Consider the following 129,932-nt stretch of genomic DNA (forward strand, 5'->3'; position numbering starts at 1 on the left):
TCACTTGTGATGAATTCCATCTTGGTCTCACCTAAACCTTACTTAGAATAGATTTTTAATCATCAAATAATCATTAAACGAAGCAGCTGCAATTTCCAGTAGGATGCAGCTTTAACCGAAATATTAAAAAAATATTTTTTTTAAACTTTGACAGCAGGCAAAACTGTAAATTTGTCCTGCTTAATTTGAAAAAAAAAAAAAAAACACACAATAAATGCTGTTGGTGTGTTGACTCATCTGCCTTTGCTGAGTCTCCCACAGACTGATTAGGACAAAGCTGACCCACACCTCTCTCTGTTTCTGATCACAGAAAGATTGGGGCATCTTGGAGCAAGACAGTCTTGAGGAATGGATGAGTAGAGAGAAAGCTGATTAAACAGAAGAAAGAACCAGCATAAAAATGCTGTAAAGTAATGTTAGAGAGCAGGTAGGGCATAAACACTATGGTGAAAAGGCTGGGGTAGTCTATTCATCACTACTAGCTAAATGAGGAGGTTGGATCGTCCTTTGAGGAACTTCTGGGGACCAAAATTGAATTAATTAAACTGATTTTTCAGTTTTTACTCATAAAGATGCATATTTTACAATGTGGTTAGAGAAGACGGTCCCGAGAAAAACATGTATTTAATAATACAAAGTATTGGAATTTGGAATTTCCGTTTAAATAAGTTCACAACTTAAAGGTATAGAGGGCAATCTTTTATTTCCAGGTGAATTATCTAAATAAGTGGTCCTCCTAATTGTCAATCATTCTGGTGATTGTTTATGTAAGGCTGTCCTATGTGCTGATCTAGCTAAAAAGATAGATTAGCTATCTTTTTCCGCGCATTCGCACTTTCAGGCATATATCTGTGTTGAGCTACGTTTTCAGACAGTCATTGAAGCTAACCTTTTTCACCACTGTTCTTTAAAAATGGCAAAGAATGACAAAGAATTTCCATGTGGACCTAGCTGTACCTAGCTTTTTCGTACTAACTGGTACTCCAAATTGTTTTTTCAGTGTAATGACCTGGTTGTTTGACTCAGGTATGTTGAAACATAGACACATCTAAGAAGTGCGGGACACCGGGTTTGGGGGACTGGAATAGAAGAACCTCGATGTTGGTGGTAGCTATGGATTCTGTTTTACTGGATGTGGGATCTTATGAAATGTGGCTTATTTGGTCGAAACTTTGTTGATGAAAAGGCCTCCTGACCCTCTCTGGGTGTGTCATACATTGCATTACTGGGCGTCTTGGTGTTTAGGTGTGGATACTTTATCTCACTCTGAATATTGTGGAGCTTTATAATTACACTTTATTGATCTCACACTGGAGAAATTTATCTCTGCATTTAACCCATCCCCTTAGGAAGCAGTGAGCTGCCATTTTACGGCGCCCGGGGAGCAGTGTGGGGTTAAGGGTCTTGCTCAGAGACCCAGAATGGAGGCTGTGGGGTACTAGCAACCTTCTCAGAGCACAATCGCACTGCTCTAACCCACCGGGCCAGCATTCCCCACTAGGTTTGATGGAGTGTGGCACATTGGTCTTGTGTTGTGGGCTCGCTGGGTCCACAGAACTCTGCCCAGTAGTGTTTTTGGAGGTTAATTTGTGCGCTGGCCTTGGCTTGGCATCTAGAATAGGATAATCTGTAATTAGTCTACATGTCAATCCTGGCCTGCAAATATCATATTGGAATAGTGATGCTTATGGTCAGCCCTGGCAGTTGGTCAACTGCTGGCTTGAAGAAGGAGGTAGAGTTTTACTTTGGTATGACATGTTGGGGACGTTACAACTGGGAATGAGAGGTGCCACATCCTGAAGTGATGGTTGGCTCACACCCTCCATCTTAACAATTTCATTGCAGACAATTTTCTTCAATTTTGTCCACCCTCACACACAAACTTGTTTTACTTTCTTTGCGGGACCTTTCCATTGATTTCCATAAATTTCTACAGCCTAACCGTGACAGTTACCCTAACCATTACCCAATCATACCTGACCAAAACCTGAACTCAACTTAGTCCTAAACGCAACCCCTGACCCCAAAACAACGATTCCCACCATGGGGTCCAGGTATCAGACCCCACAGGGTGGAATCGGTTCCCACGACGTGCTTTTTTTCCAGTGTATTAAAAACAAGCAGAAACACACAGATACACAAAATGTAATGCATTATTGTGCATATACAGACTTAGGCTTATTTTATGCACACAGAAGAAAGATATGACTGGTAAGATAATTAGTTACTTGTGTCTTGTTTGGTTCGTCATGTTTTCCTGTTTTTGTTTTCTCTGGTCATTAACATTAAGTGGTTCTTGTTCATATTCCCTTGATGTTATTCTTTTTCTCCCCTTTTGATATTCTTTTAGTTTCTTTCAGTGTGTTAAATAAGCCACTCATGCCATTCAGATTAAAAGGTTAACTGTGTAAAAGAAAGGCTTGTTTTTGCTTTTTTTCCTCGATATAAAAAAGCAGACTTTGAAACTATAAGGTAACTCAAACTACCTCTCTCTTTTTTTTTTGAAAAAACATGACAGGGCGCTTAAAATAAAATACTTCAAACGGCTCAAAATGTCAGATCAACATAGCACCGCCAGCATTGATCGTTTAAATCAAATGTTGGAGATCTGTCGTTCCCTTTCTTTAAAAAAGAAATACTTTCCACTGTGTTTGCAGCAGCACCAAAGCTATTCTAATTAGGAGATTCCTCTGATCAAACTCCGGCCGCTTCAACCAATTATTGTCAGTACAAACAGCTCTAATGTCTATTTTTTTATTAGCTAAAGATTTCCATCAGCCTTATAAACTAAGAATCTAACTTGCTGTTATTGCTAAATTAATAAAAAAATAATAATAATCTACATGAGTCTGACTGCACTTCACTTCATATAATCCTACTAATTTATTTTAATGAACTTTAACTGGGAAGCATTCGGAAAGGATCAAAACATCAGTGTCAAAGTGCACCAGCAGCGCTTCATCTACCCAATTATGTTGACAAGCGCTTCACAAACGCTGTTTAAAGTCCTTTCCTAGGGACGAGGTGACTGTTTCATTGGTTCCAATTAAAATCTACGCTCTCTGTAAGCTACTTATCCAGAACATGACATGGCAAGAAAAATGAAGCCACTTAGCAGTTTTAATTTGTCTCAGTAATGGATACTAAGTTTTAAACCAGGACTCAAAGGAGTTGGGAAAGGATAGAGCATATAGGAATTACTTAAAGTCTGTTTGTTTTGTTTTCCTCAGAATTACACATCTGGATTAGGCTGGTTTATGGGGAGAATTGTTGCAAATCTGCCTCTGGCCTAAAGACAATTGTCTGATGTTTCTTTTACAACATTTTCTTCACTGATAGGATGGAACTGTCTTTAACCTTCACCAATTCAGCATATTTTTTCTAACTGTTCTTGTCACGGTTTGGTGTTGGATTGAGGACCCAAAGCAGAGGCAAGTAGGCAGAGGTGAATTTAGGTGGGTTTAATGAGGTCCACAGGTACAGAGGCAGGAATCAAAAAATCCAACAAAAAATAACAAACAAACCAGAACCAAGGAGACATCAGGGGAAACCAAACTCTAGGAGCCAGGGAGAGATGAGGTAAGCAGACAGACGTTAGACAGGGATTCAGCAAACAGGAACTGAAGAGGGAGGGCTTTTAAAGGGGACAGAGACAAAGAGAGGGCTAACAAGAGGATTAGAAACACGTGAGGACAGAGCAGAAAACAGAGCTAGGGATAGAGGACACAAGAGGGCAGCAGAGGACAACAAATGGAAAACCTGGAAGACAGGAACTAACAAGAAAACAACAAAATAATAATTAAACACTAAAACAAGGGGCAAAGTAAAACTGAATACTCTAAATAAACATAACAAAACTAAGACTGTGACAGTTCTGAAGCATTAAACTAGCCTGATAAACCAGATTAAATGTGAGATTAAATGTGTAATTTAGTCTGGCTCCGATGAATGAGACATCGGAAGATTGTTGATGAGAACAACCCGTTGTTTTTTAAACCGCTGTCTGTGCCTATTGGCCAACGCTCTGACCAATGAGCGCAACGAACTGTGAAGTAGTAAGCATGACAGAAAGCTGGTGGGGGAGTGTAAACAAACAGCCTGTCAGTAAAACAGTGAATATGTCCTTCTTAAAAATAAATGACAAGAAAAGATGAAAGAAAGAGGAGATAGAAAGGAGACAATGACAAAACATTTTCAGTCTGCTTCATCACCTGTAACGAGATGAAAAAAGAACAGCACAACCGAAAGACATGGTACGAGACATACGATAAAGTAACACCTTGAAACTATCGCTAAAGTAGTATAATTAAGTCTGACATGTACTCTGTGTTACCTGTGTTGCCTGTCAGTTCTAGGGCCTGGCCATTGATCGGGGCTAGACCACTCGCAGGCAAAAATTATTTTGGCCGCTGGCTGGTGGGGCTAGTTTACTCGGCTAGCATTTAACCACTTAACTATATGGTGCAGACCTTTTTACATATTTAAAAACTGGATATTTTTACATGCGATAATTAATTGTCCTTTTGGTTTCTGAAAAAAAAATTTAAATTGCTAAATTATCTTGAGGGTTTTGTAAAAAAAAAAAAAAAAAAGAAAGTTTACTTCCCTTTGCATGTTAACTATAACTTTTGCTCTTGCTGAGCGCCCATCTCTCTCTCTTCCCATCTTCATCATCATCAAGACCAGCTGAAACTTTTAGCCTCTTGCCCAGATCATTCAGTTTATGACCGCTTGTCTCTCTCTCTTTTCATTTCAAAACCATCGACCCCAAACTCAGCATAAGCGTAATGGCTGCCTGCATCGACAGGTTTCTCTTTGTGCCCTCTACTTGACAGCCTGGAATTGATTATGAGTTATTTTCTATAGAAACCTTGGAGCTCAACCTCTTATGCCTCCTCCCTGAGATGTGCTCTTAAAAGCTGTTTTTTGAAAGATACTGATTATAAACCTGTGCATCCCACCCTGCTATATTTACATCTAAAAACATTGGCATACAAGCAACAAGTATTTCGATAAAATGGAAATAGGAAATAATTAGCAGGATCCAACACAAATATGCTGTGTGAAGATCTGCTGTGCTTGTAAACTGGTTAGACTTGTAAAAGCATAATGAACTGAAGAATGAAATCAGAAGATAATAGTGAAATAGTGGATTTTACCGATAATTACATGCCCTTTTTTTAATTTTGTAACAATCACCAGCATCTGTAAGTATGCTGTTAAATTAATCCGCAGTTTTTCTAATAAATCCATTGAGCAAATTTTCATAAAATGGTCCTTAACACACCTCCACAACCTTGAGGTGTTTGATATCTCAGAATATGTTTGCTTCCTACGAACACATTGTAAAAGCTCTCATTAGTCACCATCACCGGCTCCTTTGTGCAGCAGTGTCAGTCATTAGTGACCAATGGGCCTTTAATGCATGCTGTCATCAGCCACAACATCGTAGCTCTGCAGGGAAACAACATGGGGATGCTGAGGGTGGTGACTCATGAGTGGGATGAAGGTAAAAGAGAGACCTTGCATGATGGTCCGGCATATTCAGCCATCTGAGGTGTTGGTCCTGAAATTTGCTAGCAGCACATGGAGAAGAAAACACATCATTGCTCGGACTGGTGAGAGTGAGGAAGTGAATGTGAGAAATCTTAGTTCCTTTAACTTTCACTCAGTTCTTTAACCTTTTTTTTAATTCTTTGATAAGCCTCTAATGATGAAATGAAAAATACTATCAATGCTTTAAAGGTAACGTCTGCTCAAGTTCATCAGCCCTGATTTGCCATGTTTTATAAAGTCATAATTTATTCAAACTTTATCAGTTGTGTCTATGGTGTGCTATTTTAATGATACTGTGCATTTTACTTTTCATTTTTCCAGTGGGGTGAATTGGCACTTCCTGTTGCCTGTCGTCATGGTGACTCATCGAATAGGGGCTCCACTGATAACACTCTTTTACTTGTTACACAACTCTGAGTGGACCTACTCAGAGTTGATTAAACCGACACGCAGCAGAAAAACTGAAAACTCAGTTCCCAACCTTAGGCTAGATCAATTCAGAGTCTAGGATTTGAGTCTGAGTTTATTAAACCTACTTTGTGAAACTGATCCCAGATGATCGAGTTATCTCAGCTTTCATTGGAAAGAGTAGCGCTGATGTTAAACCTCTACCTTATCAAATGTGTGGTTTTACTGACCTTGATTCTTGTAACCCAGGTTTATTTTGCTACCAGAATAAATAAACTGCGTAAAAGTAAATCAGTCAATAAATATTTCAATATGGTAATTAATATTTTATTTCATTCAGAATGCTATTTCATTGATTATTTTTTGTAGGGATGCACGATATAATCGGCCCCCTATCAGTATCGGCCTGTATCGGCCTTAAAACTGAATATCGGACATCGGCCACCCCACCGATATTTAACCCGATATTTGATCAGCTTCTGAGTTTCTTAAGTCTAAATAAAAAATACTACTTCTTCTTCTTCCTCAAAAACTTCTTTTTTACAGACTTAAAAACTTCTAAAGACGAGGGAAAAATATTGATACATTAAAATATCACAATATCTTCATATGCTGATATATTTCTCTTTAAAAACACCATATCAATCTCTTTTACTAATGAAATATTGCTATATGTCATCGTTATGCTACGAAATCCCCCGAAAATTCACGAAATTTTGCCATATTTTTATATGTTGATATATTGATGCGGTATCTATCTATTTTACTAACAAAATCTCACAAGAATTTGCAAAATATCATGAGAGTTTGTAACAGAACAATGAAATTTCATGAGATTTTGAAAGTAAAATAGATCGATGCCGCATTTTTAAAAATCTATTTGATATCAGCATATGAAAATATATTTGAGTATATTATTTTTCAAAGTGTCAGAAATGGATAACAAAACTGCTATTTTCAATGACTACTTATTTTTGTCCAGCTTTAACATCGGTATCGATATCGGTTATCGGCTACATAGGTTTGAAAATATCGGCATATCGGATATCGGGCAAAATCCCAATGTCGTGCATCTCTAATTTTTTGTATTTAAAATGTATTAGGACTTTTATTTTGTAGGGCACATTGTCGTGTGACCAAGGTGACAAGCAATACCAACTGGATTGTTAAAAGTTTTTTTCTTTGCTAAAAGAGTGTTGTTTTTGCGGAGACCGGGAACAGATGAAGAAAAAAAACATGTGAGAAGAAGTTTTCAGAAGCCAATTTTGTTTTAGGATTTTGTGATATTTTCCATTCTCAATCTGTCCCTGTGTGAAGATGATTTGTACGTTGGAAATCGATACTTGGCCATTTAGAGTTTTAGAAATATTCATCCGACACCGACTTGGAAAACATGAGTTGGGGCGACCCACTGAACTGCGCATCCAGCAGAGTGTTGCTCTCTCTCCCTCTACTGGACTGTTCAGATTGTTTTATGAACTGTTTAGGGCAGAATATACTTCTGCAACAGCACACATCAAATGTCGCTTGGGTCTGTTCGCGAACCAGTTTTGCTGGTATGCTTCTGCAACATCGGTCTGGAATTTCTAGCGACGCAAGTTTCCCACCAAACGCAAGGGGCGGATGGTCATGAGAACTTCAGTGGCGCCGGCGGGAGCGTTTATCTTCCAAAACAACAATGGTGCATCTGCAAGATATCAAGGTCACGGTCGAAGAGAAACAGGTTCTGTTAATGGAGTTGGCAAAAAGGCAGATTAACCTTTCGTTGTAGGTTGTCCATTGTAGTTGTTCCTTTGTTTTTAAAAAAAGGCGTGCGCTTCTCTAAACCGTGTTATCAGAACCATGTTGGTTGTTTTATGTGAAACGTTGTTGCTACCCGGGGTCTATATACCACCACAATAGTGTTGTTGTGCTTTAGCACACTGGACATGATGTCACATTGGAACTACTCAGCAAAAATTGCCCAATTAAGTCTTACAACCTTAGATCAAGCCAGAAGTCTCATTGATTATATTTTGCTGAAAATGTATTATGGACAGATTCTGCATTCCCTAATTCTGTAAATGTCAGTTTTGCTTTAGACCAGTGTTTTCCATTTCTAGTCCTCAAGGCACCCTGCTCTGCCTGTTTTGGATGTTTCTGAGGTTCAGCAAACCTGATTCAGATGATTGCAGTTCAGCAAAGCCTGATAATCTGCTATCAATTGATAACAGGTGTGTGAAAGCTGGGAAACATCTAAAACATGCAGGGCAGTGTGCCTTGAGGACCAGGATTAAAAAACACTGGTCTAGACCACCTGCATGAGCCAGTGAAAAACAACACCTAAATTACTACATCTGGGTTACACTGTCAAGCACAGTTTAAAGTACCCAAAGCCTAAAGAGAGCATTGGTGCGAGGTCCAGCCGGAGTCAGACTGACTACAGCTACGCAGAAAACCTGAGTTGTTTGGTATTTTGATGGTGAAGTACCAAGAGTGGATTCCTGGACAGTGACATTCCGAGTAGACACAGGTAATATGGAACCGTTCTTATTAACATAATACAATGATCTGTCAACAAATGTAAGCAGAAGATGTTGAAACTGGAGGTTAGATAATTAAACTTCTCTTGAGAAAACTGTACTCAAAAACGGGTGCAATAATCAACTTGCCAGTGCATGAAGATAATTGCACTCAGTAAGACTTCTCAAAATCATGATTTATATTGTGAAAACATGAATCATTACTAAGTGCAATCATTTAACTGCACTGGCAGATTATTGAATTTATTTTGAGTAGAATCCTTTTAAAAAGAAGATTAATAAAGTAACAGAATCTGTCTTGCTTAGTAAATTAATCTCAAATCAAGATTAAAAAAAAAGTCTGTTAGGTTTATTCTTTTATACATCATGTGCATTGTTACTTTGTTAGCCAGATTAGAGAGAGTAGATGGCCTTCCTTCACATTGTGGATGTCACTTTGTGTAAGTAGGTCATCTAAATAGGACAGCCTTCTTGTCTTTTAAAGATACACAGGATATGGGCACATCTTGGAGCTGGACTGATAGAAAAGATGTATCTGCAATCTTGGGCATAGAGGCAAGATGCATACAGGTCAGGGCATGGATGGAGTGTCAGTTTCAAATACGGACAGCTAAAATTCCACATGATCCAACACATAGACTCATGAGCTATAAGAAGGAGGAGATGACCTTGTTCGGGGCTCAATCTTTGCCGGACGCTCGCGGACGTGATTTTTGAGCCCACAGCTGTGCAAGCTCCAAGCATTTTCTCTGTCCTGTAACATTTGATCTGGAATAAACTCTGTTACTTTTTTACTCCTGTTTTTATAGTCCTTTTTACATGGTTCTACCCAGTTTGAGTTAAGAGTAGTAAGTAACTTGCTCCCAGGAAAAGAACTGGTGGGGAGGTCCCGAGGCGCAACTGCTTTTTAGGGGACATAACTTCCTCATTTAACAGATCAATATTAGGAATGAGTTTTAATCTTTTTTATTTCAGTTTGGATTCCAGTTGAGCAGAAATATCGGGCTGACCTTATAGTTTTGTTACCGTATATTTTTCTCACTATTCAAACTAATTAATTCAACTGCTCCTATTCTGTGAGCTTTCTGTGAGCTGCTGTAGATGTATGGCATATTTGTTTTGTTTTTCATTGTTTTATGAACCTGTTCAGCACTGTTTGGTCACTTAGGCGTGTAAAGTGCCCCATTAATAAAGTTGATTGATATTTTTTTCTTTGGTTAATATAAAGTATTAAGTACACCTAGTTGGATCTGAAGCTATTTATCTATCAAAGGCTAAATTCTTCATAACCACAGCTTTGACATTAGGGCAGCTTTTCGCTGACTTTTTCAAAGTGAAGGTGAATGAACGTCTCTTCCATCGACTTTAATTACTCAGGACAGGGCAGATAGGGTCTAATTAATGCCTTCATGTATCTTAGCAGCATAAAGCTGTTGGGTGTGCTAATGTAAACAGCACGGCACCCTGGGTCGCAGCTGGTAATTACAGGTCTGGGTGCCAACAGTGACAGCTTAAGGCAGAAGGGATGAAGCTTAATTAAAGCCTAACCAGGCACCTGCCATGTCAGAGTAAAAAGGGGAGCATGACCTGGTGCTCAATAAAAAAAATGAATGAAACTAATCTCAGAAAGAACATGAGGGTACAGAAATTTAAATGCATGTTTTACTTTATATGGATCTTGGTGGAACACAACCACGTTTTCCTGTCATACTCTGAAGGAATGCTCCTTAATTTTTCTTTCTTGGGCTTTTTTATCAGAATAAATACACAAAAATATCTATAAAATGCCCGTGAGCATCAGGAAACACAAGCACATAACTTCCCTACACTGGCTTCCAGTCAGCTTTAGGATTCAATTTAAGATACTGTTAATGGTTTCTAAAACTCTCAATGGGTTGGCTCCCATTGAGAGAACCCAAATACTTTGGACCGTTCCAGCATTTAAAACAGAAAATTGTTTGAAGGACAGGAAACACGGCAATGTGGCAACAAGAATAATTGTCTTGATGCCAAAAAGAGAGCAACAGATTTTACTTTCACAAGTGGAGCAGTACGGCTATCGCCACAGTGTTCCGCTTTATTTATGCATATAAATAGCTTTATTATAATTCATGCTTCATCACCTGCAAAGAGAGATGTAAAAAGAACAGCACAACTAACGGATATAGTATAAGAGACACAATAAAGTAACACCTTGATACCATCGCTGAAGTATATGTAGTATTATTTAATCTGACATGTGTAATGTGGTAGCTGAAGAGAAAAATATGGGCTTCCTTTTTTTTTTGAGTTTTTATGGCGCTAGTGGCTCGTTTTTCTGAGAGTAAGCTGACAGGAAAGGGGGTATGAGAGAGAGGGAGAGATATGCGACAAAGGACCACAGGTCAGATTTGTACCTTGGTGGTCACTACCCACTGCGCCATCTGCACACCCCAAAATATGGCCTTTCTGCATGGAAGTGAATCTCTGAGTATCTGGAAAGAAGCACCTGTAGTTGTTTGTGAGAGTGCACTTGTGCATGTAAATTTTGTCCAAAGGAAAAATGCTCAATAGTGGTTGTGAAGAGCCAAAGACGCGTCCCCCACAGAGCACCAAGGCAGGTGCCGGGGGACCCAAAACCCCAGATGCCCGAGGGGATCCCCAGAGCAAAGGCACCCAGGAGGGGCCAACACAGGAAATCTGCCCGCCGACCAAGGGAGGAGGAGAGACCGCCCCAAGGAAAAAAAAAAAAAAAGATGGCCCAGTGTATTCCTGTTTTTAAGTCGTTGTTCGAAACTCACCTTTTTGCTCTGGCCTTTAACAAAAGCTGAGCAGGTCTCATTTGTTTTTATTATTATAATTATTATAAACACTCTGACAATGGAGTTAATGACCCATAAGAAACCCCTAAGAACAATTTAACACCCCAGGTGACCTTCATGACCAATCCAGTAGTAGGGATCAGAGCCGCCATTTGTTTTTTTCTACTAATCTTTTGTTACACCTGCAGTATATTAATCTCAGTGCTCCCCACCACTAGTTAGAAATGAAGAAGCCTCTTGGATGAGAGGAGACTTGTCTTCTAGAAAACTTCATGTCCAGTTGCCTAAACTCTTTTCTGCATTTTTAACCTGATATCTGAATAGTATATCTTACTGGTGGTGAATGGTGTAAAAAAAAATACTCTCACGGGAATGTAATTTAAGTAGAAGCAGCAAGTAAAGTGTAACTAGTGTAACTAAATGTGTAACTAAAATGTAACTAGTTACCTAATACCTCTAAAATGAAGAAATAACATGTCCGTCATTCACAAATATCCAAACAGTCTCACTTTGTGACACTTTTAAAAGGCTGCTGTTCATCCATCAGAGAGGTAGAGATGCAAAACAAACTGGGAATTATTTCATTCACTGTAAGAAAGGGTCAGCTGTTGAAGAATGTAATGACCCCAGGTTACGTCTGCTAGAATCTTCCCGAATTCACAGCTTTCTATCCCACGGGCGATCAGTAATCACATAACACTGACAGGAATACTCCTTATTTATTTTATTAATGAGGAGATATGTCAAGTCTAAAGAACTTTGAGGGTTATGGGCATCTGGTCAGAGAGATATTTCAGTCTATTCTCTGAGAAACATACGCTTTATCCATGAATTACACAAAATCCTTAAACGTCCAACACACACAACATGTAGCATATACTAGATCTAAAGTTAAAAGTTAAAACTGAGAAGAGTTTGGTGCCGTCAGCTAGAATATCTAAATTAAACGTCTTTAAATTAATTTATTTTCCTGTTAATGTCAGCCATTGAAATTCTTCATTTTATCATACCAGCTTCTGACGTTAACAGGAAACAAGTTATAAGCAACATTAAATTAGACACAAAATGGTTTGTTTTCCACTTTTTAATGACGATTCCACTTCTCAAAGTGAACCATGCTCATCAAGGCATATGATACTTGGAAATTATTTTTAAAATGCAGAGGCTTAGGTACGCCGGTGTGCCTCCTTTCATGCATCACGTCAATTTCAGCAAACCAAAGGGGAACACTTAATTGAAGTTATCTCTGTTTAGATAATCAGGCTGCAGTTTAGCCAAAGACACTGGCTGCACTTTGGACAGGAGGATTATTACCTGCTGCTAGGTAAGAGACATCCTTTTGCTACATCATATACCACTGTGAGAAACGCTTTTCTGCTGCAGCCTCAATCAAGACAATATCCAGATCAGAGACGGACCCTGAAATAAACTCAGGTTGAGAGATTCACAAATGCAACTCAGGTCTGCAGCAGTATGCAGGCTGAGTTTTTTTTTTCCAGTGTGGTCCTGTTTCTCTGACCGTGACTGAGTGGATGTGCTCTCTTCGTCCTCTGGCATGGGAGCTGCCTTGGAGCTCGTCTGCCTGGTTGTGTGTTTCCTGGACGGGGCCGCCTTTTACAGCTGCTTTTTGTATCTCTGCTTCTGTCTCCTTGAACCCCAGTCGGCCTCAGCAGATGGCCGCTCACACTGAGCCTGGTTCTGCTGGAGGTTTCTTCCTGTTAAAAGGGAGTTTTTCCTCTCCACTGTCGCTACAAGCATGCTTAGTGTGGTGGATTGTATTTGAGTCAATGAGTCAATGCAATCAACTGGTTTTCCTTAGATAGAAAACTTTGTATCAATTTGACTGTATGATCTGGTTGAACTGTAAAGTGCCTTGAGATGACATGTGTTGTGAATTTGGCGCTATATAAATAAACTGAATTGAATTGAGTTGGTAACTAAGAACATGTGAGGATTTAAGGTCAGTTTGAACATCCATCCATCCATTTTCCGTCACGCTTATGCCTGCTGGGGTCGTGAGGTGTGCTGGTGCTAACTCCAGCTGTCAATGGGCCAGAAGTGGGGTTCACCCTGGACAGGTCGCCAGTCCATCGCAGGGCAACACAGAGACAAACAGGATGTTCACACACACACACTCACACCTAAGGAGAATTTAGAGAAGCACATTAACCTAACAGTCATGTTTTTGGACTGTGAGAGGAAGCCGGAGTACCCAGAGAGAACCCACGCATGCACAGGGAGAACATGCAAACTCCATGCAGAAAGACCCCAGGCCGTGAATCGAACCTGGAACCTTCTTGCTGCAAGGCAGCAGTGCTACCCAACTGTGCAGTGCTCAGTTTGAACAACAAAACATTAAATTACTGTTTTGCTCCTAGTTAAATTGAATACAAATAAAAACTACCTCGTTGATCCCAAAGGGGAAGTATAATATCATCTATCTATCTATCTATCTATCTATCTATCTATCTATCTATCTATCTATCTATCTATCTATCTATCTATCTATCTATCTATCTATCTATCTATCTATCTATCTATCTATCTATCTATCTATATACAGATATATAGGTCTGGAGAAGCCTTTGACCGTCAGTTGTTTGACAGTCTTCAGCCTGTTTTCTTCTAAACAACAACCACTTTATGCATATGGCTTATCTACGGAAGAGGATTAGGGCCACTGAAAAAAAAAGTTTTTTTAAATTTTTTTTCAGTTTAATATGGAGAAAAAAGTCAGCATTCTGACTTTTTTCTCAGAATTTTGACTTTAATCACAAAATTGTGGACCTTAATGTAGATGGGGACCATGAAGGAAGAGATGTAGGAGCACTCGGCTTCACTGACAAAGATGTGAGTTGTTTGAGGTGGCCAGTGACACATTGGTGGAAAATGACGGAATTAGGCAACTTTTTACGTGCCTGAGGGGTCCCCTCATTAATGGAGGAGCAGAAGGTCATTAAAACAAGAGAGCTAGTCTCTAAAACAGACGTGGTTATGGCTTGATGCTAACATGTTTGTTAGCTGTCAGAATTCTGAGAAAGAAGTTAGAATTCTGAGATTAAAGTCAGAATTCTGACTTTTTTCCTGTTAAACAAAAATTAAATTTAAAAATGAGTAAAAAAAATATTTTTTTTTTTTCAGTGGCCCTAATCCTCTTCCGTACTTATCCATACACCGGGGACAGCCTCCCCAGTAAAAAAACAACCTGTCAACCTAACTGTCTTGTTTATAGCCGAGCACACATCCTCTATGTTTCTCCTATAATATGAATAATAATTTTCTCTATATCCTCTATCCTCTAAAAGAAGTAAATCAAATGAACTCCAATTATGGCCTCTGAATGGTGGTCAAAGTGAAACAGAAATTGACTTGATAGTACAATTTTGGTCACCCTTCAATTTATCGTAAGTTTTACATTAATATTTAACTATAAAACCAGTAAACACATTCTAATGACAGGACAGCAGGACCTGAGCTCACATTGACAGACTGCATTGGTTCCACTGGTTGATCTGTTGGAACTAGTCATTTAGCACCTCACTTTGAAGAATTAAAAGTTCTCACAACGTTGCCTCACTGTAATAAGTTACTCACTTTATAAATCTCAAAGTGATTTGAGAAAAAAACTATTTAAGCTCATTACCTTAGACTGTTAACTTTAACAGAAGAGTCCAAGTATATTTCCTATTTCTGTGAAGGTAAAATGGTACTGCCATATTAATGTGATGATAAACTGATTTATTCTGTAAACTGAACTTCAGATCAGTAGTATTTGTAAATTCAAATGTATTCTTCTATATATTAATTGGACTTAAAGGTACAGAGTCTTGACATAAATAGGAAAATTAAATGTTCTTTTTCTGTATCATCGTGAGAGGAGGGGCTTGGGGGTAGGAGGAGGATGTTAGTCAAGACAAAGGCTTGATTTTGTTTTGCTAGTAAAAAATGCTACAGAGGTTGTAAAATAGGTAGTAAACTGAACTGTGGGATTGCTGTACTAACCAAGTACCATCTGCAGCAGGTCTAGTGGACAAAATAGTTTATCGGCCAGTTGAGTTGTTGATTATCAAATAAAATCCCGACAATGTACATCCCTGGTATGGACACAGTAAACTGACAAAAAAACTGACTAAAAAACATAACCAAAAAAAAAAACAACCAAAGCTTTAAACAACAATTTATTCAGAGATTCTGCTGTTTTTTTATAAGATAAAAAAAAATCAGTAGGTGACAACTTTTCTCCTGGTTCCATCAGTGCACCACTGTAAAACAGACTGGTGTTTATTTCTATCCACAGCTCCTCTTGGTGGATAGCAGCTGCAGAAACCGCAGTGAAAGGCTTACAGAGGGACAAAAAGCTTCAGCCTGCTCTCCACAGGGGCTATCTGTATTGTTCATAGATAAAAAGTTTGGGATCTGATGCTGCCTGCACTCACGTAATTTGTCTCATTATCTTGAGATTCTGTTATGTCGGTCGAATGTTGTTCTTTTGTGTAGAATCTTCAAAACCTGGGAGCAAAATAGCATCAAAGCGCTTGGTGATTTTATCCGCTGCATCCTGGAAGGGTTTCCATGTAGGAGAGGAAAGAGAACCAAGATGTTCTTAGTGAAGATTTTAGTTAAAAAAAAATATTTGCATGGTGAAAACTATTATGTTTTATTATGTGCTTTAGTATGTTTATACAAACTAATGATTGGGGTTAGAGTAAGATAGGAATCTCATGTAAAAGCTGCCGGTTGGTTGTTTGAGGATTTTAATGCTGTAATCATCCCTCTTTTATCAACATTTCCAAACAGTGTCATTACTCTCCTGGAGCTTGGCTCTTATTTTACTTCTTCTGAACTCTGGAGCTTAATTATTGAAGTTTTACAATAAATAATTTTATAAAAATTAATTTCTAAGCTTTATTTATTGAGCATTTAGTAAGACATGATAAACTAATCAGGTTCAACCTTAAATTTAAATACTTTTCAAGGACTTTTAGGGCAAAGTTGTTCTCAAATTTAGGATTGACATATTTAGCTACATATGTCAGTCTAAAAAACTTCAAACGACACCTAGAGGTGGTTGAACAGGAATAGATAACGAGGTCAGAGTGATTACAAGAAATGCAAAATGCTGAGGTGAAGCTTTGTTGAAGCACCTCAGCAAATACGCAGGGAAATAGTTAACTTTTTGAAACCTTGTATAACGTTCAAATGCTCACTGAGACCATCTATTGGTGTTTCAATAAGTATTCAACAAGGAAAATTTGAAGAGAATTATCTAAACAAATTACCACACTTTGAATTGCACCATGCTTGTTTGAGGTGGGCTAATTAAAATGGAGTTTGATAAAAGTAAAGATGTAACAGCCTGAAGGGCTTTACTAACATCTAATGGGAGAAATCTCACTAAATTTCGTCTGAAAAGGAGAAAAGTTCCTCTTCTTGACATTTTCATAGCAAGAATAATGCTAAAATTGCAGTAAAAAAAACAAAAAACAAAATATTTAGTTTATATTTAAAAAAAACATATTCACCACAAACAAAAACCAGAATTGTTTGGTGTGGCAGGGTACTATGATAACTACAGAAGAGGATTAGGGCCACTGAAAAAAAGGTAACTGATTTTAAAATCTTATTTCAGTTTAACATCAGAAAAAAGTCAGAATTCTGACTTTAATCTCAGAATTCTGACTTTTTATTGTCCGAATTCTGAAATTAAAGTCAGAATTCAGAGAAAAAAAGTCAGAATTCTGAGATTAAAGTCAGAACTCTGAAAAAAAAAGTCAGAATTCTGTGAAAAAAAAATCTGAATTCTGACTTTTTTCTCAGAATTCTGACATTCCCATACTAAACTGAAATAAAATTTAAAAATCAGTTAACTTTTTTTTTTTTTTTCCCACTGGCCCTAATCCTCTTCCATAGATAACCACTCAATATGCCTTCTTAATTTTTTATTGTTTTGGTTTTTTTGGGGGCACAGGATTAGGGCGCTATGGGTATAATGAGTGAAAAAAAGGATGCCCACTTATTATATTTCATTATCAAATATTTGTATTGATTCAAAACGACTTTTAAAGGTTAAAAACTGACTGTAGCAAAACACGCATTTTTTCTTACTTTTATATAACTAAAACCTCCAACCAGTGCAACACCCAGGAGCCTATTATTCAGCTGCTCTGTACCAGCTACAGCTGAACAATGAGATCTTAAGGTTTTCCAGAGCTTTATTATGATCAAAACCACAATATATTATATTTATTAATGTATCAGGATAAATTGTGTCCTGATTTTTACCTGATCACCAAATTCTTGGTAATTCACACCCCTAGTGCCCACTGGACGACTGACTCAACATGATAGGAAGACTAATCACACGTGCTGTTATACTTATGCTTTGTTGTGAGGAATCCATGTACGGGAAACAAGGGACTGAGGGCCAAAAACAAATCAGATGTCAGCATCTGATCCCTCCAATAAAAAAAAAAAAAACAGACCAAAAAAATAAAGGATTTTCAGGGATTAGTGTCCCTTCATGGCTGAAGAAATAAAGCTGTGTTTAAAACAGACATGAAATGAAGGACAGCTAGAAAAACATCTTTAAATTATGGCTGTAGTAATATTAGACAGTTTGCTAATAGATTAATCTATTGATTATTTTTTGGTTTAATAGATTTTTTTGTTTTTTGAGTTTTTACAGCACTAGTGGCTCATTTTTTTTCAACAGTAGGCTAAAAGGAAAGCAGGTATAAGCGGATATCAGAGGGAGAGACATGCAGGAAAGGACCACAGGTGGAATTTGATCCCGGGTCGGCCGCGTCGAGGACTAAGGCCTCAAGACATGGGTCGGGCGCACTAACCGCTGCCCCACCTGCACACACAAGTTTAATACATTCATGTTCATATTAGAAAAGGTCGCTTAAGGTTAGATTTTTTTTACAGAATTAAAGCTAAAACTAAGCAATTTAAGGAGTTCTAGATAGAGCATACTTGATGGAAAAAATGTTAATACCGGTATATTTTTCAAAATTTTGGTATAACTGCTGAGCTGGTTGTCCTTTTATCTAATGGCATGTTTTAGTCTCTATAGTGCAGTTAATATTTAATCAATTACTAAATCAGTTAACATTTGGGCCAATAATCATTTTCTCATGATTAATCCAATCAATTGTCTAAACCCTATTTTAAATTTATTCCCCAAAGCCAACTAGCAGCTGTTGAACCAAAGGCTTTGCTGGTTTTTCACAGATTCCAACACAGATTCCTTTAAAAAATAACAGACGCATCGATGTGTCAAACTGGTGGGCTTCTTCTGATGGACAGTTGGAGAGGCAGAGATAAGCTGCAGGTAGAAATACATCATCAGGAGAAAGAAAAATCGAATGAAATCTTAAACTCGAAAATCAGCTTCAATACATACAGTCATACAGTTAAAGTCTAATTTCACGCGTTCTAAAACTTTCTGTCTGTATATAGAGAACTCTATGTTTCCTGAATTGGAAAATAAACTGCTGAAAATAAACAAAAGTCTGCTGTGATTCTCAGTTCCATTGATGGTGATTTTAGTGCCAGAGCTGATGTTTGTCCAATTCTGTGGGTCTTTATTAGCATTCTGAGCAGCAGCTCAATAACTGAAGTCTCTGTCTGCCAGATCTGCAGGTTTCTTAGGGTGGAAGAGGCTGGAATCAGTAGGTCTTCTTCCAGGAGCGGAGGTAGAGCTGGAAGGGGAGCAGTGGGTTCCTGTTCAGCAGGCTCTTGTGGAAAACATCAAAATCCGCCTTCCTGATTCTCTGCAGATAGTCTTCCAACACGACCTGCAGCACAGAGCCAAACAGCAGCACATGGTTTAGTCTGTATCCTGAATTCATGCCTCACATCCTCTTAGACCATAGACACTTGATGCACTTTTTAGACTCTTATATAAATGGCATTTCAACTTTGAAATATGTCTGTTTATCCACATTACCTCCAATGAAAAAGCAGAAACAAATCAATGAACTTTTTATTTTTATTAAACCATTTATCTTCCTGAGCCCTACCAGAACAGTCTGCACTGTCTTCACCTCAGCCACAAAAGATGTCAAATCAATACAAAGGGGAGGGAAATATGGAAGCCATTTTGGCCAGTATCCTAGCACAGGATGATCGGTGTCGCACAAGTCACACCGTGCAGCTGGAGCCTCCTGAACAACAGGTTCCAACTGGCAGAAGGTCTCAGAGTAAATAGCTCCAACATGAATGTGGGAATCTCTCCCAGCAGTTTCCACTGGCACCGTTTCAGCCAGTTTCCCCAGCCTACCAGTACATAGATGTTTGATGCATACATTCTTGATCATGTCGTCATCGTCACTTTATTAAACACAAGTAGGTCTGTGAGGAAAAATAAAGATAAGTGGGAGAAAAACAGAAAGAAAAAAGCGACCCGTAAACACGAGCCCTGGAGACAAACTGTGTGAAGATGGCAGTACATTTCTCAGCTGTTTTTTTTCTGTTCCACATCAAGTGTTTGGACTATATGTGATGGAGGGTTTGAGCAGTAAAACAAAAGCATTTTTCAGTGGAAAGCTGTTCTCAGAGGCTGCAGGGTCTTATTTATGGGTGTAGGTGGTTCTGCTTCGAAATGAATCAACACAGATGCATTCTCCTGTTTATATTTTTACACAGCACACTATTAAATTAGAAATGTCAAAAGTATTACATTATAAAGCCATAGTACAGATTACTTTGCCTTTTTTTTTACTCAGGTTAAATGAAAAAGATACAGGATCTACAGTTTAATTAAATACAAAATTAAAATTAAGTTTTTATCCTCAAGGATCAAGAATAAGAGGTGCTAAAATGTTTAATGCAAATGTATTTTAATATGTGCAATTTGTGGGCTTGTTGCTGATGATCTACTAAGATTGCTGTGCAAATTTTACAAACTGTTTGGTTCCTGTAAAATGAGCAGCTTAGGTGTTCTACTGGTAAAAGAACAATGAGGTTCAAAAACATGGAGGTAGGAAAAGTAAAACAAAACAAAAAGTCCCTGGCGCAAAGAGTAAGAGATGAACACCTTTTGCAGCATCTGTTCTTTTTTTTTTGTGCTGCATTTGACTGGTAAACTTTCTCGGATTGCTCCGATTCCAAAGTTAATGCTCATAAATGAGGCCAATATCTAAGAAGGATAAACTAGTATATATATATATATATATTAGGGGTGGAACGGTTTACAAAATCCACGGTTCGGTTCGATTCACGGTTTCGTGGTCACGGTTTTCGGTTCGGTTCGGTATATGTTGATCCCCTAAAAATTAATGAAATAAATGAAAAAATCCCCCAAAAAATTAATGGATTGTAATTATTTTTAATGATCCGCAGAAACCATGGATAATTTCCACATGTTTTGCTGCTTTGAATTTAATCATCTGGCGCATGCTCTCTACGATCTCCAAGGAACTCAGAGCGGAGCGGATGGGAGCCACAGTGGAGGCTGTAGGCTTTGCTTTGCTTTGCTTTGTGGGCGGTCTGGAGCGCAGCGGAGCGGGGCGCTGACGGAGTATGAGGGATTTCAGGGTTAGCCTGACATGTTGGTCATGTTGCTGTTAGCATAAACAGAACGTGTTGCACAATGCTTGCACACTGTTTCACTTTTATCCACAACTTTCTTTCCGCCGTCATCGTAGGTCACTCTAAATGCAAAGCGCTCCCATACAGCAGACCTATAAAGTGCTGCTGGCGCGTCTTCCAACTCCTGTTCTTTCCCACTCGCCATACCCACACAATTCTCCACAACAACTGATTTTTTTTCCCTGCTACACCCGGCGACGCTGCTTCGCTTCTTCTTCTTCTTCTTTACTACTGGTGGTTGGCTTTGGTCGCAGTACCACGACCTTCGGCTCTGGAGTGTAAACGCTTCGCCTATGAGAAAAAGGAGCAGCGCATGAACCGAACGAAACACACGTGAACAGAACCGAGACAGTCGAACTGAACGGTTCGGACGGTTTTCATAAACCGTTCCATCCCTTATATATATAGTGTGTGTATGTATATACAGTACATACAAAGTAGGAATTGATGGGCCCCAACTCATAAATTCTTTAGATTTTGTCCCAGGTCCAGCCAAGTCTGTCAGCTGGCCTGCAGATACTGTTAAAAAAAACTACTTAAGTGCAGTGTTTGAGTAGTTAAACCTAATTACTATAAACCTGTCATGAGATAAAAATGGCTCACCAGAAAGGATGTCACATTTTATTCTTTTAGTAGAATATCAAGTATATAAAATTTAAATGTTAAAAAAAGGGGGGAAATATACCACAGATCCAATTTCACCGAGTAACAAAATGTTAGGAAAAGATTTTATTCCACCTTAAAGAATAAATCAAAATTTTAGGACTCCATCTTCTTATTCTTTTATTAGAATGTTCATCTCAAACCTCAGATTTCATTAGTTTACCCAAAGAATCACAGAAAGCTTGTTGTGTTTCTACCTCGCTGACATCCTGATGCACGGCTTTCATTTAGCGCCGCAGCAAAGAGCGAGCCGAGCAGAAACACATGGAGGACCTTCTTTACTCCGCCTGCAGAGCTCTCTGAAGTCTGTTCCTCCATCCCCCGTGTCTCTCTGAACAAATTGGCGGCAATTCAGAGGCTGGGAATGTGTTTTGCAAAAGCTGTGGTGTCAGGAGGCTTTTTTTCCCCATTTGGGAACAAGATTCCACCTACACCGAGCGGTGAGGCTTTTCTGCTTCATTACAGGAGATGAGAATGTAAAATGTGTTCAACCTGAAAGATTTAGCTGTTTGATTTGTTTCCCTTCGATTTTTAATAAATGCATCCTCATGTCTAAACGGTGTCATTCTTCATGTCGGGTTTTTGAAATGAAAGCGCCACGGGCGAAGCGGCCTGATGCATGCATCCCTCCTTAATCAGCACTGCTCATATGACACTGATGCAAACCCGCGATTTATCAGAATCTAATTTTCACCAGGAGAAGAAAGCGATGCTGGCTTTGCCTGCTACCATGAACACAAATAGGAACACTCCCACACACGCATGAGGGCCTTTTTGCTGTTGGGACTCTGAATTCAGGAGGGGAGAGTCCATTTCTATGCCAGCACTCTTCTCAGCTCTATGCCGCAGTTGGAGCAGGTCTGTGATGAAGCATTATTATGGAGGCCATAGAAATGTTCTACCCACCAGCAGAAAGCGGCCTCTGAGTTTATCAGATACATATTTGGACATACACTGCCTGGCCCAAAAAAAAGTCGTCACCAAAAAAAAAGGTCATTCACTATAATGCTTTGAGGGACCGCCTTAAGCTTTGATTACGGCATTTATTGCATTAATCTTTCACCATCTTGCATGATGGTAGAGTCTGACTGCTGCGCAAAGCCCTCTCTAGCACATCCCAAAGATTCTCAATGGGGTTAAGGTCTGGACTCTGTGGTGGCCAATCCATGTGTGAAAATGATGAGTCATGCTTCCTGAACCAGTCTTTCACAATTTGAGTCCGATGAATCCTGGCATTGTCATCTTGGAATATGCCTGTGCCATCAGGGTAGAAAAAGTCCATTGATGGAATAACCTGGTCATTCAGTATATTCAGGTAGTCAGTTGACCTCATCAGGGTTCCTACAGCATAAGGCAAGTTAAATTCAAGACTTCTTAAGACTTTTTAATGCCACTTGAAATAAAAATTTGAGACCAAATTTACAAGAAACACAAGAAAAACCTGCTTGCGACAACTTAACCCAAAGGTTTATTTTAACATAAACCACTGCACTAATGTTTCAAATTTTGAAAAGCTTCCCATACAGGAAGAAAGCTAAAAACACACAAATGAGAGATATATTTTAACAATTATTTAACTGAATTTAGAAACTTTGTTTTAGCAGGGAACAAAACTAATCAGTTTTAAAGCCCCAACATAACCAGTGCTAAGTCTTTTTTGCAGCTATTTTTCTGTATTGTTTTCTTAGAATGTTTGATTTCGTGATAAGTGGAGGCGTTGCAGAGACAAGGGTGGAACAAAACTGAGAAATACCGGCTGTTTCTCTGTAACTCCATTTTGATGCTTTGTGTTTCGTGCTTCGCATGTGCGACTCCACTGCCTTAATTCCCATCGCTCCGGGCTTGAATCGCTTCTTGCACAAAATCCACTGAGCCTCATGTATGTTCCCTGGTTTTAGCCATGGAGAAAAATCTTGGCTGGAGACAATTTCGGTTACATTTACACTTGCTCATATTTTCCAGACAAAAAGTTAATGGTGCATCTCCCAAATGTCCCGGCCGCAACAACGCTTTTATTGGTTCCGCTATCGGGACGGAACCAATAATGGCGAGCCGTTTTTTTTTTTTATTATTAAAAAAAAATAAAAAAATTGTCAATTTTAACGTTTTATTTAGATTACAAAAATAAAACGTAATAAAAAATAATCCTATTTATGATTATTTAAAAATTAAGACCTACAAAAGACTGATTTAAAACATTTTAATACCAATTAAGGCCTTAGTTTTATTTTGAAGAATTCAATGCCTTTAAAGACTTTTTAAGGACCCGCGGGAACCCTGCTCATTCTTTGAGCACATACTGTTGCTGAACCTAGACCTGATCAACTGCAGCAGGCACTAGGCATGGTGGGTGCATCACTTCACCTGCCTCTCTTCTTACCCTGATTGGCCCATCACTCTGGAACAGGGTAAATCTGGACTCATCAGACGACATGACCTTCTTCCATTGCTCCACAATCCAATCTTTATGCTCCCTAGCAAACTGAAGCCTTTTTTCCCGGTTAGCCTCACTGATTAGTGGTTTTCTTACGGCTACTAAGCTGTTCAGTCCCAATCCCTTAAGTTCCCTTCGCATTGTGCGTGTGGAAATGCTCTTACTTTCAGTATTAAACAAAGCCCTGAGTTCTACTGTTGTTTTTCTTCGATTTGATCTATAATAATAATAATAATAATACATTTTATTTGAAAGTGCCTTATCAAAACACCCAAGGACACTGTACAGGCAAATAAAACATTAAAAACAGGAAGCTAAAAAGTACAAGCATAAAGGTGCCACAGAAAACAAAACAGCAGGAAGTAAAATAAAGCTTAAGGAAGAAAAGGAAGAAAACAATATTGGAGTGATGCGTAAGAACTAGATGGGATAAGACTGTCTGAACAGGAAAGTTTTGAGTCTGGATTTGAAAAGAGGGAAGGAGTCCAGAGTACGGAGATCCGGAGGGAGGGAGTTCCAGAGGTGGGGAGCAGAGCGACTAAATGCCCGGTTCCCCATTGTGACAAGACGGGCCGAGGGAACGGAGAGCTGGAAGGTGTGGGAGGATCGTAGGGAGCGCGTGGGGGTTTTAACGTGAAGGAGATCTGAGATGTAAGATGGAGCCAAGCTGTGGAGGGCCTTGAATGTAGTTAGGAGGAGTTTGAAGATGATTCTTTGTTTGATCTCACCACACCTTTAGTTGATCGCCGATCACAATCATTCAGGATTTTATTCCGGCCACATTTCTTCCTTGAAGATGATGGGTCCTCACTATCCTTCCAGTTCTTAACCCAATTTTAGTAGTTTCTGCAATCTCTTTAGATGTTTTCTCTGCTTGATGCATGCCAATGATTTGACCCTTCTTAAACAGAGTAACATCTTTTCCACGACCTCGGGATGTGTCTTTCGACATGGTTGTTTAGGAAATGAGAATCAAGTCATTGCGCCAGTTGGGGTTAAATAACTTGTTGCCAGCTGAAAAATAATCACCCATGCAGTAATTATCCAATAGGAGGCTCGTACCTATTTGCTTAGTTGAATCCAGGTTGCGACTTTTTTTTTGGCCAGGCAGTGTATCTCAGTCTAAATCATTTGCCAGTGTTTAGGAGGATGGATCTCCATGCTGCTTAAATGTCTCCATAAAACCCTCCAGTGTGGATGAATTGGAACGACCGTACAAAGAAGAACATCACAAATTGCACAGAGGTTGGTTAGAAATTCAATCTGGACCCAAATTACAGAAGATTACCATCTCACCACATCAGAAGAAACAGTTTGTGCCTGTATGACATACAGAGAGCAGCCGTTCCTCTTAGATGGAAGGAGCTATTGTAGGTCTGTGTGCTTCTGGGTTTAAGTCTGTTCTAAATACCAACATCAAGCAATTTTCCACACTAAATATGTTAAAGAGAAGCTAACAGCTTGAAGAGTTTAGATTTTCTTTTACCAAAATACATTTGACTGAACAATATAAGACAGAATAAGATGCAGATAAATGTACCAGATTTTAAGGAATATTTCTTTAAAGCAAAAAGCTTTGGTTTAAAGTTTGACTTCCCTTCATCAGCTAAATATTAATCATTCTGATCAGGTTCCTTCCACAGTTTTCAGTTAAATTTGATGTATTCAAATCTCACTCAGAATGAAAAAAGTTAAAGGAAATGAAAAATTCCTGATTAAATAAAAAATAAATTAAAATTGTATGCAAACCTTGTTGTACATTTAGTTTAAATTCTCACAATTAGCATAGAAAACATTGTGGTTATCCCAATGGACCAAAACCAGAAAAAGTTTATTTTACTTTCATTTCGGGTGGTAAAAAAATTACCTTACAAAGCAAGATGAATCATCATGAGGTTATTGAATTCACCAACTCCTGAAAATACACGTCACCAGAAGCCAGCGGTTGGATAATGCAGGGAGGTGTATGAGGTCAAAGCGTCGACCAGAGACGGAAAGTTGAAGCAAAACAAAGGTGGCTGCGCCTGTTTTAGCTGGAATCGCCAAACTCACGCTACCGCCTCGTGGGGTTTGTCCCCGTTTAATCCATAATTTTTATTTTTCATCTTCCAGCCAACATTCATTGAAACGACAACCTCCCGCCATGGTGCAATAGTGGTTTGATGGGGGCGGAGTGACACATGGAAATAGACTGGCAGATCGCAGTCACACATAAGCGAGCAGGTTTCATTTTCGGGCTCTCCAACATTTTATTTCTCCATTTAATAAACACACGATTCAGTTAGATAGGTATTTGTTGCGAAATAAATAGTTACAAATTCAAGCATTTTATCCAAAATATAAGCACTTTTCAAACCTTGAAAACACAATGTCAAAATGCAAGCATTTTCAAGGATTTCCAGCACCCTTACGAACCCTGAGTATAAGATACTGTGCACAACAATTTATGGTTTTAGTTCAATAAGCAAAAGGAAAACAATCAGAATAATTTCCTAATCTAATGTGCATAAAGGTTTATTAGAGAACACAATAGAAAATCTAGTCAATGCACTCGGGTTCACTTAAAGCTTCAGATGGATAACTAAAGCGAACATCCGTCTGATAAACAAAATGGGAATATTATTGGATGTAAAACTTACAGTTTGAATGAAGGCTGGAGTTGCAGCTGCTGGAACGTTGTGGCTAAATGATCGAGCCTGAAGGAAAGAGAAGAAAAAAGTAAAATGAAACAAACTAATAAAAAAACAGTTTAACAGCTAAAAAAGAAAGGCTCTCCTGTGTTACTGAATGCATTTAATAGATGCCAAATAACTAACTCTTCTAATAATCTTAAGTGCTCTTCAAAACCATTTCCTTAGGCTTTCTAGAGTTTTTTTTATTGTCCCTTTGGTCCAATTTGCAGTCATTTTCAGTCTAGTTTTGCACCTGATCATTTCACGAGGATTTTGTTTATGTTGAGGCACTCAACATTGACCTTTGAAGCACTTAGACGCACATATAAAACGGCACGCAGTGTTTTGTCTACCTGTAAGAGGCAATTTATCAAACAAGTTTTAAATTGTCATTTTTAGGGCAATTTGTGTCCTGCAAGCTAAAGGAAAAACAAATAACTTGGCCCCAAATCTTTTGTTGAATGTACAAACCTTTAAAAAAAAAAAAAAAAACACTGTGCGACAAAAGTATTCAAAAACCTAAAATGCAATAAGGAAAGAGCAACTCATTTCACTTACAGCATACCTTATTATTGTGTTGAGTATTACGATGACCAGGCAGCAGGATAAACTTTCATAGATGATATCACGTTAGTCAATCCACTGCTCCACTGCTACTAATACAAGCAGCATCACCAATAAAGAATTAGGCTTACTGGCGAGATGCAAGATTTTATGTTTAATCAAGACCTGTCTTTAAATACCATATTAAACAGTTTTCTAAAACTTCCTTCTTTTATTTTCTAAATATCGCAAAAATGCTGAGAAACTAGGCCATGCACTTGTTCCTTGAAGGCTGGACTATTGTAATTCTTTACTATCAGGAAGGCCACAAACTGTAGTTAAAAGCCTTCAGCTGATCCAAAATGCGGCAGCCAGAGTTCTGATGAAAATTAAAAAGAGATCATTACCCCATTTACACTACCCTTGAAAAACCGATCCATGCCGAGACCAGTCCGAGCTCGTATCAGTTAACCAGGTCGAGCTCGGTTCTGACGACCGTTTACACATCACGCTATCTCGGTTCTTCAACTCCTCGCCTCCTAGTGACGATCTGCGGTATTACTGCCAGTATTAAAGGAGGAAATCGAGCAGTTGGTGGTGGTAATGCACCAAAAGTTGTTTGCCAACCGCCATAAAACACAAGAAGAAGAAGACGAAGAAGGAGGGAATCAAGCAAATCACAATGGCGGCGCCTGTCACATTCAGAAAGTTATGCTTGATTATTATTTCTGTACTTCGGTGTTATTATTTAAAATGCCATTATTTAAAATGTTGCGTGGAGAAGATTTCGATTTCTTGTTTATAGTTGTTCTTCTGTTTTGTGTTGGTTGGCAAGCAACTTCTGGAGGGGCTTTACTGCCAACTACTGGGATGGAGTGTGAATCGGGATGTGCAGCCAGATGGAGATGACGCGTTTGCGCTCTTGTTATTAGAGAACCGAGCCAGGGAAAAACTGAGCCCAGCCCACCTCTGGATCTGGTCTGCAGCTAGCGCGGTTCGGTTGTGTCTAGCTCGGTTCAGTTCAGTTTGCTTTCCCTTTACACACGATAAGTTATCTCAGTTACTGAGCTCGGACCGGTCTCGGCACGGTTTTTCAAGGGTAGTGTAAATGGGGTACATATCGCTCCTATGCTGGCTTCTCTTCATTGGCTTCCTGTTAAATCCAGAATAGAATTTAAAATCCTCCTTCTTACATATAAAGCCTTAAATGGCCAAGCTCCATCTGATATCAGAGATCTGATTGTTTCTAATATCTCTAACAGAGCACTGCAGGTCTCTATCTGCAGGTTTACTAGTGGTTCCTAGAATTTTTAAAAGTAGAATGAGAGGCAGATCTTTTTAGTCATCTCTCCTGTGGAACAAACTACCAGTTTAAGAGCATGAGGCAGACATCCTGTCTACTTTTAAGGGTTTGCTTAAAACTTTCTTTTTTCATAAAACTTATAGTTAGAGTGGCTCAGATTATTCCGAGCTATCTCTTTTAGCTATGCTGCTATTGGCTTAGACTGCTGGAGGACAAAGGGACACCTTTTCATCATTCTGCTTCATTTTATTCTCCTGTTGTGTACTGATGATTTATTACTTTAACTTTCTGTTCTTTCTGTTCTTCAGTAACTACAACTGGCCTGGTGTTTAGCTGTAATACCATCCTAGAGGGAGGCAAAAGCTGGGCTGCGCTGTTATATTTTATACCCGATACAGTTGGCCCTGTACTTCAAGGTTTAGGTCTGTTTCCCTCCTGAACATAGGTATGTTCTGAGGTTTTACTGAAGCTAACTGTATCATCTGACCATAAAAGTCTACTGTTGCCTTCTCTAACATTAAAATACTCCTGGATAACTGCTTTATTGTTCCTTTGTGTGTCTACTTTATGGCAGAAAATCGTTCATATTGAGCCTTGTTCAACTGGGGGTTTCTTTCTGCTACAAGGATGTTTTGTTCTCCACTGTCGCTGCTTGCATGCTGGGTGTGAGGGACTGATGAAAAGCAATGGCACAATGCAAGTGACTGTTTAACGTCGCCGTCTGCTCCTTTAAGAGGAGTGACTTCTATGAAGTTGAATAATTAAATATAATCTGTTGCATTTTCTTAGACCAAAAAATGTGGTTTAGTTAAAGTTTAAAGTGCCTTGAAATGACTCGTGCAAAGAACTTGCACTAAAGAAATGACCTGAAATTGAAATGAATGCTTCCTGCGATCTTCAACTACATAATGACACATATCTTTCTCAACCCCTCTACTCATTCTCCGTCTGGTTGAAGTGAAAGCTTTTGGCCATTCTAACATGAATAAGCTATAATCTGGCTTAAAGTTTAGTGTCCCTGTACTAAAAGCTAAACCCAAAAGCCCCTAAACCTCAAATATTTTAGGCTGGAACTTGTTTTCCCTTATGACCTGCTTTTACAGGTCACTAAATGCAGTTAAATATGTAAGTTTTTTTCCACCCCGATTGAAAATCCAAACACCTCTAGTAGAGAAATTATGTAAAATATGCAAATAGATGGCAGAAAGCACAATCAAATCTCATCATCAGCTCCACATGGGGTCCAGAAATTAGGTTTCTTCTCTGCCAGCTCACTTCTAATTAAGCCAATTAGCTTACTAATTAGGACACATTTTTCAGAACATGTTTTATTGATGCTAGTTTCATGTTTTATATAGTTAGTATCAATACAGTTTGTAATGATTCCCTGATTTATATGTTCACTGAAATTGGTTGATCAAATGCCAGAAAGCCTGTTAATCACATCTGTCTGAAGTTTCGGACTGAATGTTTTTTTTTAATCTAATTGTTGTGAACATCTTACTTTTATAACTGCTTTTTCTGGACAGTAAAATGATAAGTGATGACCAGACAGCAACAATCGACCAGACATGTTACAAGCTGTACTTTGTCTTTTTTTTTTTTTATCTTTCTCTTGTTATTGAAGGCATTTTTTATCCCAGGGCAGAATCTGGTAGCCTCGTGAGACCATCCTGATCTCGCGAGCTTTCAAGGTTTCACTCTCAGATCAGTCTGGAGACTCTCCGTTAAAGAAAATTTGGAGCCGTTCACCAAACGAACGTCCAATCAGCGTTGGTTTTGAGGTGGGTTGAGGTGTGACGCAACGAGAAGCGCGACAGTTCAGTCTAAAGAACATGGCGACTTTCAGCTGATGAAACTAGCGTTAGCGTGGCTATCGAGCAAGTTTTATCGCAATTACAGAGTATTTCTTCACTGAAAGAAGAGCAAAACACTGCTCTGGAGGCTTTTCTCAGAGGAAAAGATGTTTTTGCTCTTCTCCCGACTGGTTTTGGCAAGAGTTTGATCTTGTGGTTGTGTTTTCGTCATCGCTCTGTTAGTACGTCATATGCTTCGTTGATCTGATTGGTTTATTTGGCCCGTCTATCACCAACATAGGCCAATCAGCTAACCAGTATTTTTGCCCCTTCCCAAAATTACTTCAACGGAAGGTTTCCAGATGGATATGCGGAGCAAATCCATCTGGCAGAGTCAGGTTAAGAATCTGGACCCATGGGTGTATATATTGGAGGACGAATTTAGGAAGTTAAAAACAGATCCTCTGAGTCCTGTCAGTTACAGGTTTGGCCTTTTTATGGCTCAAAGATGTTTTGACACTTTCACAATTGGATTTGGGATTTGGGGATCCTAATAGTGTTTTTCAAGCCGTTACAAGGAGGTGTTTGCAGAGCAGTTTAACACACGGCTCTGTTGGAGGGAGAAAAGGACTGCTGTTACAACAGATCGAGATTTAACCAAGGGATGTAAATGTAATGGAGAATGAGATTATAACATGCTGAGCATATCATTGATCTAATTAGATTTAATCAACCCAAAAATCATCTCACCAATTTAGCTGCAGACTCTCAGCAAGCAAAAGACATTTGCAGGACATTTTGAATCCTCTGTGTAGCAGGTGCCAAAGTTTTATTAACCAGTGATGTTCATTTCAAAAACAGCAAACCAGGCACTGCTGCTCAAGGGACTTAAAACAAGTTCAAGAGTTGAGAGAAACAAACGTTTGTGTGTGTGAATGTTGACTGCATCTGGTCTCTGGACAAAGCCGAAGCTTTAGCATCCAGCAAACTGTGAAATGACTGAAGAGAGAATTTGCATCTTGAAAAAAATAATGCTGATTTTCTTTGCTGAAAATGTCAACAGCAAAGGGTTTTGTGTTTTACTAAGAAAAACCCTTTTAGAGCTACAGCAGCATTCAACTGCTCTGTCATAAGGTGACAGGCAGAGCAGGCTAATTGTACATCTCCACCGAAGTGTTGAACATAAATGCTAAGTAAATTAATTACATGTTCTATATTTATAATTAGATGGCAGCTGTCAGATGACAGGAAATCTTGGCAAACCTCTAGAGATGCATACATTCATGTACCGTATTTTCACGACTATAAGGCGCACTTAAACGTCTTTTTTTTTCCTCAAAATGTGCGGTGCGCCCTATGGTGCGGTGCGCCCTATGTGTGTTGTAACTGCGACTTTTGAGACCACCTCATTGAGGAGATGATGAAAGAGTGGCTGAATGTAAGGAGACCAGGTGTTTTTTTTTCCACCCCTCACCATCGCTGTTAATATGTAACTCCATGCGTTCCCATCTCACAGCATCTGACGCACCGCCAACGCCCTGCTGCTGCTCGACATGGAAAAATTTAAGTTTTGCTGCTGGACGCGCCGCATCAACCAATCAGAGAAGCTGATCTGGGAGCTGACAGCGAGACAGTACAGCGCTCTGATGACATATGATATTAACGCAAATGAAAAGGCTGGATCGATGAGGAGATGATGAAAGGCAGGTGTATCTGAGAAGACTAGGTGGTTTTTTTCCACGCATCACCATCGCTGCGTGCCCATCTCACAGCCGATGTGAAAAAAAGATAAATCAAATGAACGCTGTGCTCGCCGTTATCCCGGGGGTCTGACAAAGGAACTTCCACCGCTCGACATCGGTTTGAAGCGGCCGTTCACAGTAAGGCTGCGAGCGGCGTGGGAGCGATGGGTGACCGACGGAGACCACAGTTTCAGGATAAGAAGGCAGCGCCGGGCAGATTACGCCACAGTTTGCGGATGGATTGTAGATGCTTGGACTAAAGTGTCTGCTGGCTCTGTTGTTCAAGCTTTCGCAAAAGCCGGCATTATTTCTGAGGAGCTGCGCTGCACGGAAAGTGACTCTGACAGCGAAGAAGGGGAAACTGGCATGTCTGATTTAGCGCAGCTGTTTTATTCAGAAACAGAGGATGATGACTTTGATGGGTTTGATTAATACTTTGTAATAAATACATGAATAAAGCACAATCATACTCAGTTTTGCTCCCGCTCTATTTTTCTACCTGAAAACTTAATTCAACAGCAGCTGGTCTCCTCTGGTTTCACCGCGGTGACTGGCAGGTGTTTTTTCATCTAAATAATCTAAATCTTGCAGCTATATTTGCTGTGATCAGTGGGAATAAAGTAGTTTTAATATGTTTTTAAGTGAGAAAGTCCACCTGAAAACTTAATAATTGCAGTCAGTTCATCCAGATTATCTATTTCTGTCAGAGGCGCTCAGACCCCCACATACCAGCGGTGCACCGACAGGAGAAATCCTTTCGTTCACCGCGGCGGCTGGCAGGTGTTTTTCATCTAAATAATCTAAATCTTGCAGCTATATTTGCTGTGATCAGTGGGAATAAATTAGTTTTAATATATTTTTAAGTGAGAAAGTCCACCTGAAAACTTAATAATTGCAGTCAGTTCATCCAGATTATCTATTTCTGTCGGAGGCGCTCAGACCCCCACATACCAGCGGTGCGCTGACAGCAGAAATCTCTTCATCAGCAGCCTGTAGGCTGGGCAGCCTGGGGTTCACCGCGGCTGCTGGCAGGTGTTTTTCATCTAAATAATTTTAGCTGCAGGCACCAGGATACCGGCAATAAAAGCGAACATATTCCGTCGGCAGGTTTCAGGATTTTAAGTTAATTTAGGAGTGATCACAGCGCTGTGTCATCTGCGATGTGTCTCTCTCAGCTGCCAGGTTTGATTAATACTTTGTAATAAATACATGAATAAAGCACAGTCATACTCAGTTTTGCCCCCGCTGTATTTTTAAATACGCAGTAGAGGTATTTAAAGGTAGTAGAGGACATGTACCTGTATATAAAAAACGCGCCCTATAGTCCGGTGCGCCTTATTTGTGTGTTAAATACAGAAATGGGACACATAACTGAGAGTGCGCCTTTTAGTCCGGTGCGCCTTATGGTCGTGAAAATACGGTATATGATTTGTACTGTTTTAGCAACTATAACTAACCAACGAGGGTCTGTGTGCAGCGACAGGTAGAAAAACAAAACCCTATTATTTCACAGCCACAGGCACAGATATAAACAAACAAAAATAATTAGGACATGAATTCAAATTATTTATGTTTTATTATATATTAACTCTACATTTTAATGAGTGAAATTATATAGGTATGGTTGAATATACTATTTTTTTTATGCATCTAACGATGCAGCCAACACTGAACTGAAAGGAGAATTTAAATGTCTACCTAGGTGGAAGAATAATGAAATAAAATGTCTGCACCTACACTGGGAGAGCAGAATGTTACCAATTTTTCATCTGTGTTCAACATTCAGGAAAGGAGAACATAGCTTTTCCTGCACAGCACATGTAGAACAATCAGTGTAAATGGGTTTGGCTGTAATTTAAGGATAGATTCTAATATATTTGCAGTGTGGGGACTATAAATTTGATATGATATCGAAGAGGTCATCCAAACTTCTGATAGTTCATCATAAGACCATGAAACTCCATGTAGGCTGGCGTATTATGTCAAAGAAAACTATGTTGCACAAAGCTTATGAAGTGGGTTTATGGAATTACTAGAGCAGACGAATCCGAACCAATGAACATCACAATGTTCCCCATAATGACCTGAAAAGTGTCCGCTGCACTCAGAGTGTTGTAAGGTTTTTTCTGTCTACTGCCCTAGGTATATTACTGTAACCAGTGCTGTCTAGAGACTCTGCTTGTTTATCTGGCACGTGGCAGCAGATTTGGGTTAAATTTATGTGCTCGTCGATCTGCACAAAACAAAACAATCTTTCTTTATGTCTTTGGTAGCCGAACGTGTGTTTGGATTGGCGCCTCAGATATATAGTTCCTTATATATCTGGTGAGGCTTTGAACTACCCTTTCATTTCCTTCATATAAGAACTCTGTTTAGTTAGCTATTTTAAATGCATTTTGTACATATGTTCCATGACTGACCGACTGGCGATGTCGTACCAGTCCGCACATCTTTCCGGCTGGCCCGTAAGTCCTCTCCTAGAACTCCGATGCTGCACATGAACAAACACAATCAATGGTCCATCTAGATCAAGATGATCTTTGACTAATCAGAAAAATTCCTTCGGTTGTAATGCACCTGTGTGGACAACATAGAACAACAGGTCCTAGACAATACACCAACGATATGAAACTTTGATATTGATATAGATGTCAATATCACTTCATTGTCAATAATATATCAACGTCTAGATTTTTTTTCAGCCTCTGTGGAAAGAAACCCACTCTGTCAAAATTTTACTCCCGAATCAAACAACTCCCCAAACTGCAGATAAAAGGCGACTTCACCAATATGAGTTTTTGCATACTGATCCTGGTTAATTTTACAGAAACAATGCTTAACAAAAGATGACCGCCCGTCTTTAATAATCAATTACTAGATTACATTCAGTGCAACTAGGAAACGAAAACTTTCATTCTCTCAAAGTACAACAAACATGCATTGATGTTTTCCAACAGTTCAAAATAAATTTGCCTAATTATAATAAAACACAAAAAAAGCTTTGGCATGAGTTTCAATACATATCCATTTAATTACTTTAATAAATGTCTAGGATTTTTATAAACATTTATTAAGAGAAAATGTTATATTTTCATGAATTTGCTTTATAGACGATTGAAATACACTTGTTTTTTTCAGTTAAAAACTACAAAGGAACTAACAAACTTTTGCATTAGTTGAACAGAAAAACTGACAAATGAAAACTGTAGCGTGACTACTGACGAAGGATGATTAAATTTTTGATCACATCGTAGTTAAAATAGGATTAAAAAGGTAAACCCAGCAGTTCTGACACTGTAACAGTCAAATTCACAGATAATCTATAACTGTGGAAAACCCCTGTTTGCCTGTATCTTAATGCGATAGCATATCTCAAATATTCAATTAGAAAGGCACCCATAATTTGATATGATTTTTTATTTTTAATGGCTATTTTGCACACATCTAGTCTAGGTTAACTGGGTCCTTGGAAGACGCTAACCGGAAAACAGAAGGTCATCCAAAGTTCTATTTAGTTGCACCAAAGCCAGGAAACATCCATGTAGCTGACTGGGGTATTTGTAAACAAAAGAAAAAACTATGTTTTGACAACAAACTGCACTTGCTAAGCTGGGTGAGAAACATTACTTAAGCAGACCAGAATCCGTACCAATGAACGTCAATATTTTATTCCCCATAATTGACCTGGAAAGAAGTGTCCGCTGCACTCAGAAGCATGTTTGATTGGGTTTTTTCTGTCTACTCCCCTGGTTATATTACTGTAAACCAGAGCTGTCTAGAGCTCTGCTTAGTTTAGTCTGGCAGTGGCAGCAGATTTGGGATTAAACTTCTAATTGTGCTCCGTCGATCCTGGCAACAAAAAACAAAACAATCTTCTAATTTAATGTCTTTGTGTAGCCGAACCTGTGCTGGTTTGGATTGGCCGCCTCCAGATAATATTTCCCTTATATAATCTGTTGAGAGTTTGAAATCTACCCTTTCATTTCACTTTCATATAAATTACTCTGTTTATGTTAGCCTTATTTTAATGCTTTTTTACATACGTGTTCCAGGTGGACGTGAGCCTGACTGGCGATGTCGTACACAACGTCCCGCACATTCTTCTCCCGGCTGCCGCGGATGAAGTCCTCCTGAGAAGCTCCGTGCTGCAGAATGAAACAAAAACACAATCCAATGCGCTGACATCTAGATCACAGATGATTCTTTGACATAATCAGAAAACATATCTCTTCGGTTTTAAAGCACCTGTGTTGGACAAACAATAAGGAAACATAACGCGGCTTCTAGAAATACACCAAGATATAAACTTTGATATTGATATCAGATGTCAATATCACTTCATTGTCAATAAATAATATCAAACGTCTAGATTTTTTTTTTCAGCCTCTGTGAAAGAAAACACCACTCTGCTAATATTGCTTTACTCCCGTAATCAAACAAATCCCCAAAATGCAGATAAAAGGCTGACATCATCACCAATACTGATGTTTTTCTTGGCATACTCTGCATCCCTGGTTTAATTTTACAGAAACAAATCGCTTTAAACAAAACATACCGCCCTCTGTTCTTTAATAATCAAATTACTAGATCTTTTAATTCAGTTGCCAAGCTGAGAAACAAAACCCTTTCATTACATCCTCAAAGTAACAACAAACATGCATTGATGTTTTCCCAACAGTTCAAAATAAATTCCTAATTATAATAAAACATCAAAAACCAGCTTTGTGAGTCTCATCGAAGTACATAAACCCATTTAAACTCTACTTTAATAAATGTCTAGGATTTTTATAAACATTTATTAGAAGAAAACTGTTATATATTTCATGAATTTGCTTTATTAGAACAGAATTGAAATACAGCTTGTTATGTTTTCAGGTTTAATAAACCTACAAAGGAACTCACCCAAACTTTTGCATTTATTGAACAGAGAAAACTGACAAAGAAACTGTAGCGTGATTCTGACGAAGTGATTAATTTGCTTGATCACAGTCGTAGTTAAAAAAGGATTAAAAATGGTAAAACCCAGCAGTTCTGACACTGTAACACGCCTCAGAATCCACAGATTAATCTTATTAAACTTTGGAAAACCCCTTTTTCCTTCTGCTATGACATGCTGCATAGACACTAATCTTACACAATATCTCAATTAGAAAAAGCCCACCTAGTACTACTTTAACGTTTACAGTTCCCTTTATTTTCCATTTGCTAAATGTGCACAGCTGTTCATGTCTATTTTGCTAACATCTTATTAGGAAACCATGCTAACCTAGAAAAGGTGCAAATTATTCATAATTTCTCTCCTTTAAATCGGTTTTCCAATCATTTTAATCATTTGTTCAGGTCGGACCTGTGGACATTTGGTACCTTCTGTAACAACCAGTGATTCCAAGTATGTTTCCAATATCTGCACAGTCTGCAGTACACATGAAAATATACTTTTAAACAACCTTAGTTACGTACAAAGGTAAGAAATTGTTGGTTTACAGGTAAATGAAGTAGCCTTGACTGGGAAAACATGGGGTTCAAGGGTATAAATGGACCTGGAGTTAAATAAAATAACTTCATCTAAAGTCTTAAAAGTAAATAGTCTGAAACACAAAGAAAAATATTGAAAATGTGGTTAAATTAATAAAATATGCGGAAAAAATGACTTCATTTTCTCTTAAAGGTGTGACGCCAGATTTTAAACCTATGTAAAAAAAACAAACTTTATGGCCATCTTTCTAAGGGGTCACTTCATGACAAGATCTTCTTTACGCCTTTTCAAGGTTAAAATAAATTAATCTTCTCTAAGTTTTATGCTGCAGTCTGTGTCACAGACATCAATTCATGATCCTTAACACCTCTAGTAATAAAAGCTCCAGGTTTTATCGTGGACTTCACACTCCTCTGAGAAAAGATCTTCAAATATCAGCAGATAAGAGAAGCAGCACCTGACAGACCCCTAGAATCTCTTCAAAGCAGAACCTTTTATACAAAGGATGACACGGAGAACTGTATCTGACTTAAAAATACTCCTTAGATCAACGCACATCACTGACACTAATAATGACAAGGCCAAAAATATGGCCAAGAATGAAAACGAGGCTTCATAGTAAGAGTATATCCAGGCTGGTACTGGATATACTCAAAAAAAAAATCATTACCATTGTATCAAAAGACCCAATAATACATCGAGGGAAGCTTATACTAGGAGTGTAAATAATAAACGTTTTGTATCGATGCATCGATCCAACAGCCGACGATCCGATGCATCGAAACGTCCGCAAGAGAATCGATTCATGTTTTTTTCCCCTCCGGTCTACTTTTATCCATTTTGCTCCTGGGCGTAATTCTCCCTCCCGTGCTGCGATGGCGCTAAACCTATTTTGCCCTCCTACCTCGCTTCCTGGTTATCCTCCTGCAGCAGTGTTTGCAGTGAGCTTGACACAGACATTTTTAAATTATGCTCAATATTGAACCGTGGTCTGTGCTAGACACTGTGGGTCTAGATACGGCCGAGGCGGCGAGGAAGTGGGGGCGAGTTTAGTCAAACGACGGAGGGACATGAGGGCCAAAAAGAGCGGAGATCCAGGTGGAAAAAGGGTCCCAGTGTTCTCGCGCACCTCACTCTTCTAGCGGGTCAAACTTCACGAGTTCTTTTCTGCAATTTCGGTCATAAAAACAAAACAAGCCGGCCTCCTGTCTGCGGCACTGTCTGCGGTCAGCTACAATTTGGGAGAGGAGCAGCGGAGCGTCTGGGAGGGGGCGGGACGTCTGGAGCTGAGGTATTGCATTGAACTCATTGCACTGATTATGTGCAGTATTATTGCAGTATTTTTTGATGCAACGTTTCTACTTCTGTTATTTGCTGTTGTTTCTAAAAAAAAATGCATAACGATATTACAGCTTTCACTGATCTATTTCAAACTTGAAAGTTTGTTTAGCCTGTAAGGTGTATAAAAAAAAAATAAAAAAAATTGCCGATTAATCGAATCATGGTGTATTCTTGAGTATCGAAAATAATCGAATCGTTGGGTCAGGAAATCGATACTGAATCGAATCGCCATGATGGGTGTGATTTACACCTCTAGCTTATACTGCAGTTAAGCAGTGCTCTGGGTCACATGAGTTATTTGGTGATGAATCCAGCCCTCACATGTTACAGACCTAAAACATTCCTTTAAGGCAGAAGTCTTCAACAGGGGTCCGCGACCCCTAGGGGGTCCACGGTGGTACTGCATGGGGGTCGCAAAAGTTGTGGTTGATTAGACCTTTTTTTTTATATAATTTTGTAATTTTTTCGACTTATTGAAATGTCTTTAAATCCACATCAACATGAATTCAACAGACTGTAGTAAACAGATAAATGTAGGCAGAATATGTCTTTCAGTCATTAATGCACACATTCAGCGACACACAGGAGCTCTTTCAAGCTGGGCACCGTTTCATTCACAACACCTGTCCCATCAACAAGGAACCAGAAATACTTTAATAATCCCAGGGAGGAATTACTTTAGTTACATTACTCCATCTGTAATACACTGACTGTAGGGCCAGTTTGAAAGAACATCATTTCATACAATTTATATAATTAGGGGGTCTCCGCTTCAGCTCACCATCAGTTCGGGGGTCCTTTGGCTGGAAAACGTTGAAGACCCCTGCTTTAAGGTATCTTAGATTAAGCTAAAAACTCAGTCAATTGTTACTCAGCGTTTTAGAAGTCTCCATATTATCTCTAACCACAGATTCCTAGAATATGTATTAAAAAGATGAGAAGAAGTAAAGATGTGAAAAATTAACTAAAATCTGTTAGTATTCAGAAAGAAACCGCACTCCATGATGCATTTTGAAGCGTTGGGCATGACATCGTTTTTACAAAATCAATGGGAACTACTAGTCACATCTGAAATCAACAACAGTTATTTAAGATTTCCAGAGGACTTCGCCATTGAAATTCACCAGAACTGACAATGTCCACATGCATGGCAGTTGGATGTTGGAATACATTGGATAAAAGTTAAGAAAAAATATGTTATTACACCTTTCTGATTCACGATCCAACACAGACGGGTTCGTCGTTGGATTGCCAACTTGAAGAGGGAGGATTTGCCATCGAACTTCTGGCCAGAGAAAAAACACGTAATATGTAGCCAACATTTGGAAGAAGAATGTTTTCAAGATGACTTGGATAATAGCGCGTTGTGACAAACACCAGATACAGCACTGGGACTTGATCAACAGCCGACACCGCACAGTGACGTCACAAACCAGTAGGTGGCAGTAGTGTTCTTTGACAAACATGGATGCCTCCAGTAAAGCAAATTCAAATAAAAATTACTCTAAATTAAAAACACTTATCATACATTGAACAGTATGTAATAGTTTAATATTAAAACTACTTTCAGCAGTTTGAATTCTGAATATGACCCGACTGCTCCATTAACTTTCAACTGCCCATCGTCCAAAGCTGGAGTCAGAAAATCTAAACTTCTGCTGCTCGACGCGCATCAAACAAAACAAAATTTCCTTGAAGTCATTTCAAGGATTGGGAAGCCTGAACTCTCCATTTCAGCTCTTTATGACAAACAGAACGTAGAGCACAGCTAACTGCGTTCTCAGAACGGCTCACAGAGGTGACCGGTCTTGTTAATAGGCATCTATAGATGCTAAAACGGTTTTTCAATTAGGGCTGCAACTAACGACTATTTTGCAAATCGATTAATATGTCGATTATTTTTTCGATTAATCGATTAATAATCGGATAATCTTCCTTAAAGAAGATTTTTATACAAAATTAAACCAGATAAAACTAGAACTTTTCTACTTGAGGAGTTCTGGATAGAGCATATTGACCGATAAAAACATTTTTTTTTATCTTAAATGTATTTTAAATATATATTTTTTTTACAATTTTGGTATAATTGCTGCTCTAAGTTAGCCTGGGTGCCATTCCGAACTTAGTCCCGCCCACAACGTTTGAGGTCGGGAAGTTCGGTCTGGCATTGCTCAATAGCAGCGCGAGTATGCTTGCCCAATATCTGGCGGGCCAATCAAATTGTCAGGGCGGGCTTTATACGATGATGGACAGATGATCAACAGTAACGTAATCAACCACGTGACCAAAGCGCATTTGGGTGACAACAACAATGGCTGCCGCTGGAGAGTTCAGGTGAGTAGATTCTGCTATTAGGTCTGTTCTAGAAGATATCGACAGCAAATTAACTTTAGAAGAGGAACAGAGAAACGCGATCAAGGCTCATCTTCTTATTCTAGGCGTGAAACTGCACGCTTTGATTTTTGTGGACAACAACTATGCCTCGCTTAACATACGTCACGCACTCCGTTGCTCTTATTGGTTGTAGGTCTATCCAATTGAGTGCAGAGGCATTTTTTTTTTCTGGTTCGTTCGAAACACGCCCCATAATCACAGCTCTATGGAGCAGTATCAGACTCATATTCTGACTAGAATTGAGTAGGACTACGTCAGGCTAGCTCTAAGTAGGTCCCTCTGTCAGCTAGAGGCATATTTTACAGTCTCTACACTCCAGTTAACGATTAATCGATTACTAAAATAGTTGATTATTTCAATAAGCGATTAGTCACGATTAATTCTTTCCAGCCCTGTTTTCAATGATTTAACTTTTAATGAGTTCACATGTTAGGATGTGTATTGTTGCCGTCTTGTCTGTCATGATGAATTCTTATGTCTGCAGAACAAATTTGGTTGAGTATAAAAAAAAACAAATAAAAAAAAATATTGAACCAACTGGCTGGGAGACAGTTTCTATCAGAGCTGTATGTTTATCCTCAGCTGCTACGAATGGCAAAGGGAAATCCCAGAAAGGCTGGCTGGTTTTCTTAGAGGCAGTCAGTGAGAATTTCCACCCCTACCGCCTGTATGCAGGGCTCTGCCACCCAGAATGAAAGAATATATAAAAGGAAATTTGTTTATGATTACATGATGACATTCTGAGGTATACTTTCCCTAAAAAGCATCTTAAAACTACCTTCTTCCCCACTCCTCGCTGCAGACCTTTGATTGTTATGGACATGCTGTGTGAATTTTATGTTACCCTGTCTAAAAAAACACCTAAATACTGACTTTTCACTGCCGTTGGGTTTTATTACTTCCTTACAGTGAAGAGATGTGACCTCATCTTGAATTCAGCATCGGACCAAAATAATGGAGCGATTTCTATTTGAAGAACTTTTCCTCCTTTTCTTCTAAGACCCGGTAAATTTAACAGAGGGGTGACTCATCTCGCTCTTATACTGGGGTGATGAAGGAAAAAATTGATGCAGAGAATAATGGGCATTGAAAAAAAAAAAGGAATGTATTCTATGAGATGGTAAAAGTCTAACATTTGACACCAACAGCAGAGTAACTGCAAAGCTATTATCCTCGCCATGAACAATGGGATCCTTCTGGCAAATGTTAAACTTTAGTAAATTACATCTGATCTGCCTTTAAATAAACTACCTGCAGCGTTAGCTTATGTCTCTCTGTGTTTCTACGTCTTATGTGGGTCGAAATAATAAGAGATAATGCAAATTGAGCAATGGAAATGCACTACAAGGGCAAAGCAGTGGTTAGTAGATAAAAATGAAAGCAGCTTACAGAGAAATGGATTCAACATTTCCAAGTAGATCTCCGGTAAAAGTTTAGAAAGCTTGTAAAACCAGAGACATTATACATGCCTTTTTAGCTGAGGGTGAGCTTTTGGCTTCAGCATAAGTCTGGCAAATCAAATGGGACGACGGCATGCAGCCAACGAAACCCCAACTGGGAGCAGAAATTTTCACTGAGACCTGACGTGCCTCATTTCACACCTGCAGCTTCCATCAGACACTTCCGAAGTGGACAAACCAGGCAGTAAATTGGCTCAAGCTGCTGCTATTTAACAGATCATGAGTCTGTAATAAAAAAGGACGGAAGCACAAGTCAAGAAATGTTACTAATTTACACCATTAAACCAAAAACTTCAGGAGTTTTCACTGCAACACAGTTATGCTTACAGTTTATGCACCTGTCTAACACGGCACCACGATCTCCATGGAGACACAGGACACGTAGAGTTAATGGAAATAAAAGAAGAAACTCATAATGAGTGACTTTTTGACACTTTTTTTAAAGCTAATTCAATAAAAATCGACTATTACTGTTTTTAAAGGCCCGTAGTAGCTAAATTTCTTCAGCCACTCTTGCAGGAAGTAAAGTTTCTGACTCATTAACCTTTAAGAACTGAAGCAAAACGAATACAAAAAAATCCACTTCAGTTTATAACAAAACTCTGTTTAGCAAAAAAAAAAAAAAAAAAAAAAAAGAAAGATATGGTCCGTCACATCTAATAAATCCGTAGTGACAGTCGAACTTACAAGTATCCTTAACGGTCAGAACTTCTAAAGTGCTGCCATGCGCACCCCTAAAGCAAAACTGTGCATGTGACCTTTACTAAACACAGGACATTAAAAAGAGCTTAATTAAGTGATATAACCACAAAATATAACCAAATGCTTCAAGTCGTAGGGAAACGGCTGTTCCAGCAGTTGCATTTCCGAATTCTACAATCTACGGCTACAATCTAACGTACTTGCGAACCTTCCGCCACAACAACCCCGCCCCCTTGATAAACGACCAATCACATTCACTTTATTCACTCGTGTAAAGTCGTGCACCACTCGGGAGAATTCAGAAGTGCTGAAAAAGCCGCTTCCCTCCGACTTTAAGCACAGCAGGTAAATAACTTGCTCCAGTCACATCATTCGCATTCATTATACTGTTAGGTTTATTCTTTATAAATCATGTGCATCGTTACTTTGTTAGCCAGATTAGAGAGAGTAAATGGCCTTCCTTTACAATGTGGATGTCACTGTGTGTAAGGAGGTCATCTAAATAGGACAGCCTTCTCGTCTTTTAAAGATACACAGGATATGGGCACATCTTGGAGCCGGACTGGTAGAGGAGACGTATCTGTAATTCTTGGGCATAGGGGCAAGATACATGAAGTTCAAGACATGGATGGCGTGTCAGTTTCCGATACGGACAGCTAAACATCCACCTGATGCAACACATATGCTACGTTCACACCGGACGCAGCAAGAGCAGCAAAATCGCGTCTGCTGCTTCCTTTTTGCTGCTTGTACCAGTTAGTTCTGACGCACAGCTGAAGCAGCTTTGCTGCTCTGGCTGCGCAGTGCAAAAGTGTGTCTGACGCGTGTTGGACGGAGCCTCACTATTCTTTCTCTGCCTTGCAGCTATATTTGCTGTGATCAGTGGGAATAAAGTAGTTTTAATATGTTTTTAAGTGAGAAAATCCACCTGAAAACTTAATCAGTGCAGTCAGTTCATCCAGATTATCATCCTGCCTTCCAATGTTATTTGTGTCGGTGCCGCTCAGACCCCCACATACCGGCGGTGCGCTGTCAGTAGGATCCCATTCCACAGCAGCCTCTGGCCAGGTCGCCTCCTCGCGGTTCACCGCGGCGGCTGGTAGGTGTTTTTCATCTAAATAATCTAAACTGCAGGCACCAGGATAATAAAAGCGAACATATTCTGCCGGCAGATTTCTGCATTTGAAGTTAATTTAGGCGTCAATAAACTGTTTCAGAGGAGTGATCATAGCGCTCTGATCATCAGCGATGTGTCTGTCTCTCTGCCAGCTCCCAGATCAGCTTCTCTGATTGGTTGACGCGGCGCATTGAGCAGCAAAAGTTACATTTTTCCATCTCGAGCAGCAGCGCGTTTGCGCCCGACGCGCTGCTTCAGCTGCTCAGACGCGCTGCGGGACCTTTTGCTACACCTTGACGCGCGTCAACCATTGACTTTGCATGTAAACTCGCTGCTTCTGCCGCGCCTGCTGCGTCCGGTGTGAACGTAGCAATAGACTCATGAGGTATAAGAAGGAGATGACCTTGTTCGGGGCTCAATCTTTGCTCAAGTTTGCCGGACGCTCGCTGACATTTTTTGAGCCAACAGCTGTGCAAACTCCAAGCATTTTTCTCTGTCCTGTAACGACTTGAATAAACTGGAATAAACTGGAATAAACTCTGTTAGTTTTTTGCTCCTGTTTTTATAGTCCTTTTTTATATGGTTTTACCCAGTTTGAGTTAAGAGTAGTAAATAACTTGCTCCCAGGAAAAGAACCGGGAGGGAAGTCCCGAGGCGCAACTGCCTTCAAGGGGACATAACTTCCTCATTTAACAATTAGTGTTTCCGCCCGTGACCTGGAGGCAAAAACAACAAAGCCACCGACAGAAAAAATCTTCACAGCCTGCGGCCGCAACAACCAAAAGGTGAGGAGATTCCTAATTACATTACATTATCACTTATTAATAGTTTTACTCTAGTAGGAAGATAGCCTGCTAATTTTGATGTAAAAGAAACCGGAATTTTTATCGAAAAGGCTGCTTCTTTAGACACCAAGAAAACATTTACTTACTGGATGAGTTTCTTCTGAGCACTCAGACTGCTTTCAGATTTGACAGAAATCCAAATGGAAGTAAAATATGCAGGCATTTTGCATGACAGGACCCCTTTAAGTACCTTTTAGACATGCAGTCGGGCTTCACACAGCCTAATTACTAATTTAACTGAGATTGAAAGGACAGACTAAAGATCGCTAGAGTTGTGTGACATAAATATCAAACTGTAAACAGGCAATAAGTTCTTTTATAACACTTGATATATTTCTTTTTAACTTTTTAGTTCAGCTTTTATGAGGCGAAGACGTAAATAAATATGATAACTGGTGAATATTCTCAGTCATCCAGGTCATAGTCATTCCAAAAAAATTTAGAAACAATCCACTGGACTTTGATTCTAAGCTTGAAGACGTTTTGCTTCCCATCCCCATTGAAAAATCTTCCTGGATTGGAAGCGAAACGCCTTCAAACTTGGAAACAAAGTCCAGTGGATTGTTTTTTAACTTTTTTGGAATAAATATCATAACCTATTTATCTGTACCAATGGTTCAAATTGAATTCCAACATTAAAATGTTAAAAAGTTAAAACTAAGTGAGGTAAAACTAAAGGGTTCTGGATGTAAACAGTCTGGATTGTGACTTTTTTTTGGTAAATCTGTTTAAATGAGCGCTGCTCGTCATGCTGTTGATTTTTCTTAATCCCCTCTTTGCTTCTCTAAATTTCCTTTGTCCTTTTTATTTTATTTATGACCAGTGAAGTGTTACTAGAGAAATGTTCCATCTGTTGTCTCTTTTCTGCAATCTGAACATGTTACTCGTATCTTTTTAATGAATAAAAAAAAACGAATTTTAAACAAACCTCCAGCTCCCTCTTCTGGAAGCAGAGCAGAGAGGATGTGAACAGAACGTGCCTGGGGTCACAAGCTTCATCCTTGCATCAGAGCCTTTCTTTTAAGGGCAAAGCTTGCATGCTTCAAACATCTGCCTGAATACATCTGCATGCTAAATCCTCCCCATCAGCTCTTCCAGGAGCAGCAGTTGGTCTCCATGCTGGGCTGATGTCTCAGACAAGGTTGGAAAAATGTTTGTGGCATCATTTTCCCGAAGGATTTCAATCCAATGCCTTCATGGCTGCCAAGTAACATTTCCTCCTGTTGATGTTAATTGGTTGTTAGTGAAGGACTTTGCAGAAATGTCACAACATGGTGTCAGAGCAGATGTATAAGTCCAGCTGATGTCTAAGACAATTTAAGCCTCTGATTGTTTATACTCTGTCTTTAACATCTGAATCCAGATTCAGTTGTCTGACATTTCTTCTCCCTGCTTTCCAGTGAATGACGAGCTTCTTTATAGCCCTTTTCAGACATAAGCATGGAATGATAAATATAACTATAATTCTCAATAATTAAAGAAAATGTTTGCATGTGTTTCGTTTGTATTTTTTACTAGATCTTCTGTAATAATTTACTTTCATGGTTATAATTTGGGTGAAAACGATACAAAGATAAGAAAAGCTTAAAAAATATTCTGTTTACCTTTAATTTAAGCAGTTAAAGAAGATGATCAGCTGTTGGAAGAAGTATTTTTCCCTAAAAGTAAGATTCGTACTCGTCGTCTCACAATTCCTCCGGGTCTGGATCACGAGGGCAGCAGTCTCAGCACAGACTCCCAGAGTTCCCTTCCCTGCAGACGCCTCCTCCAGCTCTGATGGGGGAAGCAAGAGGGGCTCCCAGGACAGCTCAGAGACATAGTCCCCTCCAGTGTGTCCTGGGGACTCCTCCCAGTGGGACGTCCTTGGAACCCCTCCAAAGGGAGGCGTCAATGGGGAATCAGACCAAGATGCCCGAGCAACCTTAGCTGACTCCACTTATATAGAGACCAGATGGCCCCTAATAAAGGGCCCCTGACTCCGGACTCCTGAAGCGCCCTCCCATAGGGACACGGTCAAATGCCTTCACCAGGTCCACACAGCACATGTGGACTGGTTAGGCAAACTCCCATGAACCCTTAAGTTCCCTGCAGAGGGTGTAGAGCTGGAACAAAAACCTGAGGCAGAGGTTCAACCATTAGCAAGACTCTCCTCTCCAGCATCCTGGCATGTCTTACAGGGGATGCTGAGCAGTGTGATTCCCCTATAGTTGGAAGACACCCTCCGATTCCCTTTCTTATGCAGGAGAACAAACACCCCGGTCTGCCGATCCAGGGCAATGTCCTTGACCCTCAAGTAATCTTATCAAGTGAGAGCGGGTGACAGGTGAATCTTCGGGGTATTGTTTCTAACAGGTTGAAAGGTAGTAGCCCTGATTACACTACCCCCTGAAAACCAATCCGTGACGAGCTTGGATCATTTAACCGTGCCGAGCCCGGTTCCTGAAGACCATTTACTGTATACACGGCGCTAGCACGGTTCCTCACCTCCTAATGACAATGTACGGTAGTATTCTACTGCTCTCTTGAGGTGAACAAGCAAACCAACATGGCGGCACCCATAGCATTCAGAAAGTTTGTGGATAGTCAAGCGAAGAAGGCAGCCCTTCGTGAATTTACTTGACAGAGTTGGCTTTTGGGAAGTGGATACGACAATCGATAGTCTAATCAGGGCTTACAGGCGCAGGAAACATCAACAGATGTTGAGGTTCATCACACTGCTAAGCAGAATCATCACTGGAAATCATGTGGCACGGTAGGGAAGCTTGTATTTTTATGAATGGCTGACATTTCATGATTAAGGAGGCTGACTCTAAGGAAATGACGCGGTCTGCTAATACGCTCTCTGTTATCAGAGAACTATGCCTGAACTAAACTGCGACGAGCCCTTCTGATGATCTAGTACCATGTTCTGTTGCATCTGGAGCTCTTTAGTTCAGTTTTGTGTGCCATTAACACTCAACAGTTATCTCGGTTACCGTGCTCGACCGATCTAAGCCCGTTTCTAAAAGGCTAGTGTAAATGGGCTTATGTCTAAGACCATCTCCTCTGTTGAGAGATGGTTTTTCCAGGTTTAAAAAAATGGCTTCCTTAAAAGTAACAAAGGCTCTATAAGGAAAAAAGAGAGAGATTTTTTTGTCATTATGCATGAAAAGCGGGCGCTGTACCGGTCCGTTGTGGTGAAGAGAGAGCTGAGTCAAAAAGCGAAGCTCTCGATTTACCGGTCGATCTACGTTCCTACCCTCATCTATGGTCATGAACTCTGGGTCATGACAGAAAGAACGAGATCGCGGATACAAGCGGCCGAAATGGGTTTCCTCCGTATGGTGGCTGGGCTCTCCCTTAGAGATAGGGTGAGAAGCTCGGTCATCCGGGAGGGACTCGAAGTAGAGCCGCTGCTTCTCCACGTCGAGAGGAGCCAGTTGACGCCTCCCTGGTGAGGTGTTCCGGGCACGTCCCACCGGAGGGAGGCCCCGGGGAAGACCCAGGACACTCTGGAGAAACTATGTTTCTCGGCTGGCCTGGGAACGCTTTGGGGTTCCTCCTGAGGGGCTAGAAGAAGTGGCTGGGGAGAGGGAAGTCTGGGCCTCCCTTCTTAAGCTGCTGCCCCCGCGACCCGACCCCGGATAAGCGGAGGAAGATGGATGGATGGATGGATGGATGGATGGATGGATGGATGGATGGATGGATGGATGGATGGATGGATGGATGGATGGATGGATGGATGGATGGATGGATGGATGGATGGTTGGATGGATGGATGGATGAAAAGAAGAGATAGACCAATGTGTCATTTTTGGCCGATATTTGTTTTTTTCTTGTATGGGCATCAATACTGTATATTAGTCCATTCAGCATCCATACTTTGAGATCATGTGAAGCACATGCATATGACTTTATTGTTCATCTTTGATGTTTTGTTGGATTTTTTCTTTTACATTTCTTTCAGTTTACTTTGAGACTAGTGCAAAAATCGGCCTAGAGAATAACATTGTAAAAATCAGCAGCACATATCAGGAATCAGTTGATCTCTAAAAAGTCCTGTTTCAAGCTCTTTGAACCTTACCACTGATTATCAGGTTCATCACAGAACAACTCAGCTATTTATTTGTGTTTTAGGTATTGTTTTAAACTTTTAATCTTTATATTATGTGGAGTTAGGATTGGTAACGCACTTTGGAAAGTGATGTAATACCTTTTTGTCATTTAAGAGACAAACGTGGTAAATTGTGTCACTATCTGAACTGATTTCTTCTTTCTAAGCGTCATTTTCAGGGAGTGGCGTCCTCAGATCAGACGGATACGACTCACCAGCATGCATATGTCCATGGGAAGGTAGACTTTCCGCCGGCTGCTGTGGTAAGGAGTGGCTCTGAGACACGTTACGATTCCCTGAGCTTTTCCTATGTGACTGGCTGCGTGATCTGCATGGACATTCTTTACACCTGCAAACAAAAAAACAGCACAGACCTTTATTGACAAAATCCAACTCTGCAAAATCTAGTTTGGCAGAGGCAAAGTGTTTTAATACACAGAAGCTGCTTTGTTTTCTTTTTCTACTGTCAGGTATAAGTGCATTGGTAGACCAGACACTAGGCTGATTATAGCTTCACTAATTGAGATGTGTTATTTTTAAACATGAGTGCTAGCCGTAATGAGAAACCGCTTCACCCTTAAGTCACTCTTATATTCACTAATGAGGAAACGGAAAGACGGCCAACAAAACTGGTCAGTTCAGAGATGCAGCGATTTTGCCACAAGGTCAGAAAAGAGAGAGTTCCTGTTGTGTATAGAAAAATATGGAAAGCAAATATGGACGCAAATCTGGTGTTCCTAAATAGAAATCAGCAGAGAACCTGAGAAAACCATGTCAACAGCATCTCCGTTTGATCTTAAGCCCTTTCTTTTAACGTCTCTCATTAAAACCTACCCAAACACTCCAGCAGCAGGTATAACAGTGAAGACTGTGTGTTCTCTGAATATTTCTCAAGTTCCTGAAGGTTCCTGTAGGCTCGATCGTCCATGTCCTTTTCCTGGTGAAATAAACAGTTATTAGGGAAGTTTCAGCTTTTACCTCGAGAAATGGCATTCAGTGGAAGAAGTTAGAAACGGTGCTGTTCACTTAAGACCAACTGCTGCACTCTGCTTTATTGAGGAACGGAGTCAAAAGAGGCAAATTTAACAGCATGTCTCAATTATCAGATAAATATTTATCTAAAACCGTTTTCTAAAACTTTACTTGAAGCAGAGTATCTTGTGAAATTAGAGAGAAGATGTTCTAGCATTGACCCAAAGGAAGGTCTGCTGATCTCTTCGTGTGACCTTCTGCATATGTCTCTTCAGCAGTGTTTACCGTTTTTTTGCGACTATAAGGCGCATATAAACGTCTTTTTCTCTCCTCAAAATGTGCCCTATGTGTGTTGTTACTGCGGACGTTGTTGAGACCACCATGAGAGCGTTAAAGGGGGAAGTGTGGGCGTGGATTGGCTGCCACGCAAATGGACAGAAACTGCCGCCTATGGTGATTTTTAAGAGAAAGACTTTGCTTAAAGAGACTTTTCCAGCTGGAGTCGTTATTAAGACAAATCAAAAGGGCTGGATGGATGAGGAGATGATGAAAGCGTGGCTGAGGGAGGTGTATGTGAGGAGACCAGGTGTTTTTTTTCCACGCATCACCATCGCTGTTAATCTGTGACTCCATGCGTGCCCATCTCACAGCCGATGTGAAAAACAAGGTAAAAAAAATGGCCGCTGTGCTTTCTGTTATCCCAGGGGTCTGACAAAGGAACTTCAACCACTCGACATCGGCGTGAACCGGCCGTTCAAAGTAGGGCTGCGAGCGGCGTGGGAGTGATGGATGACAGACGGAGACCACAGTTTCAGGATAAGTGGAAGGCAGCGCCGGGCAAGTTACGCCACCGTTTGCGGATGGATTGTAGATGCTTGGACTAACGTGTCTGCTGGAGCTTTTGCGAAATCCGGCATCATTTCCGAGGAGCCGCCCGGCACAGAAAGTGTCTCTGACAGCGAAGAAGGGGAAATTGGCATGTCTGATTTAGCGCAGCTGTTTAATTCAGAAACAGAGGATGATGACTTTGATGGATTCGATTAATACTTTGCAATAAATACATGAATAAAGCACAAACATACTCAGTTTTGCTCCCGCTCTATTTTTAAATACGCAGTAGAGGTATTTAAACATAGTAGAGGATATGTACTGGTATATAAAACCTGCGCCCTATAGTCCGGGGCGCCTTATGTGTGTGTTAAATACAGTAATGGCACACATAACTGAGACTGCGCCTTTTAGTATGGTGCGCCTTATGGTCGTGAAAATACGCTACATGGAATTACGGTTCTACTAAAGCAGCACTTCACATCTCTTTAAACTATAATGTGAGAATAAACTACATTACTAAAACTGATCTTAAAGTAAGTAAAATATCTATTTAAGATGTTTGCCCTTAATTTGGGCAGATAAATAATCTGTCAATGAAACAAGTATTTTTGCTGTTAAAAAAAGATAATGAAATAGTCTTTTTCTTATCTTAATCATTAATTTAACTTATTCTGTTGTAAAATGGTCTTACTCATATGCTCAAATCAAGGGAAAAGACTTATTCCAAGAGAAACTGAACTACTTATATTGTTAGTTTATTGTATTCTGAGGTCTTAGAACCTGGAAAGTTCACTACGTAGGTCAAATTTTCTTGAAATCAGTGTATTTTCCCTTGATTACAGCAGGTAGACAATGGAGTAATAAATTTATGTTTAAAATAAGAACAATCAACTCCATTGTCTATGCATTATATGATCTTATTTTAAAGAAAACAATACTCATTCCACTGGAAGATCATCCTATTTATCTACTGAAATTAAATGCAAAAAAAAAAAAAACATTTTTAAGAATGAATAACTTATTAAAATATCAAAATCTAGATGAGTAATTTATTCTTAAAATAAGTGCATTTGTTCTTGGATTTAGGAGTTAAAAGAGACATTTTGCCAATTGAACAAGACAGTTTACACTTAAAAAAAGAAAACACAATTGCATTGTCTTAATTTAAGTGCATATTATCTAATTATCTTATTTTAAGAGTAAAAATACCGATTCCATTGGCAAACTATCTCATTTACCTACTCAAATTAAGGGTAAATACACCCAATTGAAGACATTTTTAGTTTTTCTAGATGGTTTTTCAAGTGTAGTTTTTCCCTTATCAGATAAAATCACAGCAGGCCTGTCAGGGTTACAAATTAAATAATAAATCAGAGCAGAAATTATTGCCATAAACGATAATAATGTTATTCTCTTTGCATCCAAAGTGCTACCAAGCTGCAGCCGTGACGTTTCAAACCATCATGAGCAAAGATTTCCCCACAATGATGCTTTGGATGCAGGCGGGCCATGTTTAAACAGTTTTAGCTACAAAGTGAGCGGCCATGATAAGGTGACAAAACATCCAAGTTTTGGATGACCTTTAGCCGCCGTTAGCTGTTACAGTAAATGTCTGAGATTTTAATGTCTCAGGAATGACGTGAAGACCCAGTAGCATCATGGTTAATAGCAACAGCTAGCAGCGGAGCTTAATGTTAGTGTCCGAGTAGAAGAGCTGAGCGCCTTTAAATAAAAGCAGACAGCGTAAGCTTATCCACATTAAGCGTGTCACCATTTTATTCTAACTAAACTGACTTTTTTTGGTTCAATGCTACGAAGCGTTACTCAAGTTTTTTTTTACATATTTTTTTATCCAGGTAAAAAAAAGCACTGATGAGAAATGACTAAATAAACCAAACTTTTATGACTAGAGGAGGAGGAAAAACTGGCATGAGGAAGATAGGGTGGAGAAATCTGACCAGGATGAGTTAAAAAAAGGAAAATTGTTAAGTGCTGCCTACAGCGAACAGCAAACATTTAAATATAAGCAAGTCAATTTTTTTTAATATAATATATAAGTAATTTCTCTTCATTTGAGCAGATAGTAGTTTGCCAATAGAATAAGATAATTATATCTAGAATAATATTTTTTTTAAACTCCATCAAACTCCATTATCTTATTCCAAAAACAATAGTATCTAATTATCTTATTTTAATGGGAAGTATACTCATTGGTAAATTATCTAATTTACTTGTTTAAAATAAGGGCAAATATGTTTAGTGTCAATTCAATTCAGTTCATTTCTATATTGCCAATTCAAAACAGATTTCATCTCAGGGCCCTTTCCAGTTCACCAGATCATCCAGTGAAATTGAATCAAAGTTTTCTATCTAAGGAAAACCAGTTGATTGCATCGACTCATTGACTGGAAGGCAATTCCTGACACTACGCACGCTCTGTTTAAAAGTTGCTGTTACCACTTATCAGGGTTCCTACAGCAAGACTTTTTAATGCCACTTGAAGTAAAAATTTAAGACCAAATTCACAAGAAACACAAGAAAAACCTGCTTGCAACAACTTAACCCAAAGGTTTATTTTAACATAAACCACTGCACTAATGTTTCAAATTTTGAAAAGCTTCCCATACAGGAAGAAAGCTAAAAACACACAAATGACAGATATATTTGAACAATTATTTAACTGAATTCACAAACTTTGTTTTAGCAGGGAACAAAACAAATCAGTTTTAAAGCCACAACATAACCAGTGCTAAGTCTTTTTTGCAGCTATTTTTCTTTGTATGGTTTTCTTAGTATGTTTGATTTGGTGATAAGTGGAGGCGTTGCAGAGACAAGGGTGGAACTAAACTGAGAAATACCGGCTGTTTCTTGGTAACTCCATTTTGACGATTTGTGTTTCGCGCTTCGCATGTGCGACTCCACTGCCTTAATTCCCATCGTTCTGAGCTTGAATGACTTCTTGCACTAAATCCACTGAGCCTCATGTATGTTCCCTGGTTTTAGCCATGGAGAAAACTCTTGGCTGGAGACAATTTTGGTTACATTTACACTTGCTCATATTTTCCAGACAAAAAGTTAATGGTGCATCTCCCAAATGTCCCGGCCGCAACAACACTTTTATTGGTTCCGCTATCGGGACGGAACCAATAATGGCGAGCTGTTATTTTTTTTAAATAAAAAAAAAAGGTCAATTTTAATGTTTTATTTAGATTACAAAAATAAATCATAATAAAAATAATTCTATTTATGATGTTTTAAAAATTAAGACCTACGAAAGACTGATTTAAGACATTTTAATACCAATTAAGGCCTTAGTTTTATTTTGAGGAATTCAATGCCTTTAGAGACTTTTTAAGGACCCGCGGGAAACATGTAATAGGAAAAGGGAAAAAAAATTTGTCGTTCTTAAAACTTTGTTTCTTACTCTCTCTGTAACAATCCTGGTCAGCCATCTTTTTGTAAGACAATGTGTCTTCACTGCCTATGAAGGGAAAATAAATACAATGATTACTGTCCCCAAAACAAGAATCTGTTGGAAATGTGTCCTAAATGAGGCTGGAGACATTTACCCTCCACAGCTCGGTGCTGACTGGCTGGTTCGGTGGGTCGTCTTTGTAGATCTCCTCTATGGCCGTCTTCCAGAACTGCATTCGCATCAGGCCAATGGTCTTCTGGGAAACAGAGTCCTTCACCTGCCAGGGAAAGTAACCAACTCTGTTTGAAATAACTCCTGATCAGACATACGAAACATTTATAACTTTTTTCCAGACTTTAGATTTAGTTTGCTGGGTTTAAATTAGGGCTGCAACTAACGATAATTTTGCAAATCGATTAGTAATTGGATAGCAAAAAGTTCCTTAAAGACGTAGGGAAGCGGCTGTTCCAATGGTTTCAGTTCCAAATTCTCCTAAGTGGAGCCCCACTTACACGAGTGAATAAAGTGAATGTGATTGGTTGTTTTTTAAGGGGACAGGATTGTTGTGACGAAAGGTTCACGTGCAAGTTTTGTTGTGGCTGTTTTTTTTTAAGCATCTTGCTAACCAGTTAGCAACTTAGTGCTAGTAGGTTCCCAATGGGAAATTCCATTGGCACCAAGTAGCACTAAATTGGTGACTCTAGAAACGACACAGTAAAGGAACGCTATGGACAGAGGAAACATGCAAGAGGAGGAGAGTTTAGTGTCGGAGGTCGTGGATGAGTCTCCTCCATCATCCATTTTTTATTTAGAGGAGGAAAGCGGGACGAAGATGTTGTGGAAGAGGACGCCAGGGCGGCAGAAGCTTGGTTTGGTGTAGAAGGCTTCCAGCCGTACATGTTTGAGCCCTTGCCTCGCAACGCTGCCAGTTCTGTTAGCTCTACGCCTGCAGAAGACACAGACGTCCATCCCTGTGAACACTGGGATGGAACTCAATGGGAAAGGAAATTATTCTTATTTCAACCGTTGCGTATATTAGCTGCGACATATGAATCAAGATCCTATGACTGAAAAAATTCAATTGACAGATGACCGTTGATATATGATTGGCTGAATTTAGGTGTTCAGGCTGACGTATAACTAACTGGCCTGCAGAAGATAATGACAAACAAACAGATTTTAATACAGGCTTATTTTTTTTTTTATAGAAATTCTCTAACTTCTGGGACAGCAACGTCTGAAAAAAGAACATTTATATACATGTTTAAGCCAGAATGATTTGAAATTTTAATATGACTTCCCTACAACTTTAAAGAAGATTTTTTACAAATTAAACCAGGTGAAACTAAAACTTTTCCACTTGTGTTCTGGTTAGAGCATATTGACAGACGAAAAGTTTTTTTCATGTTAAATGCAAAATGTTTACACTTTTTTTTTAACAATTTTGGTAAACTTTATACTTTGGTATAGTTACTGCTCTAAGTGGATCATCTGCCAGCAAAAGACATTCTGTTTCAGAGTCTCTATATTCCATTTAAAGATCAATCAATATTTCAATTTATCGATAAATCACGATTAATCCAATTAATTGTTTCAGCCCTTGTTTAAACTCAGTATTAGAAAATATGATCTCCCGTTCAGCCTTATAGAGGAATACCTGCCTGAGCCAACTCCACATTAAAGGCTCTCAGAGCCAGAGAGGAGCGCCGCGCCTCCTCTGGAAGGAGGAGACAAGATAAAAAGCCCTCATAGTCTCTGGACCTGAGGAGAAACAAGAAAAGACTTCAGATATCTGCAGTCACTGTGGAACAAATTAAGCTTTTACTCTAACTGGAGATGGCGTGTGGTGTCAAACCACCTAAAAGGAAACCTTTAGTTGTTCACGTCACATTAGTTTTTTAATGCTAAAAATCCTGACTGATGTTCTCCCTGAATTTGCTTCTGTTTGTCTAAGAAACATAACCAAGAAGAAGCTGTTTCTCAACTCAACTCAGCTCAAACTTTATTTATAAAGCACATTTAAAACAACCAGGGTTGACCAAAGTGCTGTACAGGAATCACAGTTAAGAAACATATGATAAAAACTGAAGGCTAAAAATACATAAACACATAAAAATAGAATAGGATAAATGTTTCAATGAAAATACATTTTAGAATAAAATTAAATTTAAAATTCTGCCAAATGTCCACTTAGACATGATTAAAAGCCAGGGAGAAGAAATGTGATTTTAAATAGGATTTATAAACCTCAAAGGAGCCTGATGATCTAATGTGCCAAGGCAAGTTATTCCACAGTCTTTGTGCTGCTACCATAAAGGCATGATCACCTTTGGTTTTAAGTCTGGTTTTAGGCATCGCCAGTAGCAGCTGATTAGAGGATCTCAGTGTTCTGGCTGGGGCATGGATTTGGAGAAGCTCAGTCAAATACTGGGGGGCTAGACCATTAAGAGCTTTAAAAACAAACAATACATTTTTAAAATCTATCCTAAAAACAACCGGTAGCCAGTGCAGTGAGGCTAGAACAGGTGATATGTGGTCACGTTTCATCATTCTGCTTCATTCTCTCTCTATTCAATCTCTAACGTTCTGCTCTCTCTGCTTTTCCTCAGAGTAGCTTTGCCTCGTCTGTTCCTGTTTGGCTGTGACTCCATCCTGGAAAGAAACATCAGCTGTGCTGCTTCCATCAACACCCTTGTTTATAGATGTTAGAGATCTGCCTGTTTTCCAGTGTAGTCCTGTTTCTCTGACCGTGACTGACTGGATGTGCTCTCTTCATCCTCTGACATGGGAGCTGACTCGGAGCTCGTCTGCCTGGCTGTGTGTTTCCTGGACGGGGCCGCCTTTTACAGCTGCTTTTTATGTCTCTGCTTCTGTCTCCTTGAACCCCAGTCGGCCTCGGCAGATGGCCGCTCACACTGAGCCTGGTTCTGCTGGAGGTTTCTTCCTGTTAAAAGGGAGTTTTTCCCCTCCACTGTCGCTACAAGCATGCTTAGTGTGAGGGATTGCAGAAGAGTCAATGAGTCGATGCAATCAACTGCTTTTCCTTAGATAGAAAACTTTAAATCAATCTGACTGTATGATCTGGTGAACTGTAAAGTGCCTTGAGATGACATGTGTTGTGAATTTGGCGCTATATAAATAAACTGAATTTAATTGAATTGAAGTTTAGGTGTGCCAGTAAGGAGACGGGCAGCTGCATTTCGTACCAACTGCAGACGGTTTAAAAGTGAGTGTTCCAAGCCAGCATATAAAGAGTTACAGTAATCCAATCTTGTATTAACAAAAGCATGGATTACAGTCTCCAGATCTTTTTGTGGCAGCTCCGTCTCGGAATTCCAAAAAGGAATCCTCTATTCCTATTCGTGCAGCATCCTTTGATGTCATTATTAGCATTTAAATCACATTGGATGGATCAAAATATATTAACTAGTTATTGAAATACCATATTTGTTCTGTAAAATTAACACTTTTATTCAGCACCACTTTATACCTTCTGTGGATGTTTCATTTCAAAAAACTTAATCAGTTTAATGAAAAAGTTTCAGCTATGAACTTTACTTCTGCTATTTTAGACCGAAAATGTCTTAGTGCTGCCCTCTAGGGGTTGAAAATAGCTACTACAGTTGAATTTCCCAAATGTTAAAGTGGGTGGACATCCATCTATCCATCCATGCATGGGTGCATGTCCCTCAATATCTAGATGAGCAAAGCTGGTAGAGAAATTCCCTAAATGACTTTTTAAGCATCCATGCAAAGAGGCTGGATCCAAATTCTCCCCACGCCTCTGTCAGACTCATTTATTAAAATATTAAACCCCATTTTCTTTCTACTTTAAAATCCTGCACCACAAAACACAATGAAGCTTGTGATTCTAACATGAAATTAAATTAAATGTTCAAGGCTACTTTATATACTGATACTTTATAGAGAGTGAAGGTACTTAGGTACTAAAGGATTTTTCTAAGAGAGAGAAAATCTGTTTACTACATATTCCCATAAGCTGAATAAGTGTCATTATGTTTTGAGCTGATGGCCACAGATGTTTTAATGAATGACCCCGGGTCAGTTAGAGCAAGCCGAATGGGAAAGAACATTCCTACAAAGTCACACCGAACAAAAAAAATTAAAATACTTTAATAATCACTAGAATAGCCGCTTTATATCTTTATTTACCATAAATTTAAACGAAAAATGGCACATGAATGTATGTATTCGTATGTTTCCCAGTCATTGTGTCAAGAAGTATTGGAACATTTTTAAAGAAACAATTTCCATTATTTAGATTATTTAATTTTGAGAGAGCAACATTCAGTAAATATTTTCCTGCTGTCTGTTAGGTTAGCATGTCTGTTAGCAGAGCTGGAAAACAGCAGGACCTACCTGACCAGGTTCAGGCAGTACTTCTCATTGTGCTGAGCGTCTCCTGTTGAGTTTGTTGACCTTCTCACACTCTGTAATCCAGCCGTCCTCTGAACACAAACTCTGTTCGGCGATATATTCCTCGGAAAACTGTAAATCAGTGAAGTTCTGTTTAATAATCCATGCTGAACACTGACGCCGGCTGCCATGTTCCCCTTCAACTAGTGATGCGTTCAATGTTCCTCGTAAATAAGAGGGGAAAACTTCGAAATTAGCTTAAATGTTGACATTATTCAATTTTATAATCAACTAAACCAAAGACAAACATTTTAGAAGGCTAAATTAAACCAAAGGCTTGAAATGTTACTTTTAATAATTTTTATTTAATTGTAAGATATTTAAAACTCAATGTTCCAAAGTTCTTGAACACAGCAAATGCTCTCTTTTTGTGTAACATTAAAACGCCCCCGTGACCATCCGGCAGAAATTAACGAGAAATTTGAAATTAAATCCTTCCACGTAGTGTACGAGGTCTTTGGTTTTATTATTTCAAATAAATATATCTGAATAAAAAAAAATAATTGATTTAATACACTTTTGCAGCTTTGCAAAAAGACTCAAAGAAAGTTTACCGACACACTACCGGAAATTCACATTTCACATTCACATTATGAGGACTTCAATTTCTCCCCTGTTTTGTGACAAAAAAGTCGACGAAAAACTAAACATTTAGCTGCAATGGATTTTTTTTTTACATGCATGCATATTGATGCCTCAATGGAAAGATCCGGTCTAGATAAATCGGATATTCTTTTTCGATATATCTGACTGAGTTTGAACTAATTCACTAAAAGGAAAGCAGTTTGAATCGCTAGAAAGGCTAAATCAACACAGCTCCTGCCAGCCTAATGCTTGTAGTAGTTCTAAAAATGACTTTAAAGTGAACGAATAAGTATCGCTGATTTTTGGAATGAATTATTTGTATTTTAATGCCTCTGGTAATAATTCTATGGAAGAGGGTTAGGGCCACTTAAAAATAAAAAATGTTAACTGATTTTTTAAATATTATTTCAGTTTAATATGGGAAAATAAGTCAAAATTCTAACTTTAATCTCAGAATTGTGACTTTTTTCCTCAGAATTCTGACTTTATTCCCAGAATAAAAACAAGTAAACATCAAGCTATTGCCATGTCTGTTTTAGAGAATAGCTATCTTGTTTTAACCACCTTCTGCTCTTCCATTAATGAAATAGCATCACCGGGGACCCCTCAGACACGTAAAAATTCACCTACTTCCATAATTTTCCACCAGTGTGTTACTGGCCCTCCAAAACAACCCACATCTTTGCCAGTGAAGCTGAATGCTCACACATCTCTTCCTTCATGGTGCCAATCTACATTAAGATCCACAATTCTGAGATTAAAGTCAGAATTCTGAGAAAAAAGTCAGAATTCTGAGATTAAAGTCAGAATTCTGAGAAAAAATTAAGAATTCCGAGAAAAAAGTCAGAATTCTGACATTAAAGTCAGAATTATCAGAAAAAAGTCAGAAGTCTGAGAAAAAAATTCAGAATTCTGAGATCAAAGTCAGAATTTCAAGCTTAAAGTCAGAATTCTCAGAAAAAAGTCAGAATTCTGCGATTAAAGTCATAATTCTAAGATTAAAGTCAGAATTCTAAGATTAAATCAGAAGTCTGACAAAAAAGTCAGAATTCTGTGATTAAAGTCAGAATTCTAAGATCAAAGTCAGAATTCCAAGATTAAATCAGAAGTCTGACAAAAAAGTCAGAATTCTGTGATTAAAGTCAGAATTCTAAGATCAAAGTCAGAATTCCAAGATTAAATCAGAAGTCTGACAAAAAAGTCAGAATTCTGTGATTAAAGTCAGAATTCTAAGATCAAAGTCAGAATTCCAAGATTAAAGTCAGAATTCTCAGAAAAAAAGTCAGAATTCTGCGATTAAAGTCATAATTCTAAGATTAAAGTCAGAATTCTAAGATTAAATCAGAAGTCTGACAAAAAAGTCAGAATTCTAAGATCAAAGTCAGAATTCTAAGATCAAAGTCAGAATTCTGCGATTAAAGTCAGAATCCTGCGATTAACGTCAGAATTCTAAGATTAAAGTCAGAATTCTAAGATTAAATTGGAATTCTCAGAAAAAAGTCAGAAATTATACTTAAAAGTTAACTTTTCTTTCAGGGCACTAATCCTCTTCTGTATTTATGTCATATTAAACTGAAATAATATTTCAAAATCAGTTAACTTTTTTTATTTTTGCAGTGGCCCTAACCCTCTTCCGTATAATACTTAAAAGTTAACTTTTCTTTCAGGGCACTAATCCTCTTCTGTATTTATGTCATATTAAACTGAAATAATATTTCAAAATCAGTTAACTTTTTTTATTTTTGCAGTGGCCCTAACCCTCTTCCGTATAACTTCTGTCAGGGACGCAGATTTGTGTAGCCTTCTGTTAGGTGGCTTTTATTTTGTAAAGTCACAGGAAGTGTTCTCCGTTAGTTCCGTTTCTGTTTCCTGTCAGCCTGATGTTGGCTTCAACAGGACAGCCTATTTTGACAGGGTAGCTCTACGCCATATGGCAGCAGAGGGGCTGAAATGCTGCACTCTTTGGCTGCTGCTGTGGCTTTGTTTCCAGACACCCGAGTCCAAAACTGCTCGGTAAGACCGCCGGTTGTTTTTAGATTAGGCTAATGTTAGCCTGTTAGCTGCTGTTATTGACAGAAGCGTGTCTACTTTTTGACCCTGCTCAGGTGACGTATACTTACCGTAAAACACGTTCGACAAATTTATGAACACTGCGAGTGTCAAAACATGACCTTAACCAAACCTAACATTCATTAGTTATAAGATAACTGTTTCCTTTATTAACTTTTATCAGCAGTTGTAAATCCGAAGAAGCAACGTTTTGTGCCGTTAAACTCACATTGTAGGGCATTTCTTTTATAGTGAAGCTTAAAAAAGATAAATTTCCAATCATACACAACGCATACACGATTTCTGATTTAAGTTTTCATTCAAACTAGATCACATTAGCATGACCCAACTTGTAGTCACAAGGTTGGACGTCACTTCTATTTTTAATTTAAGGAAGTTGTGTTTTTCTTTCTAAATGTTTCCCAAGTTGCATTTTTGCGCCACAAGATGGTGCTATTGTGCCACAATTCATAGACCAGATTAAAAACCTATAAAATCTATTAATATTAATACTTTTTGTGTTGTTTGATGTGTTTTATATATTTTTATGTAAATATAAATTATTGTAATTAAATTTGGTGAAAAGTAATTGTCTAAACCCTTTATAAATGAATATTTGATGTAATATAGTCAGGATAGAAATAACCTGATACCTTTTGAATAAATTCCAGTTTAACTAATTGGCCTTAATTGAGACCGCCAGTATATCATTTAATCTCATTTATGCAAGTTCAATGCTTGTTCCAACATCTGATTTGAATTAAGAAAGGCAAGTTTATCTCATTTGGGGTGTGATTAGTGGACTAATGAATGTCCCAGTTCTTATAATGAAGTCAGAATAATAAACTAAGTAAAACAACAGTTATAAAGGTAGGCTTTTTTGTTCTCCTTTTGCTGTACTCCAGCCATTTACCAAAGCAGGTTTTTGTTTAAACCCAGCTGTAAAAATGAAACTTTTGCTTTTATTGTTTCATTTACAAAGAGCTCAGAGATTGGTGTTATAACTTTATTTAAAATTACTTTGCAGTTTTAGCAACTTCGCTTTAAAATAATAAACCTTTATGACATGCTGCTCCTTTTTTTTGGCTGTTTAGGGCTCATTAAATTCATGTAGCTTGAATCTGAGAAATGTAATGCAGAGAGGAAGCCATTTTTTGGGGCTCTGAAGCTACTGGGATCTGGCATCAACTGATCTACTTCTTACATAAGTTTAACCTTCTGTTGGAGCAGAACCTTTTCATGGTCCCATTGGCATAGTAACACAAAGAAATTTATATTTTGGACGCGTCAAAAAACTTATAAAAAACTATTTATATATTAAAGTATTTTTTGTAAAATTAAGGTGTTTTGTTTTTTCTTTGCCAGTTTTTTGTGGATAAGATAAGATAAGATAATTCTTTATTTGTCCCACAATGGGGAAATTGCAGCGTTGCATCACAGTGAACAGTACAGTAGGAAAAAAGAAAGAATAAAAAATGTTAAAAATATATATTAAGTATATAAAGACAAGGCCATCACACTTGGTGTGAACAGTTAAGGAGTGTAAATCACATAAATCACACCCATCATGGCGATATGATTCAGTATCAATTTCCTGACCCAACAATTCACTTATATTCTCAAGAATACACCACAACACAATTCGATTCGATTAATTAGTTTATTTTTTTTTAACCTTACACGCTAGACGATGTTTCAAATTTGAAATAAATCAAAGAAAGCTGTAGTATCGTTAAGCATTTTCTATTTGATAAACAACAGCAGATAACAGAAGTAGCAAAGTTATTCCAGGAGCAAATGGATAAAAAGAGACCAGAGGAAGAAAAAAAACATGAATCCGTACTCTTGTGGACGTATCGATGCATCGGATCGTCAGCTGCTGGATCGATGCGTCGATACAGAACGATTATTATTATTTACACCACTATCTGTGGATGCATTACATTTTTAAATACTTTTAAATTTTAATTAAAAATTTGTAGCTTTGACCTTTTAAAAACATGGAGTGTAACTAGTTAAATAACTTACTTTAAAGATAAACCAGATAGATATAAATTAAACTAATATCTTTTTTTGTGTGTTCATGAATCTAGTCAAACTTTTAATCCTTTATTACAGTTTAGTTTAATAAATATTATAATATAATTTCTTTCTAAAATGGTGACTTCTTCCTTTTATTGTGAGAGTTTTAAAATTTTTCTCCCAGAAGAAAACATCTGTCCTTGTAGAAATAAATCCTTACTAATGATAAATGATCAAGAATCAAAGTTATGTGATGTTGGGAAACTACTTTCAACAGAAAACGGGGAAAAAAAACAGATTAAAAGTTTAGAACTGAGAAAGCCACATGAATGGATGCAGAATGACAGTAAAAAAAAAAAGTCTGTTTATTAAAACACTTTCCATCGTGGGAGGAAAATGGTTTCTGCACCAGAAACTATTTTGACGGTTTTGTAGTTTAGATTCACATCGGAAAACTTTGAATTCAAATCAATATTCACAGTTTTAATTTGATTAAAACGAGGATTCAGCCTTCCGGTAATGTTTGAATTAAAGTGTTTTATCAACGGCTAAATGCTGCAATGCTGCTTTTTTAAATGAAATTGTTCAAATAAATCCAGTGATTACTGCTTTGAATCAGGTTTTTTGAACTGTATCTCTGTTTCTATTGGAAACCTTTTGGATCTCTCCTAAATGAAACCATGTTCTGGGCAGCAGTTCTCTGGACGACGACCTCCTGCAGCCTTACTCAGAGGGGCACGGCCCCACCCACTCTCACCGCCACGTCAGGGACTGTCAGGCCCTCATTCATGGCAACAGCACCCATGAGAGCTGGCCCTCCAGTAACAGCAGCAGGCAGCCGGTTGCCGAGTCCAACGTGTTTGTGACGGATGTGGAGAAAGGCACCAGATGGGTTCTAGGTAAGTGAATGATTATAAATAATAAAAAAAGGTCAAACTAAAATGATCTGAACGCAAACAGACCGCTCACTGAGCAGACTCGCATCCCGTGACATTGGACCTCTGTTTCCAGGTCACCTCACCGTGGTCCACGACCCGCTGCAGACCGTGTCTGTGGTGGAACCAGGAGGGCTCCACGGCTGCGGAACGAACCGCAGGGTGTCTGTGGAGGAGACGGCCACGGCCGCCGGATGCATTTATGCTCAAAATGCTGGATTCTTCAACATGGAATATGGAGAGTGTCTCGGAAACGTTGTGAGTGATGGCAGGCTGGTGCGGGACAGTGGCGGGGTGCAAAACGCCCAGTTTGGAATAAGACAGGATGGGACCCTGGTGTTTGGGTAAGAACAGAAATATTTATATAAATAAATAATTATAATAATTATGTTGACGTCATAAGAAAGGGCAGGGCCCCGAGCAGATCCTCTTGCCCGACTTTCACATTTCATTTGCCCAGAAACTATTTTTACTTGCCCAGTATAATGTTTGATAAATATAGTTCCTAATATTCATTTTTGTATATATATCTAATGAAACATGTTTGTTTTTTAAATGTTTTTTGTAATTCAGTATTTTTTAAGTTTCCAGGTTCCTGGTGTGTATCTGCATGCGTCAGATAATGAACTCAAGCCTACATTACCGTGTTAACATGCTTTTCAATCCTTCCTGCACATTCTTTTCAAACTAAACTTTGCTTTAAACTGTTGTGTGCTTGGAAAAATATAAATTGTAATGTTAAAAATCTAAAAAAAAAAAAACTTGATAGGTTAAAAACTTAAGATAAATCACAAGACAGAAGTCAATGTCACAAATAATTAACTTTATTTTAGAGTCACGGTATGTTGATACAAGATAATACTATTAATATAATGTGACTTTTCTAGAGAATCATTATATATAGTTATTTTATACAGGGTTTCCACATTGTTGCATAATTTCAGAATTCCCTGACTTTTAACTGACTCAGGATTAGTTTTCCCTGACAAAATAAATGCAGCAACAAGAAAATAATAATAACATAACAGGTCACCAATTTAACATGTTAAGCTTTATAAAATTTAAATGCACCTCTCCAATTTCTGAGAGAAAAAAATGTAATGAACATTTTTTAATGTATGACCTGCATCACTGTACAGAAGACTGCCATATGATAGCGCTTTCTAGCTTGTTTGACGTTTTGGTATCACGCAGACGTGTTCACAAGTCATTTTTTGCAAGTCCAAGTCAAGTCTAGAGTAGGCCTGTTGCAATATTAAATTAATCGCACAATAAATTCTAATCACATGATTTATAAAAAATAAGTTCAATGATTTGCGTGCTTGCTTGTTTCTCCTTGTGTTTTCATCTCCTTCACTGAGACGGTATATCTTAAAGGTCGCCATCATACACTATATTGCCAAAAGTATTTGCTCACCCATCCAAATTATTGGAATCAGGTGTTCCAATCACTTCCATGGCCACAGGTGTATAAATTCAAGCACCTAGGCATGCAGACTGTTTTTACAAACATTTGTGAAAGAATGGGTCGCTCTCAGGAGCTCAGTGAATTCCAGCGTGGAACTGTGATAGGATGCCACCTGTGCAACAAATCCAGTCGTGAAATTTCCTCGCTCCTAAATATTCCACAGTCAACTGTCAGCTGTATTATAAGAAAATGGAAGTGTTTGGGAACGACAGCAACTCAGCCACGAAGTGGTAGGCCACGTAAACTGACGGAGCGGGGTCAGCGGATGCTGACGCGCATAGTGCGAAGAGGTCGCCAACTTTCTGCAGAGTCAATCACTACAGACCTCCAAACTTCATGTGGCCTTCAGATTAGCTCAAGAACAGTGCGCAGAGAGCTTCATGGAATGGGTTTCCATGGTCGAGCAGCTGCATCCAAGCCATACATCACCAAGTGCAATGCAAAGCGTCGGATGCGGTGGTGTAAAGCACGCCGCCACTGGACTCTAGAGCAGTGGAGACGCGTTCTCTGGAGTGACGAATCGCGCTTCTCCATCTGGCAATCTGATGGACGGGTCTGGGTTTGGCGGTTGCCAGGAGAACGGTACTTGTCTGACTGCATTGTGCCAAGTGTAAAGTTTGGTGGAGGGGGGATTATGGTGTGGGGTTGTTTTTCAGGAGCTGGGCTTGGCCCCTTAGTTCCAAGGAAAGGAACTCTGAATGCTTCAGCATACCAAGACATTTTGGACAATTCCATGCTCCCAACTTTGTGGGAACAGTTTGGAGCTGGCCCCTTCCTCTTCCAACATGACTGTGCACCAGTGCACAAAGCAAGGTCCATAAAGACATGGATGACAGAGTCTGGTGTGGATGAACTTGACTGGCCTGCACAGAGTCCTGACCTCAACCCGATAGAACACCTTTGGGATGAATTAGAGCGGAGACTGAGAGCCAGGCCTTCTCGTCCAACATCAGTGTGCGACCTCACAAATGCGCTTCTGGAAGAATGGTCAAAAATTCCCATAAACACACTCCTAAACCTTGTGGACAGCCTTCCCAGAAGAGTTGAAGCTGTTCTAGCTGCAAAGGGTGGACCGACGTCATATTGAACCCTATGGATTAGGAACGGGATGTCACTTAAGCTCATATGTGAGTCAAGGCAGGTGAGCAAATACTTTTGGCAATATAGTGTATCTATGGAATGATCATTATCTTGAACTGGTAAGTGAAAAATAAATGCTTACATGTCACGTAGCGTTGCGTCAGTGACGTCAGTGCTACGTGACAGTTTGACAGCCCCTTTGCCGTTTTTTTTTTTTTTTTTTTTACCTTTGCTGTACGGGTAAGGCGAGCGGCGATCGGTCAAGTTAGTAAAACAAAAAACACTTAAAAAATCAAATATTGTTCACAAGTAGGGTTGTCACGATACTAAACTTTTCAACTCGATACCGATACTAAAGAAAATATTCGATACTCGATGCCATTTTCGATACCACAAGGATAAAAACTCCAAATTTCAATAGAAATATTTTGATTAATAATTAAAATACAATAAATAAATACAATAAACAACAAGAACAATATTTTTTGAGGTTGTTTGCTGTGCACAATATTAAGCAAGCTTGATAAAAAAACTTACAAAATTAAAATAAAGTTTTCCTTACTTGGCTATGCTTTGCACACATAATGACACTAGCCAAACCAGTTAAGAAACAAAAATTATTCTCAGCAGCTGCACTTGTTATAAAAAAAAAAAAAAAAAAGTGTAAAACTGAAAAGTGCACAGAATTATTCAATCACAGTGTTCAGAAAGTGCATTTTCCTCTATTCTACACTTTAGATGAATGATTTTAGGTGCCACTGGTGGCAGCACTGAATCGATACTTCTGAAAATGAGTATTGTATCCGGATACAACGTTTTAGTATCGATACTTTTGACAACCCTATTCACAAGTCGGAAATCGCGAGTCTCAGTCGAGTCTGAAGTCATTAAATATTCGACTTAAGTGCGAATCGAGTACGAGTAACAAACTCGAGTCCCCACCTCTGGTATCACGCCATCTGGTGGAAAATCACCCGGCTTTTTCAATCACGCGAGAATGTGTACAAAACAACAAAAATGGCGCCGGCAACGCTTGTGGGTCGTTTTCAGTGAATGCCGGTGATTTTAAAGTAATTTTGAGAGATAAATAATCTTTTTTTTGCGATCAAATGGGCAAATGCAATGAAATTTGAACTCTCCCGACAATAAAAACTACTTGCCTCGGGAAATCGGGCGATGGTTAACATCGAGCCCTGCACTGCGTTTATGTCTGAAAGGAGTTTATTGGAAACTTTTCCAAAGAGCCTAAAAATATCCCAGTATCCTCTGAGCTTCTCCCCCGATTTGGTACAACCAGCAAAATCTTGTTTTGGTTTGATTTTTTTATCTCTTTTTATTTCAAGGGCTCCATAATACCATAAAACCCTACAAGTTTCCCAGAACTGCACCATCACAGCTCCTCCACCGTGCTTAGGAACTGGTTTAAAATACTTTCCCATGTTTCCTCTTTAAGAGTTGAAAATTCTGTCAAATGTATTATTTGTGTTTTTTTCCTGTGTTTTCAAGCTGCCCCAGAAATAAATTTCCGACAAACAAGATGCTTTCTATCCACTCTGCTCATCTCTACACGTATTAAATATTATTCCCCCTTATGTCGGCCTCTGCTGCATGCTCATTTGCTTATGTGAAGTACATCAGAGCGTTTGCTGAGTGGCTTCCTGTTGGTGTGTTTTCACGCAGCCCGTAGTTTAACCTCTGGTCCACTTCAGCAAAGGCTCAAAAACAAACATCAGGTGACGAGTTCATGTCTGGATGACTCCATTTGTTTATTCTAGTAATTTCCACTTTGCAACTTCACACTTTCCTAAAAACACAGCCTCATTTTTTTTGAAGGTTTTAAGATAAAATCTTCTGATTATTGCAGGTGGATAGAGAAACGAATTCCCTTTAGGAAGAAAACAAAAACAAAAAACACTTTAACAGAATATAACAAACAGTCATGCTCTGGCAGGTCATCTGTAAACCATTTAGAGGCTTATTTAACTTACTGGTTTGATAACTGGGGTCAACAATCCAGGGAAGTTTTACATGATGCAACAGTGACTTGTGTTGAATAAGTTTGCAGGTTCTGTTTTTTTGCTTCTTTATGTTTGATGAAGTTAATAGAAATGTAAAAACTGGGAGATGAAGTTTTTATTTTTGTCTTGTGGCATGCAGGTACCTCTCACAGGAAGATGTTTTAAACCAGACCAACCCCTTTGTTCAGCTCATCAGCGGAGTGATTTGGCTGCTGAGGGACGGCCAGGTTTACATCAATCAGAGTTTGGAGGCCGAGTGCAGCGAAACACAGAGTACAGGTACAAACTGACCCTCAGATCTGCTCAGAAAACAGTAAACTATCAGACTTTAAGTGCAAATATATCTGTATGGGAGAGAAGAGATTCCTCACATGAATCGATTATTGTGGAAAATCCTCCATCTGTGTCCAGAATCAGATTCCCTGACCTCAGCTTTCTCTGAGCGACTGGATGAGCTCCAGCTCTGCCATAAATAAACAACAAGTGTTTGCACTGGACTGAAAGTCATCTGTGACCCGAGATAAACACATTGGCGCCACAAAAACACAACACTGTCATGTTTGGTTTGCAGTGAGAGGAGTCTGGAGTCTCCCACAGCTCACATGGGGTTTCCAAACAGCTGATGAGCTCAGGAGACCTTTAAGAGGGGTAAAGGAGAGTTTTCCCAGCATTGATCCAAAGCAACCTCAGCTTTATCATCCCATAACAGATACTGTGTCTATTTAAAGAGAAGAAAGGCTGATTCATTGCACTGTATTTAGCCACTGTTTTGCTCCTTAAATACGTCCCACAGACCAAACCGAGGTGTCTGTGCTCCTTATCCACATGTGTTGGACACTGCAGGCTGAAGTCACAGATTGAGCTCAGTGATGACTAAATTGTTGGTTAGTGAAGCTCTTTTCTTTCTACAGAGAATTGTTTTTTTCCTCCTTTGTAAATGGCGATACCTTCAGTGCCAAACCAGTCAAGTCAATTTTGTTCCAATATTGTAGAAAGTTTCATAAGTAGAAATTTGAAAGGAGAAGCAATCCTGAAATTTAAAGTTTCGAGGTTTTAAGAGTAACTTTGCTGTTTTTTCAGGGGTTTTTTTTGTGTGTGAAATCTTTAACATTTATTTTCAAATTTTATTCTCGTTTTCAGTATAAGTGTAAGATTTGCATTCCTTTCAAACTGTGTTTTACGGATGACGTTCTCTTAACTGCAATCCCAAAACAAAAGCTTGCTCTCGACAAATAAAATGCTGTTACTAACGTCCAACAGACCAATAGAAATGTTTGTTTGTTTGTTTTTTTTTACTCATTCCAAAAGAAAGGCTGCCCACCAGGAAAAAAAGAAGCAATTTCTAAAAGTTTTTGTTCAGCTTTTTTTGCAACCTGTTAATAAATTCATTAAAAAGGGAAGAACAATGGAAAGAGCGGTGTTTAAAAAAAAGATAAAAATAAATCTAAGGCTTCTGTAATCAGAAGAAGGGAAATTCTTAAGTGATTCCACTTAAGAATTCAGGAACTAGGAATATAAACTAAAGCTGGACAATTAAAAAAATAAATGTACCCTTCCAATTGGATGGATCATGTAACGCCTCTAAATCCAATGTATTTTTTTGTTTTGTTTTTTATCTTCTTGAGCACCAATTAATCAGTAATTTAGTGATGGTGGAAAAATACTTTTCTATTTTACAGTAAAGTAGCTGATTAGTACATACTGTAACCAGAGTACCGGTGTATGTACCAGATCTGCTCGGGGCCCCGCCCCTTCTTATGACATCACCATGTGGCAACTCTGCTCGGATAAACTGTATTGCAACAGTTTCTTAAAGGTATACTATGCAACCGGTGTTGATTTTCCAGCGAGGCTCCCCCCAGAGGGCGAAAGTAAAAGTGCACTGTCGTAAATATGCACAGCTGTTCTCCTGGTTTCTCCGTCAAGCCAGGCGCGGTTGTTTTGAGCTTAGCAGACAGGCGAACGCAACGAATGACTAACACAGTGAAACTATGAACATGCACACAGAGAGAGAGAAACCATTCCAATGTTACTTACAATTGCATCAGCAGAAACGCGAGGTCCGCGTCAGCCTTGCAGCCTTCTTTTTATTTTAGCTCTCGCCATTCGGAAAAAGCTTGCCCGATGTTCACCCATGTACGACTCCTCTCTCTGTCCGGAGCCCTTTTCCTCTTTCTTGCCTGCTCCGACATGGGCTTTCGCTGTTTTCACGCTGGTTCCGCCATGATAACTGCACAAAGATCGCCACTGTGCTAGCAACGAGCATGCTTTTAACTGGGGGGTGTAGCAGTTCTCGCCGTAAAGCAAGACCGACTCTCGCGAGACTTCTGAGCCTGTGGGTGCGGGCCGAGGGCTCCTGCAATTGCAAGTGCGGCATTTCCCCCACAGACCACCAGGGCGGCCGAGAATACCTTTGTTCAACCTGAAATGACTCATTTAATCATCCAAAACGTTATGGAACACATTAATTAACTGAAAACTGTTGTATAGTGTGCCTTTAAAACTCTAATCTCTTTGGGAGTCTCAACATATTATTATCTATATTTGCTATTATTTTACATTTCATTGGCGATCTAAAGTAGCAGTAAATAGAAAAATATCATTGTCAGTCTTGAAAGAAAGTACTGCATTCAAAGACATTTAACAATATGCTTATTTTTATTCTTTTTATTAAGATCTGAGGACAGGAAGGACAAATGGAACATCTCAAAAATGACTTTTGTAGAGACTTTAAACAAATAAAACAGTTATTTTACTTATAGAAAACGAACGGTTGTTGTTGAGACAAAGTTAAAAGTATTGTAGCGTAATGTGGCTAACTGACAGAGCTAAAAGCGGCTAACTTGTTAGCTACTGAGCACAGCTAGCCAGAGCGCTACCCAGCTCTCCCCTTTATATCACCTGAAATGACTTTGTTCAATATAAAAAGATATATATATATTTTTTTTCAGTTTTCTTTTATCGATCAGGTAAAAATTCAGTCATAAAACACGCTAACGCTACAGATGCTCCTGACTCAGCACATAGACGCTGTGCTATGTTCTTATCGTTGTCTGGGCAACCATAATGGCAACATTCAGCCAATCATGTAGCGTAACGCCACTGGCATGCGCAGGACCAGAGCAGATCTGGTACCTACACCGACATAGGCAGTTGCTGTTACTTTAAAAAAGTAGTTTGTTATAGTTACTAGTTACTTTTAAGAGAAAGTAACTGAGTTAAATAACTTTTACTCAAATTACATTTTAAATGAAGTAATCTTGTACTTTTACTTGAGTAAATTTTGAGATGGGTAATTTTACTTTTACTCTGAGTAGAATTTAGGCAAAGTAAAGATACTTTTACTTAATTACAATTTTTTAGTGCTCTTTCCACCTCTGGTTTTGCCTTAAATCTATGAAGACCATAATACACCATGTAATGTTCCTGTCTTTGTTTTCAGGGTCACTGAGGTATTTTGTGGATGTGGTGTCAGCCAGAACGGCCGTGGGCCACGATAAAGAGGGAAGACTCATCCTGTTTCACATCGATGGCCAAACAGATAGGAGAGGGTGAGAAAATAAATGAGCAGAAACATGTTTAAAATTGATCCGTGTTCTTCTCTGAACATGTGCTTATTGTGAGATATTGATTAAATAGAGTTCACTTATTCCCTGACTACAAGCCTGCAAACTGCAGAAAAACATTTACGCAAAAATGGAACTTGTCCTATTATGTTATGCTAGAAGTTTTAAAAGTGCAGTTTAGTTTTTTGTCTTTCCTTTTTAGGTTTTTGATCGAGAAAAAAACAAAACAAAAAAAATCAGACCAAAAAAAAGAAAGCAAACTAAATATCTTCCATATCTATTAAATATTATGGATAAATGTAATATAGAACTGATTCATATACTGTTAGTGGAATTATAATCTAAACACTCCTGATAAAACTTCTTTTTGTCTTCTATATCTGAATGCATTCCTTGTTCATCTATCATTACATTTATTGGGTTATTAAAGGTCCTCTTCCTACTATCCCCATAAAAATAAAAATAAAAGCAACATATGTTCAAGTTAAATTAAAGCATCTGTCAGTTTGCAGCACCACAGAACCATCAGGATCACAGATGGTGACTTAATACATCCTGACCCTCAGCACCTCGTGGTAAAACGATGCGCACTGCATGCTCAAAGACCAACCGATTTATAGCAACTCAAAAGTTTTAGTCTATCCTTCCCAGAGCCTTTTATCAGAACATCAAAAAAAATAAATAAATAATGTCCTAACAAATATAAACAGGGACACAGGTTTACAGTATGAAATATTTCAAATTGAGCCATAAAAAAGGAGTCCAAGGCTAAACAGTTTTATTGGAATGAACACAATTTAAAGACATTGTGGAGAATTTCTTAAAAGACCTGCCCTCTCCACTAAAAAAAAAAAAATAATGCATGTGCATGCACGAGACCATTTCTTCTCGCACGCCAAGTTTAAAATGTGCTGTTCTCATAGCTCATACAAGCTTACTGTGTCCCCATACAGCGGGGACTCTATAGTGGACTATATTTAACTCAGTTAACTGACTATTTGGACAGATGATCACTGCTTTTTTTTCTCCATTGCTCACCTATCTCCTCCTCCACGCGATGCCTGCGCAATCTTTGTTATTAGTCTCCGCTGTCAGGTAGCGACAGCCTATGGAGACAGCGGACCGCTGTGACAGAAGTTGTATCTGCCTCTTCTGAGGACTTTCTTTTCTTCTCATCCACTTCGTAGAAACTTTTTCTATTACGACCCTCTGCCATTTTCAAAGAACCGCGATGAGAAAGGTGAGCTTCAATGACCAACGGAACGAGCACGTAAGACGGCCTTATGTAAACATATCGCCAGAATGATTGACAATTAGGTCATCTTATATAGATGATCCACCTGGAAATAAAAGATCGTCCTCTATACCTTTAACACATTAAACAGCTATTTTCTAATCAGTACATTTATGTTGAGCCCTGAATTAAAGTGAAAACTGACAAACTGAAAACTGACCCCCCCTCCACCTACCTACCCGCCTGTAGAGACTAAGCATAGCATTACTTTCAGTGGTATCAGTATTAATGAGGATGTTTACTCATTCATCCATCAAATTAGCAGCTACATCTGAACGCCTCAGCAGCTTCAGTGAACACCAACATCCGTGCTGTATTCAGAGAGATGATCCAGTCTTATCTCTGTTAGCATCACATATTTTGTTTGGACCTTTTTGACGCTGGATTTTTTTACTTTTCTTTTTTATTTTCACAACTTTGTTGGAGCAGCTAACTCTCTTAGCCCCATTACTTGTTTAGCCCCTGCACACATGCACAGTATTGTAGCTTAAGTCACATGTGTTGGTATTGTAAATATAAACAAAGCTTTATTTATTAACAAATTGAGGAAAAACAAAACTTAAAAGACAACAATAAAAAATGACATGATAATCTTCCAGAAAGACTTTGTATGCTAGCAGAGGGAGTTAGGGGCGTATAAACGTAAAAGAATATCATGATAACATGATCATGCCCTTTTAATTCTTGTCTAGAAAAGTATAAAATTTGATATCTAATTTGATGCTGATCCGTCAGAATCCATCCTTCCAGCCACCTGCTCAGTATAAACATTTTTTTTTTTTTTTGATTATTGAACTGAGTCATAGTTGAAAGATAAACCAGCTGTTTTATTGACTCACACTGCTCTACGCTCTCCTGAAAGCAACACAAACTCTGGCACATTTGCCTTAGATAATTTATATTCTGATAAAACATGAGTGTTTGCTTTGAGAGATGTTGAAATTGTCCTCAGACAAAACAAACAAAATCGCCTACAGTCATTCTTGTCTCTACCCGATCCGTCCCAGAAGCAGGATCTTCCATCAGCTCATTTGCACATAAGCATCCAGATATATATCCAGGTTGCCCTACATTTTATTTTGTAAAAAAGATCTAAATAAAAATTTTCCCTCCCCAAAAATACTAAGCGTACTAAAATATGATGCGTTAAAGGATAATAATGTATTTGCTGAGAAAATATATGCCTTAAAATCGTTTCTGCTTTATGAAACGTCTGTGCCCGATCTGCACCGGAAATGGGAACCTTCGCTACTTCCGGGAGATAACTTCCTCAGATTTAAACATAAATATAGCCTTTTTGAGTTTTATGTTTTCCTTTCGTGTTAACATTAGGGGTGTAAATAATAATCGTTTTGTATCAATGCATCGATCCAACAGCCGACGATCTGATGCATCGATACGTCCGCAAGATAATCGATTCATGTTTTTTTTTTCCTCCGGTCTATTTTTATCCATTTGCTCCTGGGCGTAGTTCTCCTCCCGTGCTGCGGTGCCGCTAAACCTATTTTGCCCTCCTACCTCGCTTCCTGGTTATACTCTTATAGCAGTGTGTTGCAGTGAGCTTGACATAGACATTTTTAAATTTTGCTCAATATTGAAGCGTGGTCTGCGCTACACGCTGTGGGTCTAGATACGGCCGAGGCGGCGAGGATGTGGGGGCGAGTTTAGTCCGACGATGGAGGGACATGAGGGCCAAAAAGAGCGGAGATCCTGGTGGAAAAAGGGTCCCAGCATTCTCGCGCACCTCGCTCTTCTAGCGGGTCAAACTTCACGAGTTGTTTTCCGCAATTTCGGTCATAAAAACAAAACAAGCCGGCCTCCTGTCTGCGGCACTGTCTGCGGTCAGCTACAATTTGGGAGAGGAGCAGCGGAGCGTCTCTTAAGGGGGCGGGGACGTCTGGAGTCGAGGTATTGCATTGCACTCATTGCACTGATTTTGTGCAGTGTTTTTTGATGCAAGGCCTTTCAGAATCTATAACGCAGAGATATGATTATTTTTCAGTAAATGAGGTTTTAATAGGAATAGGTGGAGTAAAACTTTCCTGCTTCTGTTATTTTCTGTAGTTTCTAAAAAAAAAAAATGCAAATGTGAAACATTGTCTAGCCTGTAAGGAGTAAAACAAAACAAACAAACAAAACAAAAAAATGAACCAATTAATCGAATCGAACCGCATCGTGGAGTATTCAGAAAATAATCAAATCGTTGGGTCAGGAAATCGATACTGAATTGAATCGCCATGATGGATGTGATTTACACCCCTAGTTAACATTATGGCATATAGCGCGTAATCTAAAGAAAGGAACGACTAAAATGCAGATAAACCTTTTTTAATCATATTTTGCCGGACTGCTCTTAACATCTCCGATGATGACATCAGAGGAGCAGTTTAACAGAGAAAATGTAAAAAGCATCAAAATTGTCTCAGAAAAGTCATGATGTGTATTAGCATTCTTTAGTGAGTTAAGGATAGAAATAAGTAATTTTAGTACCATAATTATAATATTCGTGTAGAACCGGAAGTTTATCTGTTTGCACATGCGCAGGATGGATCCTGCTTCCGGGACGGAACATATTTTCTTACAATTTTAATATAATTCCTTCTTTAATTGGGTCGCTCTGTCAGCTAAAGGCATGTTTTATAGTCTCTATATTTCAGTTAACATTTAATCGATTACTACTAGTTGACGATTATTTCAATAATCAATCAATCTGATTAATCCGATTCATTGTTTCAGTCCTAGTGAATATAACATAAAAATGAGACTCAACAGCAGACATGTTTGTCTAAAAGATCCTGGAGACTTTCAGGAACAGAAGGCTGTCCAAGTGACTGTAGTGAACATATTTATTTAAAGCCCACATCTCTTCAACCCTTTTAAGGTAATTCCTCCAATCAGTTGTATGGATTTGGCTTTCCCTTCACCTCCTGAGCCCCACAGCCCCCCCGACAATCTGAAGATTAATGCTCAGCGGTTAATGATTTAGCTAAGAATAAGAATAGCGCAACACTCTGACATGCCTAAAACTGCTGCCTTCTGTGTATCGATACCAGGACCTGAGCGGATCAATAAAAACATGTAAAAATCAAACCAAACAGGTTGACCTTCTGTCCACAAATAGCAATAAAGATATAGTTTAATGACTGCTGGGGGGCACTGGGAGTTCAAGTGTACACTGAATGTTTCACTACCTGCTTCTATCTTGATTTGCTTTTATTGTTCTAGGGAAATCCTATTTAAATGTGAAATCATTCTGGCTTAAACATGTATATAAATGTATTCTTTATCAGATGATATTGTCCCAAAATTTAGAACATTTCTATTTAAAAACAAAATCCTGTCTTAAAACCTGTGGGTTTTTTTTTCATTATCTTATGCAGGCCAGTTACTTATACGTCAGCCTGAACATCTAAATTCGGCCAATCATATATCCATGGTCGTCTGTCAATCAAATTTTTTCGGTTATATCATCTTGATTCATATGTCACAGCTAATATACGCAACAGTTGAAATCAGAATCCTTTCCTTTCCCACTGAGTTGCGTCCCAGTGTTCACGGCGATGGACGTCTGTGTCTTCGGCAGGCGTAGAGCTAACAGAACTGGCAGCGTTGCGAGGCAAGGGCTCAAACATGTATGGCTGGAAGCCTTCTACACCAAACCAAGCTTCTGCCGCCCTGGCGTCCTCTTCCACAACATCTTCGTCCCCGCTTTCCTCCTCTAAATAAAAAATGGATGACGGAGGAGACTCATCCACGACCTCCAACCCAAAACTCTCCTCCTCTTGCATGTTTCCGCTGTCCATAGCGTTCCTTGACAGTGTCATTGCTAAGTCACCATTAAGAATCTCTTACCACTAAGTTGCTGACTGGTTAGCAACGATCTTTCTGAGGAACTGGCCACAACATAAAGCTTACAAACCCTCCGCGATAACAAATCCGCCCTCTTAATATAGGACCAATCACATTCACTTTATTCACTTGTGTAAAGTCGGGCACCACTCTGGAGAATTTGGAAATTCAAAGGTTGAAACAGCCGTTTCCCTGCGACTTTAATTCATGTAAAGCACTTTGAATTGTCCTTGTTCTAAATTGTGCTATTCAAATAAACTCACTGTTTTTTCTCGTTTGAGGGACTTGGAAATAGTCAGTGGCCCTCTTCACACTTACCTTAGCCAGTAAGACCCGGTATTATTATATACAATGGTTACAGTAAAGTCTTATACTAGTGTGAATAAAGTCATAACATTACTGGGAGAGGCACGTATTTGCAATGTTTTTGTAAAAAAAAAAAGTGTAAAATGCACTAAAAAACAACTTCTTCAGTAGTTTTCACAGCTTTATTTATAACAAAGAACCCCTGATCCCAAAGACATTGTTTGTTATTGTTAGTCAGCTGTTTAACTGTTGTCATTTCATCTAAAATAATTGTTAGAGGTTGACTTTATCCGTTACGTTTTTTGCATTATTGCCACTTGCAGGTGATATTAGGTACATTTGTTTTCACTCTTGCCGGGTAAAGAAAAAAAAAACCTGACACTGTAATTTACTAGGATTAAAATGTATGTGTGAAAGACGCCAATTCTTATTCTACTTGTGAACTTGCACCAGTCAGTTACTGAGATTTATGTGGTAAACGGGGTAATGTCTTACTGCAGGTGTTGGTGCTGTTCTGAACATGGGGTTAATTTCGTTAAGCTGCAATCATATTGAAAAAAAGTAGCTATTCTGCATAAAGATAGTTTCGTATTTGTTTTCTTTTGTTTTTTTTTTTTTTAAAGGAGTCATAAGCCGGTATTTTAGATATACAATCCTTCTGAAGTTGGCTTAACCTAAAGAAAATCCAGGCTTTAGTTGCAGCCTAGATTTGCTTGATTGTAAAATAGAAAGACTTGGTCTCGAAGCTTTGAATCCCATTTTAAGGTTTTTTTTATCATGGTTTGCATTATTTTAACAGCAGATTCCTCTTCTATCCAAACAGCATGAATCTCTGGCAGGTAGCTGACTTCCTAAAGGAAAATGGGGTCATCAATGCCATTAATTTGGATGGAGGCGGGTCTTCCACCTATGTGATTAATGGCTCATTGGCCAGCTACCCCTCCGATCACTGGTGAGCCATTTAATCTCTAACGTCATACTTTATAATCTTTATTCAGCGGCTTAAAGGCTTAATTGATCAAATGTTTCTCATCTTTTTTTTTTTTTATCCTTCCCAGCAAACTTGACGGCAGGTGGCGCTGTGCCAGAGAAGTCTCCACTGTTCTGTGTGTTCATCAGCGGCGATGCAATCCGGCGAACTGCAGCAGCCACCGTGACTGTGTTGATGGACAGTGCCGGTGTCAGACGGGCTGGCGGGGTCCCGCCTGCAACACCCTGGTGTGTCAGCCCTCCGCCTGCGGACCCCATGGTGTCTGCTCACCCAGTGAGTTTCCTGACGCTGGTTAAAGTCACCATTTATTTGACATGACCGTCTCCACCCTAATGCTGCTGCTTCATCCTGTTGGTCAAACATGGCAGCTGTTTTTCCTGACCTGTGTGTGTTCGGCAGGTGGCTGCGTTTGCAAAGCTGGATGGAGAGGGACCAACTGCAGCGAAGGTAAACACACATAGTTTATTAGCATCTGGGGCCTCACAAATTTCCTTTCACTCTTTGAACAGTTTGTGACGTTAAACCAACAAACGTTGGTGTATTTTAGGGTTAGATATGGTCAAACCCCAACAAAACAATGGTTGATTATAGTAAAGTGAACAAAATTTGCATAGTAATCAAGCAGTTTTTGATAATTAAAAAATAGACGTAGATTTTTATTACTATCACCCTCATTTGATCTTCTACTGATAAAAAGGGCCACCGCAAATTTTCAGATACTAAAGTTGAATTTATTATGAATCTGTGGGATTTGCTGTTCTGGTCCATCTGGTTTTTAGACGCACCTTAGGCTACGTTTACAACGCAGCCTGAAGTGACCTAAATCCGATTTTTTTTTGCCCATATGCGACCTGGATCTGATCTTTTAATGGCAGTCTGAACAACATAGATCCAAATTTTTCCAATCTGACCCAGGATTGAACAATGGCAAATGGAAAAAAACAATGGCAGCCCACTGCTCCACAAGGGGATGGGTTAAATGCAGAGAGTGTGGGCTCTGTGGCCCTGAATCGGATACGAATCTGATCTTTTCAAATGCGACCTGTGTGGGAACGTCATTAACACGACGACATAGGTCACTATTCTGCGTCTTGCTACACAGAAGCGGCAAGAAAGAAAAACATCCATGGTAGATGATAATTCGTAGAGCAGTATTTATTTTTAAACATATTGAAAAGAATGAGTTTTTATGGTTGTAAAAGACCGCTAGATGCATGCCGGCACTACCATCCATGTTTACTTCCGTAAGCATGGAGCACGCTGGCCTGTGGCGTCCTCTGCTGCGCATGCGGGACACTTGCGTTGTATGACTGCAGTTCACACAGGAGATCACATACAAGCAGGGGTGGAAAGTAACCAATTACATTTACTCACTTTACTGTAATTGAGTACTTTTTATGAGTAATTTGTAATTTTCTGAGTAGTTTTTGAATTATGTAATTTTTACTTTTACTCGAGTAAATTTTAACCTTAGTAGTTTTACTTCGTTACATTTAAAACCCCCTCACCTTACTGAGTAAAAAATAAAAAAATACTGATGGTGAAAAAATTAAATGCGGCCGGAAATATAAACCTGTGTCACCAACGCGTAATCGCCAATAAAATAAAAAAGAAGACGACTTTTGACTTTTAACAGCACTTTATTTACACAATTCAAACATATAAGCTTTACATCAATATAAGCATATTGATGTAAAAACAAGTGTCAGTTAAAAATCACTATTAAAGTAAAACAAGTGTCAGTTAAAAATCACTATTAAAGTAAAACAGGTGTCAGTTAAAAATCACTATTAAAGTAAAACATGTGTCAGTTAAAAATCACTATTAAAGTAAAACAAGTGTCAGTTAAAAATCACTATTAAAGTAAAACAAGTGTCAGTTAAAAATCACTATTAAAGTAAAACAAGTGTCAGTTAAAAATCACTATTAAAGTAAAACAGGTGTCAGTTAAAAATCACTATTAAAGTAAAACAGGTGTCAGTTAAAAATCACTATTAAAGTAAAACAAGTGTCAGTTAAAAATCACTATTAAAGTAAAACAAGTGTCAGTTAAAAATCACTATTAAAGTAAAACAGGTGTCAGTTAAAAATCACTATTAAAGTAAAACAAGTGTCAGTTAAAAATCACTATTAAAGTAAAACAAGTGTCAGTTAAAAATCACTATTAAAGTAAAACAAGTGTCAGTTAAAAATCACTATTAAAGTAAAACAAGTGTCAGTTAAAAATCACTATTAAAGTAAAACAAGTGTCAGTTAAAAATCACTATTAAAGTAAAACAAGTGTCAGTTAAAAATCACTATTAAAGTAAAACAAGTGTCAGTTAAAATCCCTATTATAGTAAAACAAGTGTCAGTTAAAAATCACTATTAAAGTAAAACAAGTGTCAGTTAAAAATCACTATTAAAGTAAAACAGGTGTCAGTTAAAAATCACTATTAAAGTAAAACAGGTGTCAGTTAAAAATCACTATTAAAGTAAAACAAGTGTCAGTTAAAAATCACTATTAAAGTAAAACAAGTGTCAGTTAAAAATCACTATTAAAGTAAAACAAGTGTCAGTTAAAAATCACTATTAAAGTAAAACAGGTGTCAGTTAAAAATCACTATTAAAGTAAAACAAGTGTCAGTTAAAAATCACTATTAAAGTAAAACAGGTGTCAGTTAAAAATCACTATTAAAGTAAAACAGGTGTCAGTTAAAAATCCCTATTAAAGTAAAACAGGTGTCAGTTAAAAATCACTATTAAAGTAAAACAGGTGTCAGTTAAAAATCACTATTAAAGTAAAATAAGTGTCAGTTAAAAATCACTATTAAAGTAAAACAAGTGTCAGTTAAAAATCACTATTAAAGTAAAACAAGTGTCAGTTAAAAATCACTATTAAAGTAAAACAAGTGTCAGTTAAAAATCACTATTAAAGTAAAACAAGTGTCAGTTAAAAATCACTATTAAAGTAAAACAAGTGTCAGTTAAAAATCACTATTAAAGTAAAACAAGTGTCAGTTAAAAATCACTATTAAAGTAAAACAAGTGTCAGTTAAAAATCACTATTAAAGTAAAACAAGTGTCAGTTAAAAATCACTATTAAAGTAAAACAAGTGTCAGTTAAAATCCCTATTATAGTAAAACAAGTGTCAGTTAAAAATCACTATTAAAGTAAAACAGGTGTCAGTTAAAAATCACTATTAAAGTAAAACAGGTGTCAGTTAAAAATCACTATTAAAGTAAAACAGGTGTCAGTTAAAAATCACTATTAAAGTAAAACAAGTGTCAGTTAAAAATCACTATTAAAGTAAAACAAGTGTCAGTTAAAAATCACTATTAAAGTAAAACAAGTGTCAGTTAAAAATCACTATTAAAGTAAAACAGGTGTCAGTTAAAAATCACTATTAAAGTAAAACAGGTGTCAGTTAAAAATCACTATTAAAGTAAAACAGGTGTCAGTTAAAAATCACTATTAAAGTAAAACAGGTGTCAGTTAAAAATCACAATTAAAGTAAAACAAGTGTCAGTTAAAAATCACTATTAAAGTAAAACAAGTGTCAGTTAAAAATCACTATTAAAGTAAAACAGGTGTCAGTTAAAAATCACTATTAAAGTAAAACAAGTGTCATTTAAAAATCACTATTAAAGTAAAACAAGTGTCAGTTAAAAATCACTATTAAAGTAAAACAGGTGTCAGTTAAAAATCACTATTAAAGTAAAACAAGTGTCAGTTAAAAATTAAAAATCACTATTAAAGTAAAACAGGTGTCAGTTAAAAATCACTATTAAAGTAAAACAAGTGTCAGTTAAAAATCACTATTAAAGTAAAACAGGTGTCAGTTAAAAATCACTATTAAAGTAAAACAAGTGTCAGTTAAAAATCACTATTAAAGTAAAACAAGTGTCAGTTAAAAATCACTATTAAAGTAAAACAAGTGTCAGTTAAAATCCCTATTAAAGTAAAACAAGTGTCAGTTAAAAATCACTATTAAAGTAAAACAAGTGTCAGTTAAAAATCACTATTAAAGTAAAACAAGTGTCAGTTAAAAATCACTATTAAAGTAAAACAAGTGTCGGTTAAAAATCACTATTAAAGTAAAACAGGTAGCAGTTAAAAATCACTATTAAAGTAAAACAGGTAGCAGTTAAAAATCACTATTAAAGTAAAACAGGTGTCAGTTAAAAATCACTATTAAAGTAAAACAAGTGTCAGTTAAAAATCACTATTAAAGTAAAACAAGTGTCAGTTAAAAATCACTATTAAAGTAAAACAAGTGTCCGTTAAAAATCACTATTAAAGTAAAACAAGTGTCAGTTAAAAATCACTATTAAAGTAAAACAAGTGTCAGTTAAAAATCACTATTAAAGTAAAACAGGTGTCAGTTAAAAATCACTATTAAAGTAAAACAAGTGTCAGTTAAAAATCACTATTAAAGTAAAACAAGTGTCAGTTAAAAATCACTATTAAAGTAAAACAAGTGTCAGTTAAAAATCACTATTAAAGTAAAACAGGTGTCAGTTAAAAATCACTATTAAAGTAAAACAAGTGTCAGTTAAAAATCACTATTAAAGTAAAACAAGTGTCAGTTAAAAATCACTATTAAAGTAAAACAAGTGTCAGTTAAAAATCACTATTAAAGTAAAACAAGTGTCAGTTAAAAATCACTATTAAAGTAAAACAAGTGTCAGTTAAAAATCACTATTAAAGTAAAACAAGTGTCAGTTAAAATCCCTATTATAGTAAAACAAGTGTCAGTTAAAAATCACTATTAAAGTAAAACAAGTGTCAGTTAAAAATCACTATTAAAGTAAAACAGGTGTCAGTTAAAAATCACTATTAAAGTAAAACAGGTGTCAGTTAAAAATCACTATTAAAGTAAAACAAGTGTCAGTTAAAAATCACTATTAAAGTAAAACAAGTGTCAGTTAAAAATCACTATTAAAGTAAAACAAGTGTCAGTTAAAAATCACTATTAAAGTAAAACAGGTGTCAGTTAAAAATCACTATTAAAGTAAAACAAGTGTCAGTTAAAAATCACTATTAAAGTAAAACAGGTGTCAGTTAAAAATCACTATTAAAGTAAAACAGGTGTCAGTTAAAAATCCCTATTAAAGTAAAACAGGTGTCAGTTAAAAATCACTATTAAAGTAAAACAGGTGTCAGTTAAAAATCACTATTAAAGTAAAATAAGTGTCAGTTAAAAATCACTATTAAAGTAAAACAAGTGTCAGTTAAAAATCACTATTAAAGTAAAACAAGTGTCAGTTAAAAATCACTATTAAAGTAAAACAAGTGTCAGTTAAAAATCCCTATTAAAGTAAAACAAGTGTCAGTTAAAAATAACTATTAAAGTAAAACAAGTGTCAGTTAAAATCATTAAATGAGGAGCTTGTTAATAACAGTGGCATCCTGTTGCGTTTCAGTTTGATTTCCGGTATCTTTTGGGCATTTAATTTTGTGTGCATTTTGAAAAGTTTAAAATGTAGTTTAAATTTCTTTATTCCTATCATGGTGTTGTCTGTTGGACATTAGGGTTGAAAATTGTTTGCACTTTATGGTTCAGGTTGTGACTGTCCTTGTGCTTTGAGGAAGTATGTTCTTTAGCCCAGCTGATCTTTTGCAAGTTTGGATGTCCACTGAAATACGCCTTAAAATCGATTAAAACACCTTGTGGTCAATTCGATTCATGACTCATCCTTTTTTTGCATTAAATAACTCAAAGTAACTTTTACTCAAATTACATTTTATATGAAGTAATTTTGTACTTTACTTGAGTAAATTTTGAGATGGGTAATTTTACTTTTACTCTGAGTAAAATTTAGGCAAAGTAAAGATACTTTTACTCAATTACAATTTTTGAGAACTCTTTCCACCTCTGCATACAAGTCGCATATATTTGGAAATATGAAAGGCAACGCAAAAAAAATCGTATTGCACAAAAAAATCAGAATTGAGCATCAAGGCCTGCAGTGTGAACGTAGCTTTAGTGACACAATTTCTCTGGAGTTATGATCATTAAATGTTAAGTACCGTATTTTACACTTGAAATTCTTGAATTTTCTCTAAAATTTACAGTGCTCCTCATTTATTGCTATTCATTGTGCTCATGAACTGATATTATTAGGGACACAATATTTGAATTCCATCCAAATGTAGTAATGAATCAGTGCATGTTCAGAGCATTAACAGGACCCCTGAGTAGTCCATAAAACTACCTGACTATAATGTCTAAAATACAACTGTTTAGGTGCCCCCCTCCCTTCTTCAAATCAAACCAAAATGGTTTCAAACTTTTGTGCCGCATTTTCATTTGTACCACTATGTTTTCAACATATTAATAAAGACTTGCAGAAGTGATTAATTTAGTCTAGCAAAGTTTTTGCAGAAACATTTTTGCTTGTGCTGCTTTTGTATTACAAGTCTAAAGGTTGAGACGTTTAAACTTTCATTAACAGCTTTAAGAGAAAAGGTGCAAAACCAAAAATGTTTGCTGCACAAATATTTGACATAATTTCTGTCTGGGGAGGCTTATAGGCCTTGACTTTAAACGTTATTAACATGAAAACAAAATCAGGTTTTGTCACATTTTATTTTGTTGTTCAGGTTTGTGATTAAAAAAGGAAAAACTTATTTAAAAAAAAATTCTAAAAAAATGTTACTTATTTAAAAAAATTTATAAAACTTAAATTATGTAAGGAAAAACTGTTTTTTCTTTACATAAAAACAAACAATGGCAGCCCACTGCTCCCCAAAGGGATGGGTTAAATGCAGAGAGTGAATTTCCCCATTTGTGGGACAATAAAGGGATTTATATTACATTCCTTATTTGATCATAGAGAAAGAGGATTTTTCTTGACTGTAAATTGGGAGGAAATAATATTTAAAAAGCAGGTTTATATAAAATCTCATGTAAAGTTGAAAATTGTGTTTAGTTTCTTAACTAAACTTTTGTATGCAGACAAGTTTCTTAAAGAGCAGTCAGATTCGTTGCATCACAAACTAAAACTCATTCTCATTCTTTAAGAAAGAATAAAAGCTCCTAAATGTGATGATTGACTAGACTACGTAAAGTTTGATCATATTTTTGTTGTTCGAATTAAAAAGATGGATAAAAAATTGTGAAACCCTTTCTTTCAGTGTGTCCTTTGGGTTTCTTTGGTTCGTCTTGCACTCAGGAGTGTCGCTGTGATGACTTGTGCCCATGTGACCCGCAGACAGGAAGCTGTAACACCTCTTTACCACAAGAGGCCAATTACACCCTTCACCGAGGTATGAACACAATCATTGTTCCCATTTCTGATGCCAAACATCCGATTCAGCATAAAACCACCTTCGAGACCCTATTGGTCTTTATTTATAGATAAAATTGTACTATAAACGCAGCAGAAGTTGAGAGTCAGACTCCGTTTCTTTCTGTCCAGCAGGACAGAAGAGAAAAATATTAGCTTAATTCAAATTTTTAAATTTTTATTGCTGTCAAATATTTATATAGTTTATTTGAAAATGCTTGGTGTTGAAAAATTAAAGTGATAATTCACTTTTTGGAAGATGGAGTCAGAAAAATAAACTCCTCATTATAACAGAAGCCGCTACCTGAGTCATGTTCTGGCTCTTTTATAGGTCATCAGAATAACTTATTCTCTGACTACAGAGGGGGGAGGGGCATTAAAGGAATAGTACACCCAAAACATGATTAGCCTTCATTTTCTACTCACCCCCATGCTGAACAACACTCTGGAGTACTTTTTAGATATCTCAAATGCATCTGGAGATCTGGGAGGCTTCTTGCTGTCTGCTGACATTCAAATATTGGAGGTCTATGGCGCCCGAGGCAGAAAGGTCCATAAAAGTCCACAAAAAATGTGTCAATATTCCTCCATACTGCTCGTCCAATGTATTCCAAGTGTCCTGAGTGGGTAGCGTCCATAATTTACTCGAAACGAAGTCATTTAGAATGTTTTTAGAGCATAAACAGTAGTGAATAGGATTTCCTAAAAGCGCGCGCCTGCGAGTTCATGACTCTACGGAAGCCGGCAGACCAAACCAGATGAAAGTGCGCATTCAGCGTCTGCTCTGCCGATAATGCAAGCATAGAAGAAGAAATGTGCTGTTTACCTGTGCAAAGAAAGAAACAACGAAAGAAAAATGTCTGAGGACTTCATTGTTGAGGAAGAGCATGAGTTCTTTGCCGAGCTGAATGCGCACTTTCGTCTGGTTTGGTCTGCCGCGGTTTCCGTAGACTTGTGAACGCGCTTTTAGGAAATCCTATACACTACTGTTTATGCTCTAAAAACATTCTAAATGACTTTGTTTCGAGTAAATAATGGACGCTACCCACTCAGGACACTTGGAATATATTGGACGAGCAGTATGGAGGAATATTGAAACGTTTTTGTGGACTTTTATGGACCTTTCTGCCTCGGGCACCATAGACCTCCATTATTTGAATGTCAGCAGACAGCAAGAAGCCTCCCAGATCTCCAGGTGCATTTGAGATATCAAAAAAGTACTCCAGAGTGTTGTTCAGCATGGGGGTGAGTAGAAAATGAAGGCTAATCATGTTTTGGGTGTACTATTCCTTTAAACTGAGCAAATCCAGAAAGAAAACCTAGAATAATTCACTGGGGCACCAAAGATGAAGGCAAAAATAATAGTTTTCGTTGGTTTAAAAACAGATCTAGTAAAATATGAAAAAGCTTGAACATACTGAGCTTAATGATTCTGGGATACGATCGTTTTCTCCATGTCTCTCTACAGCCGGACACTGCCTGGCCAAAAAGATGTTTACATCCTGGGGACTAGAAGAAGAAGCTCTCAGAGCAAAGCCTTATCTGACAGAGTAAGGTTTTTATTTTTTACCTGTTATTTATACACCATTTACACTACCCTTGAAAAACCGATCCATGCCGAGACCAGTCCAAGCTCGGATCAGTTAACCAGGCCGAGCTCGGTTCTGACGACTGTTTAAACGTCACGCTATCTCGGTTCCTCGCCTCCTAGTGACGATCTGCTGCATTACTGCCAGTATTAAAGGAGGAAATCAAGCAGTTGGTGGCGGTAATGCACCAAAAGTTGTTTGCCAACCGCCATAAAACACAAGAAGAAGACGACGAAGAAGGAGGGAATCGAGCAAATCAAAATGGCGGCGCCCGTCACAGTCAGAAAGTTATGCTTGATTATTACTGCTGTACTTCGGTGTTATTATTTAAAATTTTGCATGGAGAAGATTTCCATTGTTGTTTATGGTTGAAGAAGAAGTTGTTCTTCTTCTTCTGTTTCCGGAGGGGCATTACTGCCACCTACTGGAATGGAGTGTGAATCAGGATGTGCTGCCAGATAGAGATGATGCGTTCTGCTCATGCGATCTTGTTATGAGAGAACGGATCCAGGGAAAAACCGAGCCGAGCCCACCTCTGGAACTGGTCTGCAGTTAGCGCGGTCCGGTTGTGTCTAGCTCGGTTCAGTTCAGTTTGCTTTCCATTTACACACCATAAGTTATCTCAGTTACTGAGCTCGGACCGGTCTCTGCACGGTTTTTCAAGGGTAGTGGAAATGGGGTAAAAGATATCAACCTAACCGATCCACTGCCATTTTTTTGGGATGATTTTAAGAGCTTATATATTGCATTTTCTTGCTCAATTTCTAAGATAAAACTAACAACTGAAGCAAAGTAGAAGCTGTCTTTATTTATAGGGATGCACGATATAATCGGCCCCCTATCGGCATCGGCCTGTATCGGCCTTAAAACTGAATATCGGACATCGGCCACCCCACCGATATTTAACCCGATATTTGATCAGCTTCTGAGTAAAAAAAAAAAAAAAAAAAAAATACTACTTCTTCTTCTTCATCAAAAACTTCTTTTTTACAGACTTAAAAACTTCTAAAGACGAGGGAAAAAAATATTGATACATTAAAATGTCACGATATCTTCATATGCTGATATATTGCCATTTAAAAACACCATATCAATCTCTTTTGCTAATGAAATATTGCTATACGTCATCGTTATGCTACGAAATCCACAGAAAATTCACAAAATTTTGCCATATTTTATATGTTGATATATTGACGCGGTATCGATCTATTTTACTAACAAAATCTCACAAGAATTTGCAAAATATCACGAGACTTTGTAACAGAACGATGAAATTTCACGAGATTTTGAAAGTAAAATAGATCGATACCGCGTTTTTAAAAATCAATTTGATATCAGCATATGAAAATATATTTGAGTATATTATTTTTCAAAGTGTCAGAAATGGATAACAAAACTGCTATTTTCAATGACTACTTATTTTTGTCCAGCTTTAACATCGGTATCGATATCGGTTATCGGCTACATTAGTTTTAAAATATCGGCATATCGGATATCGGCCAAAATCCCAATATCGTGCATCCCTATTTATTTAATAATGTACCATCCTCTGTTGCTCGTTCGATGGAACATTGGAAAAGTTACGACATAAAAGTTTTCCTTTAGGATCAATAAAGTATTTTTTAACTGATTTGAATATTAATGCCTGAATGTCTCTGATTCATTTCAGCATATTGTTAGAGAATTCTAATAAAATCCACGATCATCTCTCTCTCCTTCCACAGGCAAACATGGTTGATCATCACCCTCATCCTCACCTCGCTGCTGTTGGCCACCCTGCTCGTTCCCCTGCTCCAGACGTGTCGAGGATCAGTGGCGTCCCGCTTCCCCGAGCGCCAGGATTATTCCTACGTTCCGCTACGCGACATCAATGGAGCCGCCGCTGAAACTGGGAACTCTGGGACGGGAGGTTTAGGCCTGGAGGACTCTGATTCCCAGGAGGATATATTCACTCAGAGGTCGTAGCAGCCTGGAGGACAGAAGATGAGGAGTGAGAGCCCTGTTTCTGCACAAAAACACATACTGGATGCTCTGTCACCACTTTAGACCAAACTTCATCAGTGAAGCTCAACAGTTTCAGTTTGTTGATCTCTTAAAACGTTTCATCAGGGTTTTCCTGAGGCGTTTGGCAGCTTTCTGAAGCTGGATTTTTGTTTTCAGTCGAGGCGTTTCCACCTGAAGTTTAACAGGTGGAGATAAAATCTTTATTTTTATTTTTCAACTCTTGGTTCTGTTTCATCTCCAGGTTTGGATAACGTTCCCAAACGTCTGACTTTGAGCTGTGACCTTTTCCCTCATTTTTCTGAGCCAAAAACCCAAAAAAACATTACAGACTCTCACACACAACAGGAATTATAAATATTAATATATTTGTTGTTTTTTTACTTGGAGTGGGATGTTTACAGGCCTTAAAAACGGTGTTTCAAGTGTCTTATGTACTTTCCTAACGGTACCAGCAGTTTGTTTTTATAGTAATTCCTGATAGTTTTTCTGTTGGTGAAGTCAGGAGCTCAATGGATTTATAATCTTTGAATTTAAACTATATTGTTCTTCCAAGAAGCAAAAAAAAACATAATTCTTCCAAACTTTGGGCTACGTTTATAGATTGGAAATGATTAAAGATTTTCAAGATTAAAAGGACTGCTGCTGAGATAGTTTTGTGATACGGATCTTTTCTAAGTTTGAATGTTCAACTTCCTTCTGTTTGATCAGATAAACTTTATCAAAACAACAATAATATTCAAAACAAACAATCATGTTGGAGGAAAATATGATTATAGTTACAAAGAAGTGAAGTGAAATTAGTTTTTTATTCTGTTTGTCTTTTATATACTTGGTCTTTTGGAGACAATAAAGGCAATTTATGCTTCTGACGCATAGCCTCTGCAACCGTCAAATCTGTCTCTGTGCGTGACCACGCCCCCCGCGCAGAGGGTCTGCAACTGTCGTTTTGCACCTCAAAGAAATCCTGACTACGCGTCAGACCGTCGCGAACCCGCGCAGACCTCAAGCGAATTGCGCAGACAAAAAGCAGCTGTGATTGGTCCTTGATATGTCTTTCCAGCTGTCCTTGTGGTCGTCCTTCTCGATTCGGTGCTGGGGCGCGCCATTTTTAAAAACCGAGGAACAACTACAATGGACAACTACGACAAAAGGTTAAGCGAGGAGGTTCGCTCCATTAACAGAACCTGTTCCTCTTCGAAGTCTAACAACTCTAGATCCATTTCCATGACATCTTGCAGATGCGGCATTGTTGTTTTGGAAGATAAACACTCCCGAAGTTCTCGTGACAATCCGCAAAAGTTCTCACAAGTTCTCGAATAGGCTCCTCCTTGCGCTTTGGCGGGAAACTGCTGTGCGTCCCTACAAATTCCACACCGACGGTGCAGAAGCAGACCAGCAAAAATGGTCCGGCACCAGACCCAAGCGACATTTGATGTGTGCAGATGCAGAAGTCTAATCTGCCCTTAACTCAGGTAAAGTCTACTCCTGTTACATTGAAGCCAAAGAGGGAAATAAGAGTCCTAACACCTGAATAGATATCATTGCTTGCAGCTAGTTAAACCGGTCTATAAGAGCTACTTATTAAACTCCTTAAAACAAACACCAGATGTCTTTAGAGAGATTGATAGATTATTAGAAAGGAAAGAAGGACATTTCTATTAAGCTGTCAAGATGATTTGTTGCCTATTTCTCCAAACTAGGCTGTCAAGAATATTTTTGACCTTTACTTTTGTTAAACTGTTTTTCCATCCATCCATACATCTTCTTCCTCTTATCCGGGTTTGGGTCGTGGGGGTAGCAGCTTCAGTAGGGAGGCCCGGATGTCCCTCTCCCCAGCCACTTGGTCCAGCTCCTCCGGGGGAATCTCAAGGCGCTTCCAGGCCAGAAGAGAAACACATTCCTTCCAGTATGTCCTGGGTTTCCCCCATGGCCTCCTCTCGGTGGGACGTGTCTGGAACACCTCACCAGGGAGACTTCCAGGAGGCATCCTAACCAGATTCCCGAGCCACCTCAACTGGCTCCTCTCAATATTTTACCCTAAACCAAAATTTGAACGCTGCAACAAGTGTCTATCTAACCAAGTCTTAGTTTTACCCAACAAGTCTTTGTTTTGAGATTGGTATATGAAGCAAGAACAGATTCTGTGAGATTATTTATCTTTTATGTTTTCGCAATGAAAGAGAAAGCAGTGAGGAATCCCATCAAACCACCAGAGCTCCTCCTCACGGGTTCATCTGGGCACTAGAAGCTGCGGTATCTTCACTTTCAGGTTCTGTCCCTGCTATAACAGCTATAATTCTGCACACACTGGAAAAACAATCTACAAATAAGTAAAACATTTATCACATTAAATAAATTTAGTTGGTAAATGGGATAGTTTGCGAATGGAATTAGTTTTTTACTCTTAAAATAAGATATTTAGATAAAATGCACTTGAAATAAGACAATGCAATTGTTCTTATTTTAAATGCAAATTGTCTTGTTCCATTTGCAAAATGTCGCTTTTACTTCCTCAATTCAGGAGCAAATGCATTTATTTTCAGAAATAATAACTTATCTAGATTATGATTGTTTTTTTTTTCTAGTGCAGACTGCAAACAGCATCACCGCAGAATGTAGTGGGTCGAGTTGAGGTCGTGGTTTTGGAGATGCCAAAAACCGCCATCAGTTTTAATATTTAATAAAGCACATCTGAGGTCATCATGTTAACTCTTTCAGCACTGAGATGGATCCACTGGGAGCTTTTTTCTTCCTTCCATCATATCCCTAGCAGGATTCTCCTGTAAGCAAACATGTCTGATTGGGCCTCAGTCGGAGCTGAACCTTCACCTGCTGCAGCTCTGGGGTTTTTTCTGCCAGGTGCCATTACCCTGCCGCATCCGTTTGACCCTGGGCTGCACCTCTAGCATTATAGACGGGCTGACAAGAAAACAACCCCGTTTAAAGTAGAGCTGGGTAATAAATTGCATTTGCAATATCTCAATTTAACAAAACGCAATTTTCAAATCATAAAGAGGCTTTGATTTTTAACCACACTATATTTAACGAAAGTAAGACATAAAATTTCTCCCTCCAGCCCTTTAGCTGGTGGTAAAATGCTTTAAGTGGGTCTGTCACCACCGATAAAGGAAGAAGAATTGAAGCTAGCACACAGATGAAAGCCTGGGTGAAAAAAAACATGGGGTCCGTGCAAAGGACAATAAAAATAAAATTTCAATTTTGGTTGAAAATAAAGCCCTAGTTTAAACAATGTTTGTTCATTTTAATGCTGTCAGTTTAGGTCAAATCTGTAACCTTTGTTTGCCAAAGTAAGAGAACACAATGAGTTTTAATTTAACCTGATGCTATTATGTTAAACCTAAGCTGAATTTCAGTTTTTTTAAATAAAAATCTCATTGTTTCCTCTGACAAGATTTAAATCTTCAGAATATCCTGCAGTTATGCTCCCCTGCTGTTTGGCCCACAGGCTGCATGCAAACATGGCCGCTGAAGTACTTCCCTGCCTGTGAGGCTTCCACCTGCAGCTACCATCCAGGTGAGGTTTGTTGCAGAGGAGTTAACGTACTTTGTCACAGGCTAACTATTGTTCTTCACATTACTATTTGTTTATTAAACCTACTACTTCCTACTGCAGGCTTAGTCTGTTTCAGAAAACAAAACCTCCATTGTTTATTTCAGCTGGCACTCCATATGAATGTATGACCCTAAAATAACTGAAAGAAACCCTTTGACAATGAAATTGTTTTACTGTATATATATTTATTTATCAAATAGTGAAAAATTAAAATTAAATTTTGAATATATTTATTTCCTAATGGATGACATTACAAAAATTCATTTTATTATTTAAATTTTATTATTAAAAAGTGTTTTTTGTTTCTATAGTGGTGTTCTGACATTCTTAGGAACCCCTGACTTGATGTAAAAATAAAAATGTTGCTCTTTTTGCTCCACAGTTTTTCTGATGGATTTTAGAGGCCGACTTAAAGTCGACGAATTGATTATTCGTACAAATGTCCTTCCGTAGTGGAGCGGAGTAACCCCTAATTTACACAGCCACTCTCCGCCCAGCTGCAAACTGTGCGGTAAATCCAGAATAATTATGATCAAGAAGAGCATCTATAGCTGGGTTTCCGCGGGTAAGTCATTAAATTATTATTATTTAAATTAAGGCCTTCATTGGGATGAAAATTAATTCAATTTGATTGTCGTGGCATTTAAAATGCTTTATTTTTAAAAAAGTTTATAAAAAACTATGTTGTCAGATACATTATATCAGATATAAATGGTTCCGCATGTTTGCGTAGAACTGCTTCTGGTGGATCGTAAAGCCGTATGTTCAGAAAAGAAGCTCGAGGTGGAGAAAAGGCTGGAGAATGGGGGGAAAATGCAAATTTCAACTAAAGTGGCAGAAAAATGACATGGCTTCAGCCTGTCGACTGTAAAGATGACAAAGAATTTTGCAGTGTTTTTTAAATATTTTTAAATAAATATATATCCTTTTGTTTATGCTGCGTTATATTTTGACTTATTTATCTCCAAATTCAAAATGTCCCACAGCCAGAACCTCTGTTTTCTGTTTTAAACTTGGATTTTGTTTTTTATAAAGCAAAGTTTTCTCTGAATATTGCTTTATTATGTCTAATAACCAACTTAATACATTGCCTTTATTATTAAGGGAGAACTTCTTCCGTATCAGGAAGTGATGAGACCCTAAGATTGTTCCTATTGGATGCAGAGCATCTTTTGGAAAAAATTTTTGTTATATTTAGCCCTGAACTTTGACCCTTCTATCCGATAATTTGCTCTGATTTAAACCCAAGCCTACATGGGTTTTAAATGTATTATTTATAGAATATATATATATATATATATATATATATATATATTGATTTTTCCTCTTTTACAGATTTTCTTTGAATTTTTTAATATTTCAAAAAGATTTAACACCTTTTTTTGGGGGGGGGGGGGTCAGATTTTTTTTTTTTTTTTTTACAGTTTACAATTCTGGTTGCAGGTTTTCCTCGAGTGAGGAGCGAAGTAACATTTCCATTCTGCATGACTGTTAGAAATAATGTTTCGGTCACTGTGAACATCAAGGGGAGCGCTTGTTTTGAGCTTAGAGTTAACAGAATGTGATCTGTTAAGCACAATTTAAAAAGAATTCTATCTGAAAGACTGAATATTGGAGAAAAAATTAAACAATCGGTATAAAAACCTAATAAAATTGAATTTGAAAAGTTAAGCTACAAAAATATTTATTTATATATTTAACAAGAAGTTCAACAGAAAAAATGAAAATTTGAAAACCGCAATGTTACTCAAAACCTTTTTGGTTTAAAACATTTTTTCAAAGATCCAGTTCTGGAGTTTTAATTTTTGTTATATACCAATTTACAAAATAAGGCATTTTTTTCCCCCAAAGTTTAATCATGAAATGTTTTTTTTTCCTTTGCTTTCAACACTAATGGAACAAAATTTACTCAATTGACCCTTTGCTGAAGTCTTCTGCAGCCTCAAATAGATCCTCATCCTAGATTGCCGTCTGCTTCGCTCCATCTGATTTCCTTTTGACTTTGACAAACTTTCCTATCTTTGCTAAATAGAAATATCCCCACAGCATGATACTGCCACTACCAAGATTGATGGAGTTGTTCTCTTTTCTGACTTGCTTATTGCTGGATTTAAATGAACTACTTAATAGTTTCCCTTTCCTTGATTCCCCACCTGGGCGGTGGATCTCTGCCGCTCCTCCAGAGCTCCCTTTTTCGTTTTGGCTGCTGTGGTTATTAAAGCTCTCCTCTAAGGTCTATGTCTCTTTAAGGCTGTAGACGGTCTGTTTATGTCCTACTTACGGACTGAGCAGAGCTTTGGGAGATATTCAAATCTACCCAGAAGGTTTCAGAACCCAGCCTTGCTGCAAACCTCTCTTTAATGTTCTCCCTGACCTGTCTGCTGTGTTCCTCGGTCGATGTTCCCTGACGTTTTCTCCGAACAGGGATCACGGACTGAGCATCACCAACGCTATCAAAGACTCTCCCTTCTTTTGGCGCCGTCTGTGAGATGGAGCTGATCTGTAAACTCGATGCACGTCAGTCACCTGAACTGTCTCTGTTGAAGCACAGCAGAGAAACCGAGAGCTGCAGAGAAAATGTTTCAACCCAGGAGGAACACCATCATCAGAGCTGACAATATTCTGATCCCAGATTTTAAAAAAAAAAGAAAACAAACCAAACTCCTTGCTGCTTCTTTCAGGTCTGTATTTATTTATAGTGAGGTCTTATACACAACTTGCTTTATTCCTGTTTAGGGTTGTCTTATTTGTCGTCATGTAGACTAAAATACTCATATTTATTCATAATAAATTTGCGATAAATACAAATTAGGGAACAAAATGGATCTGATTATATAAAACACTTTGGTTGGAAAAATATCTGCAGCAGCCAAAGAAAAAAAACAGCATTAATGTTTGGAACGTTTTTCTGTAACTAGCTGAAGTTCACAAAGGCTTTCTTTTCAATTTGTATCCCATAAATAATTCGATCTTCCTTTTAAATTCTTGTAACAAACTTTGTTTTTTCCTTTCTTTTGTCTCATACTATGATGGAAATATTTGGTATGGCTGCTCTCTTATGTTCCCTGAATCCTCTTCCATATTTAACATCAGTCAGATCATTGTTTAGGTCTTTTCCTCATGCAGTTACAGGTTTTTCTCAGGTTTTGCTCAGTCCATTCTTCGCTCCCCTGAGGTTGTTTAGATGAGTTGTATGTTTTATAACCTTTCTATAATTAACTCACTTGCTGTTAAAGGAAAGCAGCTCAGCCAACACAAAGCTATCAGAGAAAGTAGCCAGAGCCAAAGGCCAGCTGACTCTCCACTCCGTCCCGCCCTCTCCGTCTGCTCAGCTGATGCAACTCAAGGAAGAGATGACGTTTTCACATTTCCCTCCTGGATTTCCAGGCTAAGATGAAATGATTTTTCCCCTCTTCACGCATGATTAAAAATAGATCTGAGTGGAGAGTTGAAATGTTTATTTCTCCTTAAAGGTCCAGGTTTTTTTTCCCCCGTCTGTTTGCAGATATCAGCTCATCAAACCTTCCACCTTTCTTCAGCACATTTTTTGTCAGGGTGTGCTCTCGTCTTTCTCGGTGTCAAAGCTTATCGTGGTTTCAAGTGACACTCCACCCAAAAATCTGTTTGCTATCAAACACTCAAAACACTTGACTCACCCAGTTGTCTTAGTTTCCAAAACAATGATGAGCAGCTTTATTAAGTACTCAGAACGATGCAGTTTTCCTCTAACCGTGAATAAGAACAGATGCTCCTCAGAGGCAGATGGATTCACACCGAAAAAAAATTAATAGAAATAATTGTTCTTGAAATAGAAAAAAGTAAGACAGTTTGTAAGTGCAATAAGATGATAAATAAGAAAAAGCTGTTTATTATCCTATTTAGAGTGGATAATCATACATGATTTTATTTATTTTATTTGCGCGCAGCTCCAAGCTGTCACCAAAAGTTCCAAACCCCACAGCTCTGGAACTGTTATAGCTAGAGGTCTGAAGTTTTCTGCATTTGTGGTTGACATGGTGTAGAACAAATATAATACAACAACACCTGCCTTTTCTGAAGATTGTCTTTATTACTGCTGTTTCGAAAAAGACCTATCATTTCCGAGAATAAAAAACAACAACTTTGAGTAATGTTTGAACTGATGCAGCTTGGTCTGTGTTCAACTCACCCAATGTTACTAGAGGGTGTTAGCTTTCACATAACATATTGCACATGTAATTGGGGATTACAGCTCCTAAGTTATTTGCTTGTCCATTCAGGTATGCAAAATAGGCGAGAATTACCCAAAATGAGGTGGATGTTGAGAGGTTAAAAGTACAGCGTTACCTTTTGGCCCCTAGGGGCGCTAACCTTCTAACTTTAGCATCTAGTGCAGTGTTTTTCAAGTTGCGTTTGTGTAGTTGATTTTATATTGAAAACACCAACAAACCAAGTCTTACAAAATACAACATCTGATAGATGCTGAAAGCCTTGGATTTAAACTAAGATTTCCTTTTTGAGAAATTTTAAAGAAAAAGGATAATTTAACCTAAAAAATTTAAAAATATAATTTATTTTGTTGAAAGATCTGAGCTGAGTTCAGTGTTTTTCAAAGCAGGGACTGCGGCGTTGGCAGGTCATCAGAATATTTAAGGCTATTTAGGATTACTTAAAAAAATATTTACTTTTTCTTTTTTTTAGAGTGATCAATTTATATATTTTTTAAAAGTTATTAAAACATAGCTTTTAAGGAAAATGTTTTTTTCAATGGGATATGATACAGTGTTGTTAGTAGTTAAGAAACTGTGATGATAATGGGATATACATAAAGAAAACAATCTAAAAGTTGATGTTTATTTCATTATTTAGTAGCATAATCTGTTATTCTGCAGCAAAAAGCTAACACTCTTTTTTTCGGGGGCACAGCCTGGAAAAGTTAGGGAACCCCTGCAATAGTTTACCCACCTACAACATAAAACTCCAAGTTAATGCAAAGAAAAAATGTAAAACAACTTTTAAAATGCTTGAGCCCCTGGTTCCATGCTGTTGTGGATGTTCTAAGCAGATGTTACATTTAAAAAAAGAATAATTTCCTATCTGGTTTCATTGGAGCCACAGTGAAGGGGCCAAATATCCTGCAGACCCTTTGCTTAGTGATAGTTGATGTTTGCTCTTGCAGCCTGCACACTAATACCAACAATGGTGCAGCGTTTTGGTCACATTTTTTCACTAAACAATGCAGGTTTTTCAGAGGGAAGGTTTATACTGATGACAGCTTTTTTAAGGATTCTCTGGTTTTCAGCTGCATAAAGCAGAAACAGGTGAGACACAATGAGAGGTTTTCACCCCGCGCTTCGACTGACCCGTCAAAAGTTCAGTGTGTTACTCCGACCTGACCCACATTCGTCTCGTCACGCCGACCTGAACTGCGATATAAACCTACCGTTGAACCTCGGCTGACTTCTGGTCTCAATAACAGTCAGCTGTTGGCTGAGATAACGGCAGGCGCTGGGTGTGCCTTAGATATTACAGTTCCAATGAGGAACAATGAAACCAAGTCGGCTAAAATGACCTCTAGTGCTCTGCCTAAAAAGTTAACAACTATTCCTTTATGCTCAACTGAAATAATATATATATATATATTAGCTGCAAATCAGAGGTCTACATGAGGGAAATTAGTTGTCATCAGGTAATAGGAGGAGATAAGGCTGCATATGCTTTTTTTCAAAACCTCAGAGTCATGTTTACAATGGTGTAACTCTGGGTTTACCACTGTCTGTGCTAACATTGTGTCGTTCATAAACAACACAAAGTAACAATACTGTGTTTGGAAATATCTATTGTTTGGTCTTTTTTTTTTTTGAATCATATTCAAATAAAGAGGTAAAGAAGTTGGTGATTATATGGAAATTAAATGCTTTTTATAAAAGTGAAAATCTAGTCGTGTTCCTGATAACTGTAGTTTTTCAATAGACATGCACTGGGAGATATTTCATGAGATCGTTTCTCATAGTAGCTTTGCCTCGTCTGTTCCTGTTTTGCTGTGACTCAATCCTGGAGATAAATATCAGGTGTACTGCTGCCATCAACACCTTTGTTTATAGATGTTAGAGGTCGGCCTGTTTTCCAGTGTAGTCCTGTTTCTCTGACTGTGACTGCCTGGTTCTGCTGGAGGTTTCTTCCTGTTCAAAGGGAGTTTTTCCTCTCCACTGTCGCTACAAGCATGCTTAGTGTGAGGGATTGCCTTCAAGTCAATGAGTCGATGCAATAAACTGGTTTTCCTTAGATGACGTGTTGTGAATTGGCGCTATAGAAATAAACTGAATTGAAATTGAATTGAATCTGAGGCAAATTAGAAAAAGCCAACAGAAAAAAATATGTCTACCTTGTTTTTAAGTTGCTTTTAATGTTTTTTTGAAATACAATACAACCATGCTCACTAGGCCCTGTGCTAAAATAATACCTGGTAAACAAGATGGGTGGTACCAGGTTTTTAGGCTGGATAAGGGTGGGCAACATAAAAGGGTATATACAGGAGTTCTTGCATTGAATTTAATACCTTTTAATAGTATTACAAAATGTAGCGAGCTGCAACTGAAGTGGAAACGTCCACTTCAGTTGGGAAAAACAAATGATAGTTTATTTGAAAACATTTTATTAATTAACTCTAGTGGGTAGATCAGTTAATGCTAATTAATGCTCACAACTCAAATCAATGATTATCGTTCAATTTAAAGGATACTTACATACTTTTTTTTTACCTTGGCGAATATACACTCACTGGCCACTTTATTAGGTACACCTGTCCAACTGCTTGTTAACACTTAATTTCTAAGCAGCCAATCACATGGCGGCAACTCAGTGCATTTAGGCATGTAGACATGGTCAAGACAATCTCCTGCAGTTCAAACCCAGCATCAGTATGGGGAAGAAACGTGATTTGAGTGACTTTGAACGTGGCATGATTGTTGGTGCCAGAAGGGCTGGTATTTAAGTATAGTATTTAAGAAACTGCTGATCTACTGGGATTTTCACGCACAACCATCTGTAGGGTTTACAGAGAATGGTCCGGAAAAGAAAAAACATCCAGTGAGCGGCAGTTCTGTGGGCGGAAATGCCTTGTTGATGCCAGAGGTCAGAGGAGAATGGCCAGACTGGTTCGAGCTGATAGAAGGGCAACAGTGACTCAAATAACCACCCGTTACAACCAAGGTGGGCAGAAGAGCATCTCTGAACGCACAGTACGTCGAACTTTGAGGCAGATGGGCTACAGCAGCAGAAGACCACACCAAGTGCCACTTCTTTAAGCTAAGAACAGGAAACTGAGGCTACAATTTGCACAAGCTCATCGAAATTGGACAATAGAAGATTGGTAAAACGTTGCCTGGTCTGATGAGTCTCGATTTCTGCTGCGACATTCGGATGGTAGGGTCAGAATTTGGCGTCTACAACATGAAAGCATGGATCCATCCTGCCTTGTATCAACGGTTCAGGCTGTTGGTGGTGGTGTCATGGTGTGGGGAATATTTTCTTGGCACTCTTTGGGCCCCTTGGTACCAATTGAGCATCGTTGCAACGCCACAGCCTACCTGAGTAATGTTGCTGACCATGTCCATCCCTTTATGACCACAATGTACCCAACTTCTGATGGCTACTTTCAGCAGGATAATGCGCCATGTCATAAAGCTGGAATCATCTCAGACTGGTTTCTTGAACATGACAATGAGTTCACTGTACTCAAATGGCCTCCACAGTCACCAGATCTCAATCCAATAGAGCATCTTTGGGATGTGGTGGAACGGGAGATTCGCATCATGGATGTGCAGCCGACAAATCTGCGGCAACTGTGTGATGCCATCATGTCAATATGGACCAAACTCCCTGAGGAATGCTTCCAGCACCTTGTTGAATCTATGCCACGAAGAATTGCGGCAGTTCTGAAGGCAAAAGGGGGTCCAACCCGTTACTAGCATGGGGTACCTAATAAAGTGGCCGGTGAGTGTATTAAAGGAATAGTACACCCAAAACATGATTAGCCTTCATTTTCTACTCACCTCCATGCTGAACAACACTCTGGAGTACTTTTTTTATATCTCAAATGCATCTGGAGATCTGGGAGGCTTCTTGCTGTCTGCTGACATTCAAATAATGGAGGTCTATGGTGCCCGAGGCAGAAAGGTCCATAAAAGTCCACAAAAAACGTGTCAATATTCCTCCATACTGCTCGTCCAATGTATTCCAAGTGTCCTGAGTGGGTAGCATCCAGAATTTACTCGAAACAAAGTCATTTGGAAGGTTTTTAGAGCATAAACAGTAGTGTATAGGATTTCCTGAAAGCGCGCGCTGGCGCGTTCATGACGCTACGGAAGCCGGCAGACCAAACCAGATGAAAGTGCGCATTCAGCGTTTGTTCTGCCGATAATGCAAGCATAGAAGAAGAAATGTGTTGTTTACCTGTGCAAAGAAAGAAACAACAAAAGAAAAATGTCTGAGGACTTCAGTGTTGAGGAAGAGCATGAGTTCTTTGCCAAGCTGAATGCGCACTTTCATCTGGCTTGGTCTGCCGCGGTTTCCGTAGCGTCATGAACCCGCCATCACGTTTTGGCATCAATCCAAGCAGATTCAGACTTGCACCTGCAGAGAACCGTGCAGAATTCCCGTACACATTTTTGCCGTCATGGCCGAGCCTGCCTATTGGTTCATCTCTCATTAAAAAACACCACTATTTCCAAAACTGCCATCTCATCATTGGGCAAGTTTGCCTTCTAGCTTTACAAAAACATAAAATTCAAACCTAATCAGGTGTCTTGTGCCATTTCCTCTCCCAACTTAAACCTCTCATTGAGGCGGAGAGATAAAAAGACCATCAGGTCGCATCTAATACTTTTTAATGGCCTTGATGTTTTTTGCCAGTTTTAATGACTGCCTTTTAAATACCCTTTTACAACCCAGGACACCCTGCATTATAAGATGATTAACAGTGAATAAAAATAAAACAATCATTCATGCAGGGCAATTTTATTAATAATTATGTGTTATTGAGAGGTTATAACACCCTAACCTTGCAAATTACGCTCTCTTTTGTTTATTGTCGGTCTTTGACCTGCAGAGTTGAGGAACTTTTCTGCTTTTAATCAAAGATCAGGCATATTTCTCCCCAGATCACAACTATGATAGAAACTCAAGATTTCTTTTTAGAATAAAATCAGTTGTAATTAATTTTCCAACTTGGACGGGAGGTGACCAACAAAGACCCGTCTTGGATCATTGTCAAAGATTTCAGGAAGTGGCTGGGAATATTTTTGAATTTCTTCCCCACCCCCCTGCTGGAGGTTAATGTCCAGCCAAATTAACCGCCTTGGATGCCTTTAATAGAGCTAATATTACCTTAATAGAGCTAATATTACATTTTCAAAGCATACCCTATGACTCATTAATGAACTAAACAAAGGTTGTTGATCTCACTATCTGCTCATGGAGAACACAGTTGTGCAACCCAGATTTTAAACATTAGCCATGTTACATAAGGCACCGCAGAAGAAACGCAGAGCTGTGTTGTTGTGACGGATGTCCGTGATGTTGCAGTGAAAAGTTGTTATGTAGGTTTTATGACACATTCGGCCGTGTTTCTTCTCAAAACATTGATTTAATTACATTTCCTGGAGCCACAGTGACCCAAACATAACAACCTGACACAAAACTAAGAATTCAATGATTTACTCCACAGATTTTTCCTTATGTTGTCTCCTTGAGGAGCTTAAGTTAGAAAAAAGAAAAAAAAGAAGCTGTGTATTGCGTCACACAATGATAGGAAAAGAAACAGTTTGTATGGAACATAAGACTTGGCTGGGAACAAACAGGACATAAAAGTACCTGAATCATTACACAATCTTAAACCAAGCTTCAGACCACAATGAGTTTATTTTTCTTTGTCATTTTCTTCCATTTCCTTTTTTCTTGCATCTATAAGTATTTTTGATTATAGCTTATCCCTAAAAACCTGAGGTTAACTGGACTTTAAGGAAAAGTTTGAGTTTGTGGGGGCTGAGTCAAAGGAGTTGAAGGTTAGATCACTGATAGTCTCTTTATTTTTATGGCTGGCTGGAACAAAATGTACCTGTTACAGAAAAATCAACAATCACTATTGAAGCATTATATCAAACTTTATTAAACTCTAACTGCAGAATTAAGAAGAAAATCAGCCTTTGCTTTAACCTCTGCACTTAATGAGTTTACGTATGCACCTTAACTTTGCCATAACATTAATACTCATGATGCATTTTTACATCTGTCATGCCAATTCTGTGTACCTATAAGTGCATGAAAGTATCGAAAATATATTGTTCTATAGCGGATGTCCTGATGGCTTTTATACAAACTATAGAATACCATGATGATGCAACACATGAATATAAAATAACACCAAAGGAAATGAGCAGAGCGGCACATCTTATCAGTGATTCGGTGCTACAGAACAGGACAGGTGTTCCTTATTCTGCAATGGAAAAACATTAGGATGACCTGGGTCCTGCCTCCACAGTTAGATTTTTTTTTCCCACTTGGATGTTTTGCAGCGGTTTCTGTTTTGTTAGCTGGAAAAATTCACACTACTGATGCACAACAGAACACCTGGATCACAATCACAGCACGAGTATTGGGGAAAAATCCATCAGAGACGCACAAAGGTGAAGGAACAGATGTAAAACAACCTGAAACCACCGTCATCACACAAAAAAGTGAAATATAACATTAAAAATTGTTAATAAATACATTCCAGAACAAGTTAAGTTGTGTAAAAAGACAAAAGAATAAACCTTTTTCCACATTTTCCAATGGAAATCTGAAAGGTGTGGCTTGCCAGTCAGATTAGACTGATGCCATCTGTTAATTACGGTGGCCCTGAAGTGCAAACTGCAACTACAAATCTAAAAGCGCAACTACATTAAGAAAAACAAAACTACATAAAGCAAAGCGCAACTACATTAAGAAAAACACAATTACATTAACTTACCGGAAAAGGTAGGTACCAGTGGGAAACATGAGACATCGCTGATTGGACGACGGCGCCGTTTGAACCGGAAGTCGTTCCGCCTGCTGCGGCTTTTGAAAACATGGATATTGTCGGCGCCCCAAACATAGCTGCCGTTATCCAGGAATATTTTGAATCAGGACATACGTACGAGGTGATACTGGAGATGCTCAAGACTAATCACGAAATTTCAGTTAGTTTGCGTACACTGAAGACACACTTAAAAGAAGCTGGACTGTTCAGACGACGCAACTTCCGGTTCAAGGGTCAAATGGCGCCGTCGTCCAATCTCATGTTTCCCACTGGTACCTACCTTTTCCGGTAGGTTAATGTAATTGTGTTTTCATTAATGTAGTTGCGCTTTGCTTAATGTAGTTTTGTTTTTCTTAATGTAGTTGCGCTTTTAGATTTGTAGTTGCGGTTTGCGCTTCAGGGCCACCGTAGTTAATAGATTGTAGCTCTAGTTGTATGTTTGGCGTTCCCAAACTGAACAGCATCTGCCTCAGTCTCCAATCTTCTTCAGCCTCCAACTGTTTTTCTTCCAGAATAATCCTGCATTTATCTGCTTTTATCCTCCCATCAACTCCCCAGCTTCCTTGATCCTTCAACAACAAAAAACTATTCCCACGGCATCATACCGCCACTTTTTCCATGGACCATGGAGAAGCTAAATAAGGGGGATATGAACTGTTTTTGGTTGGAGGGTTCAGTTTCGGGCTCATCTGACCGGTGCACCTTTTCTATACGTTTGTTGTGTTCCTATGATGCTTTTTAGCGCTTCCTTTTAACTGGTTTGTCTTTTGCCATCCTCCCAGCTTTGTAGAGTTCAGAGCTACAGTAATAACTGGCCTGTTGACAGATTCTTTCACCTGAGCTGTTGATTTCCGTGGCTACCCCAGAAAAGGCCCATCAGCTTGTGGCTGCTTCTCTGGTTAATCAGTTTAGATGGATGACAACGTCTTTGTTGGCTTGTTTTAATCCAACTCAGCCATTCTAGACTCAATTTACAAGGGGAGGGGGGACAGGATGGAGACAGTGTTTTTCGTGGGAGCACAGAACAAAAGAATACCAAATGGACAGGAAAAAAAACAGGGCAAAAGTGCATCATTTAGTACATTAAGTGAGCATTAAGCCTAGATTTAAAGACTCCTGATCTAACAGATGAAAGCTGGGATCCTATTTTGAAAGACTGAAGCTTAAAGCTAACTGCAATTTTGAAACAACTGTTTAAGTAAATAGTAAAGGTGAGATCTAACAATTGTTCCAAGGGGCGAATCAGATCAGTCTCCTCACAACCATGCACACACACTCACACCTAAGGACAATGTTAGAAAAGCCAATTAACCTAACAGTCATGTTTTTGGACTATGGGAGGAAGCCGGAGTACCCAGAGAGAACCCACGCATGCTCATGGAGAACAGGCAAACTCCACGCAGAAACACCTCAGGCCGGGACACTACAACTACAACATTATCTGGGTGGGCCCAGATAATGCGAAGTACAACATGTGATAAAGGATCTGGATACGGTGACAATTCCATAAATCGGCCAAGAAGATACATTTACGCAATTCTCACTAGTATATGATCACACACGGAAAAATAGTGACTGTGCATTTGAATGGAACCATTGGTGAAACCGCACCACCACGTTACAGGTCAGGGAGATGCTTATCGAACAGCAGAAAGAAGGATTTTATTTTGGAAAGTTATTTCCGTTCTTCCAGCAGCTCTTTCCTTTTTCTTTTCTAGAATCCGCTTAAGTACCTTTTTGGTATCCATCGTCGCTAACACATTGTACGTACCGGTTATGGTTTTAATCTACACTCTGGGTTATCCATAATTCCAAGTTGTAGAGTAAAAAATAAAATACTCAAATACATAGTTCTTTTAAGATCTTTATTGCAATATGAGTGTATTTTTTACCAACTGTCTAATGAACTATACACAGTTATTAACATAGTAATTAAAAGTACCACTGTCTGCTTTGCTATTGGTGTCGTGTTTAAACGGTTTACCATCATGTTGAAATCTGGCATGTGTTAGGGTAAAAATATGGTCAGGTGCGTCTGTCCCTTCAGTATCAGAGGAATTGAGAGGAATTTTTTGGACCATTGAATATGCAAAAAGACGTCCTAGTCTACAGTTGCGTAGGGGGCCTACCAGGTGTCAGTGATGGGGCCCCTAAGAGGTTGTGGACCACTAAGCAAATGCTGTCTCTGCTTACCGATATTTACGCCATTGAAAGTATAGTTTGTCTTTATTTTAAAAATATGGATGTTTTGCTTGTTAATTTTCCCGTTGGAACACTGTAGATTGACCCTGAGGTTCTGATGCCTATCCGCTTTCGCCCATCCCTCGGTGTACATTGATTATTGCCTGGCCACCCTTATAAAAATGTTCTGCCTACGCCTCTGTCTGCAGAAGGGGGGGGGGGGGGGGGGGGGGGGGGGGGGGGGGGGGGATATATCTGCATTAACTGCGACACACATGCAAACAACCTGGTTTATGAGCATAAACCAGGCTTTAGGTTCCTAAACCTCTGAGGCCTTCATAGAGCCTCCCTGTAAGAGCCAATTTGAGACAAATTCATTTATAGCTTTAAAAAGGGTTAAAATACAAGATTGATAATTTTGTTTGATGTTAAGATTCTAAGTTTAAAAACCCTAATATTAAAAGCATAGAATATAGAAATGCAATTTGAAATGCATATTTTTGGGCTTCTGTAATTGTATATGTGTTCTTTACGTACTGTAGGTAAGGACTGAGGGAAAAACAGATATGCTGGAAGCAACACAGTTTTTGACCGAGTTTATTTTATACGAATGTGGATGTTCTCTTATTTTTGTTTTCTTTTAATAAACATCACAAGTTGAAGAACATTATCTGGAATTGCTCGCGTTTCAATATTAGTTGCTAGACTGTTTTTCCATGCGGTACAGAAGAAAGTAAAGGAGCTGGAGTGCTTCTACACTCCCTTTGCATGGTTTTCAACCATGACAGAATATTTCAAACCATCTCTGATTAGAAATGGTCAGAGGTGTCAGGTAAAGTACAAATACCTCTTTACTGTACTTACGTACACTTTTTAGGTATCTATACTTTACTCCATTACTTATTTTTCTTCCTACTTCTGACTTCTACTCATTACATTTTCACACAAGTATCTGTACTTTCTATTCCTAACATTTTTAAAACAAACGTTACTCGTTACTCTTTGCTTCGGTTTAATGTTTATAGATATTTATTTCCCGTCATGTGCGCCATTGAATGCAGATCATTGGCTCCATCCACATCTAGTGAAAACTAGTGTGATTGGATGAGTCAAATAACGCAAACACTCATTGGTTAGCTAAAGGAAATCGTCAGAAGCAAGCAGGAGTTCTATAAACTGCAAACGTGAATTGTCTATGCTATGCTACAATGTAGGATTCAGAAAAAGATGCTAAAATGTCTGAAAGGTCGGAAACAGGCGAGAACGTATCGGGAGATAGAGACCAACAAGACCTCCCTCATCCTTGGCCCTATCTCAAAGAATTTTTTGAAATAGTCGAAACATTTAGCTTTCGATTCATATAGCAGCATCTGCTGTTTTTTTTTGTTTTTTTTTCAAAGGTTACTTTATACTTTTATACTTTAAGTAGTTTTTGGAGCACATACTTTTTCACTTTTACTTGAGTAAAGAGGTCAAGTTTATACTTCAACTTTTACCAGTGTTTTTAAACTGCAGTATCTATACTTCTACTTAAGTAACAAATGTGTGAACTTTTTATACCAGTGGAAATTGTTTTAACTAGCTGATAGCTGTGTCATCTTTTGAGGCAAATAAGTTTTTATGGCTTATTTCTTTATTACATATCTATTATGCAAGCTAGAAATGTGTCCAGTGAGGCAGCGCAGAATAAAAGATAAACATGTTAGGTGGATTCTAATAAAACAGGAAAGTCTGCAGCCTGAACCGGATGCCGGACTGTTTGTGTAACATTTGTCTAATTTAGGGAAACTAACGTTTCTGCCAGGAGCTTTGCCCAGTCATGCCCTTTTTTTCCAGAAAGGAGAAAAAATGAAGGAGGGGGGGGGGGCACGGTCACGTGGGTTAGCTACAGCCCGTGCAGCGCGTTTTGATTGGCCTAGCCGCCGCAGGCCCGCCCCCTTCTGATAGGCTGTCCCTCGTGACGTCACCCGATCAGCTGTTTGAGCCCCACAACAACAACAAAAGAAGTCGCAGTTGAGGGAGAGAGGAGGAAACGGGACTGAAAAGAGAAATAGACGATCGGCCTCACTGTGACTGCCCGTAAAATACTCCTTTAAAAAAAAAAAAAAGTTATTTCTTCTGCGAAGAAACTTCAAGTTTTGTCTTTTTTTCTATTTTTCGAAAAACGAATACCTCCGTTTTAAGGATTTTGGTCGTTTACATCTCCTGCTGCTCCGTCTGCCGCAGGTGGGTTCTTTGTTTTCCTCCTGATCGACATTAACACCTCTGCTGCCTTTTAATCCTAATCCTAATCACATTTATCGCATGCATGTTTGCAGACACACTTCTTTCTTTATCAGATTAGATTATTTTACTGAGTTTTTAATGTATTAATGCTTTTCTTGTCGTTTGCTCAAACCTCACGGTCCTTTTTAACATTTAAATAAAGCTTCAGCAGCTCTGATTTAGCTTAGAAATCATGTTTTTATGCATTAATGATGAACAGGTTGGATGTTTTTGTTGTTTTGTAAAAAAAAAAAAAAAACATTTAATTAAATAATTCAGAAGATAAAACGTCTTGAGCAGGCGGCCCAGTCCGGGTATAGAATTACAGTCTCCTCCTCTTCCTCTTGTTTAACCATGAAAAGTGCTGCTGCTCCATATTATCTCCAGGCCAGTTTATTTTCCCCCTGCTGACTGGTGGACAAATCACATTAACAGCCACTGGGAGCCGATTATTTCTGCTGCACAACAGATACTGAACAGTAATAATGCACATTATTATTTCTTTTTGCGTGCGTGTGGTGCAGAATAATTAACCTGCTTTTCTTAAGGTTTTATTGCCTACTGCAATAAAACTCTAAATAAATGTCCAAACAGCATCAACTAGTAATAGTTAACAGTTTTTACAGTTTTATTTGGTCTGTCTTGAAGTGTTTTAGAGGCTATAAATCCATGTTTGTAACTAAAAATGCTTAATCTGTGTTCTTTCCCCCTCTATCTCTGATTATGGCACATCCTTTGTGGCTCTTTCATAATCCCTGCAGCCTATAACCCCCCTAATCTAGATATATGATAAACCCCAAATATGGGCAAATTTAACATTATTTAAAAAAACTGAACAAGGATAAGCTTTGTTTGTATAAAGCTCGGAGTGAGCTCACTTCTAACTATTTTCATGCATTTGATAATAAATATAGCTCTTTTCAGGAAGGATGGGTGTGAAACAGGTGCAGAGCAGGATTATCAGCCTGCTGTTAAAGATGGCGGATGGTTCAAAAGCTTCGCTTGCTGTTCGTCAACTGGATGTTCTTCAAATGCAGCAGACCTTCGATTTTTCCTTGTGTAATCAAATTTAGACAAGTGACTGGGAATTACGATTATTCAGGAGAGGCTTTTAACGCACCACGGTCGATCTATTCTACATAATGGTGGGACGCTTTCAATTGCACGAAGAAAAGATCGGAAATTTGGGATTTTGCATTGTTTGCTGCCTTAAAGTCGACAGTTCTTCCGTTCAGACGCGTTTCCTCCTATTTTTCCCACCAAAGCACTTAAAGTATTCCTTGATAGTTGAGTTTTCAAGTACACCGTGTGTAATAAAATATCTATGTTAGGTTATACATTTAAAAGATAAAGCTAACCAAAACTCCAGTCATTTACAAAGTGACCAAAATCTTGATTAGAGGCTTTTTGTTTTGTTTTGTTTTTTACATCTATTTAAGCATCTTTTCACATTAAACAAATTTTTTTTCAGTTAGTGATAACGTCAAATTGGCTTCAAGCATCATTAGCAGCTAAACTGAAAATTTATCAAATCAACATTTGCAGGAAATCAGCTGACTAGATAAAGTTTTCACTTTATTAATTTTTTTCTGAAGTTCCAGTTCCTAATTGATGACATAAAGGCGACACTGAATTACATCATATTGCTACAACATCCTGGAATTTAATAAAAAATAACCTGCTTAGACTAGCTTTAGATTTTTTTCCCCAGAACTTTATTGACAGCTGTAAATTAATATATAACTTAGAGATGTATTACATGTAAGTTAAAATGAGTAAATTAATTATTTTGGTTGATTTCTTTTTTTCTGCTTTTCCATTAGTAGTCCAATGTGCTTTAAGATTTTTTTTATTTATTTTTTTTTTTTTGCAAAATAATTTTATGCAGATAATACTTTGCTAAAATGATGATTAGATTAATTTTCCATTGGCTGTTAAACTGAGATTAATGACTATAAGAATTATTTGGAGTTTGCTCAGAAAGTTTTTTTTTTTTTTTTTTTTGCATGCAGGAACCCCCACTGTCAACCATAATGAGCTATTTCGTTAGCTATAGCATAAAATCCAATTAGTTGAATGTGTTAGGGGTGTTGCTGTATTCACAAGCTTTTCTATTTATGCAACTATTCATCGAGCGGACTGGAAAAAAAATTTATCTATATACATTATTATTATCCCTTTCAGAGGCAACATAAAGACTTGACATTCATTATCAATTTCCTTCATATTTCAAAGGTTTTTATTAATACAGATCCCTATTTTCACAGCTAGACAGATGGAAAAGTATGCTTTTAATATTAAACAGTGCAAAATAATACAAAAGCATGTGTTAAAAGGTCAGCTTATTGTTCTGTTAAATCTCCCAGTGCTTTACCAGTGGGTGTCATTACTCCCAGCAGCTGCAGTGGGACACAGACACACTTTTCATTTTCTCTGCTTTCCAAATGTGAAGTCCAGAGTGCAGGCTGCCAGCCAGCTCTATCTGCTTCTATCTCAGCTGCTCTGACAGCACATGCATGGTAATACACTTTATAGCCTCACGCAGAATAGTAACCAAACAGTCGACAAAGTTTCTGTTGGTTTTTCCTGTTTTTAATGCCGTTTAGGCGCAATGAAATGATTGTGGGCAGATAAAGCCAGCAGCTCTAAATGTTTACAATCAGAGAATGATAAATAAACTGCAGATTATAGTTATGGAAAAAGATTTCTCTGCAGATCTGGATGTTTTTCCCTAAACATGAACCAAAAGGTCAGAGAAGGAGAAAGTCTTGTGTTAAAATTCATATTTGAGATTTATTTTGACAAAGAAAGTAGTGACGGGTTTTGAGGCTGGTTGAGGTTAAGTCTTTATAGTTAGCTGAGTGCGCGCTGGGCTTGATAGGGTTACGTGTAATTTAATAATTACCCGGCGAGCTGCGTAGTCTCTGCTTTCATAATCCTCACCTGACCCATTTTTTGGTGAACATAAAACCTCTCCCTTTTAGATCAAGGAAAATCTCTGGTTTCTGTGTGTCTGTTCACCCATTTTTGCAGCAGATTTAGGTTAATCTGTTAAACCGTTCTAACTAGATGAATTATTTTCTCCATCACTACATAAGTAATAATCAGTATTAAACTTTTATTTCCTCAGGGCTCTTTCTTTACTTTTTGCACTCGACGTTGAGCAATGTCCAGCATGTCTGTGCTGAACCTCAGATGATCCATGACCACACCCTGTTGAAGCACTTTAGCACCTTTCTGGAGCCTCTACCTGCTGTGAACCCTGCAGCTGATGACCAAAAAGACCGCTCCCTCTCCCCGCCGTCGCCCAGAGCTACGCTCCGCCCTCAGCCTCACTCGCCTTCAGGACGTCCCGGCATGTTCCAGAGGTTCGCCAGCACTCTGTTTGGAGACACAGATGATGCGCTGAGTCGACGCAGCCAATCCGGAGACAGCAAAGAGGAAGAGGAGGAAGACTGGATCCTAGTGAACTATCTGAGTAAGCCTGATACACTGATGTAGCCGTCAGAGGTTTGAATAACCTCAAAATGGGCAAAAATTTTATTAATATCAGAGATGCACTGATCCAGTTTCTTCCGATCCAAGTCGATACGATACCTGGGCTCGGTATCGGCTGATATCTGATACCGATCCAATTCAGCTGTTGAATTTAAAAAAAACATATTCCTTGCCATGTGAAAGAAGGCTTTATTCTCGACATAAACATTGTTAAAAATGCTAACTTTGGCTACGTTCACACTGCAGGCCTTAATGCTCAATTCAGATTTCTTTGTGAAATCCGATTCTTTTGCACGGTCGTTTACATTTTCAAATACAGTGAACCCTCACTATAACGCGGTTCACTTTTCACGGTCTCGCTGCTTCACGGATTTGCATCATGCATTGTTAAACTTTATTGTCGAACATATTAATGGTGGCATGTCGGTTTATAAGGATCTTTTGGCCCAGAAGAAAAAAGAGCGACAACAACTACCGATAACTATGTTCTTATCTCCAAAAAACACACACCTTCACCGCAGGCTTTAGAACAGAGATGGCAAAAGTACTCACTTTCCGTACTTGAGTAAAAGTACAGATACTTGTGTTAAAAAATACTCTGGTAAAAGTGGAAGTACTGATTAAACTTCTTTACTCAAGTAAAAGTAACAAAGTACAGGCTTGTAAATTTACTTAAAGTATAAAAGTAAAAGTACAAACCACTTCTTTCATGCCGTTGCCTACATTTTAAATGGATGTCTGCGAATAGGACTAGATCTATGTTGTGTTCATTTTCAATCATCTCGTCGTCCATGCTACTATGCTAACGCCACCGCCACCAAGCTGCAATGATTTGCCGCCAATGAATACCGTCGAATCTGTCGATTCATCTTGTAGTGGTGCCTCAAATGCAACGTAGATTCCCATCCAATTAGATTGAATTTGGTATTGATGACGTGAAAAATAATAACGGTAACTCCATTGAAATGATTCAAAACTAAAGTAACGAGCCAATTTTTTAAAATGTAAGGAGTAGAAACTACAGATATTTGTGTAAAAATGTTAGGAGTAGAAGTAAAAAGTCGCCATAAAAATAAGTAGTAAAGTAAAGTAAAAATATCAGAAAAATCTACTTGAGTACAGTAATGAAGTATTTGTACTTAGTTACTTCCCATCTCTGTTTTAGAAGGATGCAGCGGCTCCGTCAGAACAGCAGTGAAATACTGTACTGTACACGTCAGTCACTATTTGTCCTACTCTACTTTGTATTTTTTTTCATAATCATTTTTAATTTTCTCCCGTTCCAATCCGTCATGGCGGGGCGGTGCTGATCCCTGCAATATAAAGCCTTCATTTCGTATTGATGATTAAAATTATTACTTATTTATTGATAACTATATTATTTTACAGTACAGTACAGTAGTTGTTTGTAAAAAAAAAAAAAAAAAAAAAAAAACAGACAACAACTACGTTTATACCGTACTTTTATTTGTTTAAAAAATGCTTGGGCCTGTAAAAAGTTTTTGTTCCTTGATTTCAATGTTGTATGGAGTATTTCATTGTATAATAACTTAAAAAAAGGTTTCTACTTCACGGCTTTCACCTATCGCGGGTTCTTTTAGGCCCCGTCCACACGAAGTCAAAACGAACACGAAACGCTAATATTTTCCAGAACGTTTGTCGTAACGACGGAGACGTAAAATAAATGTGATCGTCCACACGAATGCATGAAAACGCTGCAAAATGTATGCCAGGCCTATAAGTGGCGCTGTGGTGCCAAAGCAAAAATAGGCGACGAAATGTTGGGCATGCGCACTAATATTTATACATGGTTGCCCTGCGGGTCCATTTTCGTGGTTCAGTCAAATTCAGGTGCTGAACTATGTGGTCGATATTGCTCTGTTCTTCCTGGAGATATTCCAGAAGAAGAAGATTCTGTTGTAAGCCCGACAGCAGGGTGAGGAGCATGAGCAGCAACCATTCAACACAGTACGGCGCCATTGTTGTTGTGATACTGTGTCGTGCATGCTTGTTTAGAGGCGACGCTATGACGCATGCGTGAAGGGAAAAAAATGCGGTTAGAGCTTAAAGATGGAAACGCGAAAACGGCGTTTCAAAATCTTCCCACTCTGAAGGCTTAATAAAAAAAAGATCGTTTACAGACCCCCAAAACGCCGGCTTCGTATGGATGAGAGGCTGGTTTGGTGAAAAATTTGTGCGTTTAGGCCAGGGTTTGGCTTCGTGTGGACGGGGCCTAAGGAACGTAACCCCCGCGATAAACGAGGGTTCACTGTTAACTAAATTCATACAACTTAAGTGTCCCGCATGCACAGTTGAGGACGCAATGACCTCACAAAAGAGCGTGCTCTGTGTTTATGGCAGTAAACATGGATGGTAGTGAAAAAAGATTTTTCTCCACATAATCATCTGCCATGGTTGTTTTTCTTCTCTCTGTTGTGTAGCAAGACGCAGAATAGATACCATTGTCGATTATTAATGACAGGTCGGAAGAATGCGAACTGGCCGTTCAGAAACAGGTCGCATTGGAAAAAAATCATATCTGTTTTGTTCAGAGTGCCATGAAAACATCAGATAAAGGGTCGAATATTGCAAAAAATTGCCTTTGTGTCACTTCAGGCTACAAGAAAGAAGAGACAGTTCCATGTAAAGTGAACAGATATCAAATTACCGATATCTGCTAATTCCGATCCAGGTTTTTAGAATCGGTGCATCTCTAATTAATTCTAAGCTTTTCATGAACCGTTTAAGCTAGAAAAGTAGATTTTCTGAATCCTTGTAGATTTTTACAGCCTGAAGCATTAATTTTATTAATACTAAACATGTTTAAATTAAATGAATTAAGGAAAGATCAGATGCACGTTTTGTATTTTAGCCCCCAGTGGTTTTTGTGGGATTGTTGTAGTTGGAACATTTATTATCAAGACCCTCATTAAATTCTAGTCTTTCTTTTATGATTTATGTTGTGACAGCCCAGCTTTAACCTGCAGCTCAGTGTAATCTAATGAGAGGATCAGGTGTGACAAACCTTTTTATTTCTCCTTCCCATTAAGGTTGTGAGATAGCTAAGGCCATGAAAGTTAACCCAGTCTGAGACAAGGGATAGCTGTCGCTTAGACTGAAAGAATTTTTTAGATACTTTTTATGGTTTGCCTTCAGCGCTTGTTTGTTATCAACTATCATTGCTGGGTCTGAACGTTTTCTCAATACACAGCCCTGTTGGACTTTCAAAATAAGACTCCAGGGACCCTACAATATAAAAGCCTTTAGGTTATACTCATGCATTAATTGATGCAAATGGCTCAACATTATGACCCAAACTCAACAGGTTGTTTCTATTAGACTCTAGCGACCTTTTCAAAACACACCCCAGAGCAAATTTCACAATAAAAGTCTCCCATTTACACTCTAATACAGGATTTATTCACCTAATAACATGGAAAACCAGTGATTTAACATTTGTAAATGGATTCTATATCAGTGCTGTGCATGATAGGGATGCACGATACAATCGGCCCCCTATCGGTATCGGCCTTAAAACTGAATATCGGCCACCCCACCTATATTTAACCCGATATTTGATCAGCTTCTGAGTTTCTAAAGTCTAAAAAAAAAAAAATACTACTTCTTCTTCTTCCTCGAAAACTTCTTTTTTACAGACTTAAAAACTTCTAAAGACGAGGGGAAAAATATTGATACATTAAAATATCACAATATCTTCATATGCTGATATATTGCCATTTAAAAACACCATATCAATCTCTTTTACTAATGAAATATTGCTATATGTCATCGTTATGCTACAAAATACGAAATGTTGCCATATTTTTATATGTTGATATATTGACGCGGTATCGATCTATTTTACTAACAAAATCTCACAAGAATTTGCAAAATATCACGAGAGTTTGTAACAGAACGATGAAATTTCACGAGATTTTGAAAGTAAAATAGATCGATACCGCGTTTTTAAAAATCAATTTGATATCAGCGTATGAAAATATATTTGAGTATATTATTTTTTAAAGTGTCAGAAATGGATAACAAAACTGCTATTTTCAATGACTACTTATTTTTGTCCAGCTTTAACATCGGTATCGATATCGGTTATCGGCTACATGAGTTTTAAAATATCGGCATATTGGATATCGGCCAAAATCCCAATATCGTGCATCGCTAGTGCATGGCCCATCTTTATGTTGTGCTCGCTTATTTTCTTGTTATGATGTGATTCGTGTAGATTGATCCTGGAGTTTTTTGCCGCCTGTTTTCAGCCATCTCTTAGTGCACATTTGTCCCTGCCTGGACATCCATTGACACAAAAACAACTTCTCCATCAAGAAGTGTCATTTCTACCTGAAATTGTTTTTTTTTCAGGTTCCATTATATGTAAATGTTTTAACCTGTTGATATAAATATTTACTTCTGGTTATGATTTTTGAAGATTGGTTCAGACAGCAAACGTTCTGACACGGAGCAGCAGGCTGGAGATGCGTTTAACTTTAGCTTTTAGCACGTCGAAGTCCGGCCAAGTTTCCAGAGCCGAAAACTGATCCCAGTCCAAACAGACTGGGAAACCCGGACAGGCAACATGCCGCAGTGGGTCTGAGTGGGCAGCTTTACCTTAGTTCACCGCCTCGACTCGACCTGACGGGTCTCCAATTCTGCAGCCGTGTGAATATTTGAGGCCGGGGGGTATTTAGCATCAGGCAGTTAATGGAGAAGTCGGGCTGTAAACAGGCCAAACAAAAAGGAGATAAAAATAGATCCTGGTAGTTTTATCTTCAATGACATGTGGGGTTTGTGAGTTGCTGCTTAAAGTGGAAATTTTATACCACTTTTCATGATGCGTTTCCACATATGAGAATCCGATATTAACAGACATTAACATTCACCCTGAATACACATGGTAGTGGCAGCATCATGCTGTGGGGGGCAGGATGGAGAGATGCATAGAGCTAGATGCAGATACAGGAAGAAGAGCTGTTAGATAATCCTTTTATCTTGTTAAATACGACTCGATTTGAAGGCAGTGAGGAAATGCAGGCCTGAGAGGTTAAATTTGCACGTGAAACTTTTGTTTCCATTTATGTCAACAGTGTGAAAGTCCAGGAAAAACATGGACATGTGAATACAGTTCGAGTATAGTTAGCTCTTTGCCCAAACCATCGCCTGCAGACTCCGAGCATGTCTTTGTTTGCAGAGAAGAGGGAGTTATTGGCAGGTCGGAGAGTTCATTGGTTAGCCAGGCTGACCTCATTAACCCAGCATAGATCCGAACAAAACCATGCATGACCGCCGGTCTCACTGGTGATGGTCCTTTCAGTCTTAAAGCAGATCTGCACCTTTTCCTGGAGGCATCTGCAGGAATGCAGACAAAGGTTGTCTGTGCATCAGATGTTTGACACAGAGTCAAACGCTCTGCAGCTTCTCTGTTCTGCTGCTTGTAAACAAGAATGCCCCCATGAACCCTGAGGGGTGGGGTTAACATCATGTGTGGAAATAAGCTCCAAACGTTCGCCTGCAAGCTTCGAGACGCCAGCAGGGGAAACAATGGAGATGTGACGCCTTGTCTGGTTATGTACTCCGGGGTCAAATATCACGTATTTACAGTTTTTATTTAAGCGATGAGGTGAAAAAAGCCTCGGACTCAAACCAAACCATCTGCTGCGGCGACAGTTATTTTTAACATCCAGCCTGCTTGCATTAGATCATGTTTCCACCTCACAACTTCCTGATTCTTCAGTCAATCATTAGAAGAAAAACAAGTCTGTTCTGCAGCTCTTGGCAGGCTTCCACGTCTGCACATCTGGGAGCTAAACGTCTCGTCGGTGCATTAGCGGCTGATTTAAGAGCATAAGAACGCTCAGAGTGTCCTTATTGGATGCAGCTTACTGAGGAAACAGGGATCTGGTAGGATGGAGCCGCTTTAAGACTCTGAGCTGTGGTGGCATGCAGCCCCCTGGAATGAGAAGACAAAACGACATATTTTAACAGAATGCACATGCAATTTTGGCATTTTCTCCATTTTGGCCATAAAATCTTATTTGTAAGTCATTTCCAGTTTGGAGCAAGTTCCAAAATGTAATCTATTTCATAATACAAGCTACATTCTTGTAGCCGTATTCTTGCCTTCTTCTTTTAATGTTATAAAACTCTCTTATCCTCAAATAAAACAAATTCCCTCTCTTTATTTAAACTTTAGGTTCTTTTTTGAAACATAATGTTGCCAAAATATAGTTTGTAATGCATTATATAACTGTATTACTGACTGAAGGTAATTTTTAACTGCTAAGCTTTGCTTTTATAACTCGTTACCCCCAACACCGATCCTGAGCTCTGCAAATCTTACGACGACGGAATACATATTCCCTAATTCAGAACCCTCCAAAACAAGAAGTTTTCCTGGAAATTTAATTTAATCAAACAACATAAAAATGCCTAAATGATTAATTTGTTTATCATTTGTAGCAAAAATAGACAGAATCTTAAGCTTATTTGAAAATGACCCGTACTCTTTCCTGTCTTCAGTAATAAAATATTCCTTTTTATCAATATAGGGGGAAAAATCTTCCCTTCAACAGTTTTGATGCTAACTTTACATCTTCAGCTGCTGCTGCAGTAAAGAAAGTCGCTTTTATGGTTTTCCTTCTCCTCTTTTCTTCATCCTGCAGTGTAATTTTTTCTTTTTTTCCTCTTTGTCCCGTTTGTTTTCATATTTTGCTGCTTTCTCCCTGGATCATTTTCTCCAAATGTGCAGAAAAATTGACTGATATGTCCTTTCTAATAGGATTTTTATTGAGATGATTTTAAAAAAAATTACTAATGTGTGCAAACAATTAATAACTGTATTAACCATACATCTAAAGGGATTATATGGGGCCTTCAAGCTCCTAGTTTTGCCTAATGGTGACTTCGCTCTTTACTGCGTCTGTTTTTGAAGCAGAAATGTTTTCAGGTTGTGGTTTCATGTCAGGGAGGAGCTGTTGCTCTGCAGGCCCTTTGTTTACATGTGGAGGAGTTTCATTAGCTGCATGGACGGCACACAGCGCCACCTGCTGAAAGAATAGTGTAGCTTCACTGTTAAATTATGTAAAGTCTCCTTCCATAGAAAAAAACAGTTTGATGTTTTAAGGTTTGTGATATCATTGATTTAAATAATCTGTAAAAAACAACAAAAACAAAAAAACAAAACTTTCTGAATCTTTTTTCCTCAGATTTTACTGAACCTTTGAGTGAATTAATGACTTCTCTCCTCTGCAGCCGAAGCGTGCTCTGGCCGTTGTGGCGACGGCCTCTCCGGCTCCACTGTCGGCCCTCATGAAGATGAAGACGAGGAAGAGGAGGACCTGGTGATGATCCCCTCTCCGATGGCCAGCCCCGCTATCCGCTACCCGTCCTGCACCTCCCTCAACTCCACGGCCGACACCGACCTGGACGGCGGCGCAGAGGATGAGGAAGACGAGGAGGAGGAGGGCGGTTTCCTGCGCGTGGACGCCCGCTCCCTGGAGGAGAGCTGGTTCGTCACCCCTCCGCCCTGCTTCACCGGCCACGGCGGCCAGCCGGTCCTCCTGGAGACCAGCCCTCTGGAGAACCTGCTAATCGAACACCCCAGCATGTCCGTCTACGCCCACCGCAGCCCCCAGCGGCTCGACCCAGACATGGACTTCCTGTCCGGCAGTGCGTCTGCAAACCAATCAGCTGCGGGTGGAAAAGAGAAGACAAGGCCCATACTGGACGGACCTCGTCACAGGTAACCTTTAGCTCCACTGGCACCTGCATCAGGAGGTCTTAAAACTTCAGTCTCTACCTGCTGTGAGCTCCTCTGGCTCCAGATCTCATTAAGTCATAATCTAATTCTCCTTTTCAGAACAATCAGTAATGATGTACATTTAGATTAAGAATAAGTAAACAACTAAGTCACTTTTTCTAAATGGATTTAATCCAACTTCTTACTGAAAGGAAAGGTTTGAATTGAAAAGGCTTCCTGGATAGGAAGTGAAATATATTTAAAGTTGGAAACATTTTAGGAAAGCCTGAAAGTAAAAACCTTCAGGAATGATTCCTTCATCCTTTTATTTCTACATCTCATCTACTCTTTGTGTCATTTCCGCCCCTGCAGACCCGAGGCTGCGGTGGTTCAGCGCCGCTCCAGCCTGCACTCCACCTGCTACGCCGCGACGCTCTCCGCCCACGCCGGAGTTCTGCAGCAGCGGCCGGGGAACGTCGCCCAACGCACCCAGGTGCTGTCACGTAAGGCCCTGCGACGCCTCAACCTGCTGCGCGCCGCCAAGGGCAGCACGCTCCACCTCCACCTGCACCAGCCCACCCAGAGGCACCTCAACTTCTGAGGGGACCTCGGGTCGCCCCCCCAGAACCCTCATAACAGATCTCGATATGAACCGGCCAATCACAAACTCCAATTACTTCACGCTCTTTAAAACAAGCACCAGCAAGTAGGCGGTGACCTCGCCGTGACCCTTTGGATCCGTTTGGATCCAATCCTACAGGAAAAAGGAAATATGGCCGACCGTTTTATTTGTTTATTAGGTCCTTTGGCCAGTAAAGACTTCCCCTCCTTCGCCTCTCAACCTCCACTTTATCCTTTCTGCTGAAAAGGAGGGATGTTGAAAAAGATCATCATGTATAACCCCCCCCCCCTTTACCAAACTGTCCTGTTTCTGATTTATATCCAATCTGAGAAAGAAAGGAGTCAAAATGACGCGTTTCTCACTTTCTTTTATTCTGCTCTAAACAGGCAACGCTGTAGGTCACTTTATTCAGAGGCAGGTTCACAGCGGGGCAGGATGGTCCGGTGGTGATATTTCAGGGACTCACAGGGTGGTGAGCTGCCTGCAAGCTGATCAGCCAACCTGGTCAAGGCAGCAGGAGACGTTGCAGATCCTAAATCACTTGAATATGTACAAAGCAGCAGCAGATGGCCTCCGTCCTGTCACTTCAGATCTGTCAGGACGGAGCTTTGAGCAGAGCTCCAACAGGAAAACCAATCCTTAAAGGTGCTTTCAGCTCATTTTATCTCATTTTTTTTTTACCATCAGCTGGTCTTTTAAAAGGAGGCAGGATGCATCCAAATGTTTGGGTAAAATAATTTCAGTTAATGTTCATGAAATATTTGGCTGAAGTTTAATTTCACATATATTCAATTATTTTTCAGGTTAATACTCGGCTAGCCTGAAGGAGCTCCACTAAAACACCACAGCTAACTAAGCTAACAGCTGTTGCTAGGCAACCAAGCCGGCCTTTAGCTGATCACATATGTTTCTGTTTATATAGATTGAATTTAGGATGAATAAATTTATCAGAAACGTGGTTGTCAGATTCCAAAACATGCAGGGAAATAGTTTAGTTTAGCTGCAGTACAGCACCCCCTGGTGGCTAAGGTTACAGTGTTGCTTAAAGATGAAACCATAAATATTTATTATGAAACCCCCCCCCCCCCAAATAACTCAACTTCTTTGAAGGAAAAGTCCAGTCAGCAAGAAATAACCTTATTGTTTATTTCTACAAGTAATACGTTTGCGATGATTTAATGAATTTAGCATTGATCAGTTAAAAAAATTACATTTTCATCGAGATCACCGAGTCTGGGAGCGGCCATTTTTGCCCAAATATAGTAACCCTTCCCTCCTGCCATCTTCCAGCAGGGATGCACGGTGCGGTAAGCCTAGCGCCATTCTCCCCGCTTTACAAGCAAAATCAATGGGAACTACTAGACACATCTGCAATCAACAACAATTATTGAAGATTTCCAGAGGACTTCACCATTGAAATTCACCAGAGCTAGTTAGTTAAACTGGCAATGCCCACATGCATTGCGGTTGGATGTTTTAATACATTGGGTAAAAGTGAAAAAAAGTTAGTTATTTCACCTTTTTTATTCATGATCCACCATGGACAGGTCGGATTGGTCGTTGGATTGCCAACTTGAACAGGGAGGATTTGCCCCTCGCCATTAACACGTCATTAATCCGTTACTCTCTGCTTCGCATAGTGCACTGGTCATCACTATCATGGATAATAGCGCATTGTGACAAACACCAGATACAGCACTGGGACTTGATCGACAGCCGATACCGTGACGTCACAAACCAGTAGGTGGCAGTAGTGTTCTTTGACAAACGTGGATGCCTCCAGTAAAGCACATTCAAATGAAAATTACTCTCTGTGTTTCATAGGGATTCTACAATTAACAGAAGTGCTAAAATATTCTAGATTTCAATTAATTGGTCGCATGCACAGAAAAAAAGTTTCCAAGATGTTAAAGGAAAAGTCCGGTCAGCAAGGAAAAATCAAAGAATTATTACTTATACCTAAAACTAATATGTTCGTGGTGATTTAATGAGTTTAGCCTTAATCAGTAAAAAAATAATAATTTCCATTGCGATCACTGAGTCTGGGAGCGGCCATTTTTGCCCAAATATAGTAACCCCTCCCTCCTGCCATCTTCCAGCAGTGACGTCACAGTGCGGTAAGCCTAGCGCCATTCTCCCCGCTTTACAAGCAAAATCAATGGGAACTACTAGACACATCTGCAATCAACAACAATTATTGAAGATTTTCAGAGGACCTCACCATTGAAATTCACCAGAGCTATAGTGAAACTGATAATGCCCACGTGCATGGCAGCTGGATGTTGTAATACATCGGGTAAAAGTGAAAAAAAGTTAGTTATTTCACCTTTCTTATTCATGATCCACCATGGACAGGTTGGATTGGTCGTTGGATTGCCAACTTGAACATTAATCCGTTACTCTCTGCTTTGCATAGTGCACTGGCCGTCACTATCATGAATAATAGCGCATTGTGACAAACACCACATACAGCACTGGGACTTGATCGACAGCCGATGCCGCACCATCACGTCACAAACCAGTAGGTGGCAGTAGTGTTCTTTGACAAACGTGGATGCCTCCAGTAAAGCACATTCAAATGAAATTACTCTTAGTTAAAAACACTTAACATTTATAGAAAAGTATGTAATAATTTCATATTTAAAGTACTTACAGAAGTTTGTATTCTGAATGTGATCAGAACTTTTCCTTTAAATCGCTAGCAGCGTTAAACCTTCCTGTTAGCTCTTAAATACGGAGCACTCACTGGCTGGAAAGAGATTTGGTTACATTGTGGTTTCTGATCAGCTGATTTCAGTTGACAGATGCTTCCTTTCAGTGCATTTCCTGTTTTGTTTCTTGTTTTGAAGAGGAATCACTAAAATATTTTAATATTTTGCCAGTAATCAAAAAACAGAATACCATCAGAATGATGCGTTCACACGTTCGCCCTGTGAAACCGTAGACCGTTGTAACTGAAAACCGAAAAACAGAACAGAGAGTTTTAACAAAATAAGCCTGAAATTCACCCCCCTGTACTGCAGCTCCTTTCCTTTTCACTCTGATGAAAGATGATCAGTCATTTTACTCACATGATCTCAGGTTTTCTCTGTGTTTCTACTTTTTTTTTTTTATCATTCTAGTTAAATGCAGGTAGGATTTTATCGTTCAGAGAAATTCGTCTCATAAATGTTCTGCTTTTTAAAAATTTTTATCACCACTATTTTAGCTCAGTTAGGAGCTTCCTGCTGTGCCTACCGAACCTGCTTCTGACTTTCAATTCAATACTTTCCACTATATTTTTTTGGAAGTAAATAAAAAGCAGTTAAAATGACTGGGTTAAATATCACTAAATGCCTTGTTGTTATGGTAGCTTTCAGATGAATATAAATGTAAGATAAATATACTTACAAATTAGTCCTTTGAGAAGAGAAAAAAATCGAATTACATATCAGTATGAAGTTGTACGCATCTATGGATTCTTGCTGTGGTATGTTTGGTGATGAGTATGCTGTCTGTTGCATGGTTGTGATGTGTTTGTATCACGATGTTGGGAGAAAAAAAAAAGAGACGATAACAGAAAAAGGACTTTGTTTATTTTCATGTTTGTTCTGAAATAAATCTGCAGTCCACTTCTCAGGGTCACAACCAATCACCTTTTACACTTTAGGAAAATGCAGATTTACTTGACGGCTGATGATTCTGTTAACGTGTTCGGACTTTTTCTCCAGCTCTGCAGCGCGTGTGAGAAATAATTACCTGTTCGCTTCGTGTCGCAAAAGCTTCTCTTATTCACAGGTTTGCAGAAAATTTTTTAAAAAAGCAAAATGTCGCCCAATTTTGGGAATCTTATCAAGAAACAGAGAAGCAGGCTTTTAAAAGATGTTGATTATTTTTTTCTAAGTGTACCAGACCTGGTTTTAGAAATGTACTTAATGTTTGTTCAGCATTTTTATTTCTCTTCTATAATAGTTACATTTTGTTCAGCTGATATTTAAACCAAAACAAAGTAGCGGCAATCTGTAATCTTTCACTACTGTTTAATACTTATGTTCCTTTTTATTTAACCTTTGTAAAATGTCTGTTAAAACCAGTTTGGCTGAAATAGAGGATGTTTTCTTGCTTTAATGCGTCACTGTGAGGAAAGCCGAGACCAGACTGAGATCTCACACTGCAGAAAATAACCTTTAAAGAAAGTCTATCACTGCAAAAAGAAAATATAAAGTGAAAGTTGTTGCTTTTTTATTCCTATTACAGATTTAAGAGTTAATGTGTCAAAATCATGATGTTTAACATCTTATAATGTGTTTGTGTCTAATTTGTTGAAGTCAATTACATGTTATACCTTTGCATCTTGGAGAATATTTGATTTTGCTTACAAAAAAAAAATCAAAATGTACTTTTGAATGTTTAGTTTCAATCAAAACGGAGCAAATGTTTTCTCTTTTTTTTTAAGATTTAAATCTAGCGAACCCGTGAAACTGTTTTTGCAGTGTGGTGAAGGATCTCTGGTCGTTTTGATAGAAGTGTAGCATCAATTGTTGAGCGTTTCCATGGTTTCCTGTAAATATTACAATGGTGGACTTTACCTTTAGCCTATGTAAGCTTGTCTTTTAGATCTACACTCTCTAACTCTTTACTTTTTAACCGCTGAGTTCACTTTCAGTGTAATTTTGTGTTACTGCAATGCTTTTTATGAAGACAAGTTAAAAGAAAAAGGGATTGGAGTCCATGTTAAAGGCTCCCCCTGCTGGCAGAAGCCTGCAATGTTTCATCTGTGTTTGAATCTTTGTTCTCTGCTCCTCTTTTTATTACCAAACTAACAGGGATTTCTAGTATTTTTGTTCAATGCCTTGAAAATGTTGTGGATCACGTGCCTTCCAGGTTGAGATGTAATGACAATGCATCAATGAAGAACTTGAACTCTTTATTATTATTTTTTTCTATGTTCCCATTTGGACGTAATGAATTAAAACACAAACGGACGCCTGAAACAAACTATGCATCGCTCTGATGAAGCCACCATCCGCTCTGCCTGAGTACAACTTTTTATTATGATTCAACAAACCAGACCGAATGATGATGTAGCAAACCTTTTTTTTTTTCTTTATTATTTTAAGTGTGAAAAAATATCTTGTGGCATTTTTTTTGTTTCTCACCAAGTGTTAGACATGTTTGTTTTTTGTCTAGTTTACTGGAATATTACAGCACTTTGCCAAAAAGGAAAAAAAAAGTAGGACTTTTAGGACTTAACGTTTTATTTATCGATATAACTGTAATCCTTCTTTGTATCTTGGATGTATAACAGATCAATTTACTCTGTTTTGACATCTGAAATGTAAAAAAAAACAAAAAACAAGAAAAGCTAATTAAAAAAATGGGGTCATCTGTTTTTAAACTGTAATAGTTAATATATGTGATCTCTTATTAGCTGAAAATAAATGTTTTCATACACAAATTTTAATCTCTGCTTGTTGTTTTTTTTTTTTCTCCTACTCTTTCGTTCTTATCAAAATTTGAACCTTTTATAGCAATAATCTGGAGCAGGAGCTGAAACCTGGATTTTAAATAAACCTTATTCATAAATGAGGGATATTTCCCTTTTGGCTGATTCCTACAGTCAGAAACATCCATTCACTTTACATTCACATTCATTTTAGTTAATTCAATCATAAGTGTTTAATCAAACTTCTGCTTTTTTCCCAAAATCACACATTAGAATTCCTTCGAAATTAAAGCCTTTTAATGACGTTCAAATTAAAGTAAAGGTAAATTTGGCAGATTCTTAAATCAGTTAAGTCACTCTAGACACTATAATAGATAGACCATTAAAAAAACAGTATGTATTTATTAAATCTTTACATACATGAGGACGAGGATTGTCTTTAGCATCAACTAAACAACTTTGTGATGCAAAAATATTTCCATCCTTTGAACTTTTTTTTTTGCATTGTTCCTTCCTAGAAATGCACACCTTAGAGCTGCTCTTTTAGCTTGATTCTTATGATGTTATGAGTTATTTCTTGAATCACTATCATCTACTTTTACTAGAGGGAGTATTGGCCTAGTGGGTTAGAGCAGTGCAGAAGGTGCAGCCTGCACTCTGGGTCTCTGAGCAAGACCTTTAACCCCACACTGCTTCCCACATGCCGCACAATGGCAGCCCACTGCTCCCCAATGGGATGGGTTAAATGCAAGTAAAATTTCTCCAATGTGAGATCAATAAAGTTCTGTCTTTCTTTTCATTTTCTTGGGTAGAAAAATTGTAGAGAATTTACTTTAAATGGTGCTACTATAGTTGAAACAGAGCTGCTCTTACTTGAGTAAATTTCCTGTACTCTACCCACCTCTGCTGAATGCACTAAAGAATCTGTGCACACATGCATGTACTGGTCAATGCCAATGCAAGAAAGATAAAGCTAAAATCCAGTGGTGTCTAAAGTACACACGTGTTACTCAACCTCTTACACCCTAAGGGGGTATAAATAAATTTCTGCCTGACAAAAACACACAAAAGTAAATAACTTACAGCCTCACAGCTATTAGATTTAAGAAGAAACTTTTGGTACGTCTGTAAAGGTAAGATGTCATAGAATGGTTTTCTGGTGTCAGCACCATTGTAGCTTTGACCCTGCCTGAAATATTAGGGACAAAATACAAAATATTTTGCATTTTTTGAACCTCGCCAAAATTTTCTTTGAAATAAACATTGCAAAACACTACCAAAATATTATTTATAGCACAAAAAAGTAGTACAGACTTTTAAATCTAAATGTTGTGTAAAAATATACCAAATTTGGACTCAATCAGATGAATCATATTTATTTTAGAATGGTATTAGTGAGAAATTTCTTAGGCGGAGGGGCCAGTTTGGCACATTTATCCATAAATGTCACCAAACTGTGCCAAATATGTTTTTTACATCAATACTGGGGTGTTTGGTAAAATTACGAGGTCACGTAGCAGCTGGACCCGCCGGTGGGTCCGTAGGGTTCAAGGGGTTAAGTAGAAGTATAGATACAGCAGTTTAAAAACACTCTGGTAAAAGTTGAAGTATCAACTTGACCTCTTTACTCAAGTAAAAGTGAAAAAGTTTGTGCTCCAAAAACTACTTGAAGTATTAAGTAACCTTTAAAAAAAACAGCCAGATGCCACTATATGAAATGAAAGCTCAATATTTCGACTATTTATAAAAATTCTCTGAGATAGGACCAAGGATGAGGGAGGTCTTGTTGGTCTCCATCTCCCGATACACTCTCGCCTGTGTCCGACCTTTCAGACATTTCTGCATCTTTTTCTGAATCCTACATTGTAGCATGGCATAGACAGTTCACGTTTGCAGCTTGAAGAACACCTGCTTGCTTCTGATGATTTCCTTTAGCTAACCAATGAGTGTTTGCGTTATATGACTCATCCAATCATTCTAGTTTTCACTAGATGTGGATGGAGCCAATGATCTGCATTGGATGGAACACATGATATGAAATAAATATTTATAAACATTAAACCAAAGCCAAGAGTAACAAGTAAAGTTTTTTTTAAGATAGTAAGGAATAGAAAGTACAGATACTTGTGTGAAATTGTAATGAGTAGAAGTAGGAAGAAAAATAAGTAATGGGTTAAAGTATAGATACCCAAAGTACAGTAACAAAGTATTTGTACTTTGTTACTTGACACCTCTGCTAAAATCTGCGGAAAAATGTTGGTGCATCAGACCATATTTAATGACAATCCAACTGTTTTGGCCCTTGAGGGCCATATAATTTACCATGAGGGGCTGGATTTGGCCCGCAGTGTGCTCTAATGAACATTGGCTTTGATTCAATGATCCATTAATGAAAAATATAAATGAGTTTTAAAAACACCCATTGATGGGTTAATTAATATTAAGACATACCGTATGTGGTCAAAGTTTTATTATTTTGTGATTCATCAATAATAACTAATAATAATGTTTGGTTTATTGTGCTTTATACAGCAGGCTGCTTGAAGTCATATTTTCCGCAGAATATTAGAGTTTTGCCTGTTTAACAGTTGTGCAGTAAGGCGATGAAGGACAAGCACGCAAAGCACCGTTTTCCTGCATTTATTTTCCCCTGCAGATGACATTAAAAAAAAAATTAGAAACTGTCTCCAAGTATGCTGTCCTGCACATCCGCTCACAGAAGTTACACTGGTCAGCTAGTCCAAACCGTGCCTGAAAAAGTGAGACCAAATTGGTCTAAAAAAACTAATTATATTGGTCCAAATTACACAAAACTACGGAAGAGAATTAGAGTCACTGAAAAAAAAAAGTTTACTGATTTTTAAAATTTCATTTCAGTTTAATATGGGAAAAAAGTCAGAATTCTGACTTTTTTAATCCCAGAATTTTGGATCTTAGCATAGATGGGCAGCATAAAGGAAGAGATGTGGTGAAAAATGACGCAATTAGGCGACTTTTTACGTGCCTGAGGGGTCCCCGGAGATTCTATTTCATTAATGGAAGAGCAGAAGGTTATTAAAACAAGAGAGCTAGTTTAGTCTCTAAAACAGAGGTTGCTACGGCTTGATGCTAACGTGTTTGTTAGCTGTCAGAATTCTTACCGAATTCTGAGAAAAAGGTCAGAATTCTGAGACTAATGTCAGAATTCTTAGAAAAAGGTCAGAATTCTGAGATTAAAGTCAGAATTCTGACTTTTTTCTCATATTATAATGAAATAAAATGTAAAAATTAGTTAACTTTTTTTTTTTTTTTAGTGGCCCTAATCCTGTTCCGTTAAAAACAGCTTGGTAAAATTTCAGTATTTACCAGTGAACAACATACACCAAAGAATTTACTGTAAATGACGGAAATTTTAAAGAAAGTTGTATAATTGGGATGGTGCATTTTTCCACACA

General features: G+C 38.4%; 3 protein-coding genes across 4 annotated transcripts; 2 read left to right on the forward strand and 1 right to left on the reverse strand.

The window, feature by feature from the left end:
• Positions 1-18,944: 18,944 nt before the first annotated feature.
• ndufaf6 (NADH:ubiquinone oxidoreductase complex assembly factor 6) lies at positions 18,945-59,271 on the reverse strand. Its single transcript, XM_038272424.1, has 9 exons — positions 59,061-59,271; positions 56,342-56,441; positions 54,835-54,957; positions 54,690-54,746; positions 50,297-50,399; positions 49,678-49,811; positions 36,078-36,179; positions 26,618-26,674; positions 18,945-19,086 (listed from the first exon to the last, which is right to left on the reverse strand). Exons 1-9 carry the CDS (start codon positions 59,246-59,248, stop codon positions 18,958-18,960), a joined length of 993 nt encoding a protein of 330 aa, XP_038128352.1. The 5' UTR covers positions 59,249-59,271; the 3' UTR covers positions 18,945-18,957.
• Positions 59,272-61,545: 2,274 nt separating this feature from the next.
• On the forward strand, positions 61,546-91,014 carry nagpa (N-acetylglucosamine-1-phosphodiester alpha-N-acetylglucosaminidase). 2 transcript variants are annotated; one of them, XM_038272452.1, is made up of 11 exons: positions 61,546-61,715; positions 64,467-64,672; positions 64,785-65,052; positions 69,414-69,553; positions 72,717-72,825; positions 79,113-79,241; positions 79,348-79,553; positions 79,680-79,727; positions 86,401-86,532; positions 88,021-88,102; positions 89,866-91,014. In XM_038272452.1, the coding sequence occupies exons 1-11, from the start codon at positions 61,633-61,635 to the stop codon at positions 90,104-90,106; spliced, it is 1,644 nt and encodes a 547-aa protein (XP_038128380.1). In that variant the 5' UTR covers positions 61,546-61,632; the 3' UTR covers positions 90,107-91,014. The 2 variants fall into 2 exon arrangements, with proteins under 2 accessions (XP_038128380.1, XP_038128381.1); XM_038272453.1 differs by having other exon boundaries at positions 64,470-64,672.
• A 17,921-nt stretch (positions 91,015-108,935) lies between these two features.
• On the forward strand, positions 108,936-121,400 carry tp53inp1 (tumor protein p53 inducible nuclear protein 1). The gene is made up of 4 exons (XM_038272449.1): positions 108,936-109,167; positions 112,337-112,684; positions 119,965-120,454; positions 120,824-121,400. The coding sequence occupies exons 2-4, from the start codon at positions 112,402-112,404 to the stop codon at positions 121,050-121,052; spliced, it is 1,002 nt and encodes a 333-aa protein (XP_038128377.1). The 5' UTR covers positions 108,936-109,167; positions 112,337-112,401; the 3' UTR covers positions 121,053-121,400.
• The last annotated feature ends 8,532 nt before the right edge of the window (positions 121,401-129,932 follow it).

Source organism: Cyprinodon tularosa, unplaced genomic scaffold, assembly GCF_016077235.1.
Source record: "Cyprinodon tularosa strain WSP-4 unplaced genomic scaffold, ASM1607723v1 ctg83, whole genome shotgun sequence".
NCBI lineage: Eukaryota > Metazoa > Chordata > Actinopteri > Cyprinodontiformes > Cyprinodontidae > Cyprinodon > Cyprinodon tularosa.

Excerpts from the sequence above, each read along its gene's own strand:
- nagpa (XM_038272452.1), top strand. The coding sequence starts at position 61,633 with ATGGCAGCAGAGGGGCTGAAATGCTGCACTCTTTGGCTGCTGCTGTGG. Across the intron at positions 79,554-79,679 it reads CCATGGTGTCTGCTCACCCA|GTGGCTGCGTTTGCAAAGCT; the intron begins GTGAGTTTCCTG and ends TGTGTTCGGCAG. Across the intron at positions 86,533-88,020 it reads CAATTACACCCTTCACCGAG|CCGGACACTGCCTGGCCAAA; the intron begins GTATGAACACAA and ends GTCTCTCTACAG.
- tp53inp1 (XM_038272449.1), top strand. The coding sequence starts at position 112,402 with ATGATCCATGACCACACCCTGTTGAAGCACTTTAGCACCTTTCTGGAG. Across the intron at positions 112,685-119,964 it reads GATCCTAGTGAACTATCTGA|CCGAAGCGTGCTCTGGCCGT; the intron begins GTAAGCCTGATA and ends TCTCCTCTGCAG. Across the intron at positions 120,455-120,823 it reads CTGGACGGACCTCGTCACAG|ACCCGAGGCTGCGGTGGTTC; the intron begins GTAACCTTTAGC and ends CCGCCCCTGCAG.
- ndufaf6 (XM_038272424.1), bottom strand. The coding sequence starts at position 59,248 with ATGGCAGCCGGCGTCAGTGTTCAGCATGGATTATTAAACAGAACTTCA. Across the intron at positions 50,400-54,689 it reads CCAGGATTGTTACAGAGAGA|GAAAAGGACATGGACGATCG; the intron begins GTAAGAAACAAA and ends TTATTTCACCAG. Across the intron at positions 49,812-50,296 it reads CCTGCTGCTGGAGTGTTTGG|GTGTAAAGAATGTCCATGCA; the intron begins GTAGGTTTTAAT and ends TTTTGTTTGCAG.